Raw genomic sequence first — 120748 nt, 5'->3', positions numbered from 1 at the left:
TCATGATAGATAACTAAAAACAATTCAGGCCCCAATGCCTGATGCATATTTAATACAGACTTTTTACCTATGCATCTCTTCCAGGATACATACCAGGCTAATACAAGCCTGTTCCACCATGACAGAGCAGCTCAGCAGAGTATCTGACAATAAATTATGGATGGAAAAAGGCAGCTTTTAAGAAAGTTGGAGGTGGTATTATGATGGAGGTTTTGTTTCCATGGGGTACAGGCTTATTTCTTTTGCATCTCTGTTGCCTATGATCAAGCATTTTGAAAAGATTTTTAAAACACTAGAATGCTGTTTAGAATCAGTAGTGGAATCAGTGTGCAGTGCAAACCATGGGCAGAAGTGTCTCTGTCATATCAAAAGCATTCTGAAAAAATGCTGTTCCCAGCCCACGGGAACAATGTGAATCGTTGTCTGTAGGCTTTTATTTACATCAAGTATTTGTTTAATAATAATAGAATGTGTTTGCAGTTCAATAAATTTTATAATGTATCCCTTGATAAACCTAAATACACTGTAGGATTTTCACTACAAGTAAAGGCCATCCACTGAAGATAGCCACTAGTGTAACAATTCTAACTGGGAGCAAAAGTTTTTATTTAATGAGAACAGCTCAACTGTTGGCTCTGTCCTTCAGTCCTAATGACTTGTTTTACTAATGGGTGATACCAGTTTCAGATTGTTCCTCTGCGCAAAGAATCATCCCTAATCCATATCATCTTCATGGAAGCCCTAAATTGGTTGAGAGGCTATGTATAGATTTGGCTATATCCTCACTAAGTTAACATAGAGACCTCTGATATGCACCTCTAGGAGTGAGCAGAACAGACAAAGATATCACTGAGTGTGCCAAGATAACCAGCAACTTGAACACAACAGGATGCCTACCACTGGCTTGTAAAGCTTATTCTAGATGGGTTAAAAAGGGCAAGGCTATTTAGGAAGCGGGGAAGACTGGTGCAAAAAGTCCCTTTTCGGTAGTGCTGTATGAAAGAAACAAGCACTCAAAGGTACCCGATAACATATCCTAGTGTAGTGTAGGAACAAAAGGAAAGGCAACCTCTACGTCAGGCCTCACCAACATGATGCCCACAGGCACAAATGTGCCTGCAGAGGCCTTCCCTGGCACTGGGAAGGAGGTCCTCTCCTTCCACTGAAATTAACCTTGAAACGATTTCTTACAATTACTTCTGAAAAAACACAGATAGATTGTGCAGTTTATCTAGACTGAGCCTCTGTGTTCTCAATGTAATCCAAACACAGTCTTTGGAGATAACTGTTCTTTTTCCAGTCTGAAGAACTCAGGTTAATAATTTCCACTAAAGAAACCTCTTTAAAAATTAATTTTAACTTCTCTTGCCAGCTTGAGCTCATTATGAATTTTGGCCAACCTGACATTCACTCAGTAACTGTTGGCTCCTTGTATATATGCTTCCTCTCAATTCCTATATCCCAGTCGCGAACCTCATCCCACCATGTTTCAGTAATGCCTACCAGGTAATATTTGCCATCCTGTATTAAAAGCTCCAATTCGTCTTGCTTGTTTCCCATACTCTGTGCATTTGTGTCGAGAAAACTGAAACCAGGAATCGTTCCCTCCAGCTGCTTCCTTATTGTAGTTTCTTAGCAGGATTCTGAAGCACCACCTCAGTGTTAAGACACTTAATGTGGAGTTCTTTTATATTATAATCCCGTTGGAAGGGTTCATTAATTATTCCCATTCTCATCTCTGACACCATGATAGGTTTAAGATGCAGCTCAGTAAAGGTTATATAGGGGTGGGTTTTTTTTTATTTTTAATGGCAGACATGGTAAGCATTTGGCACGTATACACTACAAGAGATGAACAAGAGCAACTGTGACATTATCTTCGTTTGCTAAAAATAGCACCCTTCAAAGTTTAAAGAAAAGTGTATTATGCTTGTTAACCTCTCCCGTGTCTGTCAGGCGTTATAGCATTAGGTGCAGCATTCCCTTTCAAGGCCTTTCCAGTGCTCAAACAATTGAAACTCAATACATTGTCAGCAATGAAAGGGGAGGGATAAATAGTTGTGGCACAGTCTGCATTAATCACCATAGAACAATGCAATACTATGAACTCTGTCCCATGCACATGCAACACTTAGGGAACATATAGGAATGGGCATTCTTTAGTGGCAGAACATCTTCAGGTTGGGCTGGGACCATAACCGGTCTGAAACCCTGGAGAGTCACTGCCAGTCAGTGTAGGAGGTACTGAGCTAGATGGACCCAATGATATGACTCAGCATGAGGGATTTCTCTCCTTTAATGTCACCTGCCCAATATCTCTAGCTAGATTTCTATTTTCAGGGAGCTCTTTATGGAAGGGACTCCATAAAGTGATACGCTTTGTTCCACCAGTACAACATTCTACTACCTCATTCCTATTGCTTTAGGCTACATGTATAGACCCAGTCTTGAGAGAAAGAACTGGAATAAAAACAAGAGAAAAGAATATTCTAGACCATGCTGTTTTCTGTACCTGACAGGCATTTTATGCTGGGCTTTACTTCTGAACTGCTGCTTCCTGCTTTGAGAGAATAACAGTGCAGTGGGGAGTGAACCAGCCTGTATGGTGCCGGTTCCCAGGTTTTTCCCTACTATTGAACCATTGAGCCAGTGTGGTGTAGTGGTCACGTAATCTGGGGAACCGGGTTCGCGTCCCCGCTCCTCCACATGCAGCTGCTGGGTGACCTTGGGCCAGTCACACTTCTTTGAAGTCTCTCAGCCCCACTCACCTCACAGAGTGTTTGTTGTGGGGGAAGGGAAAGGAGAATGTTAGCCACTTTGAGACTCCTTAAAGGGAGTGAAAGGTGGGATATCAAATCCAAACTCCTTCTTCTTCTTCATACCATCTCTTAGATAATGCCAAAGTAGAGGTAAATCCCATGTTTCAATAGGGACAGAAGAGAATTCTGTTCTGCATTTTTAAGCAAGCCAAGCTAATTTATACCTCTCAGATGTGTTGAAATATAATTATCATGCAGATTTCACACTCCTCTGAATTTTGCTATACAGTCCTTAGGTCAAAAGCTCTACCAAAGTGCATTAAAAGTAGTATTTTTAGGATGCAGTACATCTGGAAATGTGCATATTGAGATAAAATACATATTTACATTAGACTAATCCATACTTATTTTTAAACAGCTTTGAGGCTACAATGTTTTATTTTCTTCCCATACCTCATTCCTAATTGGCTGTCTTTCATAGATCGTCTCCCCACATGATTTACCCCATATTCTCACTGCCTTGGGCCCAAATTCCATATTCAAGTATACATGCATAGGATTTTAATCTCAGAATTATGCAAAATGCGCAGAAATGGTACAAACACACAGCTACATAAGCAACAAAAATTCAAATAAATGAACCTAGCCGCACATGCAAACTTGCCTGTAGTTGAAAAAGTTGCTTGCCTGGCATGCAATCACCTTTTGTGGTAGAGAGGCCTGGATTAGGGTTATAGTCAACTAAATTTTACTCAGAGCAGACCCACTGAAATTGAGGGGCTTAACTTAGTCATGTTCATTGATTTTAGTGTGTCTGCTCTGAGTAAAGCTTAGTTGAACACCGATTAAAGTCAACATGAAGAAAGTATCAAGGACAAACCAGCTCAGTTAACAATGATGCTCAGGATACAGCTAAGCAAGATGGGAGATCCATGATTAGAGTTTTTCTAAAGGGGTAGGTATAGCTCTGTGTGGGTGTGTGAGTGAATGAGAAAGTGATTTGTATTGGTGCTATGGCACAGGGAGAGGGTAGCAGATACAGTGGTACCTCAGGTGAAGTACTTAATTTGTTCCGGAGGTCCGTTCTTAACCTGAAACTGTTCTTAACCTGAAGCACCACTTTAGCTAATGGGGCCTTCCGCTGTTGCCGTGCCGCCAGAGCACGATTTCTGTTCTCATCCTGAAGCAAACTTCTTAACCTGAAGCACTATTTCTGGGTTAGCGGAGTCTGTAACCTGAAGCGTATGTAACCTGAAGAGTATGTAACCCGAGGTACCACTGTAACCCTCTTTTCTCATACCATTTTCCCAGTCTGAATAGTCCCTGCCTGAGCTGCTCTTTGAAGCACAGGGCAAAACATTTAGGTACCTGTTTGAGACAACAACAACATGCTCATTGCCTAATGGCTGCAGCACCAAAGTGAATGTGCATGTGTGAATGAGCCACCTCAGACTAAGGTCAAACATACTGAACTGTCGTATCATTTCCAACCATCAGTGTTTGCATTGGAGTTGGTGCACGTGTTCCGCTGCGAGTCATAATAATGTCTGTTTTTCAGTCTCTGGGGTTTTAGAGAAAACACCAGCCACTTTTCTATGAGGTATAACTGGGGCCATGCAAAGTTCAAACACAACTTACATGCTGCAGATTAGCTACTGGTTGAAATGACTTCATCCTACAACTGTGCTGTGCTTAACTCCTAAGGTAGACAGCCCATTAATGTTGACTGTAACTAATAGGGCTTTGTTCTGAAATGCATTAAAAATGGTCATATCATCTGAGACGATGATATCATGCTTAGCAGCAGCTAAATAAAGAAAAAACAATTGTGCTATTTTTGAGGAAGAGGTTTCATATCAATCCTACACCATAGTGTTACGGATCTTTATTTGGTTTGAAATGCAAAAGAAAAACAACTACAATCTCCTTCATATAACTGCCAGCTTGAGGAAGGGCATTTAAAAACAAACAAACAAACTCTATTGTTTCTAGGCTTTGTTTCAATCTGAAATGCCTAAGGTAGAGCCAGCAAAGCTAAAGCCCGTAATGGATGCATCTATTGTTTGAAGTATGGAACAACAATTGAAGGGTGTTCTGGCTTGCTAAAAATAGAAAGGCAGCTGCTGCTGTCCATTTCTTAGTAACTGAGAATAAAACAATGCTCAAGTATTGTCTGCATTACTGGAGTAGTGACATTGGAACCATTTCAAAAGGACCAATGGGATGGATCAGCAAGTTATTTATAAATGCCTAATGTCATCCTTTCCCACCCCCCACAATCTAACTGCACTTTCTTAGCCTTTTGCATTACGTTCTCTCAGTTAAGGACGCAAAAAGAGCCCTGCTGGATCAGACCAAGGCCCATCTAGTCCAGCATCCTGTTCTCACAGTGGCCACCCAGATGCCTATCTCTACATATACAGCTGGACTGAGGATTGTAGACCCTGGAAGTACTGAAACAGGCTTTCTGATCCTCTGGATTAGAGCTGCCAGGATATTTTCCAATGGGCACATTGCATGGTACAAAATTTTTGCATAGAAAGCATAGACTAGAAAATAGCCATCAGTTGATGGCTATCTTGGTCCAAGAATGTGGAACATCGATGTGAATTATATGGAATGTATCTTTGTCCTGCACCTTGAATGATTCATTTGAAACATTTAACGCTCATACTGCTTGAAGCAGGAGATGGCTTAATAGCCCAGAATATACATCAGCTTCCCATCATGTGTACTCGTGGCTGTAGTGATTCTGCACCCACAGGCAGGCTCAAGGAATGGCAAATGGCTTGAAACAACTCTATCAGCTTTTTAAACTCAAATAGCTTTTTGATTGAATTATCAACTTGAGACTCTTCTATACCTCAGTTTTGTCATTTAAATAATGGAGTGAGCCATGAGACTATGATTGAAAAAAGCAATTGCTGGCATCTACAGTTTGAGCCAACAGATTCACCTTTTGGATTAATGGTTTGTGTATGTACAGTATACCTTAGATGTTTAATGAAATGAGAAGCACCTTAGAAGAACACAAATGATAAGCAATTTTTAAAAATGGTTTTAAAAAACTGGGTTCATTAATTTTGAGGGCAGTCATTGGTTTTATTTTGTGCTGCACACATTTGGCAGTCCTGACAACAGTAAGTGGGCATTGCCAAATTCCAGAGTGGTCTTAGCATGGTGGGGCATGAAGATGTCAGTTTAGACAGTACATTTTGGAACGGCATTGTTTCCCTGTCTCCAAGCTTCATCTATATGCATCATTTTTGAGAAAGGAAAGAGCTTCAGTTCCCACAACATGGACTTTCCCAGTTTCAGAACTGAAGTACAGAAGAAAAAACATGTCTTATAATTTCCAGAGGTGAAGCCATGTTAGTATCTTGCAGCAAAAACATAAGCTTTTCTGGACTACAGTCTACTTCAACAGACACATGAAGTGTTATGCTAAGCTGCAGATGTGCAGATACATGTTGGGTGGCGGTGAATTGTAAACTGCATACATGTGAAAAACAACAACTGCATACCGTACATGTGAAGAGTTTCTGAGTTCACTTTTTACCATTATTGTTTACAGTGTTAATAATTTGAATACCCCCCTTCTTCTCTCAAAGATATACAAACAAGCTGCCTTTTGGAAAACTTTAAATATATACAGGGGTAGATTTGTAGTATTGTTACATGTTTTAGTTACATTACTGCCCTGGGCTCCTTTGGAAGGTAGGGCAGGATATAAATTCAACAAGAATAACAACAATAATATGAAGGTTACGTTAATGCAAGCCATTCACAAATCTAATATTTATACATTTATTTGGCGGCTACTGATTTACCGACAATGGCACTAAAAATATGGCTTATTTTAATTATTGATCTTTCCCTGTTTGCTGTACGGAATGCTGATCAATTTGTTCAGAAGTGTTTCAGGGAAAATGTAGCATAATCACCAAAGTCTGTGCAGTATGTAGACCAAAGAAGATCTGCACCTTTAACTCCTACAGAATAATGCACCGGAACAAAGGCATACCTTGTAAACAGTTGAACCTGCCTGCACTTTGAGAACAGCTTTGCTTTCTTTTCTCATGTTTTAAATTTTATATATTGTATGCTTTTTGGAAGCTGCTTTGAGATCTAGATGTAGTTAAAAGATGAGCCGTATTTTAAAAAAAAAATTCTAAATAGAACAAAAAGTGTTCCTTTGAGGACCTGTGAGAGCGTTTCTCTTACCAAATGCCTAGCACAACCAGCTGCTTCACATCTGCAATTAGGCAAGAGAACTCCTGTTCAACATTACAGAATATTTATAGAAAGATGCCCCATCACCTGGCTGAACATCACACTGTGAGTGATTTTTTATTATTATTCAGCTTCAATTCTATAGGCCTGAGTTGGCTTTAAGATGTGGAGGTATCGGGATCCTTTCTTGAGTTTGTTCATCTGTCCCATTGAAGACTGTAGATCCTCTGTATCTCTTGGAAAACAAGTGTAGTCAAAGTTGGGCAGTGGCTATCCAGTGAAGTTGCTTATTTGTGCTTGAGTTCAGAAAGAGAAGTAGAAGGAATCACGGTTCACCCTGCCTGGAGCCTGAAGCTGCTCAAGTCCCATTAAGTCATGGTGTGGCATTGCATGCATGATAATCTACAACAACTGTATGTTTTGCATGAACGACACCCGACTGCCCTCCTGGAATCTGACACGTGCTGCTATTCAAAATAGCTCTTGAGAAAGAAGACCTTAGAATAACTGCGGTTCCTCAGAACAATCAGTAGCCCTTGCCGCAAGTGTCTGCAACAGAGGCCTTAATTACACTGTCCAGACAGGACTTTAAGGTGCTTAGCTGCCATCTCCCTATCAGTGAGTGAAAAGCTTTGGCGGCTAACTTTCATTCTGTATCACATTCTTAAAATAAAGTCCGTCGTGCCCTTGTCCCTCCTGAACAGGAACCCAGTGATCCCCGAGGGTATAGCTCGGGTTCAAAGTTTTTCTCCTGCTGTGTGCCTGTCTGAATTACACTCACTGTGAAGATGATAACTCATCTAGTAAACATAGCATTGCCTTTCTCAAAAATCTGGAGAAAAGCCAGGGATGGCTGATGCTCATTTGCTTCCAAGAAATTTCTTGAGATCAAGAAATGAATGCTGGCTTCATATGGATTTTTATTCTGTTATCTTAATCTGCTTTGAAGCTGCAATCCATTCATGGTTTACTCCAGGGTAGGATCATCCATTTATGTGGGGCTATTCCACCCCCCCCCCCCGATTTTCTTTTATTTTTGAACCTGTCCAACATTTAAGAATTCCATCATATGCAGAAATGCACCCACCCTGGTGCCTCTCCGTTTGCAGGCTATGTAAGTGGGAACTGAAGAGAGGGAAGCCCCAGGCAGGTTTGGGAGGAATCAACACTTTTATTAATTCCATCATCAGTCAGCAGAATATAAATTGGGATCTACTGGCAGATCTCTGGGTGATTTGCAATAATCGGCACAGGTTTATGACTTTAACAAGTAAAATTTGGAAGTAAAATCTTGTTTTAAAATCTCTCATCCTAACCCTTTTTATTCTCTGAGGCTTCTGATGGGTAATCTGTGTTTGCTGCTGCTGCTGCTACTACTACTACTACTACTACTAATAATAATAATAATAACAATTATACCCCACCCACCTGGCTGGGTTTCCCCAGCAATTCTGGGTGGCTTACAGTACATATAAAAACAGCAAAACACCAAACATTAAAAACTTCCTGATACAGTGCTGCCTTCAGATGTCTTCTAAAAGTTATGTAGTTCTTTAGCTCTTTGACATCTGATGGTTTGCTTTTATTTTGGACTATATCTCTTGTCATTGATGCTGTTCTGTGGTTTATGCATTGGTTTTCTTTTTATTGTAAACACCACATATTTTAATAGAAGACACTATATACACACATTAAATAATGGTTCCAATTTTAAAAATAAACATGAACATTCATGTACCAGAATCTTTATTTCCAAGGGAAATTGTCATAAAGACCGCCCCAGATTGTTTTAGGGATGTGCTTGGGGGAATTATCCATCACATTGATTCTACATACCGTATTTTTTGCTCTATAAGACTCACTTTTTCCCTCCTAAAAAGTAAGGGGAAATGTGTGTGCGTCTTATGGAGCGAATGCAGGCTGCACAGCTATCCCAGAAGCCAGAACAGCAAGAGGGATTGCTGCTTTCACTGCGCAGCGATCCCTCTTGCTGTTCTGGCTTCTGAGATTCAGAATATTTTTTTTCTTGTTTTCCTCCTCCAAAAACTAGGTGCGTCTTGCGGTCTGGTGAGTCTTATAGAGCGAAAAATATGGTAATTTTGAGTTCAGTTCAGTAACACAGTGAAGCTATCCACCATATACAAAATGGTATCAATGCTGGGTTTTACTCACTTAAGTACTAGAGGCTATAAATCTGGGGTGGGGAACCAGTAGCTCTCCAGATGTTGTTAGATTCCAAATCCCATCAGCTCTAGCCAGCATGACCATTGATCAGGGAAGAGGGGAGTTGCAGTTCAGCAACACCTGGAGGACCACAAGTCCCCCATCACTGCTGCATGTAAATGCAGGCATCTGACAGATGGTCCTGGCTGCAACTAGAAGTAACCCCTCCTCTCAATCCTAAGAGGAAACAACCACCACAGCCCAACATTCAATCCCATGCCCTTGCCTAGCCTTGTTCTCTGTGCCAGGATACCAGTCATTATTAGAAATTACATTCTATGTCGTATCTTTTTTATCATTATATTTACAAAAATGCAGTTTCAGGCTTTCCCTGTTGTGCATGTGTTGATCTATGTGTGTGTGCTGATGGATTGGATAGTTGGACCAACTGTGTTGTCATGATGTTAAAAATGAAAACATTACATGAGTTATTCTGCTTTTTGGCTTTATATATGAAATCTGGCCAGCCTACCAGAATGGGTAGCAATGGTCAACATCCAAACCATCTGCAGCCCTTTATATTGGCTATACAAACTAACACAAAAAGCACCATGCTTCTTTGAAGTGAACATGATATGGCCAAGCTAAGGGTCAAACTAGATGAGACAATAGCGTTCCAGGATTGGCTCTCCTTTCTCTTTAATTTTTTGCCAAGTAGCGATGATCTGGACTAGGACCATGGCATTGGAGTGGGGGCAGGATTCACCCTTCTCCCTGCATTATTTTCCAAACCAATACCCCAATATTCCAAAACTTATATTTGCCGGATTACGAAAGAGTTGATGTGTACACAAACCTCTACGTGCCAAACTTTGAAGCAATCTCTGTTGTCTTGTCTAGTTTGGCTTTTAAATGCATTTAAATCCCATTGATTTCCACTGGAGAGGTTTAAGCATATTCCTATCCTATTTAAATCAATGGCACTCAAATGAGCTTACCTTGAATGGATTGTGGCCAATATATTTTCTAGGATAATTTCTAGGAAACATTCCAGAAGCAGGGGAATCTTTCAGTTAGCGCTCATCCAGACTTCTTTTTGTGCTGCATTTCTAAGCACACTTTAAAGCTACATGTCCGAACAGGGTTTTTTTTTGCCCACTCTTTACTGCTGAATCAGAGCACACCGCAACCTGCAGAAAACCTGAATTGCCATTTGTTTCTATTCCACATTAAAGAGTAGGTTTTCCTGGGGAAAGTGGTGGGACAAAAAAAGCACGCTCAGACATGGACCTTTGCCTAGAATTACGGGTCAAAAGGTAAGCGTGAATGAGCCCTTAAACTTACTTTTTATTTGCATCTTTTATTTGTGCTTTCAAATTTACATACGAAATAAACCTTTTTTTAAAAAACAACAACAACCCCATAGCCATCTTATTTCATCGTTACTACAAAGCGCAGTCATGGCTTTTCAGTCTTGGGAGCCATGCTGGAAGCACGTTATGGACAGAAGTAGTTCACAATCTAATTTATGAAGCAGTATTTCACCACAATGCTTTCTAAAGCTGCCACGCTGATATGTGCACAATGTAGGGGATTACTTTGCTCGTACATGAAATACAGACACCTCTTCAGTTCAAAGCTGCAGCTGTTCGGGAGCACAATGCAAGCAAATGCCATGCACCCGTTTGGGATAAATGAAAAATAAAATAAAAGATCCCACAGCCCATTGAATCCTCAGGGGGGATGTAGGAAGCAGGTCCCAGTCCTCTGATATGAAATGGGTAAGGGAAACCCAAATGGTAGAATCCCTCTAGAAAGCAGTTCCATGCGATTTTTTCAAGCATTCCCTTTCATCTGTTGAGGTTTATGCTTGCACTGTGTTCTTCAGGCAAGACAATGGAGGATGTTACTGAGAATCCAAGGGGAAGGGTCCTCTGTCACAAGAATTAACTAGAAACAGCCGTGAGGAACTTAAGGCCCATGGGCCAAATCATCATCTCCTTGTGAGCTAGTGTGGTGTAACAGTTAGAGTGACTGGCTAGCATTGAGGAGACCCAGGTTCAACCCCCCCTCCCCCAATATTCTACCAGTATTCACCATTATATATACTTAGCTAAAGGTAAAGGGACCCCTGACCATTAGGTCAAGTCGTGACCGACTCTGGGGTTGCGGCACTCATCTCGCTTTATTGGCCGAGGGAGCCGGCGTACATGACTAAGCCGCTTCTGGCGAACCAGAGCAGCACACGGGAACGCCGTTTTCCTTCCCACCGGAGTGGTACCTATTTATCTACTTGCACTTTGACGTACTTTCAAACTGCTAGGTTGGCAGGAGCTGGGACTGAGCAACGGGAGCTCACCCCGTCATGGGGATTCAAACCACCGACCTTCTGATCGGCAAGTCCTAGGCTCTGTGGTTTAACCCACAGCGCATATATATATATATATATATATATATATATGCAATAAATATACTTATTTATTACATATATGCCCCACCTTTCTTTTAAGGCACTAAAGGTGGGGTTCATGGTTTTACCCTTCCCAACATTTATTCACAGCAACCCTGTGAGGTGGGTTAGGTTGAGAGGTTGCAACTAGCCCAAGGTCACCCAGTGCAGGTTCCTCATGGCTTAGTGGGCATTTGAACCCTGATCTCCCAGGTTCTCATCTGACACTCTAACTGACTACACCACACTGGCTGTTTGGCAGAAAGGTGGGTGGGATTTTATTCGTAAAACATTAAAGAAATCATTACCCCTTGACAGCATTGTAAATGACCCTACAAAAGCTAATAGCTTGTCAAACAAAAAAAACTAAAAAGTTCTAGCCTGGTGGGGGTTGGCAGAAATGGGAACAGAGAGCTCCTACTCCAACTTCAGCAGCCTGCTGTATTTCTCTGCTGGGTGCAGATGAATGGGATTTCTTGCGTCCATTTGGTTTCTAAGTTGGGCCAGAGAAGGAATAGAGTACTCTATCCCCCTTTTACCAGTCTGTTTCCTTGCCTGCATTAAATTCCTTATTGCCTTGATTAGCCAAGCCCACTCAGCTTTTGGTTGAGTCTCTATCTATGTCTCTGGAGAATGTGAGATCCAAAGTGCTGTGTCCATTATTTCGTATGCATTTGAAGGCTTTTCATCTCCATTCTTCAGGGAGCAGCCTCCTATCCTTCCTGAAAACCCTCCTCAATGATAAGAGGCCCTGTGGAGCAGGAGACATTGTTTATGTCAATTAGGTGTACAGTTCCTAAGACACATAAGCAGGATCTTGCTGTGAAACAGATACTGCCATTTATTTTCCCATATTACAGATGGATTTTGAAGACACTTGTGCCTTCAAAAATCATCTTAGGAAACGTCAGCATGTTAAAAGTTTCATAGACCTGATAGGTTGATAAAATACATGCTTTAGTATTATTTGAACCTAATGAATTCTCTGATACCACTATGGAGATAATTTTAATTTCAAATAATTTATTTCCCCTTTTATGGTTAGGGCTCTTCCACACTTTCACTTGCCCTGTAATTTGGTCGTATATTGTGTACCGATTAATTCGTCTGAGTCCAAGAGCTTTTCTCATTGTTCCACAGCTTTGCCTTTTGAAAATGCAATGTTACCCGCTGAACTGAAGCTTGGTTAAGCAAAATCTCTCTCCGAATTTTCTGCTCATCAGCTAAGATCTGATTCAGCGGGTAAGATTGGATTTTTGCAAAGCACAGCTGCAGAACAAAGAGAAAAGCTCTTGGACCTGGAGGAATAAATTGGTACACAATACTATCAAAATGCAGGTTCGGAAAAAGTGTGGATGAGTCCCCAGTTTAATCATTGCAACAGCAGATGTTCGTAACTGTATGTCAGGAGCGAACCAGCAGTAATTCATTCTATGCAACTCTATTAGCAAAAACACGACCGACACAGCAGCTTATCTCCAGTAGGTCTTGCACCCATGCCATACCTTTCAGTCTTGCTTACAAGAATATACGGATATACATTCGTCAAACGTTCAACCTCCTGCTTCAACATGCAATATCAGCTATCAGCTTCCGTAAGCAATGGAATGATCTCATCAGGTTCTCCTCATCTTCCTTTTCTTTGGAGTTAATAGGTGCCTCATACTTTCTTATCTAATATTAAAAGTAGAAGCTAGTGACTCTTGTCCAGGAAAATCAAACACCTTCTGATGTGCCACAACTGATACAATGTCTGTGCAATACTTCAAGGGCATAGGAAGCTCAACAAAGTTGTTGTTGATAATGATGATGTTGCCACCAGTGTGGCCCTGGGTGCGAGAACCAGCACAAGACTGTGATATCCCCGAACACTTCCCTATAAGTGGCTAGTCTTACAAAATGGAAATATGCCCAAAATAGCTCCTCTGCAGATTGTCCCTATCTAATCTGTGATTTAGCTCCTTTGCTTTGGTTGCTTCTCACAGCAACTGGTGGGAGTGATGTGTTGAGGGTAGGACCTATCAGCAAAAGACCCCAACAGTTTGCAGTCGTCTCACTTCCTGCCTTTTATCAGAGCTTCTTAACAGAGAAATATTTCTCTGGAGGGGACTCTGGTGATTAGCAATAGCACAGCAGCCTCCCTTGGGATTTCAGAGAGGCCAGTGTAACATGAGACGGAATTCTACATTCCCCAAAGCCTCGCAAGCCTTTGTACATGGTTGGGTATCTCACCTGGTTTGTTGCATGCTTTGAAAGAGCTTGCCACTGATGTTCTTTAGAAAGATACTTTTTTAAAATGATCACGGCATTAACTGCACTTAATTCCCATTGAAACCAATATGACTTTAATCATGAGGCCTCCTGGAGTGATTTACAATATATTACCTTGCTCTTGTGGGACGTGGGTGGCGCTGTGGGTTAAACCACAGAGCCTAGGGCTTGCCGATGAGAAGGTCAGCAGTTCGAATCCCCGTGACGGGGTGAGCTCCCATTGCTTGGTCCCTGCTCCTGCAGTTTGAAAGCACATCAAAGTGCAAGTAGATAAATAGGTACCACTCTGGCGGGAATGTAAATGGCGTTTCCATGTGCTGCTCTGGTTCGCCAGAAGCGGCTTAGTCATGCTGGCCACATGACCCAGAAGCTGTACGCCGGCTCCCTCGGCCAATAAAGCGAGATGAGTGCTGCAACCCCAGAGTCATCCGCGACTGGACCTAATGGTCAGAGGTCCCTTTACCTTTACCTTGCTCTTGCATGTGGCTCCCACTCATTTTTCACCCTCCCTTAGCTTTAATAAGGTTGTTACACCTGGGTGCCCATAGCATTTCATGGGCCCAGCTTCTACAAATGTATAAGTCATTGCCTGTAAGGAGCTTGCTCTTGGAAACACACATTCAAACACTACCAAGCACAGTGTTAGCTCCAGGCAAGACATTCTCTGTGGACACCTCTCCCTGAATGAGTCTTCCACTTCACTGCCATTATCACCAGCTCCTGCTCCTCCTCTTCCTCATTATTGCTGGTCCATTTGGGAGAATAGGGCACTACCCCACCAACCTCTGAGCCAATACCCACTTTGTTGCTTTCTTACTTGCATCCATCCCAGCCAGTCAACAGCCTCCTCCTTTGTCTCAGCAGGTTTATCTACTGCTGCCTCCTTGCTTTTCTGCCAGTCCTAATGGGCACTGGGCACCACTGAAGCATCTATTCCTCCTCCTTGCTATCTGTTTTGTCTGGGTGAACAAACAAGTAGATTACAACGCTGAATTAATAAAAAATATTATAAAAAAAGAGATTACAACGCTGAAGAGGAGGAGCAGGTTGAGGAGTCTGGCCCTGACTAGGCAATAAATAGATAGTCATAAATATATAGATGATCCCAGGGAAAGGGTATACAACTTGCACTCTCTGAGAGGAGATACCATATTTATTAGCTCCTTAAGTGATGGAGTACTCCTGGCAAAGATAACTCAAGATCCCAAATATGAGCTACATGTATTGGTTTATATGCTTTTCTATCCTGCCCTTCTTAAAGCGACCAACCAAAACACATTTTTTAAAAACATAACATTAATTTAGACTCTTCGGCCAAATTCAAGCAAGCAAGTTAAGCATCTCAGCCAAGACCCCTACTACCAGTTCCACCCCAGTGGCAAAGCTAGCTGTGATGCCCAAGACATCAGAGTCCTTCTGTTCCCCACCCCACCCCTACCCACTGGCTCAGGAAATGTCACTTGTGAAGATGTGTGTTAGAAGTTTATAAGAAGCAAGCAGCTCTTAGGCTTCCATAAGACATATCAATTGTCCTGTGTCAAGCAGCTAACCACCACACACCTGAAACCTACTGGGATCCATTCAGATTATTTAGCATGAATTAGGCTCAGTGTCAGCACCTTGCAAATGCCAGGGACCCACCACTGTTGTCAGACTGTCAGCACTGTCACTCCAGTTGATGAGGCTCAGCTGGCAAACTGGCATTAAGTAGAGTTCGGACCTGCATGGTGCACATGTACCAGCTAGTGTCATTCACATGGCTGCACCATAAATAGGCAGGGGCTGGGAGTTTGGTTCACTGCTGCTATGAAGCCGCCTCCCAGGAGTGCGTGAATCTGTCCGTTTCAGTTTCTCTTCACTTCTCATCTTTCCATTCTCAAATTCAAAATAATAATAATAATAATAATAATAATAATAATAATTCTTATTTCCACTGCATTTTGCATTTCTGTGAAAATTCAGTGGCATTTTAGTGAGATATGCACATCTTCGGCTGCAGTTTTCAGTTTGCATATTAATTTGGAATTAAGTAAGTTCACCTATAAATGCAAACTAAACTGAATCCCGCCCCCATTCCTACTGCTCCGGAAGACCTCCAGTGGCTGATCCCTATGATATAGCAAGCACAGAATCACATGAATCCAACAAAGTGCTTCTACAAAATGCTCAGATGTTGGGCTTTGACAAGTTTTAAAAGGGAGAGAGTTTAGCAGCAGTGTAGAAGTCACCAAGAATGTTTCTTTACACTCACCATGTGTGGCACCGACCACCATGGGAGACGTAAGAAATGTGGTGGCGGCAGCAAGATCTCACAAGATTTCTAAGAGTTCTTGCTAGAAGCCACCACTCCCACTTCTCGGGCAGGGGCAGGTGGCGTGTCAGTGAGGGCGCTGTTCCTCGGGATTCGACTGCCTCAGCCTGCTGCTAGGGAGTCTGGCTGGAATTTTTAAAATCTTTCCTCTTTATGCCCTTCCTCTCCCCACCTCATTTTATGTTCCCTTTGCATGAGCTTTTAAATAAGTGTCATATTAAATGGTCTTATTGATTAATATAAAGCAATAAAATATAAATAATATAAAATAAATAATATAATATAATATAATATAATATAATATAATATAATAAACAATAAAAAGCAGGAGAAAGTACAAGGGGAACTGAACCCTGTTCCTTTCCATTTCTTTATCCCCCTGAAAATCAGGTTTGATATATTTTGAATCAAACACTCTGCAATTAAATGAAGTTGAAGTCACCCGTGCCACTGTTTTTGAATCTGGAGTTTGAGATCACTGGTGGCATCCCTGAAGAAGGGATGGTTAAATGTCCTGCTCAGCAATTACCTTCCTGGTCGTGAAAGTTCTGAGTATAGGCCAAAGGCTGCGGTTGAAAGCTGAAGCGGTCGCAACAGAAGGGGCTGAAAGAACAAATTATGCGATTGCATTTTGTGGTGTTCCTCTTCTGGAACAGGATGGCTGTGAGAGAGGGTTGTGCTGCCTGTCAAAGCTGGAGCCCCCACTCTCTGCCTTTGTAATCGCCTGACAATACAGGAGTAAAAATAACCAGCCCGCATTTGCAGAGAGATAAAAGTTTGCCTTTTGTGTCTCTATGGGCAGTAGGGCAGCAGCACCAATGGAGCTGATATGACACATGGGAATTTCTGACATATCTCTCCCTACTCTGACCTTGAGGGACACAATAAAAAGGGGCTTCACAGCACACACACACACAGTCACTCAGCCCCGTAGCCAAGGTTGGTAATCAAAAGCATGTCTGTGTTGCATGTTTGTTCTGTGCTGTTACCTTACCTTCCTTAGCATGGCTTTTCAAAAAGAAAAGAGAATAAGGAACAGGATGTCTGTGGTTATCATGCTAACTCATGAGGCTGGTGCAGGGTTGGTGAGTTCAAAGGGAAAGATAAAAGAATAATGTGCATTTATTAAGATTTGAGTTCAGTAAAGCCAGTAGCAATAGTGTGTGTTATTGATGTTGTGTTTCAGCATGCATGTATCCTGAATATGAGAACTATTTGTTCCTGTAGCAACTTTTTATTGGAATGTTGTCAACAATAGCCACTTATAAAACAATGAGTGGTCCTGCAGGAGTTAATGGTCTAGCTGCACTCACCACTCTTTTGTAATTCTAAATGGAACCTTGTCTTCTTAGGCATTTATTTGTCAAATTAATGGATGCATCAACCAAACTTCTTCACTAGTTTGATAGAGAGTTCATGCAAAGCCGGGCTTCCAACCATCCACATTACCACTCATGCATGGACAGGTCTGCAGATACTAGCTTAATCAGAGTAGAAGCATAGGGACCATCTGCAGAGAACTATCTCTGAGATAGAAATTTGCAAAAGTGTATGGCAGGAGTGGACAGTAGATAGCTCACAATCCACTAGTGAACCACCGGCCAGTTGCAAGCTGACTGACCAGTGCTTACAGATTGTTGGGATTTTTGTAGAGAATGTTGAATAAGTTGGAGCTGGGTCTGATCCAACAAGTTGCTTCTTATGTTCTTAAGCAAGGATGCATATTCATGATCACCTACTACTCTATATATATTAGGAGATCTTTTGCACTCTTGCTTTCTCATTTAAAACACATACACTTAAAGGGACCAAAGGGAATCTTGTAAAAACAAGCCATCGTCTCAGCAAGAAGCAAGTCATCCCATCACTGTGTTACCAGATTAATTAAGCAAATTGCTATGTCAGTGATTTGGAATAAAGGTGTGATGGAGTGTACCAGGAACATATTGAAACAACTGTTGTTTGCCATGTATGAGGCATGCATTGGCCAAGAGACAGCTGGCTTTGGTTCACCCAGCAGAAAAGCAGTAGGCTGATACATTGGAGTGAGGTATTTATTCTGTTTAGATGTAGTACAAGTTGATGGACTTAAGCCTATAGGGACATACCGGGAAAGAAAGATAGAAAGAAGAAAGTTCTAATTCTTCTTTTGACACTGGAAGAATCTTTTCTATGTTTAGGTAGGACAGAAAATGAATGGATAGCATTTTTCTGCATGGGGGGATACTGTGTTTTTTTGTAGCTAACTGGGCTAATGCTTTGTTTCTGTTCTCTCTTCTCAATGTTCTAGAGTGTTCAGATTATCTGTTTTCTGCTGTTGAGCACCACTCCTTGAGGCAAGATGTCTATGTTGGACATGGCTGAGTTTGGGGAGGCGGCTGAGTACCTCCGGAAAAGTTATGAGGAGATGTTAAAATATCACAATATACCATTTGATGGTAAGGCAACTTTTACTGTTCTCAAGGGGCCTTGTATCCATGACCCCCTCCCTCCCTTTCTTATCAAGTGTTGCTATCATTTGCTTATATGTATTGGGGCTATTATAACCACTCCTAGGAGAACATTTGTTCACCTAGTGTTGCTGCAGATTAAAACCCATTAATTTCAGAGTATTTGAATCAAATGTTTATGAAATCTGATTACAACTACTGTATATAAGTTCTACTAATCATACAGCTCCATTTTGCAATTTGTAGGTAAACCTTTAGTAAGATTGTGTTTTTCTTGACGATTACACCACTACTGTAATATGTAAATTGGACACGTGAACAAAGTACTTCTGGAAGGACTGTGTGAGACAAAAGTATCTGCTTTCTAGAAACCTGTGGAGAATTTAGTTTGGGAAGCTGTTTCTTAGCCATCTGTCACACTAGGGATAAACAATTGACTGCAGGAGTATCCAGAAATGGATACTCATTCTTTCCACCTCTGCCATTATCATGTTACATGTGGGCTATTCACTGCCATTGTTACAATTTACAGGAGTGATCTGTTTGGTTTCAGAATAAGTACCCCAATGCTAATGCACAAGGAATGCAGGAACATAATATTGCTTTCTTTGTCCTAAAATACATTTTCCATCTGACTCAACTCTTAGGGTCACAGGCAAATCCAGAAACAGGGACAAATGTCACCGGACAAAAATCTAGAAAGACCTGCTATATTTCAGCATCTCTTGAAACAATGTATTTCTGGATTGCCCCAGAGCAAACTTCCATGTGTCTGATTCTAGAAATTCCTAGTCCATTTCTGAAATCATTCAAGATAATGGTTGCGTACACCCTATGTCTTTAAAGTACTTTTTGAAGCACATTTCCCCCTTCAAAGAATTATGGGCACAGTAGTTTGTTAAGAGTTGTTGAGAATAGTAACTCTGTGAGGGGTAAACTCCAGTAGGAAAGAATACTTTAAAGGTATTGTGTGTATGCAGCCAATTATTGTCTGCAATCCTGCACAGAATTAATCCACCTAAATCCCACTGAAGTCAATGGGATATAGGCAGCCTAACTATGCTCATAATTGCAGCCATTCTCTCTTCTACACACACCCTTGGATTTTTTTTAATCATAAACATTTACCTGGCAAATGCAAGTTGGCCTTTGATAGAGCTGAAATAATTATGCATTTGGCCAGGATTTCAAAATCTGTGTCCAATCTTTGGAGTTTTTTTTTTTTTTTAAACTGATTATGAGGGATACTTGGTATTTTTTATCTGTATTTTAAAAGATTTATAAGCCATTATAACATAACAGTGGTGTACTTCTATAATCTTAAGACTTCTGGATACCTTCCAGGGTATTTAAAACAAACAAACAAACAAAGCCAAGCCAAGCCAAGCAAAAAAGCCATAAAACTTAATCCAACATCTTATTTGTTGTCTTTGCAAGTCACTCTAGAAGCCTTTTTCACCTGGAGGGCAGGCTAAAAATGCTTTCGACAAATATATATATGAATACTATTAGAGGTATTACAAATTTGAATTTGAAACATGGTTATGCAGTATTGTGCAACAAATTGGAGTTAGGAAGGCTTGCTTAAATATCCCTGCCCCAATTATCCCTGCTCTAGCCCTTGATTCTGATTCATGATTTACCACATATTGTATAAGGTAGCAGCAAAATACCCAAATCAATCGTAAAACAAGATGGGTGTGAGAATTACACAACATCGTCTTGCAATACCCATGATTTCCAGGTCCATTAGCTTGGCTGAAGAATGAAAGGAGGAGAATACTATTGTGTTTAGTTGTACTGCTAAATTTTATAAGTGCATGTATGGAAACTACTAAGAATTCTAACCCTTATTGCTCCCTTTTCCGGAGTGCTCTCATTTCTCTTGTCTCTTTCGGGGGTTATAAAGGAAAGAAGAGGGCCTGGATCCCGGATGAAAAGGAAGCATATATTGAAGTGGAAGTCAAAGAATCCTCTGGTGGCAAAGTCACTGTGGAAACGAAAGACAAAAAGGTAAAAGAATTCCATACTGATGGGGGGCAGTGAAATGTGGCAGGGAGGAATTGAAAAGGAAAGAGAGCCTGCATGAGGGCATATGGCAGAGGAAAGGAGGGAGATGAAATATGCTTAAACATGTCATATTGACCGCAGTTCTTACTGACGCTTCTGTAATCATCAAGAATTAAGTGGTTCTTATGTTACAGGAGCTTCCTAGGGCTCCATCACACACTACTCTTCTGGGACAGATCACACGGGAGATGTGCAATGAACTTGTTTGTTTGGTTGATGATGATGGTAATTTTTATTATTTATATGCCATCCATCTGACTGGGTTGCCCAGCCACTCTGGGCAGCTTCCAACAAAACATAAAACAATAAAATAACACTAAAAACTCCCCTTATGTAGGGCTGCCTTCAGATGTCTTATAAAAAAACCCTCAAGCATGGGAAATAACTTCATTATCATTCCCTCCCATGTAGTCTCCCCTGTTAAGACCAGGCTTGAAATTTGTGTGGCTTCATCATTATTATGTTGTTTTTTGAAAGCTGGGTTAAGAGTTTAACATTTCAATCTGCTGTCTCTAGGGTTCACTTATACTCCTCATTTTAAAGGGTGAATCTCTTTTAGGATTGATTATAGATTTTCAACTACCCACTGGCACATGGGCAGGCAAACTAAAGTCTGGGGGCCAGATCCGGCCCAATCACCTTCTAAATACTAAACATTAGGAAGAACTTCCTGACAGCAAGAGCTGTTCGACAGTGGAATTTGCTGCCAAGGAGTGTGGTGGAGTCTCCTTCTTTGGAGGTCTTTAAGCAGAGGCTTGACAACCATATGTCAGGAGTGCTCTGATGGTGTTTCCTGCTTGGCAGGGGGGTTGGACTCGATGGCCCTTGTGGTCTCTTCCAACTCTATGATTCTATGATTTTATAAATCTGGCCCATGGACGGTCCGGGAATCAGCGTGTTTTTACATGAGTAGAATGTGTGCTTTTATTTAAAATGCATCTCTGGGTTATTTGTGGGGCATAGGAATTTGTTCATATTTTCCCCCAAAATATAGTCTGGCCCCCCACAAGGTCTGAGGGACAGTGGACCGGCCCCCTCCTGAAAAAGTTTGCTGACCCCTGCACTAGCATAACAAAGTCCCTCCCCTTCTCTCCTATCTCCTCGCTGCCCCCCCCCATCTGCTCTGAAGGGCTAGAAGTTTCCCCAGAACAGTACAGGGAGAGGAGATTTTGTTCTATCAGACAAGTGGAAACGCTTACACTGATGGAACAATTTCCTTAGTGCCATGTTGTATCCCACCCATTATACTTTCCTGAGAACTGTCCACTGCCCTGTGATGGCTTTTATGTCCTGAACGGCTGTTTACAAATCTTTTAATAAAAACAAACATAAACTAAAATCCTGGAATAATGTGAGGCAAAGACACAAAGGAGCAGGAATTATACCACTGCTATAATGCAAGAACCACCTGCTACACAGTCAAATGAAACAATTATTATTTATTCCAATTATTTATACTGGAATTATTTTGCTGGAATAGGAGCAGATGCTATCCTTGCCTGCCTGCCTCCCTCTCACAATAGTAGTACTGCTACTACTACTCATATAGTAGTAACAGTACTCCTACTCCTAATATACTTTTAATTTTTATAGTGCTTTTTTCCTAAATATGAGAGCAACTTCACATACATTAATTCAACAGCAGAACAACATAATTTCAATTTAGCAATGAAAAATAGTTTGACATGAATTTTCCTTACAACTCAATCCTTCCAAATAGCACAAGCATATAGTTTCAAGAAGATTCCTTTTAAGGAAAAGTGTTGAAAGAATTAGTGAAATACCTTTCCTTGTCCCCTAATTTACCCTCAGGCAATCAACTGTCTCAACCTGACAGCTGTGACAACATTCCATAGCCGTAATGACTTATTTTGTTTATCTGGTTGCTACAATGGATTTGATTATCCAGCTTGGTTCAGGAAATAATAGAAAAATAATAGGCTAGGTTTTCTTCTCAGATAAGCTATGGTCTGTCAATCTACACACAGGAAATAGAAATCACCTAAATTTTTTTTTTTGTTTTTGTTTTTTGTAAATGATGCATTTATTGTAGAATTGTCAGCCATTATTTTTTCAGGGAATTAACTTAACAAGCAAGATATCTGTACAAAATGATTTTTTAACATTTATTCTGAACTGATGCTACTGCTACTGCTGCTAGTACTATAAATACCCATTAGGCTTTTAAAAAGCAATTTTATGGCAGTTTACATTAACCCTTACCAGGCATTCAATCTGGGATAACCAGGCATCGCAGTGACAGGCTTTGCCCATAACACACATATCTTCATTAAATTATCTGCAGAGATCTTATACACAGACATATGGACATGCAATGCCCTCTGTTATACCTTCACTATCTCTAGACTGAATGCTTGAAAAGGGCTCCTGCAGTGGATAAGCAAGCAACACAATGTTGATATCTGTGCTTGATTTCTATGGTGCTATATCTATTCACAGTACTCAGTTGCTACATTGATTTAAATGGGAATAAAGTTTGTACTCTGATTTCTATTGCCTTTATTGAGTTGCTCTTCAAGGTGGCAGAACGCTTGATAGTTTTTAATAATCCAGCAGCTGCTAAAAAATCCACTAGGTCAGTCTCTCAGTTAATCTTAGTTAATTAATATGATTAGTCCATTTAGTTAGTCCATTAACCAGTCCCCAATTAAATTGACATGTGAGGAAAAAGCATTAAAAATCATCCCTTTTTTGGGATGATGGTTGTGTGTGTGGTGCAGCAGACATTTTTAGAATAGGTGTTCCCTGTTAGCCTTATCTGGGCTAATGTCCTCTATGGGGAGGATAAAGTGTGCAGCAGGTGCAGGGGAGCAAGGACTGGCCCTGTCTTCAACTTCCCCACACATGTTGGCCCTGCGGAAACCACCCTCACCTTCCCACATTATTCAGGAAAGGAAAGTCCAAAAAGAAATTCTAAGTGCATTGGCTGAGAGCACTCAGATGCCTTGCTGCAACTGGAAACCCTGTGTGATTGATGTTCCTGCTTATAGGGAGACTTCTAAGCACATTCAGCTGAATGTGTGAACAATCTTCCTTCCAAACAGCACATTAAGGTCTGAGGCTACAGCTGGCAGGGATTACTACATTGGACCCCACTTTACCCTCAACAGGCAAACATCCAAATAGACCTGCTCAGTGAGAGACAAAAAGAAATACCTAATTTAAGATGCAGATGGGTAGCCGTGTTGGTCTGCCATAGTCGAAATAAAAAAATTCCTTCCTGTAGCACCTTAAAGACCAACTAAGTTAGTTCTTGGTATAAGCTTTCGTGTGCATGCACACTTCTTCAGATACACTGAAACAGAAGTTACCAGATCCTTCTATATATTGAGAAGGTGGGGAGGGGTATTACTTAGAAGGGTGGTGGGAATCGGAGATTGGCAGATAGCTGAGATGAGCCTGTTGACGACTCTTAACGACTGTAATAGGTCTTACAGGAAAAGGCAAGGGGTGAGAAGGTGAGAAATGGCTTAGTCATGTATAATGAGATAAGAATCCGATGTCTCTGTTCAGACCAGGTTTCTCCATTGTTTTAAGTTTGGTAATGAGTTGTAATTCAGCAGCTTCTCTTTCCAGTCTATTTCTGAAATTCCTTTGTAGTAAAACAGCTACTTTGAGATCTTGTATAGAATGTCCTGGGAGATTGAAGTGTTCTCCTACTGGTTTCTCTGTTTTGTGATTCTTGATGTCAGATTTATGTCCGTTTATTCTTTGGCGTAAGGTTTGGCCTGTTTGTCCAATATAGAGAGCTGAAGGACACTGTTGGCATTTGATGGCATACACAATGTTAGACGATGAGCAATTAAATAGTCCCGAGATGGTATGTGTGATGTTGTTGGGGCCAGTAATGGTGTTGTCCGGGTGTATGTGGCAGCAATATGCCAACTTTGCTGCCAACTTTGCTGCCACATACACCCGGACAACACCATTTGATGCCATTTGATGCATTTGATGCCATTTGATGGCACCATTTGATGCCAACTTTGCTGCCACATACACCCGGACAACACCATTACTGGCCCCAACAACATCACACATACCATCTCGGGACTATTTAATTGCTCATCGTCTAACATTGTGTATGCCATCAAATGCCAACAGTGTCCTTCAGCTCTCTATATTGGACAAACAGGCCAAACCTTACGCCAAAGAATAAACGGACATAAATCTGACATCAAGAATCACAAAACAGAGAAACCAGTAGGAGAACACTTCAATCTCCCAGGACATTCTATACAAGATCTCAAAGTAGCTGTTTTACTACAAAGGAATTTCAGAAATAGACTGGAAAGAGAAGCTGCTGAATTACAACTCATTACCAAACTTAAAACAATGGAGAAACCTGGTCTGAACAGAGACATCGGATTCTTATCTCATTATACATGACTAAGCCATTTCTCACCTTCTCACCCCTTGCCTTTTCCTGTAAGACCTATTACAGTCGTTAAGAGTCGTCAACAGGCTCATCTCAGCTATCTGCCAATCTCCGATTCCCACCACCCTTCTAAGTAATACCCCTCCCCACCTTCTCAATATATAGAAGGATCTGGTAACTTCTGTTTCAGTGTATCTGAAGAAGTGTGCATGCACACGAAAGCTTATACCAAGAACTAACTTAGTTGGTCTTTAAGGTGCTACAGGAAGGAATTTTTTTATTTCGACTAATTTAAGATGGTGTGTTTGCCATCTGCATTTTTGTTTATTATGCATCGGAATTAAAAATTATAATCAGCTGTCCATTAAATTAGATGAGGTACATCGTCACTAAAAATATTTGAACCCATTAATCAAACTGCTGAATCAGTTATATGTTGCAGTCCTAATTAAAGTAATAATAATAATAATAATAATAGTAATTTATTTATATCCCGCCCTCCCCAGCCAAAGCCAGGCTCAGAGTGGCTAACAACAGTAAAAATAGCACAGTTTACATAAAACCTTCTCTTGATGTTGATTCCACATCTAATAACTCTTATCTTCAAACTTCTACTTCTGAGTGACAGCAAGATGGCTAATGGCTTCCTGCTTCAGGTAGCTTTTGCTTTCAACCTAGCTGTAGTACTGAGATTTTCCTTGCAGCTCTGGTTGATGAACTGTGCATAAAGGTGAATAAAACAACAGCAACAACAACATCATCATCATACCTATATCTTGTTGATCCAAGCACCTGTAGATTCAGCTCTACACTTACTTCCCATTACCTTTTAGGACAATACACTAATTTGGGTTACGCTTCTCCAGATCTAGAATTTTCTTCCCCATGGAAATGCACCAGATGTCAACCACGAGCTCAGAGGTAGAACACACATTTTGCATGGATAATATCCCATGTTCCTTCCTTGGCACCTCCTAGTATGGCAAGGGAGTACCTGTCTCAGAGACCCCGGAGAGCCACTGTTCTGTGGGGCTAATTCAATAAGCCAATGATGTTTATTTAATATATTTCTATTTTACCATTTGTTAGTAGCAAGAATTAAAGCAATTGACTTAAAACCAAAAATGCTAGTAAAACAGCAATAAGAGACACCCAACAATAAAAACATCAGCAACAAACCAGCAATGAACTGATAAAAACAGTATTATTAAAACCGTGAGGGATCTTCAACTGGTGCCTACAAGTTATTAAAACAGGGGCTAGGCATATCACCCTGAGGAGAGCATGCTGTGGTTGGCCACCATCACTATGAGCACACTATTTGACATTGGGCTGGGTCACATGACACAGTAAGTTAAAGTAGGGCATACTGAGACTGTGACTGTGTGGGGTCCTGGAGGGGAGCTCGCAGCCCCTTAGCTCTTCCCTTGTATTTTTTTAGACCTGGACAGTGCTGAGCTAAGCCAAGGTTTGACTTAGCATGTTTTCTTAGTCTGGGCTCATGGTTTAGCTCTCTCCTCACTAACCATGAGCTATAACCAAGGTTTGTTCCAGGTCATTTTATGTTGATATAGATATACATTTTATAGGAATTTTAAGAATATATTTTAGCATATGTTATACTTCGGCTCCAATATCATTGTTAACCATCATGATCTCCAATCATGAATCCAATTATTAATAACCAACCAAATCAATATAAGATATATAACTAATATTGTTTTCAATCCTTGGGACCAGCTATCTACTTCTCAGCAGACTTCCTCTAATGCCTAGCTATGTTTCTTCAAGCTTCCAGGTTATTTTGTTATGTTTTTAACCACTAGTCATGTCTGGCAAGGCTTTCTTTTCATATGAGCTTTAACATTTGTTAAATGCAATTCATTCTCATCAGGCACAGATGTGTAATATGATAGTTATTGCAGTTCTTAGATTTATAGGATCAAACTAATTCCAGTTATTATAAGTAATGAATTGTATACTTCAGCTGTTTGTCTAAATAACCTCAAACCTTCCTGATTAAAACCCTGTGGCATATTATTTTGTTTAGGTTATATTTATCCATAGAAACCCTTGACAGCAGCCGCTGCATTGCACCACAGGAGCAATTGAAGTGCAATTACAGGAGTCACGACAAGATGTGACTAAGCCCTATTAAATCCCTAAGGCTCCACTCTTGAAAGTCAATGGGATTTACTTCCATGTCCCATATGTGGAGCTGGGTTGCTGGTCCTTGCCCAATAAAGTGCTGCGACCAAGAGTCTGTCTTCATATATTTCTAGTCTAGGAGAAAGAGCTGGAGAATTAATCTAAAGTGCTCCTTGTGTATGGCCAATACCACAAAGGAAGTTTCATAGGAGGATATTGCTATGGGGTCAAATGGCTCATCTGTTGCATGAAACACAATGTCCAAATGTTATATGTGATGATTAGTGGCAGTGCAGCCTTTAGACCAAACTTTTTAAATACCTCTTAACCAAAAGTGTTCAATGAAGGGGAAAGCCATCACTTTTATTTCCTGCTTATGGGTTTCAACAGCACCTCCTTTGCTTTGCTTTTTGTAGTAAGTATTACAGGCTTTCATTACACTCACAAGATAAGACCAGAGCAGAGAAAACAAAACCAAGGATGGCAATATGAAAATCTGACACAAACTGCGCCTCGTTTTCAAAATACATTTTTATTGGATTTAATAAGCAAGAATAAATTCCACCATTCCACCACTGCAGTTCAACAGAAGAGTGACTAGTGGGGTGCCACAGGGTTCTGTCTTGGGCCCGGTCTTATTCAACATCTTTAACAACGACTTGGATGATGGACTCAAGGGCATCCTGATCAAATTTGCAGATGACACCAAATTGGGAGGGGTGGCTAACACCCCAGAGGACAGGATCACACTTCAAAACGACCTTGACAGATTAGAGAACTGGGCCAAAACAAACAAGATGAATTTTAACAGGGAGAAATGTAAAGTATTGCACTTGGGCAAAAAAAATGAGAGGCACAAATACAAGATGGGGGACACCTGGCTTGAGAGCAGTACATGTGAAAAGGATCTAGGAGTCTTGGTTGACCACAAACTTGACATGAGCCAACAGTGTGACGCGGCAGCTAAAAAAGCCAATGCAATTCTGGGCTGCATCAATAGGAGTATAGCATCTAGATCAAGGGAAGTAATAGTGCCACTGTATTCTGCTCTGGTCAGACCTCACCTGGAGTACTGTGTCCAGTTCTGGGCACCACAGTTCAAGAAGGACACTGACAAACTGGAACGTGTCCAGAGGAGGGCAATCAAAATGGTCAAAGGCCTGGAAACGATGCCTTATGAGGAACGGCTAAGGGAGCTGGGCATGTTTAGCCTGGAGAAGAGGAGGTTAAGGGGTGATATGATAGCCATGTTCAAATGTATAAAAGGATGTCACATAGAGGAGAGAGAAAGGTTGTTTTCTGCTGCTCCAGAGAAGCGGACACGGAGCAATGGATCCAAACTACAAGAAAGAAGATTCCACCTAAACATTAGGAAGAACTTGCTGACAGTAAGAGCTGTTCGACAGTGGAATTTGCTGCCAAGGAGTGTGGTGGAGTCTCCTTCTTTGGAGGTCTTTAAGCAGAGGCTTGACAACCATATGTCAGGTGTGCTCTGATTTTTTTTCTTTCTTTTTTTTTGTAAGCATTTTTCCTTATTTATTAATTTTTTTAAATAATATTTATTAATAATTTCAGAATTACAGAAAAAAAGAAAGAATAAAAAACAACACTACAATACATAAAAAGAAGAAAAAACGCAAAACATAAAAACCAATACATCAATACAGTGAATAAAAAATATATATATAAAAATATGTAAAAAAAGGAAAAAAAGAAAGACACAAATCCCATATAACTTCCATTTGCTTGTTTCATTGACCTCCTCGCACCTCCCTTTTTGTATTCTAGTTTAGTTAGTTATTTCAGCAAAGTCTTTCCATCTTTCTCAATTTTTATTAAATAATTTATCTTAACAATTTAACCTATTAATTAACTCGACAGATCCTTTCCATCTTTCCCCATATTCTTTTATTTAAATTACCTTAATTTATTTAACCTTATCTTACCATAAAATACCTTAAAGCTTGAAACTTAATACTCATTTATACATAACCCCTAATATCATTTCTGCTAGATTCATATAGTTTCATTCCAACATTTTCCCTAATATTCATTAATTTTAGGCTAATTCCCTAAATAAAAAGTTTTCTTTATAAATTTTCTTCCAATCTTCATCCAACGTCTCTTCTTCCTGGTCTCGGGTCGTGTCAGTCCTTACTGTCCATTCCATCTAGTCCATCAACCTGGAAGCCTTATGTCCGAGGCCCTTAAGTCTCTTCCATGTCCCTTCTGCAGATCTTCTTCTTCTTGTTTATACTTGCACTTTTCCTTGTCTTTTGTTGGTCTCTTTCTTAATTTCTTTCCTTTCTCGTTGAGGAGTAGGTCTCTGGGGGGTTCCAACCCGAAGTTATCTCCGTCTCCCTTCATCAAATCAGCCCATTCCCCACAGTCCCACTCCCCACAGTCATCAATATAATCCAAAAAATATTTGCGAGCAAATTTCAAAGTCTCTCCAAAGTCAAAAGCCTCCTCAGCTCCAGACTCCCCCTGGCCCACTCCAACTTCAATCTTCAAAAACAACGGCTTATGCTCCTGTGGGGCCTCGGGCCTCTCCATTTGTATTATTTGAGGTGCAACCGCAGCCTCCTCCATTGTCTTCTGCACTTGCCCAATCAATACAGGTTCCTGAGTTGGACCCTGGATGATTTCTGTATCACTATTCACTAATTGTCCACAGTTATTGGCCACAACAGTCATCAAATCCATTTTCTCATTCATCAGATCCATCTTCTCATGCATCTGTTCCAACAAAGTACTTGTCTTGCATAGAGCAAGCACCAAAACTTCCTTCCAGCTCATATTTAGTCAAGGTCAAAAGGACTAATCCCACGATCTTAATCTCACAGCTGTGGCTGCAGCAACAATTTAGCAAGCTCCCTCTAGAGGAAACAGTTTCTATTTGTATCCATCTTTTTAAGGCAAGTCCAACAAAGAAAAATTACTTTCATTTTTTCAGATATTTTGTTTCTTTAGAATGCAAAAGGCAACACTGGAATCAGTTTATTTCTCTTCTTTAACTATCTGTCAAAATATTCCATTCACAGTCAATGAACCTCTCCAACAATTTCTGTCTCTGACACCCCGTTCCCAGGTTAGAGACGGTGGAAACTTATCTCTTTTCACTCCCTTTCCTGCAGGCGTTACACAAAGTACCCCCCCTTTTCTCCTGCTTCCAGGGGGGTTTCAGTAGTTGTAAATGAAGGAAATTTAGGCTTTTTTAACGACTTTCCAGGCTTTAGTTTACAAGGTTTTTGCTTCAGTCTATATACAAAAAGCGGAAGGCGGACTTTCTGTTTTGAACCTTCCCGCTTCGATGTCAAATTAAGATATTTCTTGATCCAATTTTCCGTTTCTACTCACGGGTACTTGTTTTAGATCCAATTGTCCACAGGAAAAAGTCAGCGCTCTCCGGCGATGGCTGTGCCGCTTCACTGTCAGGAGTGGTCTGATGGTGTTTCCTGCTTGGCAGGGGGTTGGACTCAATGGCCCTTGTGGTCTCTTCCAACTCTATGATTCTATGATTCTATGAACACCCTTGTTAAGAAAAGAAAGCATTTCTTAAGAAATCCCTTTACCAAAATGTTTCTGTTTAATCCCTGCAGACTGTCGTTGTAAAGGAGGATGACATTCAACAAGTGAATCCTCCCAAATTCGACATGATTGAAGACATGGCTATGTTAACTCATCTCAATGAGGCCTCTGTGTTGCATAACCTGAAACGGCGTTATGCCAAGTGGATGATCTACGTAAGTAAGACAAGGGCACCATGTCATATGTCTGAGTCAAAAGACCCAAAACAGATTTCTCCCAATTCACATCCTTTTGCTATCCCAAATAGCAAGGTTTGTGTCACAAAATCCCACCCCACCCCCCGCTTTAACTTCCATTATATTAGAAATGTTCCCCAAATTTTGGTTCTAGACACATAGAGAGTAGCTGTTTGGTACCTTTGATTAGATGTTCATTTAGAAAATGTCCAGAGATGTGTGTGAGAGAATATCTACATACAAGTGTTGATACTGCGTGACTCAGAAGAGTGAGTAAATAATATTTGTTCCCAAGCATAGGTTCCAATTCAGGTTTCAGTAGCAGGGTTGCAAGCAAAGAGATTTAACAGGGTGCATTTTTAATCTGCATTTGTTATACAGTGGTACCTCGCAAGACGAATGCCTCGCAAGACGAAAAACTCGCTAGACGAAAGGGTTTTTTGTTTTTTGAGCTGCTTCACAAGACGATTTTCCCTATGGGCTTGCTTCGCAAGACGGAAACGTCTTGCAAGTTTGTTTCCTTTTTCTTAACACCGTTAATACAGTTGCGACTTGACTTCGAGGAGCAACTCATAGAACGCGGCGTGATAGCCTTTTTTGAGGTTTTTAAAGACTTTGGTGATTTTTGAAGCTTTTCCAAAACTTTCCCGACACCGTGCTTCGCAAGACGAAAAAAATCGCAAGACGACAAAACTCGCGGAACGAATTAATTTCGTCTTGCGAGGCACCACTGTAGCTACTTCATATTAGGCTTCATGACAGCCAGAAATAAGATGTTCCTGAGGAATAATCACACACAAGTCCAAAATATGTTGGTGGGGTGGCTGCCATCTTCTGTCCCATCCGAAATGGGACTAAATGGTGATGTATTTTTACTTTTTTCTTTCCTCTCAGACCTATTCAGGCTTGTTCTGTGTCACCATAAACCCATATAAATGGCTTCCAGTTTATACTGCTCCTGTGGTAGCAGCCTATAAGGGCAAGCGGAGGTCTGAGGCACCGCCCCACATTTATTCCATTGCAGACAATGCCTACAATGACATGTTACGTAGTAAGTATCTTATCCATTGTCTCATTGTTGTGGGAAGGAAGTTCAAAGCTAGCGTAGTCTTAGCCATTGCATTAAAACATCCCTACCGTTGCCCCAACTCTTATTTGATCACCTTCATACTTCGCTTGCGTACCAAACTCACAGAGAGGAAAACAGTCTTTTGTCCCAGAGGCAATGAAGCTCTTAATTTTCTAAATGCTTTCTGTTTGTTTCTCTGTGTGAGAATTGATGTAAGAAACAGAGAGAGAGGGAGAGAGAGAAGATAAGAAGGCAGAAATTTTGGCGATTAGAAAAATGCATCTTGCGGTGTTTTTCCTAAGCAAGTGCATTCAGAAAGGGACTGTAGCACTTCAGAATGCAGATGTGGGAGCGATGGCATGTCTGAATGTTCCCCTGCATCAGAAATTCTGTGCATATGGAATTCAAATAAGTAAGAAGGTTAAGCTGGAATTCTAGGGCTGCGCCAGTATGGTTTCCTTCCCCTGTGCTCTCACAAAATCTGCCTTGGAGGGTCCGCAACTCCCTTGGGCTGATGCAGAAGGCTGGAGGGTAGAGGAAGAAGTTCTGTTGTATGCTTGGAAACCCATTGCATCGGCAGAGCTTCTGCCTTGCATATTGGTCGTTCTCTTTGATGTGTTGCGAATTTATTTGGCATTGCTATATGGCAGGGGTGGCTAACTGACCTGTGTTCAACCCACTGAGGGTAACACCTATGTGAAAGTGTGTGTGGCCAAAGTGTGTGTGACCTTTTTTTTAAAGGGACATTTTGGGGCAGGAGGGTGTGTGTGTCACATTTTTTGGCATCACAGAATCAAAGCTGAAGACCACAGGAGCACTGGAAAACAATAATAATTAAATTTTTAAAGAGTCAAATTTTAGGGGACCTTGGGAGTGCCACAAAAACTAGTTTGGCACCATAGTAGCATGGGGATGGGGCGGGGCGGTGTACTTACAAGTATAGGAGAATAAGTATGGAAATAGGGCTATAAACCTGAGTTGCAGCTGAGTGCTAGCCCTAATTTCCTTCTCAGCTGGAATCACTGAGATAAAACAGGGAGGGGCTACCAGTCTGAGTACAGTCACCTACAGCTGCAGGCATATTCAGTAAAAAAAGAACTAGACTGGAAGAAAAGAGTTGAAGCTCAGTAGCAGAACAGCTGCTTTGCGGGCACACGCGCTAAACCCTGTCTGTGGTGCCTACCCCTTTCCCCAAATGTTAACACAAGAGACCAGAGTATGGGTTCAAACTGGCCACACCTTTATTGAATTTTAGAAGTGGGGAACTTGGCACAGGCCTTGGCAGGTAACCCTCTCAGCCCGCCTGGCTGAGGATATGCAGGCAGTTGAGGCCCAGTGGGAGGGGACTGCAAAGCGCAAACTTACACAGCATGCCCTTCCACTGACCTCGTCCCGGGAGTTTGACCTACATGCCACCACTCTAGGGCCAGGGACTCCCGGTTTTGCCCTTTAACGGGCCCTGCAAGCGCCGCCGCATGGGCAGGGAGCATGAATGCATGAATGCATCCCCCCCAACTTGATGTTAGACTAAAGGCTACCTTGCCAAGGCCTAAAACCGCCACTCGAGGCCCTAAGGGGCCTCACCGCCAAGTCCCACAACCGAGGACCAATTAAACCCCGCAATCTATCTGGTCCCCAAGGGCTTGTCGCAAGTTGCGGAGCTAGAGGTCATTGCCCAGCGGGGTCAGGTGCACCCCGTCCCCCCGGAATAGGTCAACTCTATCTGATGTGATGGTGGGATGTGGGATAGAGAACCCACCAATTTGGCGCATGGTGTTGCGCATGGCCCTGTTAATTTTACTCGCCGCGTAATTGAGGCGAGAGGGATTGGAAGCCCCCCTCCAGTGAAGATGGGGTAGGAGATTGGACCAGCCGATGGTCATTGATGGGTACAAGGCATGCAGGCTTTTTAGATCTGCCCTTGCAGCAAGGGTAAGGGCAATGCCTTTTTGCTCCACTAGATCGTTCTCCCCCGCATGTATAATCAAGACCCTTGGAGGGCCATGGGTCACTGTGGCACTACGCAGCATGGGCATCAAGGAAGAGCAGCAAAAGAGGCTTGAGCCCAGGAGTCAGCCTCTTTTCTTTGGCCTTAGGCCCACCCCCGGCCTGGCTGTCCATTGTCCTCCCTGGCCGAGGGCAGGTCAAAGGCCAGCTCAGGCAGGTGGGTGGCACCCGCCCGGGTGAGACTTGCTTGGTGCCGCAAACCCCGCCCACCTGTGGGGAAGGGAGGGCGGATATTGCCTGCAGACAGTGATTGGTTCAATCCCTGTCATCTCCAGGTAGGGCTGGGAATTATTTCGTCTGAAATCCTGGACAGCTGCTGCTAGTCAGTGTTGACACTATTTAGCTAGATGGACTAATTGTGTGACTCAGAATAAAGCAGCTACCTATGTAGGGAGGGATAGTCAGGTTGAATCCTAGTTAAGTCCCATCATGATCTGCCTACTGGAGTGGAGGGAACTAAGGCCAGATTTATTACAGTGGACGGTGAAGTGTTCAGATTCACACCATACATTTAAAGCACAATGATACCACTTTGAAACAGTATTGGCTTCCTCCAAAGAATTATGGGAGCTGTAGTTTGTTATGGGTGCTAAGAAGTGTTGGTGCTGAGAAGAAGACCCCCTGTTCCCCTCACAGAGATATAATCTTCAAGAATGGTTTAACCATCAATTTCTCTTCTCAGCTAACTAGGAATTGTGGCTCTATAGTAGGGGATAACAGTAGGGGATATAGTAGGGATGCTAACGACTTTTAGCATACTGAACAAACTACAGCTCCCATAATTCTTTGGAGGGAATTCATGACTGTTTAAATGTGGTACCATAGTGCTTTAAATGTATGGTGTGCATGTGGCCTTAGTGGAATGTGCACACACAAAAACTATGATGTTATGGACAGTGTTGACAGTCAACAGCAATTTTTCATATAGCTTAACACTGAAAAAGCAAAGCAGTGATCAGATTGTGCTAGGAGCTGCCTGTCTGGAAGCAAATACAGTGGTACCTTGGGTTAAGTACTTAATTTGTTTCGGAGGTCCGTTCTTAACCTGAAACTGTTCTTAACTTGAAGCACCACTTTAGCTAATGGGGCCTCCTGCTGCTGCCACGCTGCCGGAGCACGATTTCTGTTCTCATCCTGAAGCAAAGTTCTTAACCTGAAGCACTATTTCTGGGTTAGCGGAGTCTGTAACCTGAAGCGTATGTAACCTGAAGCATATGTAACCTGAAGCGTATGTAACCCAAGGTACCACTGTATGAAGAACCAGTGGCAGAGCCTGAAAGTAACTGTTTGAGTCTAACAGTCCTGCTTCTTGTCTTCCAGATCGTGAGAACCAGTCTATGCTCATCACGTAAGTTCTGTCTTTATAAGTCCATTTTCTGTTTTGTATTGCCTGCAAGCTAGGGCACTTCCAAACTATTTTGCGGTGGGATTCAGTCACATACCGGCAAATACAAGTTGTCCAATTATAGTTGACTGTGAGCTCTTGTGCAACCACAAAGGCTGTGGCCTTTTGCTATAAAGAAAGTGACAGGATGCAGTGGAAAGGGTAGGATAACCCTTCCTTTGAGGCAACATCATCTATCCTACCTGCAAACAATTCAGAGTGAATTAAGTAGCCAGCATCATTTAATCTCCCTGCAAAGAAATGAGGACGAATGTAAATAAACAGGTCATCTGGGAGTGCCTTTAAGATGCAAGGTCTGATATCCTTTCCTGGTCTCACAATATTGGTTATGCATGAAAAGAAACTGCAGGCAGAGGAAACGCCCCTGTCTCCCTGTTTGAGAAAGCCAAATGGTTTGGCTGCGCTGTAGGATCTTTACACTCCCTTCAGTTTGTTGCCTAAGCACAAGCACACACACATGGCAGAATTTCTGGCTCTTGCATGTCAGGTAACAGCTGCTATAGCCCTTCCAGGAGTGCACTGCCAACAAAAAGTAGGGCAGAAAATTCCTCTCATTGTGTGGCTGCTCATATGTTGTTTATTTGTATTTCCTGTCTGCTTCTTTGAATGTGTCTAGTTATTACTAGGGCACAAAACTGGGGTGGGCGGTGGGGTAGGTCCTGTTCAACCAATCCATTTCCATAGCAAATATCCCAAGATGGCAGAGTGAAACTAAAGCAAGCCTGCACAACTCATGACCCATGAACATGACACTGTTCAGCAATCACGTGTTGCATCTTGCCAGGTGTTCCGTAACAGTTCCCCTAAGAACATCATATTGGAACATAAGATGAGCCCTTCTGGAAAGCCAGCCATCATGTTTCCCCATGTGGCCATTCGGATGCCTCTGGGAATCTCACAAGGACATTGGTGCAATAGTATTCTCCTCCTCATGTTCCCCAGCAATGGGTATTCAGATAATGTATAGTCACCCTGCCTAGTTTTCATTGCTATAACCTGGTATTGTGGCTGCTATCAGACAGTAAGAAAACATGGGTTTCTTCCATTGCCTGATGTGGCTGGTGGGCTGTATTCAGCTTGGATGGTCACAGGGTGTGCAGGCCACCTGATCACAAGCAAAATATTGCTTTCTTAGAGCGACACATATCATTTTCACCATTTCACTTTTAACACATAGAACTCATGGAGTCAACCTCCAAAGAAATTGGGGAGCAATGCATATGTGTGGATAAGGATGGGGGGGGGGGGAATTGTATTCAGGTTCTCATTTGAAGCTAAATCTCTCAAATCCACACTTTCCAAAACAATATGCAAACTGAAACTTGGCTATGCTTTGAAATTCTCTCCCGCACACATACATACATACATACATATGCAAAATGTGCAAAAATGGATGTGAAAAAGAACAAAAAATGCATTTTACTAGGGAAAATTGCTTCAAAAAATGTGCACATTAGTCAAAACTGCATCCAGAAATGTGTTTATTGGGGTACATTTGCACTAAAATGCTGGTGCATTTTCATGAGGATTTAAAAATAAATAAATCACAAATTGCTCAGGGGCCATGCTAATCTTCTCTGTATCGTTCCAATTTTAGTATATGTGCTGCCGAAGCGAGCACAAATTGCTGCAAAATGTGGAGAACAGATTTTAAGATTGGAAAAATGAGAAACTAGGACAAAAAAACTGACAGATCCTTCCATCCCTAGTGGGGTGGTGGGATTAAAAGAGAGACTAGAGACAAGGTGTGGTTGCCCTATGAAGGATAATGACTTGAAGGAAGGAGACAAGGTTTAGCTAAGTAGGGGTAGAGAAAGAGGCAGCTGATAGGATAAGGGGAGGATAGGAAATGGCTACCTCACAGCTGCGGAGGAATGTTGGGGTGGCTGAGGCCCAATTGTAGAGGAGCGAGAAGGAGGAAGACATGATAACCGAAACAGCCATGTTGAGGAGGCTATATAAAGCCTAGTCTACTGCCAGAAGTCCCTGACGCTTGAAGCTTTGGCCATGGCCTAATTAGGTAAAGCAGGGGTTGATAGCGTGCAATGTTTGGCTTTTGTCCTACAGAGGCCTCGCTCCCCCCACTGCCGAGCATGTCTCTTTGTGTGCTGGGATTACAATGGAAGAACAGCTAACTATAGGCATGAAATCAATGCCAGGCCAGTGCCAGAGGGCTTTGCAGAGAAAGGGGCAGGAGGGAGGGGGATACTAGCCTGCTGATGTGATAAAGAAGCCTGGACCCTGGAGCCAGCCTTCTGGACTTGGGCCAGGAATACTTGGAGGCCCTGCCTCTATTCCACGGATGAACTAAATTTTCTCTGGATTTGTATCGAAAAGAAAGGAAAATCTATTTCCTCCTCCTTTCCAGTAACTTCGTGATAAGTGCATTTTCTGCTTTAGATAAAAGTGGAAGTTTATTAACCACCTGTAACCAGTTCATTTTTGCCCATAGTAAAATGGCCCATTGGAAAAACAAGTTCAGCTGCCTTGTTTCCTTTTCCATTTAAAATGTGCCTTGTAAAAGCTCTTACAAGATATACACTAAGAATCTGCACTCTTTGCAGCCCTGTTTAGTGAAGTTTTTAATGGGTGACATTTTGATGTATTTTTAATCTTTGTTGGAAGCCGCCCAGAGTAGCTGGGGAAACCCAGCCAGATGGGTGGGGTACAAATAAATAATAATAATAATAATAATAATAATAATAATAATAATAATTTGCCGTTGCTCTAGGAGCAAAATGTAGGTGCATTTACATCAGGGCAAGGGGTTGAACCTGTGATTCTTCCACTGGCATCATAATCGGCCAGCATTACTGATGGTCAGGAATGAAGGGAGTTGTAGTCCAATGAGGCCACAGGTTTCCTTATGCTTGAACTACATGTTCGCTGCTCCCTCAAAGGCAGCCCTTGCAGCACAAGGAACCCATGTGTGCCAAATCTGATATAGGTCTTTCAGCCTGCAGGTGGGGACACATTTTCAACCCAGCAGGAACATCAGTTTCCCACACCATTTCGGAAGCAATGTCAGGACAGCTTTCCCCCATGTCACATCACCTTTGCTTTTTGGGGGGAACTTCTTCTACCCTGGACAACTCTCATTCAAATGCCCCCTGCATGCCAGATGCCACCATACCCAAATAAACAACCCTAAACAACCCTCCCCACATGCCCCCCAACTCTGCTGTATATTTCTGGGTGGGTGGGATTTTGGCTAGCTGTTTCTGTGTGCCTGTGAAATAACCTTTGACAGTAGTTGCTTCGTGTTCTTGATCTGTGTATTTCTATTACTCTAAGCGGAGAATCTGGTGCTGGTAAGACTGTAAACACCAAGCGGGTTATTCAGTACTTTGCCATTGTCGCAGCCCTGGGTGACTCTCCGGGCAAGAAAGGAGTAAGGCCCTCATTTGAAAACCTTTTTTCCCCCTTTTTCTTTTTGGCTGTTTTCTTTTGTTCATTTTTGGTTTGTTTTGTTTTGGTCTTCTTTTGTGTTTGGCAGCGTGCGTGGTGGACGTGACTTTTTCTTTTACTTTGAAACAAGCAAGGCTTGAAAAAATTGCTTTGAGGGAAAAGGTTTCATAAAGTGGGCGCTGCTAAAAACCCCAAGCAGTGGCTGCTTTACGGAATTTTTAAGTCACTGGCTTTTTCCTCCACTCCACAGTTTTTCTTTTCTGAAAATGGGGGAAATTCCCAAAGGCATTCTTGTAACTCTTTCTTTTAAGCCTTGCTTTTTGTGATCCCCTCCCTCCGTTATCTATACTGTTCCCTTTGATTCTTTTTCATCTTGTATGTTTTCTGACTCTCTTTCTTCTTCTTCTCACACTCCTTTTTTCCTTTTCCTTTTCTTTTTAAAAATACCCTTCTTACTTCTTGATTATTTTTGGACTTGGGTTACGCCAAAAGAAATTCACCAGCATTGTTTTCCTTCCCTGGATTTTGATTTTAACCCTCTTGCTTCTTGATGCTGTTCTTGATCTTGATCTAATCTATTTAACATATTTTAGTGGGTTTTTTGAATAATAAAAAGTTGGGTTTTTAAAATTTAAACAGTTAAGCTTTTTTAACATTCTTCTGGACAAATCTGAAATGTCCTCCTCTTTGGATAGAACTTTCTGTGAAACTGGTTTTATATTTCTGGAACTGTAATGCTATTTTCTTATCTTTTGTTATAGCAAGCTCCTGCCACTAAAACTGGGGTAAGTATTTAAAAGAAATAACTGACTTCATGTTCAAAGGCAGAGAGATGAAATAATACCTTATTAGTTCCAAGAAAATGGTACCTGAGGAGCAGGCAACATGATCATCAGATTCATGGCAGCTCTTTCCAGTCTGTGCCTGCTCCTTGCCTGTGGCTAGTTGGCCATATGAAGCAGAAGCTGTGCATATGATCAAACATTTTGTGCACTGACTTCCATTTTGGACCATTTGAGCATTCGAAAAGTTTGGTCTTGTGCATGGCACAGTATTTCTTTCTGTTGTTTAGTCATCTTAATCATATTCGACTCTCCGTGACCCCATGAACCAGAGCATGCCTTGGAAACTCTCACTTTCTCCTCAAAGCTTCTCCTTTTTTATGTCCATGGAGTTTTCTTGGCAAAATACTGGAGTGGTTTGCCAGTTCCTTCTCCAGGTGCATCACATTTAGTCTAAACTCTCAGCTATGACCTGTCCGTCTTGGGTGGCCCTGCACATCACAGCTCATAACTTCCTGGAGTTATTCAAGTCCCTTTGCCATGACAAGGCAGTGATCCATGAAGGGGACAGTATTTCTAGACTTTTATTATAGTTGATTGGGAGGTCCCGCACAACAAACCAGCTTCTCCAAAAGATCAGTTTTGTGTAAGGTAACATTTGCCTTGGCCCAACATAATCTAACCTCCCTGCAAACAAATCAGGATGCATATTCAATAAGCACATCATCCAAAAGTGCCTACGGTGGCTGCATGTGACCACTTGGCACCAGATGCAGAGCTGATACATGTGGCAATTTTAGCTGACCACTACAAGCAGAATGATTGCGTGAATCAGCATTTCTGGCTTCATTCTAGTGTCCAGAAATATATCCTATATAATATAGGACTTTGTTAACATACAAAGCATCTCACTAAAGGAATATTATAGGGTGTTTCCAAAAATCTGTAGAAAAGCAACAACTCTTCATTCTTTGCCTTTAATCTGCTAAACAGTAAAATGTGTGTGTATTTCAATAGTTGTTTAGATATTTAGAAGTTGTTCATTTTATTCTAGTTCTTTTTCTCCTCTCTGATAATTCAGTACTGTGGGGTGGTAGTCAACTAAGTTTTACTGAGAGTAGACCCACTGAAATTAATGGAGCTAACAGAGGCCTGATTGTTTCAATGGATCTAAGCTTAACCAACTTCTTTGGCAATCATTTGTAGCCAAGTTAGATTGTCTTCCATGAGCATGGTCTTAACAGTAGAGTTGCCGTATTTCAAAAAGTGAAAATCTGGACGTTTTTAAGTTATTTTTGAGGGAAAATGACACTGCCGACACGGGCTGTCATACGTCTGGATTCTCGCGGACCTTTCGCCAATTTCCACCCAGACACTGCTTGTGGCTGTAGTATTCCGGATATATCCAGGAAATTCTGGACGTATGGCAGCCTTACTTAACAGTGAGTAGTGGATCTTACTCCCAGGAAAATGGGTATAGGATTGCATACTTAGTGCTTTCTAAGTTTCCCTTCATCTTTTAAGCTTTAAAGGCATGAAAAAGAAGAGGCATCTTTCCTTTCCTTTTGAATGAGTGGTGGTAATATAAAATGTAAATCTCCATTTTTCAGAACACATCATTTCAATGGTGTTGCATTCCAAGCCAACACAAGAAGCATAATTAGAAGCAAACAAATCCTCTGTCACTTTTGTATTAATGGCCCAGATTAACTATCCAAGACTGAATTTACACCCCACGTTTGTGGTTCAGGCTCCTATGTCCATCTGTTCATTTCTGACATACTGACACCTTCATAAGTAGCCTGAGGGTGCTTCCAGATGGAGGCATAATACTGTAAACTGGGATGTTGCACATGGGTCTTTGGCATCGGTTGTTGCTGCTTTTTTGTTTTTGTTTAAATAATATTGGATTTTCTCTGGAAAGGGCAAATCCAGATTAAAGGGAAGGCAGGGAGATATGAGCTGGTATTTTGATGACAATGACGTCATGTGGACACTGTAAAAAAAATAAAAACAACCTTCATACTTGCGGAGTGCTGATCCCACAATAAACACCCATCTGGAAGAACCCTGATACTTCCTTTGTATGTTCTCTCTCCCTTCTCCAGTAAGAAGCATTGTTCTCTCTCATTTCATTGCTTATATGTAGTCTCAGAACATCTCTCAAACACAGTGTTCCAGATTCCAGAATGTATGTGGCTCAAGCTGCCTCCAAAATATGAGTGGACTCTTCTAGATATGGATAGCCAACATACTGCCCTAGAGATGTTTTTGGAGTGCAGCTCCCCTGAGCTCCAGCCTGTCTGGCCAGTGGTCAAGGATGATGGGGTTTGTACTTCGACAACATTTGGAGGCTACCCTTGATTGAGGGTTGGAGAACCTTTTTCAGCCTGAGGACTGCTTTCTTTTCTGGGCAGCCTTCCAAACGCCACATGCCAGTGATTCAGGAGGCAACTGCTGATATTGGTCAAAGTTTAAGAAAGTAATGGCATCCTCTACGCTGTGTTCCTCATCTTGCTCTCATCAGTATTCAGATAAATCTGGCTTGCAACACTGGGTATTTGAACTATTCTATGTTTATGTGACCTAGGGTACCCTTGAAGATCAAATCATTGAGGCTAACCCTGCTATGGAATCCTTTGGCAACGCCAAAACCCTGAGAAATGACAATTCCTCACGATTTGTAAGTATTTTTAAAAAAACAAAAGTACAGTACAGAGCATTTATACAGGCAGTATGGTATGCATATGTGGTTTTTTTGGGTAAGCCTATACAGTGGTACCTCGGGTTAAGTACTTAATTTGTCCTGGAGGTCCGTTCTTAATGTGAAACTGTTCTTAACCTGAAGCACCACTTTAGCTAATGGGGCCTCCCACTGCTGCCGCGCCACAGGAGCACGATTTCTGTTCTTATCCTGAAGCAAAGTTCTTAATCTGAAGCACTATTCTGGGTTAGCGGAGTCTGTAACCTGAAGTGTATGTAACCTGAAGCGTATGTAACTCGAGGTACCACTGTAGAAATATTTATGACATAATGAAGCGTATGAAACAAACTATTTCCATATCTATAAATTCTCTTATTTATTAGCTTAGCAAATTATAGTGATGTTTTGATATTTGGAACAGAGAAATCAGCCTCTGAGGAAGGGGAGTTATGACCAAACACAATATGATTAAAATGTGAATGCAATTAAAGCTGCACATTTATGTTATGGAAATAGCAAGTATGGGAAAGCATGAGGAGTCTTGGGGCTGTGTGAAGACAGGTGGGGATGGGAAGTTTAACTTCTTCTTTACCTGTCACAACCCCAACAAAAATCTGAAGCTGCTATTTGCATGCCAAGGGGCAGCTCCATTGGTGCCAGTAGGAGTTCCCCTTGAATAGCAACTTCAGAGGCTATAATCAGACGGCACTTTATTCCTCTACCTGGCTGTTGTCTGTCAGAGCAGACAATACTGGCCTAGATGCACAAATTATCTTACTTTGAATACAGCAGGTTTCCTCTTTAAGAGCCTGCAGGTCATAGTGAGTACTTCTATTCATTTTCCACTTTCCTTCATATCAAAACAGGGCAAGTTCATTCGCATCCATTTTGGTCCTTCAGGGAAGCTGGCTTCCGCTGACATTGACATCTGTGAGTAAATGGCTGATGTCACATCAGCCCATGTCTGTTTTTAACTTGAGCAGTTTGATAAACCCTTGAAGTAGTAGCCCCGCAATCTGATTTCTTACCTGTTGTTTCTAGATTTGTTGGAAAAATCGAGAGTGATTTTCCAGCAGCCAGGAGAGAGGAGCTACCACATCTACTATCAAATCCTTTCTGGAAAGAAGCCAGAACTCCAAGGTGAGAGGCACTAAAATAATATACAAAGAAATTTGACAATAAAGTTTGGAAAGCACAATGCAGATGATCACAAAAGAGCTGTGCTCAGTATGATATCCCTACTGAGTAGGATGAGGAATAAATTCCATTCCATTCACATTTAAAAACAAATGTGCACTTTTCAAAACAATGCATGGCCCAAAACATAGCTATCCGTTGAAATTCACACTTCTCTGAATTGTGCAAGCCAAGAAATGTATCACAAAATGCAAATAGTAGGGAAAAATAACATACAAAAGTGCATTATATTAGGGGAAACTGCTTTGCGAAAATGTGTATGTTATGCAAAAATCATACAAAAATGTGTATATTAGGAGAAATTTGCACGAAAATGCTGATGAATTTTCATGAGGATCTTCTTTTAAAAAAATCTCAGACTGGGGGAAAAACTGGAAACATAAGAAACTGACCCTGACAAATTTGTCCATCCTTCCTGCTGAACACTCCTAGATGCCACCAATGTCAACACACCTTATATCTGCTCAGTGCTTTTGAAATTTAGGCTAACCCAATATTTGTGACATTGGCACCGGTGCTTTGAAAGGGCTTGTGCTTATCAGTGCACTTAAAGTGAACCTTGTTTCCGAGACTTATTTATGTAAATATGTTTATAACTTGCCTTCCCTCCAAGGACCTCAAGGCAACCTGCCTATTGACTATCACAGTTGGATATAGAATATTGAATTTGGCAAGTTACAAACGGGAATTAAGTTTTAAGAATGTTTTAAGCAGCCCTCAAATTTCAATTTAAAAAGTGAAAATTGAGCATATTTGAAAGTACAATTCGAATTTTGAACATTTTATCATTTTTTTTTTGAATTTGCTCAAAATTCTGTTTAGTCCTAAGCATCTTTTGTTCTTGGGTCCATGATTCTGAGCACACCGGAAGTTAGTTTCATTGCATATCAGTCGGATGTTTAATGTAATTGATTCAAAAGCTGTACCTCTGAGCCAGATCAAGCGATAGATCATAGAAACATAGATATGTGTGTGGGCAGACTCACACACATCTATCACCCTCTGGATCAGAACCTACAGGGGATTATTCAGATGTGTATTTGAATACAGTTGTCATTTACGTAAATGCCATTCATCGGCATGTCATTACTGTCAACAGGATGCCCATTTTGATGGGCATCCCTGTCTACATATTGATTGAACTGTGCTTGACCAGAACTGGATCACAGAGGTTTGCACTTGCTCCCTTTCAATCTTTCTCTCCCTGTTTGCTCCTACAAACCTCACACAAATAAGAGCACTGTGAGCAGGGAGGTCCTTCAGACATATTCATGTAGGACCTCTCTCTGAGAGGATGGCAAGCTTGTCCAATAATGATCCCTCCCAGTCATGCTATGATCTGCACTCAAGGCATCTTTCCAGTATGGAACCCGATGCTGTGAAATAGGAAATGTAGGCGAAACCCTTTTCCGACCGGACAGGGATTTTTAGCATAGTGTCCTGTCATGGCAGTAAGGAATCTGGGCTACGGCCTGCTGCTCTTGCTGCTCGGTGACAAACAATACCTTATTAGGCAGGTCTGGAGAGCTCTACTGAGCAGTAATCTTATCTGGTGCTCACAAGGCCAAGGCTGACCACTTCTAAATCAGTCAGCGGCCCAAGGGTGTTCCTAAGATAGCTGGCGGGAGATGCAACTATACAATGCACATGCCTTTCTGGTAGCCGCGTAATGGAGACTATGTGGCCTCTGAGGCTGAAACTTCCAAGCTGATCCTTGATTCATAGCCACTTGATTCATAGTTCAAATTGGGCATGTACCCACAATATGCTGTGAAACAAAGAACGCATCTTCTGTCTGTTTCCCCCCCAGATATGCTGCTGCTGTCTTCCAACCCCTATGACTACCATTTCTGCTCACAAGGTGTAACAACTGTAGACAACCTGGACGATGGAGAGGAACTCTTGGCTACAGATGTATGTGTTAATCCACTGTGAAATCAACTGGGGGTGTCAAAGTCTCTTTGTGACGCATGGACACAGTCTAGCCTCATGAACTGCTTCCGAGACCCATTATTTTTTAAGGGGGGGGGGGAAATGAATATAATAAGCACAGTTGTTTTCCACAAAGAATCCTGGAAACTGTACTTTACCCCCCAACTGAACTAGAATTCCCAGCACCCTTAACAAACTACTGTTCCCATTTGTTGCTACATAGCTAGCCATTTCAAATGGCACTGGTTTTGATGTGAATCATGCATCCTTTTCTTATTTAAGGGGTGGGGAGCCTGCGTCTTCCCAAGATTCTCAGTCTGGCTCATAGCACTCTCTGTGGGATCTCTCTCTCTCTCTCTCTCTCTCTCTCTCTCTCTCTGCCACACCCTTCTCTCCTTACCCTCTTCTACCCTCTCCACAATGGTTCTGCCAACCAGCCTCCTAACAAAAAGTTAATGGGCTTCTAGATTTGTCTGTTTTAGATTATCTGCATGCTAGAAAATTTTATGGCAGGAGTCTGAAGGGTGCACCATGGAAAACACTATGAACTCAACTCAGATGCACAGAAAATGCAAAATAGCAAAAAAACTACATATATAGGCTGTTGAGAGTTATTACTTAAGTTTAATGAGGTATATTTTAGCAGCGTGAAAGAAATGCCAGCTAGACAAGCCAGTATAGTGCGTTTGTCATTTGCTTAGCATTTGCATCACCAGAAGGGTGCAGCAGTCCTTCTGGATTGAGGCCAGTACATCCTGAATTCGTCCTTTTCTGTTTGTTAATGGAATGATGGCGGCGGCGTGACCACACCTTGTCTGATTCCTTCCGCAGCATGCTATGGATATCCTGGGCTTCAGCAACGAGGAGAAATATGGCTGCTATAAGATAGTAGGAGCCATCATGCACTTTGGCAACATGAAATTCAAGCAGAAACAACGTGAAGAACAGGCAGAGGCTGAAGGCACTGAAAGTAAGGGAGTTTGCCTACATTGCTGCCTACAAATCGCATTGTGGCCGTCAGATCAGTCTGTTGCAGCAAAACTAGCAGTCTGGTGGTACTTGGAAGCAGAGCCAGCAAAAGCACCTGATTAGCTCAAGCAGCTGCCAAGCCCAGTGGCATTTGGGACCCACTGCTGATGTCTATCCTGCCCTCCCCCCTTTTAAACCCTCTTACTTTCTCTCAGCAGCCATTACTTAGCTTTTTGTCAACTCAGCTTTGGGAGAATTTGTGAATGTGGGAATGGCTGTTCTCTGGAGCTACCAAGATAAGCTTCTCCAGGGTCCTCATAAAGTGGCTGTGGGGAGGGCACAATTGCATAGGTGCTCATTGGACAACACCTCGCTGTTAGCTCCCTCAGCCCTTCTGAAAAGACTAAGGTCGCTTCCAGACAACCTGTTTCTTTGAGAATTCATCCTTATTTGTCTGTACAAAGTTTCTGGGGAGTTCTACAAAATCCACTGTTTATAAGCAATCTTTCTTATTTGCTTGCAGGAAGCTTAAACTATGTCATGGGCAAGTAATTGTTATCCCACACTTTCCAGTGCATTTTCCTGTCCCTTTCCTTACAGCAAACAATCCATTTTTTTGGGGGGGGGGGTGTACAAGAGTGGTATAATCCACTTCAGTGGCACAACCTGAACCTGCCAGTAGGCAATTGAACCCCACCGGTATAATGCCAGTCTGGAAGCAGTCATACAAATTTATTGTGGCATCATCAGCTTTTATGGACCAGAATGCATATGTGTTAGGATTTATAAATCTCTGATCTTATTATTACTACCTGCTGGAGCCCAAATTGGTCTGCCTTTAATTGGCTTGAACTATAAGCAGTTCCTGCTGGGTGATGGCTCTTAATCAAGGGGTTCTAAATTACAGGAACCCATATTTATTTCTCATCAAGACCACTTTCTTATTTATGATTTTTTATTGAACTGCAGGTGCCGATAAAGCATCTTACCTCATGGGAATCAGCTCAAGTGACCTGATCAAGGGACTGCTCCACCCTAGGGTGAAAGTTGGAAATGAGTATGTGACCAAAGGCCAGAATGTGGAGCAGGTGAGCTTCTTGGACTGTACGGCTTGGCCTTATGCCTCCCTGCCTCCAGTTTCCCATAGGACCTCTTAGCGATGCACCTGGGAGAAAGGTTGTGCATCTTAATCTCTGTGTTAAGACGTGTCACTTGTGGAAAATATATATTTCAAGCAAAAGAGTGGTGGTCACTTAAATTGCCTGTGCTTAAGTTATCAAATAGCAGCAGTGACACATGCAGCCTGATTCTTGGCATGTTTCCTCAGAATAAAGCCCAACTGAGTTCAGTGCGCATATGCACAGGATTGTGTCTTTAGTTATCCAGAAACTATTTCATCAGTGTCAGCTGAAACATACTGATTCTATTTTATAAATAGCCTCCCTCCCTTTTCTGTGCTTGACCGTGTCGCCAAGCACAGTCAGCTGGGTGGCATATAAATAATAAAATTATTATTACTATCATCATCGCCGTTGTTGTTGTTATCATCATTATTGCTATGTAACACCATCAGAAACGAACAAATATAAATTCTGACCAATTATCGTTACATAATTATTTGCAGGTTGTGTATGCAGTGGGAGCCTTAGCCAAAGCTACCTATGATCGCATGTTCAAGTGGCTGGTTTTTCGTATCAACAAAACTTTGGACACTAAGCTAGCCAGGCAGTTCTTCATCGGAGTTCTGGACATTGCTGGATTTGAGATCTTTGAGGTGGGTTTGAAAACTAGCCCACATTTTGCACTGTGTAATGGAGGGGAAGTGTTGCTAAGAATGAAATACACATGCCAAACTGCTGCTGACTTCCTTGCCCAAAGAAAGTTGCTGGCAGGCTGAAAGAGATATTGTGAAAATTCAGAACTCATCTGAGCTATAGAACTGGATCCAGTTTGGTGAGGTTGTTGAGAATTCTGCATTAGAGATCATACCTAGGGTTTCAATACACTTGGCTGCTTGGAGCTCCAGGTAACCTGGTTGTGGTGTGTAGCCATTTTCATTCAGTTAACTATGGCATTCCTGTTCAACCAGGAATTTATGTGTGGGGTACAAACATGCTGGCCAATTGTCACCAGATCTGATCAACAGCTGGGAAGTGATGGGTGGTTTTTACTCTTCCGAGGCTACTGGTAGTGGAGTATCTTGAGTTGGGCAGTGAAGTCTCCAAGCTCTTAGGCGTTCACTTTCTGCCTGCAGTTTAACAGCTTTGAACAGCTATGCATCAACTTCACCAATGAGAAGCTGCAACAGTTTTTCAACCATCACATGTTTGTCCTGGAACAAGAAGAATACAAGAAGGAAGGAATTGAGTGGGTCTTCATTGACTTTGGCCTGGACCTGCAGGCTTGTATTGACCTGATTGAAAAGGTAAGATTGAGGCATGATTGTACAACTAATATGGCTGGCTTTATATATGTCATTGAAAAGGTTGAGTGATAATGGAAATGTGGCTACATCGGTTCTAACATCCTCTTGTTTCTAGCCAATTTGCCAGATGAGTCTGGCAGGCCAATACTTTCACAACAGAGCAAAGTAAAAATTAATTTCCTTCTGTTGTAACAAGGTTTTTACATACTTTTGACTGAAACCTGGTTCCATTCATTCTGGCTAGTGGTTCCGGCTTGCTGAAATTGGCCTCACTGTAAGAGACACTTACTTGCAAGCTACAATGTGAATTTAAAAAGTGATTTCCAGTAGCAAAGGAACAATTTAAACATTTAACTCCCACTGGCAACTGACTTATTTCAGCTTCTGAAAACTTCTCATGGCTCCTTGTTCCCCAGTTCTCTTTGGGAAGAACAACATAAAGTAAAATTAGGTTGGAAATAATGTTTATACTGCTTTTTTCATGAGGCAAAAAGGAACCATCCTCATAAAATTATGTTCTACAGCTCCAGGGTGCTGCATTCTTCTACTGAAAACATGGTAAATAGAACACCTTTAGAACTAGGACAGGGCAAGCAACCATTTTGAGCTGAAAGAAAGTGTGATCAAATCACTATTCAATGTGCGCATACGGTAATACAGTGGCCTGAAAAATTAAAATCACTTTACCAACATGGTAGAACAAAAGCATTTCCCCCATGGCATAGTTGTTTGCCATCCTACTGCACAAGCTTGCTTTCACACGAACAGTATAGCAATTTTGAGGGGAAGTATTATTTTGTGGTGACTTTTCCACTTCCTGGAAGCACTTTTTCCCATCCCCACTCTATGAATGGATTGAATATGGTTTTTCTTATACTTTGCATGCTAACTTTAGAAGCCTTTTTATAACATTCATCACATGGAAGTGGTTATTGCTTAGACTATCCTCCTCTCACATAGGACTAAAATTAACACCAAGTGAACTTGCCTCCAGTTTGTTGATCATTATCCTTTCCTTGCAGCCAATGGGAATCCTCTCCATTTTGGAGGAAGAATGCATGTTCCCCAAAGCCTCTGATATGTCATTCAAGGCCAAACTGTATGACAACCACATTGGGAAATCACCCAACTTCCAAAAGCCACGGCCAGATAAGAAGCGCAAATATGAAGCCCACTTTGAACTGGTGCACTATGCTGGAGTGGTATGTCTTTGTTTCCCGGCTCCCATATACTGGGTTTTTAGTGTTGCTTTTCTGTTTTCTGCCTCTGTTACAACTGGTTTTGCTCTTTGGCAGGTGCCCTATAACATTGTTGGCTGGCTAGACAAGAACAAAGACCCATTGAATGAGACAGTGGTAACCATCTTCCAAAAATCACAAAATAAGCTGCTGGCTACTTTATATGAAAACTATGTGTCCTCTTCTTCAGGTGAGCGGCATTCCCATCTGTGCCAAACAAAGCACTAAATACAGAATTTGTAAGGTTATCTGAAAAGCCAGAAAGTGCCCAGGCTGACCCCTGCGTAGCTTCAGAGACGTGTAGAATTCAGACCATTCTCTGGGCCTGGGTATTCAATAGAGCTGGAGAATTAATTGTCCTATAACTTGAGCGATAGGGTTGGTCTCGCAGCTCTTGGGAACCAACCAAGGACCTGAACCAAATGAACACCATTAAGGCAATAAACTGACATTTTGTTGGGCAGATGATGCAACCAGGACAGGTGGCAAAGAGAAGCGCAAGAAGGCAGCTTCGTTCCAAACTGTGTCCCAGCTGCATAAGGTAAGTGTCTGCCCACTCCCCATGGTAAGCAGAACTGCTGGCTAGAATTTCACTTGCCTCTCTCTGTGTATACGCACGACACTTCTTCCAGGCAATAACCTGAACGTGAAGTCTTGGAACACCAGGCAGACACTAAGGACTTTTGGGGCTTGGCTATTCTTCCCTCAGTTGGCCCAGAGCGCTCTCCCCTTTTGAGAACATTATTGCTCAGGAAGAACAGCTGTAACTATCCCTGTATTGCCAGCTCTTGGTGATCATCGTATCAGCATTTGAATAGGAATAATGCTAGAATGCGGAGGAGTCAGGTTCCATTTGTAGTAAAGGTAAAGGTAAAGGTAAAGGGACCCCTGACCATTAGGTCCAGTCGTGGCCGACTCTGGGGTTGCGGCGCTCATCTCGCTTTATTGGCTGAGGGAGCTGGCGTACAGCTTACGGGTCATGTGGCCAGCATGACTAAGCCACTTCTGGCGAACCAGAGCAGCGCACGGAAACACTGTTTACCTTCCCACCGGAGCGGTACCTATTTATCTACTTGCACTTTGAGGTGCTTTCGAACTGCTAGGTTGGCAGGAGCCGGGACCAAACGGGAACTCACCCTGTAGCGGGGATTCGAACCGCTGACCTTCTGATTGGCAACTCCTAGGCTCTGTGGTTTAACCCACAGCGCCACCCGCGTCCCTTCCATTTGTAGTAGAGTAATGCTTATTTCCCCCCCTGTGATGTCTGCGCTACATGGTTCCTGTCTGCTTCTCCGTTGCTGAGGGAGAGGCAGTTAAGACTTGCAGTGATGTTTAGATAATTTATTACATGAACATCACTTTAAGTCTGTGCTACTTCTCTCCTCCTCACTCTTGACTGCGGGAAGGAGAACCCTTGGGAAGAAGAAAAGAAATGTGGATCTTACAAGGGTCGGAGCAACAGGCCCTTGGCCTTTCCCGTGTTGGGAGAGGGAGTTAGCTGGACACTCCACACACTGAGCCACTTAGCAGAGCAGCATCCATCTGACTGAGAGACAGTGCTTCACAAGTGAATGATCCAGAAACCACAAGGTTAAAAGCAAAGAGGGTTAGGAATGGTTTTAGATTGCAAGGTAAACTGGGCATGTGGAGAATACAGAAGCAGCAACATGTTATTTAGCAGCATTGGTGGTTGTTTTTTTTAATAGATTGGATGGCCAAACTAAATGTGCCAGTTCTGTTTGCTTAAAGCAGACCTGCCCCATTCACATAAAAAGTGGGAGTGCTGTGGCGGTGGTGGGGGGATAGAGGGCTGTGGTCAGGAGGGAGAGGGAGCGGCCCAATTTTCAGAGCCCCTTAGAGGGGAGTTGAACCTTCCCCAGGCCCACCACTTAACCTGTGCGTGGATTTTAATTGCTACTCAGTAGCAGGCTACATGCTTTGTACACATAGTGTCCCAGAATCACTTCCCAGAATCTCCAGATAAAGGGATATAAGGGAGCAGGTTTGGGCAGGAAATAATAATCTGTGCCTGAGGCCCCTAAAAGCAGCTGCCAGCTTTGGGTGACGGGGATACCCAAAGTCAGGCCTCAAACACAGATCATCATCATGGGACAGACTTCTGTGAGAGGATATCTGCATCCTAAGCTGCAGAGGGCTTTAAAGGTTAAAAGGAGCTCCTTGACTTTTGCTCAGACATGGACTTGGGGGAGCCTGTGAAGTGACTTAACCCTGTATGTCTCCCTTATAGGAAAACCTGAACAAACTGATGACCAATTTGCGTGCTACCCAGCCTCATTTTGTCCGCTGCATCATCCCCAATGAAACAAAGACCCCAGGTACACAACTGCAAAGAGTGCACTCTGTCTGTGAGGGATTAGAATGACCAGGGGGAAGTCTGCAGACAACACTCTTATTATTATTTGTTTGGCATCTCTCTGCAGCTTATCTGCTGTAGACAATGCTTCAAGCCTCATCCAGGTTATAAACAATAGTACTTTGGCTCGAATTCTAGGTTTGGATCCAGAGTAGAGTTGTGCTCTTGTGATGCCACGCTGGAGGAAATGGGGTTGTGTGCGGAGGGTTATTTTTGCTGATTCCTCCTTCCTCCTGTGGCCCTGAAGGAGTTGCTGTGGAGGATTGGGAGACCTTCTGAAACAGCATGGGAGGTGGTGCTGGGGGCTGCTGGGGGACGGGAGAATCAGTCTCCCCTCCCCCCTTTCCTTCACAGGGAGCCTTGGGTGGACTGGAGCCCTTCCTGCAAATGGGAAGAGCCCTTCCAATCATGGAAGTTCATGTCTGGATTCAGCATATAGAATGACTTTGCTCTGAATAAATATGCTTAGAATTGGGCTGTAAAGGTATCGCTTTCCCTTTGCTTTGTTCCTTGTTTTGCATTCTGCTACTACTACTGTTTAGCTTTGTAGCAGGTGTGTTGTTTTTCTCATTTCTCTTGCCTTGCGTGGATGCAAATACACCTACGTTGGTGGCCAAAATTGTGGAAACCTTTTTGAAAAAGTGTATCTCTGAGGTTTGATGGCTCATAACACCACTTTTTTGGGAGTAATACCATAAAATTATATACCAATGGAAAGATAATTTTATGAAGAATGTAATGCAACAAAGTTTGTTCAATTATCTGTATTCTATCAAAAGTTATAGCCAAATAACCAGAAAAAGGAAGCATAACTTGCTTCCCTTTTCTGGATATACAGTAGCTTTCCTTCATTTGGATGTAGCCAGTGAGCATGAGTGTTTAGAGAGCCAGTCACGTGTTATGAGCCATCAAATCTCGGAAATACACTTTCCCACAATTTTGGCCACTAGTGTAAATTATTATTATTATTCTCTCTTTTTTTTAAATGATATTTATTAGAAGTTTAAAGATTACAGAAAAAAGAGAAGAGGAAAATAATAAGAAATTTAACAGAACATACATTACAATAGATAAAAAGAGAGACATAAAAAAAAAATACAACAATGCGGCAAAAAAACCCAAAAACACTAAAACACAACCAATATTCCATATCTTTACCTTTCATTTACTTGTTTCATCGACCTCCTCACACCTCCCTTTTTTGTATTCTAGTTCAATTCACTATTTCAGCAAATTCTTTCCATCTTTCTCAATTTTTGTTCTATAATTTATCTTAACGGTCTAACCTTAATTTTTTTCATTTTAGCCCATTATCAATCAGCTTTTACTTAATTCTTTATTACATTTCTGCTAAAACCATCTAGCTTCATTCCAGCATCCTTCTAACATTCATTGATTTTGCAATGTTTTTGTAAATATACTTTAAATTTTTTCCAATCTTCTTCCACCAACTCTTAAATTATTATTATTATTCTCAAAGTATGAGCTCTCATCGCTGAGGAGCGGTGTTAGGATCTGTCCTTTCCTTCTTTCCCATGCAGGAGTCATGGACCCCTTCCTGGTGCTGCATCAGCTACGGTGTAACGGTGTGCTAGAAGGCATCCGCATCTGTCGGAAAGGCTTTCCAAACAGAATCCTCTATGCTGACTTTAAGCAGCGGTAATTAAGTTTTCTGTTCAACTTTGCTGATGCTCTCAGCTGTGCAAGACCTGGACAACATGCTATGAACACACAGTGAGGAATAAAAACATATGTCCCAGTCTAATCTGTAGAGCAGGACTTGGGGGGGGGGGGGCTTTGGCCCTCTAGATGTTGCTGAACTATAAGTCCCATCAGCCCCAGCAAGCATGGCCAGTGCCTGGGAGTTGCAGTTCAGTAACATCTGGAAGGCCAGAAGTTTCCCACACCTGCTTCAGAAAGAGTAATAAAATAAAATAGAACAATAAATACAAAACTTGGTTTCAGGAGCACACTCTGCATCTGTCCCATGCTGGGAAAGATGTGCAGAGAACCCCCTTCTGCCAAAATGACCTCATTGGGTAGGCCTTAGTTGAAGAAGTGTTCTTGATTCTCCTCATCTCTTCCTGAGTGTGCTGATGTCATCTCTTGTATCTTTGCAGCTACCGTATCTTGAATCCTGCTGCCATTCCTGATGACAAATTTGTGGATAGCAGGAAGGCCACAGAGAAGCTGCTTCTTTCCTTGGACCTTGATCACTCCCAATATAAGTTTGGACACACAAAGGTACATGGTGCGCAAATTGAATGGGCGGATTAAGGGATTTGCTGTGCCATAAAACTAAAGCCTTGAGAATGGTTAGAATGTGCATGTGTAATTTTACATACACTTCCCTTGCTGGTAGTAAATCCACTACATTTTATTCTCCCTGTTTCAAACTTCTTGTTCAGTGTCTACCATATTATTTTGTTAAGGACATCTGATTTACCGGTACTAGCATACTGGGCATGTTTAGCCTGGAGAAGAGGAGGTTAAGGGGTGATATGATAGCCATGTTCAAATATATAAAAGGATGTCACATAGAGGAGGGAGAAAGGTTGTTTTCTGCTGCTCCAGAGAAGCGGACACGGAGCAATGGATCCAAACTACAAGAAAGAAGATTCCACCTAAACATTAGGAAGAACTTCCTGACAGTAAGAGCTGTTCGACAGTGGAATTTGCTGCCAAGGAGTGTGGTGGAGTCTCCTTCTTTGGAGGTCTTTAAGCAGAGGCTTGACAACCATATGTCAGGAGTGCTCTGATGGATTTTCCTGCTTGGCAGGGGGTTGGACTCGATGGCCCTTGTGGTCTCTTCCAACTCTATGATTCTATGATTCCTGTTTGTTCAGTGCTTACTTTCTGTAGCATCAACCTATAGAAGCTTTTATGCCTTTTATGAATAAAGCTACTTAATAAAGCCACACTTCTTGAACCCAGTCTGAAATCAGTGGAGTAAATGTTTTCTATCATTTAGCAACACATATTCTTACAACTACTGGTAAACTAAGAGTTAATGTGCCAGTGCATATTCTTACAACTTCCAGTATACTATGAGTTAATGTGGTAGCTGTACTTCCTGCTTAGATAGCCTAATAGAATTATTTTAGGATCTGAATGTAAGTGGTATTGCAGGACAAGGAATCGGACTTCCCATGTCCCAACCCATATAAATAAGAGACCAATAAGACTGGGTTTTGGGGTAAAAACAGGCCACAACTTTATTGAATACAGATGAAAGAGGTTTGGCTTAGGCATGGGGCAATCTAAATACTTCTGGCCCACCAGTCAGAAGGGATGCGTGGTCAATCCAGGCGAGGGTTCCTAAGACTTATATCAAATAGGGTGACCCCCGCAGGGACCGCCATCTGGGGGGTGCCTTCGACCCTGGTCCCCCAGGTATGCAGACATGGCCACTCCCCCTACTCCAGTGTTTGGAGGGGCAGGCGGAGACTACAACCTCCCCTCCATCCAAAACAAAGGATTGCCCCAATGCCCAACCAGTTGTGACAAATTGCAACGAGGTAGGCAAAACCACCAGGTAAGAGCCAATTATCCCGGTGGGCAATGCCACTGCACCAAGAGAGGTGAGGGGACTTGTGAGATTTGTTATATTAAATATAAGACACCTTTTCCGTATTCTATAATTTGGGGGCAAGGAATTGGCACAAGGAGAATGTCCTTCAGAGGATGTGACACTGGTGTCTCCTCTGTTCCAACTTTCCCTGTTTCCCTGTTTGCAGGTGTTTTTCAAAGCAGGCTTGCTGGGTCTCCTGGAGGAGATGCGAGATCAACGTCTGGCCAAGATTATCACTCTCCTGCAGGCCAGGATGCGTGGACGGCTGATGCGCATTGAGTATGGGTGGATCATTGGCAGAAGGTATAGCAACACGCAAGCCTGGCCACAGCAACTCCTTGCATGTCGTCCGCTGGAATATTCTCAAACTTTTCACTTTCAGCGACCAGATGGGCAGACCACTTTGGGCCAGTGGGCATGTTTGGAATTATTTTGAGAAAGCACTGTGGATGGCAGCCACTAAATGGCTGCTATGGGGGTATGGCATAACACAAAATGGCTGCCATGCCCTCAAAGAGCAGAAAAAGAGACAGGATTTCAGAATGGTGCTGGCACGCCCCATCAATGCTCCATCAATGCAGCACCTATATCAGCCACTGCTACATTCACTCACAGAGACAACCACTTTGTGCCTATCTTCTGTTCAAAACAGATGGGAGGGTTACATTATAAAATATTACAGTCCAAAAATATTAACATTTAGGTATATGAAGTATTTCCTTGAACAAGTTCTTCTCTGTTTTCTTTAAAATATCAGCATTTGTTTGCTTGGCCATGGCCAATAGACCCTTCGTACATTTGTTTCTGATTTTCACCCCCACTCTGTCTCTTCCCCCCTACCCCTCACTATGTTAATACAGTGATTTTTTAAGTTTCAGAAAATATCTGATTTTCAGCAAAGACCTGCACACAAGCTGATATAGTGTATACCTAGTATACTGAGTTCCTCTGTGCGTCTCCTCCTCCAGGAATCTGTAGCTTATTGCTCATAGTTTGAGGAGGGAGCAAGAATCTGCCTCCTTTATAATGGGCAGTGATCAGGCAGTAAGAGTGTCCACCAAATCACATCACAACATGTGTTACTTATTCCCCACAGGGACGCACTCTACACCATTCAGTGGAACATCCGTGCTTTTAATGCAGTCAAGAATTGGTCCTGGATGAAGCTTTTCTTCAAGATCAAACCTCTCCTCAAGTCAGCTCAGACTGAGAAGGAAATGGCCACCCTCAAAGAGGAGTTCCAGAAGCTGAAGGAAGCTCTGGAGAAGTCAGAGGCTAAACGGAAGGAGCTGGAAGAGAAGCAAGTCAGCATCATCCAGGAGAAGAATGATCTGTCACTGCAGCTTCAAGCAGTGAGTAATCTGTCCAGCTGAGCTTTCCAAATGAAGGGTAGGCATTGTGCTGTATGTAGTTTAGGAAGCTGACGGTGAATCTGGCCTTGACATTTTCCTTTCAAACATTTCTATAAGGCACAAGTGAGCAACCTGCAGGTCACATGTGGCCCTCGGCCTTCCTCCATGTGGCCCCCTGACTGCTATATACTAAGAAGGTAAAATATGAATACTGAAGTCTACAGAGACAATATGCACAGAGACAAGGCACTGAAGTCTTGTTGATGGAAACATGGCAATGGCATCCTGTAATAATTTAGCTTGTTTGGATGGGGGAATAGTCCCCTTGAAGAATCAGGTATGCCATTTGGGGGTACGCCTTGCATTTTCCATTGGTGGCCACAAGGGCCCTTGCCTGGCTTAGATAGTTAACTTTGCCTAACCAGTCTTGGAATTCTTTTGCAGATGCCTTCTAGTTTCTGAACCTTCATCAAGTACCACACACTAGTTTTCCCTTTTAAGCATGCAACCATGAGAACTAGAAACTTGTGGTGTGTCGGGGGCTTTTAAAAGGAAAAATAAGATACTTGAGATGTTTGATTCCCCATTACATGGTTCTATACATGTGATAGAACTGTGGATCTGACAAACTTCAACAAATTGATGGGTTCAGTGTTTCTCTCAGCTGGAGAACTGAAGGCAGTCAAAGTGAGTCTCTTATTGTAGACATTTGACAAAAAAGCACCTTAACCACCATGCACATTTCATATATCTGTACACTTGAGAGTGGAGCAGCAGCATTTCCCAGTGTGGTCAAGTGCTCCCTCCTCTTGGATATTCTTCAACAGGAGCAGGACAACTTGGCTGATGCAGAAGAGCGCTGCGACCTCTTGATCAAGACCAAGATTCAGCTGGAAGCCAAGGTGAAGGAACTGATGGAGCGCCTGGAGGACGAGGAGGAGATGAACTCAGACCTGACCTCTAAGAAGCGAAAGCTGGAGGATGAATGTGCTGAACTGAAGAAAGACATTGATGACTTGGAGATCACCCTGGCCAAGGTGGAGAAGGAGAAGCATGCCACAGAAAACAAGGTGAGCACCATTAGGATACAGATAAAAAGACAGGTAATGGAAGCACGAAAAGAATAAAGAAAAACAGGTAGAGTACAAAATCAGCCCAAACTACTGCTGGTTTTGTGTTACCTGAAAGTGCCACTAGTTTAACAGAGGATTCGTGTTGTGTGATTTCAAAACAGCACAAAAAGAAAAAAAAGTTGTCTTCTCTTTTAGCAGAAATAACACATTTGGTTTATTGGGGCAGTGGCATAAAGGGTAGGGTGAAAGCATGAATTTACACCACTTTTCTTTTGTAGTTGATGGGTATTTAAAAATTACCATCTTCTGTGATGAATGTTGTTATGCTTCACCAAAGGCCTGCCGAGTTTTACATTTGTGCATCCTTTCACTCTTCCATATTATTCATATAACCCTCTAAGCTTTTGTCACACCATCGCAGGTAAAAAACCTGATTGAAGAAATGGCTGCTTTGGATGAGGTCATTGCTAAGCTGACCAAGGAGAAAAAGGCATTGCAGGAGGCCCACCAGCAAGCTCTGGATGACCTTCAGGCTGAGGAGGACAAAGTCAACACTCTGACCAAGGCTAAAGTCAAGCTGGAGCAGCAAGTGGATGACGTGAGTCAAGGCACATGAAAAATGTCTGTGGTGGTGTAAAAATTGAGGCTTCCAGGAGAGAGGAAACCATTTTGTCCAGAGATCTGGCTAAAAGCTCACTAGATTGTGCAAACATAAATGCTTTGCTGGAAAATTATCAGTCTCAGAAACCTTAACAATATCTACCTGTCCAGTTCTTTGAAATGTCTGTACAGCAGTATCTGCCTTTCATATGTTCCAGTCCAGAACTGGCCCTACCATTAGGCAGAGTGTGTCAACAGATGCTTGTGGTGAGGGACAGCTTCCCCCTCTATTAGAGGACAGACCTGTGTGTGTTAACCCCCTTAAACTAGCCTGCTGCCCTCAGGTGCCTTGGAGGACACATTGCCTGTGTTGAAGTGAGATTCAACTGCTGGTCTAGTCACCTTCTGTGTGTAGAAGGGGTGGGGATGGGGGTACCATCTTGCCTTTGGCATCAGACAGTAAAATGTCTAGCCCCATAACAATGTGCTTTTTGGGGTAGATGCTTCTGTAATGTTTCCAGCTGGCTGAGCTTCCTATCCAATGTTGGGGAACCTATGGCCCACCAGAGGGTGTTGGACTACAACTGCCACCATCCCTGTCCATTGGCAGTGCTGGCTAGGGTTGTTGGGACTTTTGGAGGGACATGGGTTCTCTATCTCTGACATCATTGCACGGAGGCACCATTTTGGGAGAAAGGGTAAATTGGGTGAGCAAAGCATGTTCTGTGACTTTCTCATTTTCCTTCACTATTCTTTGTGCCCTCTAGCTGGAAAGTGCTTTAGAACAAGAGAAGAAGATACGGATGGACCTGGAAAGAGCAAAACGCAAGCTGGAAGGCGATTTGAAGCTCACTCAGGAATCTGTGATGGATCTGGAGAATGATAAGCAGCAGCTGGAAGAGAAACTCAAGAAGTGAGCATGCAATTGATGGAAATACCACCCAACCAAACCAAACCAAACCGGGTTAAGCAGGCTGCTTGATAGCAGCCTAACAACAGATGTGAGATAATAGCTCACAACAGATGCTGAATTGTTTCTGCACTAGAATTTTGGAACAATAATTACAGGTTGAAAAGGGTTCTCTATTTTCACGCAGTATCGAAAGGCAAATTTGAGTAGGAGTCTCTGCTGTATGAAGGATTGTTGAAGATGCAAGTGAAAATAGAAATGGTGGGCTTTGTGTCTGATTTGCGTCCGTGGGACTTAAGCATACATACTTAGGATTTATCCCTCCTGCTTTTCCCCATGTCCTCAAGGAAACTTCAGTTACCGGAGTGAGAAACAGAGAAAGCGCATGAGCTGCACAGTGCAACCCACTAAAATGCTCATTATGGCTTCAGATCACTGCCCTCAATGAAGAAAAGCCGGGGCAGCTGGTGAATCTGCCTTCATCTGTGCCCCAGCTCTCATCTCAAGTGAATTGCTACATGGTTCAAAGAATTAAGCTGCTTTGTAGGCTTATTCATGTGTTGCACTGAACACAAGTACAAGCTGTCTCTGCACATGAACAAGTGTTTGTGTCAAAGAATATACACTTGTTGATTTGTGCGGCTGAACTAATTCTGTACACAGACTGAACACTTGTTGAACTTGTGAATAACTGTGCAAGTGTGCAGCTCAACTATTGTTACACAGGTACACAGATTGCATACTCCTTGTATGTAATATGTGAACACCCCTTTATATGATATTTTCAGCAAGACGGTCTTGTCCCACAACGCAAAAAACATGATTTTTAAAAAACCATTTACATTTTCAAACCACCAATGTAGAAACAACCCTCCCTCAGTCTCCTAGCAGTGACAATTGCTTCTATCTCAGTCCCGATATAAATGCAGCTTGTTCTTATTTTCTTTCATAGGAAAGACTTTGAAATGAACCAGTTAAATTCAAGAATTGAAGATGAGCAAGTCCTTGCAATTCAGCTGCAGAAGAAAATTAAAGAGCTCCAGGTAAACCTAAGAGGGAGTGTTGGATGTTAACAGGCACAAAAAAGGAAGGGAATTTTTTTTTTTTTACAGCAGCAGGGCTGGGTGTGAACATTTTGGGGGGTAAGTGGGGAGCAAGCCCACCATTTGTGCCAAAAGTCAAAAGGGGCAAACATTTGGTCCGGCCTTTGAAGAATTTCCTGTAATCCACTGCAATGTAGATGCTCTTGGCCACTTGGTACCACAATGATCCACGTGTTCTACCTGGAAGCCCAGATAGAAGCGTTATGAGCCCCTCAACCCTGATCAGAGTCATTGGGTTCTCCTCCCCCTTTCATTCTGGGCAGAGTTACCTGGTGGTTTCTGCCATCTTTTGTCTACTTGCAGGCCCGCATTGAGGAGCTAGAAGAGGAGCTTGAGGCCGAGCGAGCTGCCAGGGCCAAGGTGGAGAAGCAGCGGGCAGAGGTGGCGCATGAGCTGGAGGAGCTGAGCGAGCGGCTAGAGGAGGCGGGTGGCGCCACAGCTTGCCAGATAGAGCTGAACAAGAAGCGAGAAGCAGAATTCTTGAAGCTGCGCAGGGACCTGGAGGAGGCCACGTTGCAGCATGAGTCAACCGCTGCCGCCCTGCGCAAAAAGCATGCAGATTCTGTGGCGGAACTGGGGGAGCAGATCGACAACCTGCAGCGCGTGAAGCAGAAGCTGGAGAAGGAGAAGAGCGAGTTGAAGATGGAGGTGGATGATCTGTCATCCAACATTGACTACCTCACCAAGAACAAGGTGAATGCCATTTGCTGATGCTTCCTTGTGCACTAATGTGTTGAAAGGAGGAGGAGATGTTGTAAGCAGAGGTAGAGCTTTCCGTGCATGAATGTGAATGGGCTAGTTTAGTGCTGCAACTCTAAGCCAGAAGGTGGCTTGAGGGAGGAAGGTATCACATACAGCAGTAATTTGGTCCTGAGGCGGAAGTCAGCATCTCAAGAAGCTTGATTTTTCATTTTCCTCCTGACTTCAAAAAAATCACCATAAGCCCAATGAATCAGCTAAGGTGTATTTTAGCTTAGAAGTCCATTACAGTGATTGGTTGTTCAGATGGAGTGGATCAGGTGCACTTTTTCAGCATTTCAGTTCCCTTTCTCTGTTTCTGAAGTGTTCCTCAACTTGACAGGTCCCCTGCTGGTTTGCTCAGTTGACAAGGACCAGCACTGCTGTGCAAGTTTACACCACTGACTTTCTGACTGGTCAGGGTGGGAAGAAGGTAGCTGCCTTTTTTTAAGGAAGCACTGTGTATACTGTGCATGATGGGGACAGTGAACTACATGTAAGTGCTAAGGGAGCAGACCATGAAGGCACTGGAGCTCTTCACTGGCCATGATCCAGCCCTAGGCTCTGCCTCGAGCCAGTTGTTTAATGCATTGACAATTCAGACATCTAGACAAAGTTTTCTTCCCTGTTGCAGGCAAATGCTGAAAAGCTCTGCCGAACGTATGAGGATCAGCTGAGCGAAACCAAATCAAAGCTGGATGAACTCCAGCGTCAGCTAGCCGAAGTCAGCACCCAGCGTGGGAGACTGCAGACTGAAAATGGTATGTTTTGCTTTCAAAGTCGCTCCCTCTGTTAGATACCTGGCTTGATTGCTTGCATGTTGGATCTCCCCAGGAAGAGAGCAGTCTGGATAAGCAGCCTTGATGATGCAAGATATTCTTATGTCAGATAAATTGCCTATGAAGAGCTGCAGAATATCCATGCAGGACAATTGGCCTTGGGGATCTTGGCATGTTGAGTTTGAACTTGAGGCATGAGGGTTTTGATTCTTGCTTGGCCATGAGGAGGCTAATTGAATGTCCCTGGAAAAGTCGCTGTCTGTCTACATACTTCACAGTGTTGCTCCAGGCTTGAGGGGGGCCCTGGGCAAAATGCCTTCTCATGGGCCACTCTCCCCTGTCAGTGGCTTGGTGGATTTATCTAGTGACTGATGCTATGTCAGGGGCATTGTGGGACATTACAGCATTGGCTAGATGCAGTTGCCTGCCCCTGCTTGTAGCGCTGAGCCAGAAACTAATCGAAGGCATCATTAGAAGGCCCTGCCTGGTACTGAGACCCTGGCAATTGCCCAAAGATGCCACTCCTGTAATGATAAATAACTGAGATTAGAATTATCAACCATTTTGGAGCTTTATGAAGCTCATGCCAATTATGCTATGCATGCTTCAGAAAATACAGAGCTAATTACATTCATTGGGTTCGGCTTTCTAACAGGTTAGATTTTAGAGCCAACAAGAGAAAGCACTGAATCCATTTTGATTGACATGGCTACAGTCTTTTGAGGTGAACATTAGACTGAGAGCCCATAACATCTATCTTATGGGGATTAGGGTGGAATCACAAAATCTGTTGGGCTAATGAGTCCCACCAGTGGAAGCCTGCATAAGGATTTTCACTTGTGCACTGGGGCTTTCCTTCCCCTTCACCTCCACCCCCAAAAAACAGCTCAAGAGAGTCAGGAAAACTGCTAGAACAGCATGCGAAGGAGGGGAAGGGATTGTTCCATCTGACAAACTGAATACCACCCAATGTCTGCATCCTGCCCACGCTGATAACCTTCAAATGAGTTGTTTTCAGTGATGGATCAGTCCTGAAAACTGCCGTGTGGCTATTTTGGATTTCAAAGGAATGGAAAACGATGAGTTCTCTAATGAAAATGTCAATGGGATATCTGGCTTTTTACAAAATTAGGAGAACTTAGCCGGCTTCTTGAAGAGAAGGAGTCCTTTATAAACCAGCTGAGTCGTGGCAAGACTTCCTTTACGCAAACCATTGATGAACTCAAGAGACAGCTAGAAGAAGAGACTAAGGTGACCATTTATACATCTGGGGTTACACCTGAAGTCAAGAGCTGGTAACAGGGAACCAGGACTTAATTTGTACTGCGGGGAGGCTCACTTGGGCCCTGAAACTATTTTTCAATACCCAGAACATATCCTGGAATATATCAAATAATAGTAAGGAGAAGTGCCTCTGAGTATGTGCAGAGTGCTTTTCTATACCACTGAATAACCACAGTCTGCATATTTTTAGGATTCAGGAACAGGACTTTCATGGGCATGTTTGAGATCCATCCCCATCTTTTTGGCTATAATGCTATAAAGGGAACCCTTTAATGTAGATAATATTGCGTTTCCATGGGGAGAGTGAATAAGACAGTAAATTATACTTCCATAGCTGCAGCAATATTTTCAGTATGTTAACAAATGTCTCTGATGGGAAAGATGTTTTTCGAAAGGGAGACAACAGTAGCCTTGATTCTTCTACATTCCATAAAGACTGTAAATAAGAAAAGCCATGGCTTCTGGTTCAGCCAGGACAGGGCAGGTGTGGTGATTATGTTGGGTGATTGGCATGGCCTGTCAGTGGACTGTTTTCCTTGTTGACTCATCCACCTTGAGCTCGCAAGAGTATCTGCTCCAATGATTGTCACAGGCCCTTTGTTTAATGTCCATAAAGAGCCCAGCTCCTCCTACCCTCCATATTGTGTATATTTTTTGCATAGAAGGCAACCATCTTCACAAACAGTTGCTCCTAACTTATTGATGAATAATCTGTCAGAATGTATTGAACCCCAGCCTTCATTTGACACACTGGGGAGTTAGAACTATCTACTCCTTGATAAATGGACACATGCAAGGGAGAGAGGCCTTGTTTCCATTTTACTACATGCGATTCCAACCTTCCAGTCCAAGAACGCTCTGGCTCATGCTTTGCAAGCTTCCCGCCACGACTGTGACCTTCTGCGGGAGCAGTATGAGGAGGAAGTGGAAGCCAAGGGAGATCTCCAGCGGTCCCTGTCAAAGGCCAATGCAGAAGTGGCCCAGTGGAGGACCAAATACGAGACAGACGCCATCCAGAGGACAGAAGAGTTAGAGGAAGCCAAGTAAGTCCTAGAGGTGGCCATTCATGCAAAATAAATTTTGTGCTGTCCCAATTCTGTGCAGAAATGAAGCAGCTTTGGCATTACAGTGTTGCCCAAAGGACCTTTTTGATTAAGTGCAATAGGTAGGATGGCCATGTGTCCAACTTCACAGAGCACAGTTCTCTGTTTGGAGGTGTTCTCTATCTGAAAGGCTGGCTGGTCCAGATTTTTTAAAAGTGTAAGAAGGGAGAAGTACCACCTTGAAGTTGCCCATCGCCAGTAGGCACCTAGAAAGAAGACAGCAGGTCATCTGATCAGTCTTTCCCTTTATGGTGAGATGTATTCTATATAAACTCCAGTAATTCTTTGTAAATTTGCATCTATGCATATAAATTATGCAAATTTGATGGTGTGTAAATGGCCACCCAATAGCAGGAGGCAGGAAAAGTCCATGTTAGGGATATATTTCAGGAAGAGGGAGGAAGCATGCCATAATGAGCTCCAGCTTCCTCCTCAAGTTTCACTTCCCAGTTTGTTGCTTCCGTCTCCCTTGAAGATCCTTCTCAACAGAAAGGTGGAAAGCATTGCACCAGGTGGATGAGATCTGTGCTGCTTCTAGAGCTCCATCTCCGGCTCGTGTAGGAGCAGCTATTTCCCTGGCTAACCATGATAATTTGCAGGAAGAAGCTGGCCATCCGGCTGCAGGAGGCAGAGGAAGCTGTGGAAGCAGCCCATGCCAAGTGCTCCTCTCTGGAGAAGACCAAGCACCGTCTGCAGACAGAGATCGAGGACCTCTCGATCGACCTGGAGAGAGCAAACTCGGCCGCTGCTGCTTTGGACAAGAAGCAGCGCAATTTCGACAGGATCATTGCGGAGTGGAAGCAGAAGTACGAGGAGACGCAGTCAGAGCTGGAGTCCTCCCAGAAGGAGTCCCGCAGCCTCAGCACAGAGCTCTTCAAGCTCAAGAATGCCTATGAGGAGTCCTTGGAAAATCTAGAGACTCTCAAACGCGAAAACAAGAACCTGCAAGGTATCATCAGGGTTGTGGGTAATCCAAGTGGGTACTTTGCAATCCAAGGAGCTGTTACTGGGCAGGCACAGGTGTCGTTTGTTCTTTTTCTTCTGTAAAGGCAGCTTCTATCTAGCCCTTACGATGGGAAGAGAATGCTTGAAGAGGTGAAAGCAGGGTAGAGAATCTGAGCAGGATCACCAGTGTTCAGGGAATGATTTTGCCCTTCTCCTCAGTAACAGGAAGAAAATAATGATTGATGTGACCCACATAAGGTCAAAGCATGCCCTACTTGTGGGTCTCTATCCTTCCACTTAAGACCAGTAGCCTAATGAATGTGTGGGCTCATCTGTGGACCAATTTGCAAGGCTGGTTTTGAGCACCTTGGATGAAGGGTGGTGCTGATGGGTTGATAGCCTCTTGTATTTGTGTGTGGCCCAAGTACGTAAGCCAGCCTTCACCAGTTTTGTGTTCTCCAGATGTTAGCTGGGGCTGATGGGCATTTTAGACCAAAACATTTGGAGAGCACCAGATTGGCGAAGGATGGCATAAGCCATACCCATGGGGCAAGCTCAGCAAAGGTCCAGAGCTTTAGGTTAGGCATTCTGTCCTGTCTTGTCTTCCATTCTGGGTTTGATTTTGGTCACCCTTTCCCCCAGTCACTTGGAGATAGACGGTGGAATTCAACCAAGTCCTACTTAGAGTGGACCTATTGAAATGAATGAACCTTAGTCATGTCAATTCACTCCAGTGGGTCTACTCTGAGTAGAAAAGGCATTGAATTCCGCCCAGGAATCTTGAATGAGTGGAGTATCTGAATACCAGCTACGTGTTATTATTATTATTATTATTAAAAACAACTACAGCTACATGCAGGCCTATAATTCCTATCTTCCTTACCAGAGGAGATCACTGACTTGACTGATCAGATTGGCATGAGTGGCAAAACCATCCATGAGCTGGAGAAGCTGAAGAAAGGTCTGGAGAGTGAGAAAAATGAAATCCAGGCTGCCCTGGAGGAGGCTGAGGTGAGCCCCCAGCTTGTGAGCAGAGGGAGAGCTTCATGTTGTGGCTGTGCACAATGTCAGGCTACATTATGTGAAATCCAAGCCATATCCCAACTGAATTGGGGGCTACAGCAATGCCCTTCAACCTTGAGTCCCAGAAGTTGTTGGGCTCCTGCTGCCATCATTCCTGAGTGTGGGCTGTGCTAGCAGTGGCTGATGGGGACTGGAATCTACCAACATCTAGAGGGCCACAGATTCCCCATCCCTGCTGTAGCTCATTGTGCTGCTCCTCATTTTGGATTTTGACCAGAAAGCTTTGCCACGTGGGAGTTGTAATCCATCACCTAGGGACCCAAGGGACACTGGGCCACAAAGATTTGGGGCAGTGAAAGGAGTGCCTTGCTTAATTTGAGGAATATGTCAGTGTGTCTGTGCATGTTCCTATGGGAAAATACAAATGTAGGAAGTATTGCCCAAGTCCTACAGTGTTCATGAAGGATCCTGTTAGGTAGAGCCACATAGATGTTAGAACTGTGGCATTTAGAAACAGTATCCTTTTAACATGCAGGCCTTTGACAAGTCGTCTTCCTCTTTCCCACATTTGCCTCTCATCCATCACTTGCTGCTGTTGATTTTTTTTCTGGCCTTGTCTTGGTGTTGAATCCTAGCAGGTGGAACAACTAGAGGCATAGAAGCTGACCATTTACCTGGCTCCACGGTGGCATCTAGTGGTCAGAAAAGTACACTTCTGGCCTTTGCCAACATGGTGCCAGGTTTATTTTATTTTATTTTATTTTATTTTATTTTATTTTATTTTATTTTATTTTATTTTATTTTATTTATTATTAAATCTCTACCTCAGCCTTCCTCCTAGAGAAGCCCAAGGTGGCAAACACCAAAATATTAAAATGCTAACACAATTAAATTAAAAACACAACATTTAAGAACAATCTCATAGCTCCACAGCTAATAAGGTTCAAGGTTCCTAGAAACAATTAATGTTATCTTACAGCAACCAAACACCTGGGTAAACAGGAGTGTTTTAAGTTCATTATAACAGTTGTTAATGAGGGAGAGAGGGTTGGCAAAGTCTCTCACAAATATTAGATATCTTAATGAGTTTCAGGCTATTCAGCACCCCTGATGCCTTTTTCAAAAATAAGCTGAAGCAGACTGAGGGGACTGGGACTCTGGTGAGCCTTTTCATGAAGTACTTATCTTTCCTTCTGCTCCTAGGGAGCCCTAGAGCACGAGGAGAGCAAGACTCTGCGCATCCAGCTGGAGTTGTCTCAGATCAAGGCTGATGTCGATAGGAAACTGGCAGAGAAGGATGAAGAATTTGAGAACCTCAGGTAGGAACAGAACATAGTGTGGCAGGCTGTTCTATGAAACTAGTTAGGTTTTTATAGGTTTGGGCCTTCTGAAGCCTTCATAACCAACACAGAGCAAATCTACACCGAGAGGCATCGTTGAGAAAACAAAAGTTGTGACGAAGGTTCACCGGTACTGCATTTGTAGGTATAAAGTGCCTCTTTTCTTAAGCATCTTTCTTCACTCTCCCAGGCGCAACCACCAAAGAGCCATGGACTCCATGCAGGCTTCACTTGATGCAGAAGCCAAAGCCAGAAATGAGGCCATCAGGCTGCGCAAGAAGATGGAAGGAGACCTGAATGAGATGGAGATACAGCTGAGCCACGCAAACCGCCAGGCTGCCGAGTCTCAGAAACTGGTGCGGCAGCTCCAAGCCCAAATGAAGGTCAGCCATGTCAGAAACATGTCTTCACTGAGCCTCTTGGAGCTCTCCTGTATTTCTGCCTCTCTCCATGGCTGCTCCACAGATACCCCTGGTATCACATTCCCCCAAGCCCAGCTCTACCGTTAGGCCCCTCAGGTGGCGGTTGTCGATGGACAGCATTTCCTTGAAGGACAGAGCCGTGTCTGCCATGCTGTCTGTCCTGTGTCCTCTTAACTAGCCTGTTATCCTCAAGTGCCATGGAAGATGCTACTCCATTACCAATATTAGAGTAATATTAGACTGTGAGTCTAGTTGACTTCTGTATGTGGAACTGGGGGGTGCCATCTTGCCCTTTGCCTTAGGCAGGAAGTGTACTGGATTGGCCCTGCGGGGGCAAGCTGCTGATGGCAGGTGGGCCAAATCCAGAGGTAAATAGGGCCACAGTGCGCAATCTCTCTCTCTTTCTCTCTGCTACATGCTTACCCCCACATCTTGCCACCTGCATGAAATTAGGCCAAAGGCCTCATGTGGTTGTTGGGCTACAGGTTCCCCACTCCTCTTTCCTTATAGCTCTTGCTTCTCTCTCATATTAATCAGACCCCTTTTTTTCTTGTGGTGCCTGACAGGACTTGCAGATAGAACTGGATGACACCTTGCGCCATAACGATGACCTGAAGGAGCAGGCTGCTGCCCTGGAGAGGCGCAACAACCTGATGCTGGCCGAGGTGGAGGAGCTGCGTGCAGCCCTGGAGCAAGCTGAGCGTGGAAGGAAGCTGGCTGAGCAGGAGCTGCTGGAGGCCACAGAAAGAGTCAATCTGCTGCACTCGCAGGTGAGGCAGAGGCTGAGTTCCCATGTGAGATACCAACTGCTGGACTCAGTGCTGAATAGATGGTTGAAGTGAACTGTTTCAAATCAGCCCTGAAAAAATGCAGGGTTCTTGATCTGCCTCCTTTCTGGGGATAATTTCTCGCTTGGGCTCATGGGAAACTGTGTCCTATGAATAGCTGCATGTAGAGAGAAGGGGATATGGCTAGAAAGACTCTCTGCTTGCAAGTCTGGAGAGCTGCTTCTCAGTCAGACCAGACAACCCATGGTTAGAGGGAGTATTTGTTAGCACCCTTTGTTCCTAATGTCATGGCGAGTTCATTTCCACGGTCCCTTTCTTTCCCAGAACACAGGTCTGATTAACCAAAAGAAGAAGATGGAGGCAGACATCTCCCAGTTGAGCACTGAGGTGGAGGAGGCAGTGCAGGAATGCCGGAATGCGGAAGAGAAGGCCAAGAAAGCCATCACGGATGTAAGAGATTGGAAGCCCTTGAGAGGGACTCTTGCACTGTTCCTGTTACAATAATGCTTGTTTAGTATATATTAAGCTAGAAACACCCTTTGAACAGACAAAAAACAAAAAGCAGCCCAATTTCAAATGCTGATTCTCTGAAAGTCAGATGTTGGCTTTTGGATATCAATCTAAAATGTGAAATGTACATTTTAAAATGTCCAAATTTTGACAGCTGTCCACTCAATAAAACATTTGTTTCAGCTCTTGTAGTTAACAGAGGTTTTGACTCATTACACAAAATTACCTACAGAGCTGGCAGCTTCACTATCACATATTCACCAGAACATCTCCATGCTCTCTGTGTAATGACTGGCTAGAGCTGGCAATGCCTCTGTGTTAATAGGTGGTTGCCTACAGCATCCCTTTTTGTAGGTGGCATTCTTGATGCTGCCACAGCACTTAGGAATCAGCAGCTGAAGTAGATGATGTGAGGAAGGCATGGCCTGGTCAGTGGTAAGGTGTTGCTGAAGTAGCAGGACAAGAGAGGCAGGACACCTGAGGGTTAGAGAAGGTGAGTGATCTGCAGCACCTTTGGACAAGGATAGCCAAAGTGGTGTCCTCTAGGTCTTGTAGACTACAACTCCCATCATCCGTGACCAGGCTGGCTGGGGCTGATGGGAGTTTTAGCTCACAACATCTGGAGGACACTCTATTACCTATCTTTGCTTTAGGAACTAAGGGGCTGACCCTTGGGAATTTTGGTACAGAGGAGAGGAGATAATAAACCAGGGTGAACTCCCAGTTGGGGATAGACAATGGCTGTTAACATAAGTGAAGAACTTGATGAGCATGGAGACAGATTGCGGAGGAGGGATTTGCTATAAGGATTGCAACATTCCACTTAATGGGTGAAACTTCTAAATTAGACCCAGTACCTGATTGGTTGAATGGGTAGTGGAGTCTGAAACACAGCTATGGATAATACAGAGGTGTTCACTTTTACTTGTGTCTGGGTAGGCCTAAGCTGTGCTAGTATGTACGCTGGGCTATCTCACCCTGCAGGTGTGCAAGAGAGGGTAGTTATATGCATCTGTTCCAGACCTCCAGATGCTACATGGACTCTTTGCCCTTTGTCCCACCAGGCAGCCATGATGGCAGAGGAACTGAAGAAGGAGCAAGACACAAGTGCCCATTTGGAGCGGATGAAGAAGAATATGGAACAGACCATCAAGGACCTGCAAATGCGGCTGGATGAGGCTGAGCAGATTGCCCTGAAAGGAGGCAAGAAGCAGATCCAAAAACTGGAAGCCAGGGTGAGAACAAGGGGAATGTAACATTTTTTCTTGCAGCAGCCATCTATGATCCACAAGGCAAGGAGGAGGAGGGATTAATAGAAATCTGAACTCTGCCAAATCTGAAGCCACTGGATAGATCCTTCCAGCAACATCCTTTCCCAATGCCACTCTTGGTGTTCTGACTGAATGCTGCAAAGTGTTCCTCTGAGCCCAACCCAGAACTGCTTATCCTAAATCCCTAACACTCATACAAGCTTGAGCCCCACCACCTGCTATGCTAAGCATTCCAAGAATGCTTCATCATAACTTGGGCTGTACTCATGATGTACATCTGCAGGGAGAATTTGTCATTCCAATAATATGAGGATTCTAGCCCTCATGGCTCTAGGAAACAGCTTGGAAATGTGTTGACTTAGGAGGCTCCAACTCAACCATTTCCTGTTGCGTTCATTTCCCCTCTATTGCTCATGGGTAGGTTAAAAAAAATCATGCAGAAAATTAAATTGCCAAATGCCCTTGCATGATTTGTTCTGGTACCATTTTTTGAATTCCCTTGACACTGAATGAAATACTGTGTTCACCAATATCCCTAAAAGATACTAGGTTTTTATTTGAGAGAAGGTCCTAGTTGAGAGGGATTGACCAAGGATAGGCCTGGAGAATAGTGCAAGTTGGCCTCTTCTCTTCCAGTTATATCCTGTCATAGGAAGACAAGATGCTCAGGGTACTCAGCCCTGAGTTGACAAAATCTCAGCTACAAGGTTCCTGCAGGGATCTAGAATGTGGGAGTATAGGCAAGTCCCCCTCTAACGTCTTCCTAGTGTGACATACGAACATCCACATGAATTCCTACTTCCTTGCCGAGTGTGACAATTATATCCTTCATTCTAGGTTTCTTCTCTGAGTCAAGTAAAGAGAGGTGTAAAGGAACCTAAGCCACCCTATTTGTTCTTTTCAGGTGCGTGAACTGGAGGGTGAATTGGATGTAGAACAAAAGAAGTATGCAGAGACTCAGAAGGGTATTCGCAAGTATGAGCGCAGGATCAAAGAACTGACCTATCAGGTACAAGCCTCAGCATCTTCACACCAATTTCCCAGCCCCTTGTTTTATTAGCAGTAGAGCTGCGCCATAAGTGGGGGGGGGGGCTTTAAAGGTCTGCCCCCATGTATTCCCCTTCCTCATCCCAACAATGCAAGGGTGACTGAAAAATGTGGCAAGTTCCAACATATGGAGGACCACATGCTACTGTATATGGAGATCAAGGAGGGGCTGGATTAATCTAGGGAAGGTGAAGCTCCAAGGGAGCAGAAGGGGAAAATCTCTGTGCATAGTGTGGGAGAGAATCACTGACAGGAAGAGCTGAGGTATCCCATGCTTTGCTATTTGCTTTTCAGACTGAAGAGGACAGGAAGAACCTGGCACGGATGCAGGAACTGATTGACAAACTGCAGAGTAAAGTCAAGAGTTACAAGCGCCAGTTTGAGGAGGCAGTAAGTGTGGCTCTGCATGGGCAGAGACTTACAGGCAGCAGAAAACGTGCTGTCTTTACTCACAGCTCCCTCTGGTCTTGTGGGAACCCTAGTGTCTACATTCCCCATGTGTTGCTGCAGTTAATTCAAAGCAAGAATCATATTCAAAAAGTGACACAACAGGAGCTCTGACACCTTAAAATGTCACTCTCATGCGCTTAGGGCAAATCAGCCTTCATTGCCCCTGCACCTTATTGCTCTTATTGGGCTTATATATGAGGAACCTCTGGCCCCCAGGGGGGGAAATGTGGCTCCCAGGCCTTAGTATCTGGCCCTTGGAACTCTCTGCAGGCCACACTCTTCACCAATCCTGCTCCAAGCCTTCCTTAAGTGTTTTGTATGGCTGGAAAGTAGCCTTTACCACCACTAGCATATGGCCTGTGGAAGGATGTCCATAAGGCAGTGCTACCCCTTGGGCTACAGCCATGCTATAGGCTCTGAAGGCACAAGGGCAAATTCACACTCACACCTGCCTGCAAACCTTTTTCCATGTGTCTAAGCAGACCATACTTGCCACAGGGGTATCTAATCACAGGGCCACTACCAGTTCTGCTGTCTACATCCATCCCTGTCTTTCCTTCTTAGGAGCAGCAAGCCAACTCCAACCTTGTGAAATACCGCAAGGTGCAGCATGAGCTGGATGATGCTGAAGAGCGGGCAGATATCGCAGAGACACAAGTGAACAAACTGCGGATTCGCACTAGGGAAGTTGTACCTCTGAAGGTAAAGGCTAAGCTACCACAAAGCTTGTGAGGATGGCTTACTGGAGGGGGATGCAAATCTTTTTGTTTTGAATGCTAGTGATAGAGAATAACCGAGCCAGCTAAATCTAGTGGTTTCTAGATAGCTTGGACCACACCCACCCACCACTAAGCCAGATGATAAGCCATGCCTTGTTTATCTGGTTTATTTTATTTTCCAGCTGCTCTTTCCTTATGCCTCCGTAGTTTGGAGAGCTTCTGGAAAGGGGTAGACAAACCAGCCAGCATTAAGCTACTGGGTTCACATATTACCAAGCCAGTTAAAACAAACCAGGATTCATAAGCCAACAAACAACCATGGCTTTGGATCATGGTTTATTAGCAGTAAACAATTCATAGTTAAGGTGCAGGACAGGGTTCACACATAGTGCTAAGCTATGGTTTAATATTATTTGGAAGATGACCAAGCTCTACCACTCCAGGAAAGTAGGACAAGTTAGCACTCAAGAGCAGTGGCTGCATCCTTGGGTTGCAACTTGGAAGGAAAAGACTGAGGGAGCGGTTGGGACTCCGCGAAGTTCCTGCAAGCTACTCTGAAACATACTTTCTGTTTTTTTATTAACAGTATGAAGAATAAGAAGCTGCAGTGCAACATCCCTTCTCTCACCATGTATGTCATTGTGTAGATGTAAATGGCTGCAACAGCCATCACTGTCTCTGTAGTGAATAAAACCTAGCATTCATGAGAAGGCTGTGACCTATTTATAATTGGGTGGACTATTGTTCTCACTATGACAATTCCTCTATTTAAAATGGAAATATGGCAGGAAGAACTTTCAAAGTCCTTTTCTAAGAATCATGGAATCATCAGTAGGCAACTTTCCCCATCTACTTAGTGGAGGATGGCCCGGTAGAGAATTGACTTCCAGTGGTGATAGAGGTGTTTTCTCAAGTACAGAAGGGAAGGAAACATGGTCAGATGTGAAAACTTCAATCATGGAGTATGTATAGATCAAAGTTTTTTGGACACTCCAAGGTCTTTTGGAAAAATAACTCAAGAACCCGCACAAAGGGGAAATGTATTGTTCTACCTGACAAAGAGCAGCCTAACTAATGATAGTTATGCAACAGTAATAATACAGTTGACCCATGGCTGCAAAGATACCATGCTACGTTCTACAGCAGACATATCCCTACTGAAGGTGGTTAGGAGGCAGCCAAGTTCCCCTTAACTATCCCTTCTCAAAGCATATTCAGATTGCAAGCTTCCACATTAATGGTACTTGTTCCCAAAGCATGCAGAATTATGCACAATCACACAAGTATGCCAACAGATCCTACACTAAAGTAGAATTGGAATAAGGGTCCTTAAGACTTGCTGAAAAAGGGTGGTAATCACTTCCAGCCATACAAAGAATAGACCTGTTGATAATTTCAGTGTGTCTATTGTTAACCCATCAACTCACAAACCTCCACCTGAGCATTACAACTGTGAAGTCCACTTGCTTATACCCAATCCATGCTATTTATAGGAAGAGCTCCGTGACTATGAGAATTGTTGCAGAAAAAGTAAAGACCTTCACTAGCATATTTTTTTAAAATAAAATTATTTTAATAGTTTCCATTTAATACATTTATGTGCTGTTAGTAAATCAGCATTAATCTGGGCAGCATGAACATTAATCCACTTGAGATACTTTAAATTTCCAGGAACATTTGTTGGCCTGGTGAGGCCCACCCTCTTGCCACACAGCAGTTCCATTCCTTTAGTGATTAAAAATCCAAACCAAAGCCAACACAGCCAACAGTGACCTTTTTTGTTTTTCAGCCACATTTAAGTGTCACTCATCGGTATCACTCCTTGAAGCAGTTTGCATTTAAATCCAAGCCTACCATTGCAGTCTCTAAACATTTGCAAAGACGATTCTATGAGAAAAGCTGTGGCGGGAGATCTCTCAGGCATACAAGCTCCCTGTAAGAACTGAAAGGCAAATGGTGCAGCCTGAGTCAAAAACCCCAGCTCAACTCCTTGCAATCACCTTGTAACAGGGATAGGGAACACAGGTGGCCTTCTAATTGTTGGTGGACTCCAACTCCCATCAGGTCTAACCACTATGGCCAAGGCTGATTGAAGCTGTAGTGCAGCAACATCTGAGGGGCTGCAAGTTCCTTACCCCTGGGCCTAGACCAATAAACTGGAAACAAATAGAGGAACATGGTGGGCGATACCAAGCCACTCCCAGGAGTAGCTAAGGATCAGTCTCACCTGAGTCAAATGCATAAAAGAAACAAAGCAGCCTGACCATTCAATTACAAGGAAATATGTCATATATACTGGATGAAAATTAGTAAGTTCTTTGCAGACTGGATGCAATAATTAAAACGACTCAGAAGGCATCCAGTCTCATTTGAGCCTTTTAATACATAGCGTTTAATTTGAAGTGTAGGGTTACTACATTTATAGGATCAGCGCATAAATATAACCTAGAATTTGGGTAAGGGGAAAAAGGATGAGCCCAAGAAGGAATAGGTTAAAACCAAGAAGCAAATGTCTGCTATAAAAAGTTACCTCAACACTTGGACTCATTTGATAACTGTCAAAGGCATGTGGAGTCAGGTAAAGCCAGTTTAATAGTGCCTTGGGATGAAAATTTTAACATATCCTTAAATAAAAAAAAAATCAAAAAGGATGTGGGCTGGCTGCTCCTGCACAGCAGATACATAATTTGCTCCCATATTTCCATTTTAATTTCTAACATACCACAAAGGAGAACACAGATTGGGTCAGTCTTAAAGTGCTGCACTGTTCCTTCAATAGATGCCCAACCAATTAGATTATTTAAACTAGGCTTCCTCAACCTTGGCCCTCCAGATGTTTTGATACTACAATTCCCATCATCCCTGACCACTGAGTCCTGCTAGCCAGGGATCATGGGAGTTGTAGGCCAAAAAATTCTGGAGGGCCGAGTTTGAGGACGCCTGATTTAAACCAAAGAGCAACTAGTACTGTGAGATAGAACAGTACTATACTTTTTATTCTGGAAGCAAGTGCCTTTGTTTTTTTATGAGGCAAATATATATTAAAATAGTATCTGTAAACAAACCTGCTGCAGTCCAGCTGTTCTTTCCATGGCGTTATCTGAAAATAAGGTGCAGCAAAAAGTGCAGGGTAAAGATGATGAGACTAGTCAAGCACTCCGCTTTCCCAGCTACTGTTAAGTAATGTCTGGAAATTACCTTTCTGAACCAAGACTGGTTCTGATATTTAAGGTTTTCCTTCATAGAGGAAAATACCACATAGCCATAGCATTCTAACACAAGACTTTTCAGGGGTATATTGTGCTATATGAGTATGTCCCAGAAGTAAACATTTACACATTAAGGGACAATCAAAGTAATTTTAAACTGAGGGAGATAAAGGGCTGCTAAAGCTTCTTAAAGTGCTTTAGCACAGTAATGAAAAGAATGTTCAGAAAGTTTCTGACTTCAAATATTAGCTTATATTCCAAGTGACTTGTTTAAATGCCAGCAGTTACAAGAGCAAACTCAGATATTGTTGAGCAATTTGTCCCCAAACCAAAATCACTGGGCAGCATTTAATACATGTATCATTAGGAGAAGATCAGCCAATTCCAGTACCTATTACACTTCAGGAACAATAAATAAATATATATACACAATTGGAATAAAAGGTGTTAATTTTGCTATTTTAGCCTAGAGTGTTAGGTTTCCAAATAGCAAAAGTTCAAGAGCGGATTTTATGGTCAGCCAAAGCAGGACTGCAGAATAAATTTTCAACTTGAGTTGGTTATTTATTGACAAAATGGTCAGGCTGCAATATTTAGAGTGGGGGAAATCAGTTAATTTCAATTCATTAGTGCCTAGTCAAAGCTAGGCTCCCAAGACCAACCCCATCACCACAATGTATGCCTGTTCTAGACCACACTGTAAAATCAGCTGAAGACAAGAGATTTCCACAGAACGGAGAGAGATACTTCTGGATGCAATACCACAACAAGATAAAATAAGGGGTTTGGACACAAGTTTTGTAGGAGACAATCCCAAAGTAGTTTGCAAAGAAGTGAAGAGAGCTATTATCTCCAAGAATTTAAAAACAAAATACACACACAATCAGTTCTATATCCCAATGCAAAGGAAAAAGCAATAAAAATAGAAACTTTTAAAAGTGGCTTAAATGTGGCTGGTGTGCATCTGGCGTGCTCATAAAAATCGGCTTGTTTGGATGGCCCAAAAAATTGCCTGCACTTTTAACATCTAATTCTGGTAGCCAGGATAAAAAGCCACAGCTAATAACTGCACATCTGAAAGATCCCATCTATCAAACTCAAAGGATTCTAGCCACAGTGAGCAGAAAAGACTGGGCTTTTTGCAGACAATTTCGGACAGAACACAAGCATTCCCTGAATATGTTGACTAGGAAGTTGGTGATGTCTTGCTCTTCAAAACAGTGCTGAGAGCAGGGGATGGAGAGAGAAAACTTTAACATGGTAACATTCCATAGTTCCAAGTTTGTGCACACAGCATATCCCTGAAAATCCATTGTCTGCAAGATTCCCTCTGAAGCACAGTCCATTGGAAGCCAGAGCCTGAAGAATTACTCCTCGGCAAAATCTCTGTCCATGTCCATGTATGCCTCGTCAATGTAGCTAACTATGGCACAAGGTGATGTCCGGTCTGGGCTAAGCAGTATAGATACAGTCTCTTTCCAGTAGGAAAAACTAATACATGAACTCTGTAAAGAAGGTAGAAAAAAAAGTTTATGCTATAGCACAACAGCAAGTACCACTAAAATGCAGCTGTATCTAGCAACTAACTTGCTACCAAGAACAGAAACTTCAAACACAGGGAAACTAGGAATTCAAATTGAATTCAGAGCAACTTAGCCCAGTCTTCTTTCAGGAGCATGTTCTTTTGAAAGGAAAGCAAATTTTCTTAGAATGCAGAAATTCTTCAATCAGTATGACCATTTTATAATTTTTTATAAATTTCATAAATTTTCCAAATAAGCTGCTGAATATGAACAAATATCACAGCAATGTATAATAAATATAATGCCCCCCACAAAAAAAATCTGATACTGCCCGTGAATCAAATCTGGGAAAACCCACTGAAGTAGTTTTTTTAGCATATAACCAATTGTTGGAGCCTGCCTAATTTTGACAGATGTTGTATTCCACAAGACAGATGCCCCTGTGCTGAAGGACTTCTGAGTTACCATGAAACAAACCTCCAGCACACATGGCACCACAGATAACTGCAGTGGACAGGCAGCAAAGGCGATCTTTCAGACAGCCTGGTTCCTAGCTGTTTAGGGCTTTATATGCCAACAAGTGAAACTTTAAATTTAGCCCAGTAGCACAACAATCTTTCTGGCCTGAACCAGGACATCCCCCATCCAGTAATCGGCCAGATGTCTCCAGGGAGACCAAAATTATAATGTTTTCCATATGTATTTTACTATAAAAAGTTATAAAAACTGCCTTCCGATGGAAAAATGTTATGCCACAACTGGCCAAGAACACAGCATAAGCATTTCCATGCTAATCATAGTGTGTGTGTGTGTGTGTGTGTGTGTGTGTGTGTGTGTGTGTGTGTTAGTTACTATATAAAGTACCAGACAATGCTGGGCTATTGCTTCAAATTAACATGGACCAAATGCATAGGTACATAGAAAGCACTGTTTTACTATAGCTAAGAAATTCAGTCCAGTTTAGATCCACCTACACAAAACATGAGTTCTCACTTTTTCAATGCAGATGTAGCCTGCATCTGAGGAAGCAGAATGTTTCTGTGGCAGCACACAGTCTGTTCTGGCTTACCAAGAAACTGCGACACTTACAATAACCAAAAAATGCTTTAGTTTTGTTGAGAGCCCAACACAGCCACCTAAGAGTGTTCAATTCTCGCATATTCTTAAAATACACCCTGACACTCATGTTGCTGTTGTATTACACTGCCTTAGCACTGTCATTACATCATCTATCTCTTTTACTCTTTCCCCACTGGGCCACAATTACAAAATATAAAAAGCATATTCCAAAGCAACTGGAACAGACATACATTTTCTAAGCAGGTGCTGTCCTTGTCCTTATTGAGGTAATGCTGTTGCCAGAAACGCAGAAGACTGTGAAAATTATTCAGGATAAATCCAGGGTATTTCTTGGTGTACTCCATCTCTTGCAGTGTCTGAAGATAGAAGGGAAGTTTGTCCTTCCTTCGGGCCAGCATTAAGATAACTAGACTTGTGTTCAGACAACTTACATTTTCCTATAGTAAAGAAAATAAGGATAAAAAATATAAAAGGCTCAAACTAACAGATATTCCCAGAGTCCATTTATGGAGCACAAGAGTCCAACAGGTTAGGAACTTAAAGGAAAACATCACATTGGATACAAAATCTATTTACACATGCTCCATGGGAGATCAGTGCCAGTGCCAGCTTTTTACCTGTGTGAGCGTCTGTACATGAATAATATTAATAAGCCGGAAAAGGAAGGACATCCTCATGGACATCTGTGACATGTAGGATAACAGGCGGCACTCAGACAGGACTTCTGCCACTGTAGGAGACAAGCCATTTGTTAGGTTGAAAGAGCTGAGCCAAGAATCATTTTTGAAAGGACTAACAGCTTTGCCAATATTTGTTTCTAACTACTGTTCGTTAATTGAGAAAAGCAACCACATGAAGTGCCCATTAAAATTACCACTTTTTTAACTTCAAAGAAACTCAGACAAAAACAGAAGCAGTAGCAACAATGGGTGCTTATCTATTGTGAACAGATACTAGGAGTTTTACCTGTTTGTTATCATCAACTCATCTAAGCCTTAGTGGCTGCTGAAAATCTTTCTGAAGTTGCTGGCTCTGCAGCAAATATGCCACTGCTAATCAGCATGGGGAAAAAGCCAGACCCTGTATGTACCTGCTCGCCATGGACCAGGAACCAATCATTGCACCCAATAATTCCAAAAGGATTTTCAGAAGCCACCACATCCCTGATGGTTATAGACACAGTAGCCCATATTTTAAAAACAATTTCTTGGTCTCAGAACAGACCACAAAGTTACCTTTAATATCTGACTGGCTCTCAAATCGATCTAGAGACAAAGTAATACAACGAACCAGCATGTTGGAATCAACCAGTGAGCTGTTGATCTGATTCAAAAATATCTGAAACTAAAAAAGTAGAGTGATTAGGCTTTGCCAGCATCCAATATATTATAAGGCGGAGGATTCATTTGGGACTCTGGGGGTTTAGGTTTACCTTTTCATCCGTATTGATGTATTTATTAAACCTCTTGAAAGCATCTATGTTGAATTTCATCAGTTCTCCCAGAAGATCAAAGTAACTCTGAAGCACATCTCGTGACTTGCATTCGCTGTCTACAATGCAGTAGAGAATATGCTGGCAAGGAGAAAAATATTACCATAAAGACAATAAGCTTCACATTTTGCTTTCTGCAGGCAGAAATAAAATGGCTTTGACTTCCTATACTTGTTACGGGAAGGTGTTTTGACTTGCTAGGGGATTAAGCCTGATAATTGATAACTGTGGTGTTTCAGAGACACAGAGCACAGTAAAGTGACAAACTTCAGAAGATTAGACTGAACCCTAGATTATGACAATGTCTAACAAGTTGATTAACTCTTAGTAAAGACTCCATGTTCTCTAAGAAATCAAGGGTTTAAGGGTTTAGAAGCATGCTTCACAAACATATGTATTTAGTAAACATTTAGAATACCTCTAGGAGCCCTCTCTTTAGCAGGAACATCTGATCTGCATAAGAAGTAGCGCCTCGTAAGAAACTTTCAACTGCCCTGGCTTGCCAAAACCTGGTGCATAAAATAAAATTAACACCTTATATTAAGAAAGAAACATCTGGTTAATTGTAAATAAAAAGTGGAAACAGTTTTATGTGACATGCTCTTTTGATAGTGAGAACAGTTGAAGGAAAGCAAAGCAAAACTGGCTATATATGTGGATCTTCCTTATGTGTATCACTAGTTAGGATTCAAAGCTTAAACAACTAAGACATCTTTGGAGACTAGGCAACTTTAAGGTCATGGGCAGGGTAGAAACCATGTTGAGAGAAGGTCTCCTATCCCTGAGCACTGCTGGCCTCAATTTTTTTCAATTCAAGGACAAAACTAATCAAAACTGAAGTTTTTTAATAGTTGGCAAGGATCCACTTTCTCTCTGGACTCTGAAGATCAAGTTTTCCTACAACAGAACACTATGCTTAATGTAGTAATAACAGAGCCCACCTGAATGATGATTCCGCTGGCTCTTTCTTCATTACCTGAAGAAGTCTGGTCAGCAAGCCTCTTTTCCCATCACAGACTAAATTCCTAAAACATGGGGAGAAATTACAATGAGTAAACCAATGGGTTGAAGGGGAATTTATTAAGAAAATATCTAGCAGTTCTATACAGCAATACCTGAGTAAACCTATGCCAAGCTTTTGCAATGCTACAACCATTTCAAAATGGATGGTGTATTTTGAACATACTGTGACTCCATGGAACATTACAGTCTAACACCCCCTGCTGGTGAATGAATTTTCTATTGTAATTCTAAAAACCTTTTCAATGGGATTGAATCTTAAGTGCCCAAGAAGAAAACCTGCATTTGTAAAAACCTTGTGCTCGCTCACACAAACAGATACTACAAATTTTATTGTTTTAGCTTTTTGTAAACAGCTTTGAGGTTTTGTTTTGTTTTTGTAATCAAGTGGTGTATATATTTTATGAATAAAATGAAACATGACTACAGTCTAAATCTAAGCCTCACTGAATGTAGGATATTTCTGAGCTACATGCACAAGAACGGGTTGTTACTTTTCCATTACACAGCATTCAGAACTGTACAAACTCAGAACTTGCATATTCTAACCCAACAGATGTTAGTTCAATTTTTTTAAAAAAAGTTTTACACCCAGGAGTTTTTGGTAGCCAATATGGAAATACTTATATGTTCCAGATGTCTCTAGATGTACAAGATTACACAATGTGTAATTATAGGGAAGTTATGAAAACAAGCAAAAGCAGAATGGTGTTGGCTTGTGGCTAAAACACAGAGGCCACCTTAACCGGTTTATCATTCCATATCAACTGAACTCTCTGCTAGGCAAATGAACGATAATCAGTCCCATGAATCCTCAAATGTTAGGAAGCTGAGGGTTGAAGTCCATTTGCTTGCACCTTTGTCCTTCAAACTGACATCTACAGCAATGTTATTTTCCAGGCCAAATAGCTTGGAAAGGGGGCAGTAAGGACCACATCTTGCTACTACTTGTTTTGTTTTTTTAAAAAATAATGTATGCTGCTATTGCCCACAAACTCAATCTGTTGTTTCTATGAAAAGGGTGAAGCTGTGAAACTTGTTCCCTCTTAGATGGAAAGAATGTCCCATACCTCAAACGGGGTAACATAAAGCATTGCACAAGCTACATTCATAAACAGAATGTGCAGCAATTCACTAGGAAGTCAGCGTGACCCAATTTGGAATTTGTATGTAATAAATATTTAAGCAGAAATATAGGTATAAAGGGCATTATATAAATAAATATGTTCATTTGTATAAGTGTATGCATACTTTAAATATGCTAATTAAATTCCTTATGAAGTCCTATTTGATCCTTTTCCTGCTTCCCATGAATGTTCCCATCAGTTATCAAAATTACCTATGATTTGCAACCTCCACTCTCAAAATCCATCGCTTATGCATTCACTCTCCAGCCAACATTGGCTGCTAAGTGTTCACAGGTCTGAATAAACAGACCTAAGTTCTGCCTCAAAAGGGACAGAGTTGGCTTTAGGGGTAGAAGCAGATTGTAAAGGACTGCAAGCAATCCCTAAAGGGCATATGTGGCCCTACCCAGATGTCCAATATACACTTCAGAAAGATGCCATTGCATTGTGTGAGTGATTCACGTTTTTGCTAGTTCAACATACAGTGGTGCCTCGCAAGACGAAAAGAATCCGTTCTGTGAGTGTCTTCGTCTAGCGGTTTTTTCGTCTTGCGAAGCAAGCCCATTGACGGATTAGCGGATTAGCGCTATTAGCGGCTTATCAGCTTATCGGATAAGCAGATAAGCGGCTTAACGGCTTAGAAAAAGGGGGGAGGGAAGGGAAAAAAAACCGCAGGAACTCGCAAGACATTTTCGTCTTGCGAAGCAAGCCCATAGGAGCTTCGTTTTGCGAAGCACCTCCAAAACGGAAAACTCTTTCGTCTAGCGAGTTTTCCGTCTTGCGAGGCATTCGTCTTGCGGGGCACCACTGTACTAACAAAGTTAGAGATAACCCAACTTATTGCAAGGGTTCAAGAGACAGGCCTGGTAAAATAGGATACTTGCCATACTTTCAGAAAGAATAAATGATACAAACATACATGCACTTCTCTCTACCTGTCTGTGTTGACAACTGCCTCTACTTCAGGGATGTTGGCTTTGAGGGATATTGCACTCAGTTCATTAAGCTCTTGGCTGTTTAGAAGCAGATACTTGTTCCTATTATAAAAATCAGGACAGAAGGAGTGATTACAAACATTGATTCTTTAATGCATCATCTATATTCCCTTTGCAAAAATGCACACAACTATGCTGGTTCTTCTGTGGTATCAAGGTTCTATTCAGTTTTACAGAAACTTAACTCTATATTGGACAAATAATCTCACAATTTGGGTTTGAGCCCTGAGAATCCATAGAATGAACCCACAGAATAAATTACATGTTGCATTCAAAGTAGCATTAGGTAGTTCCTTGCACAAGCAGAATGACTTCCGCTTGTGCAACATAATGTCTCCCCTTCCCCCATCTCCCCCTGTTCTGGGGTTTCCCCCCAACACTTTAGAACAGATTTGGGGATGGTGTGTGTGTGTGGGGGCAAACTTCTGTTGCGCAAGCAGGAATCATTCTGCTTGCGTAATTATTTAGCTGAATACTGTCATATTAAAGGAAATTGTGAAAAAGGAACTCCTAAAATAGCAGAAGGCCAGGTTTCACAATTCCAGTTCCTTCCCCCCTGAATTTTTTGATAAAGAATGCCCTAAATATAAGTTTAGATTTGGGACAATCTGTTTAAGATCTCAAAATTCATGTGCATAGTGCCTTTGAAAGTGTCCTCTGACAAAACTAGTCTAAACAGCTGTATTCCATTTTTTGGTCCCTTGCATGCTGGCAGCCACTGAATAGTCTCTCCCAAAATGTGCTTTACAAATACCTCCCAATATCTTTTCACTCACTTCTTGGAAGTGTAACAGCAAAACATGATCAAAACTATTACATATTCTTTGTATGTTACTTTTGAGGAGGTTCTAAATTATCCGAGTTACTTCAAATATGATGTTCCATCAATTCAGCAATACATGAAGTGCCACCACAAAGTTTATGGCAAACATATTCTATACTCACTCATGGTGATCACTAAAACTCTGAAGTAGCCTCAAAAACTGAATCTTCAATGTAATATCCTACAGAAGAAAGAAGTTGAGAATTTATTTTATAAGAAACATTACAGAATATCCTTCCTAGCAGACTGGTAGAAACATCAACTCACGACTTCCAGGCTTTAAAAAATATTTAAGCCATTTTAGAGAGTGATGCTGTTACCATTGCAATCAGAAAAAAATACTAGTATGAAAAACAACTGAAGAGGCTAGCTATCAACATTATTAACAGCTATTACATATGAGCTCTTAAGGGCCATTTCAAAAGAACATACTCTATGCAGCAGCTTAAACCTAATACTCACCGGGCTACAGTCACAGTTTTGATTATGCCCATGCAGAACAAGGGCTGATGCTGAATGCTTCCGCCAGATCAATTTATCAAACAAATTATTAAGGCCAGGGATCAATCTGAATTCTGCAATCATCTTGTGAACCTAGGCAAGAAGAATGATCAGGTATATTCACTACAGGTATATTGTTTTAAGATCTTCCATAAACTGTGCCAGTTTATTCTTTAAAGCTTCCCCCATCTCCCCACAAAATATAGCCCATTATATATATAAATATAAAAATCATAATCTACACACACACACACACACACACACACACAAATTAACTCTGAAAAATATATATTTCAATATCCAGCAATATCCATTAGAGATTTCTATTCTGCACACCCCACAGGAATGAATAGGAATGAAGAAAATGTTGTTTCAAGAATGCTTCTGCAGTGGCTGCACCCTTCATTTTAATCTACTTGTTTTCAATAATGCACCAAATTTCAAAATTTAAAGTGAAACTTTTTAGTGTGAGTTTGTTGATCCCAAAATAGACTGGCATAAAACATGGCATGGACTTCCTTAGCTAAAAGCCTCATTTCAAAGTATTTGCATAAAGCAGGGTGCCTTAACTGCTGCCTATCTTAATGCAAAGTACTTGCCAAATGGAAAAGTACATAAAGGCACATACAAATTAAATTCTTACTAGATCACCAACCAAAAACCTTATAGCTGATCACTGTGCAAGATACATGAATCAACAAGCATCCATTTCCTACAAGATAAGATTATTAGTGGTCTAGAGTTTGAAAAGATTGTAGGATTTTAAATAGCTGGACCCCCATTTGAATTTTCAGAGCCACTGCTTGCAATTCACTATGCACTTCTGATGCAGAATCTTACCTGATTCCTTTGCCTGCCCATTAAAAGCACACAGAGGACATACAAAACTTCCAGTTTATACATAATCTCATGCATAATCTTCATGGTCTGTGGAAGTTGATTCCTTGGTGAAGTAGAGGCAAATCCACTCTCATCTGAAGATTCTAAAAGACAAAAAAAAGGGCAAGGAGGTAGTTATATAATAGCTATCAATGCAACAAAAATGTAGGAAATGAGAAGATGTTAAGTTTCTCCAATGTAGCAGAAAGTGAATACACCATCCTGAGGTATTTGCACAAGTCTTTTCAGTCTTTAGGTACTGCTGCACACATGCTTCCATTCCAGTACGAAAATGTCAAAGCAAGAGTACAGTGCAAGACAAGGCCACACGCAGATCTACAGGTGATAAAGCTACCAGATTATTAAATGGCTGTTCTAGTAAATTTAAAAGCAGGTACCTGTGCTGCTTTGCTCTGTCTCTTCACCTGCCACACGCATTAGTGCATCAAGTACAAGTGCATTATCTAGCCAGGTGTACCACTCCTCCAATTCTTGAAGGAAACTTGAAGTTCCTGTTGTTTCTGAAACTTTTCTGGTTGCTAGTTTACACAGTCGTTCAATGAAGCCTGGTATATTGAGGAGTGCAGCTATGACAAGAAGCAAATAGGATTAACAAATGTTAAATTGATGGAACAACTATTATTAGAAATCCAAATGAAATCAAGTTTACTTCCATCTTAAAATACTTTAACTGAGTACATATCAATTTGAGTACATATTACTTTCAGAAACAGGATGCTTTACCTTGATTAATTTCCGCCCGAGAAGGACCCATGTTCTTTTTCTGCTGGGCATTTTTTGCAAGAAGTGTATGTTTGTCATCACTGCCTGTGTCCAGTTCTGAAATTGTAACTGCAAGGATCCTGCAGAAGTTTGCAAGCTGCTGTTGGTCAAAGCTAGAGACTAGACTGGAGAGGTTTGGAATATCCTCCAACTGAATCATTTCCTAAAACATGACAAGCGATATGCTGACTGCCAGTGACCCATAGATGATTTTTAAATTTTTTTTAGCAAAGATATTATTTCCAAGATTCTTGCAGATTAAAAGCCTATTCTGATCTCCATCTGAAACCACTAGCTAGAAGTGGAGAAAGGCAGCACTGATCTCAATGTCCCTAAACATGCTAACCTGCACTTCATTTTGTCCCTAAGACAAAGGGGAATCCTGAACATATTCAGCTGAATGTGCTTAGAATACTGATAGGGAAACCAGGGTTCCCATTTACAAGGAGTCTAACTGCATTAATATTCAATTCAAAGTGCATTTGCAGTCAGGAACCTAAGATGCACTCAGCTGAAGGTCTGAAAAGGAGCTGGTGTGCACCTCTGTCCTCACCTCACTTAACACTTTTTGGCAAACTCCTAGATAGGGCATTACATAGAGATAGGAATCTCTTAATTTACCACTCTGAAGAACATTAACATAACTACAGTAAGTCTGCAATTTATGTGGGGCTATGTTACAGGGATCATGCCTACAGCCAAAAATCACATCTAGTCAAAACACATTGAGCTCAATGGCAGCTGGGATTTCCCAGACACCCACCCCCTTTCTATTGACAAAAAATATTTTTCTGCCAAGCATGTAAAACTGAATGGGCACAAGTAAATTGCATGCAAGTTGTGGGCTTACTGTAACCGTTTTATTTTTTATATTACTTGCTATGTGGCTCATTAGATTCTGTATAGCAAGTACTTAAAATGGATCTAATGTTTTGTATACGTCTGTACAAAGGAGTCACCCCAGCAAAGTACAGAAGTTCTGATCATGTGGGGCTGTTGCTATCAACCTTGACAAGTTGGGGCGGGAACAGAATACTTTACCTAGGCAACATGGAAGCCTATCATAGGAGAACAGTTTTCCAGGGGCTCCTATTCTATCTAAGTAATGTATTAGTTGGGCCATACAACAACCTTGAGAGATCATGCTGCACAGCAGCAAAGGCAGACCCTCTTAGCAGTTATCAACACATACTTCTGATATATTATTAACATTAATAAACAGTCCACAAATTATACTGTACTTCACCACAAAACTGCATATTGTTCCATGCCGATTGGCTGGATATTATTAATTGCAGGAATAATTTATTATTTTTCTTTAATTAGATGGGGGTATGAAGCTACCTCCCCACTTTCTGGACTTCTAGAAAATTAAAAGAATTTAATTCTTTTAGCACTAGCAGCTAAAATAATAATACTGAATATTGAAAAGAACAGTTTTGTAATATGCTTCTAGCTTAAACATTTTGCAGAGTTATCTTATAATGAAACTGAGAGTCTCAAGGACATCTGTGCATTTATGAGAGTGCAGGGTATAAAATGAGACTGGCTGCAGTCCCCTGCTTCTTGGTTTTCCTTCTATTTCTTGTATCTCATTTTAATTTGAATGAATTATACCTTTGGGAACATATTTTAAAATTGTAACTGGTAAATTACTCTTTGCTAAGCAATTTTTTAAAATGGCACAATGCTGAAAAGTATTGATAGCTGACAACTAATCTCACAAGTTAGAGAACATAAGTAAACTCCTCAGATTCCTGAAAGTGTACAAATTTCATGAAACGTTACATCCAAAGTTTTTAGCTTGTGTACTACAAATAAATAATAGCATTTACCTTTATGCTATATTTGTCTCTGTGCAAACCCAAATACGGTTTAAATAGCAAACATACTGGGGGTCAGGAAATAATGTCTCATCTTTAAAAACTCCCCCCTTTCTCTCTTGAAAGCCTCGGCTATTATTTTAACTGGGAAAAGGGAGATCTAATTAAATCTGCTGATAAAACTTAAGTGCTAAATAAATGCATTTCCAAGCTCATGATAAAAAAATTGAATCACAGAATTTCAGAATCAGAAGAGACCTTGGAGATCACCTAATCCAACTTCCTAATCAAAGAAGGATCTGCAATGCAGAACTTAAATACAGCATCCCCAACAACTGCTTGCCCAGCTTCTGCTTAACTATTTCCAATGAAGGCAAGCCCACCACCACCCAAGGCAGTCCATTCCACTGTCCAACAGCTCTTAGCTCTCAAACAACAAAAAACAATGCATGCAATAGCCCTTCAGGTATTTGAAGGCAGCAGACATGTCTCCCCTTAACCTTTTCTTATCCACACCAAACCTACCCATTTTCCAACTGTCCCTCCAGACCCTGTACACCACCCTAGTCACTATTCTCTGGACACACTTGCTTCACCATTTTCTTTGTAAATTCCAGTATCCAGAAGTGGGCATAGTGCTACCCACAACATTACTTTATTTGAGACCAGAAAGCTAAGGCGTGAATGGGGTAATCAAAGCAGTGCATGCAGAGATGTATAATGGGGACTCACTTCAGCAGGCTCAATAAAAAGTACCCAGCCTTGCTATTACATGATGCCTTCCCAAAATTTCATTTTACAGTTAGGAGAGGTGCTGCCAAGATACTCTTAAACATTACAAAGGAAAGACAGGTTAGGAGCAAGTAATATGGCTTTTTCCATTTAGGATACAATATTTTTTCCCCAGTTACTGAACTGAGAAGGGACTTCTACTTACAAGCTGTTAAAGAGTTTTCAAGATTAAATGAGAACATGATGGTATAGGCTACATTATCAACAAACCTTTTTTACTCCCAGGATGTCTTCTATTAGGGTGGCTGTTTGCAGGAATGTCTTTTTATTTGTCATCAATGTAAACAAGAACAATACAAAATCATTTCTTTCTGCCAATCGTTTAGTGACTCCTTCAGTCTACAATAATGAGAAACCACATATACACATGAGGAAAAGCTAACACTGCTGAGACAAACATCACATATAATTTTAAAATAATATAGAAAAACAGAGCTCTCCCAGGAGGCAGCAAAGTGGAAATTAAAAAAGGAACGGAGAAAAGTGCCTTCCTTCCACATAGGATTCTGAACCTTTCCAGCTTTCTTTGCCTTTAAGTAAAAGAGCAATAAATTCTCAACAGGGAAAGCTAGGCCGCTCAAATGACGTGAGTATAAAAGTGCATACCAGCTAAGTAAAGTATCCAATAGTCTTGTCAATGCATACAAATGTAATGTGAATGACAGGAATTATTGGTTTGTTTTCATGCAACATTTAATGTCATGCACTCAACTCTAGTTTTCAACACTAATTTTACATTGATAAAAAGTTTCTATTTTTTTTAAAAAACCAGTCCAAATACTACCACTAACATAAAATGACTCATACAGTTCCAGAATAAAATTTAAAAAGCATACATAACTGAAAAGAGTTTTAAACAGGGAATGCTGACCAAGATTCCCACAGCAAGCCACTGCATTAAGGCTTAAAACACTTCAGCAATAAATAGCAATGAGTCCTTATTTAAAAGATGTTTAGACAAAATGCAAGCAGCAACAGGTTTGCTACACTGCAATTTGTGAAATGCAATAGAAATTTTAGCATCAAGAATATTGCAGCATGCAACATTAATTTAATGCTTTGAATGTTTTTCTCTGTCAGACCAAGAATCCCCTAAACCTAGCTGTATCACAAAACAAAAATTATTGACAGAACAGAAAATATAACTTACACATATGCAAGTGTTGTACAATATGCTTAAACAATCCTTGATGAGGTCATCGCTTACTGCAATAGAAAAAACTGATTAACGCTTCCTGAACAATCAACCACAAACAAAGACATACGTCAACACACTATTTAACAGCCCAAATGAAAAAATCCAGCAAGTATCTCAGCTGCTAAAATCCAATAAAAATGAGATCTGATCGAAGTTGAACACACAGAGGAACGACAACTATTATTAGGGCAGGTAGGCAATCCGTTCACATCAAGTTTATATGGCTGACAGAAATACTGCAGATATCATGTGATATTCCTGTTCTGAACACCACATGAAACAAGAAACTGTGAGACTTTGACTTCCTTTTATTACCTTATGAGCCTATATATATGCCACGTGATTCTAGCCTTGCTTCTAAATGAAAGGGCATTTAGCTTGTCTGGATTGTGAAACTCTGTACCTATTATTATAAGTAAGCAGCGCTGGTCCATTTGCTGATATTGTTTGTATTAGCCTAAGAAAGCTAGCTTTTGTTGCTTTGTATCCTGTCTTGTAATTCACAACTGTAGTCTTAACAATGGTTTTTTCTTATACTTTCACTGGGATACTGGAGTCTATTTTTTAAAAAAAGCTATTTTTAATTTAATTTTTAAGAAATCTACTTCACCTATTTCCTGTGCGTTCTTCTGAGTAAGATTTCTAGAACTAAATCCATGGACTTGGCTGCTCAGACAAACTGCTACTGAATAACTTCCTGGAGGCTTATGTATTGTTGGAACAGAAAATCTGGTTCTTAGTATTTTGTTTCTCAAATCTTAGGTGACGTTCTGTAAAGCTCTGTGATTTTCCTAGCCAAAACTGGTGGACTCACAGGAGTGATGACAGTGGTTGGTGTTTAATTCTGGTCATTTGGCTACTGCTACCCAACAAGACTTGGGCTTGCCTCCAGGGTTTGGGGAGCGGGTCCGCTAAAACACTGGTTATTGTGCATCACTATCTAGATGTTATTAAGTAGTCTAATGATGTTTTATGGATGTGCTATGTTCACTGCCTATATACTTTGTTTATTGTGCAGTATTTAATCCTATAAACAAACATGGTTTACCAGCATTTATCACCTCTGCAACCATAAAAGTTAAGAAACTGTGTGGTAAAACTTCATTTTCATACATCATTAAAACACACACACAATGTTAGCAAACAAGTATTGCCACCAGTACTTGGTTTAGTGACCAATTATTCTATCAGGACACGAGAAGAGAAGGAAACAAAACAAGGTTTGGTGAAGGAAGTATATTATTGACTTACTTTTCTGCTTCTTCTTTTGTGTAATAAGAGTTGGTCTCATAAGTATTTCTACTAGAAGCTGTGAAAATTAGATACATAATAACTTTATATAGATGCATTTTAATAAAAAATGCACCTAATTTTTGGGCTATATTGAAATTTAAAGCAAACTACTTTAAAAAACGACAATTCCGCTCTATTGTACTGCACAAAACATCCAGTGTCCTACTTTACTATGCTTCTCTTCAAAACAATAGTCATATTTCAAGAGCAATGCAATGACATTTTAAAAGAAACTATAGTTTTAATGTGAATGAGAAGTACGTTCGTGCATGCTGCAAAGTTGGTGCAAAGTTCCCACAACATTTCTCCCCTTCTGAGGCAATGCCATTTGCAGAGGACATGGATAGTCTACTGATCTTTACATTTGCAGGGCAAGCTTTCCCCCTGCCATGTATTAATATTTTAAAGATACACATATACTTACTAATATTTACTGAATATACACACTGGGAAAACTCAATACAGTAACACACTTACATAAATATAAGTCAAGTGAATTAAAAAGAATGGATACTTTTATTCACCCCACACACCCTTTTATATTACCCTTCTTTTCCATTTCAAAGAAAGACTTGGGATAAGACTGATAAGGGGTTAAAAAAGACAAAAGCAACTATTGTAAAAGGAAACAATGTCACCCAGAAAACATTCCAGACAATTGTAGCAAAGCTATCTCTAGGACTATGGGGCACCTCCTGCCCTTGAAAATGGCCGTTGCACATTTCTGCATCTTATGGAAGCCACCCTGTCCTCCCTATCAGTTGACACAGTAGCACCAATAGCTGGTGCTTTCCCAGAGCAAGAATCAGGGCTGGCATCCAGTCTATTCTTTCAGTAGTGGCCCAGGATGCAATTGTATAGCACAACATACAGGACTGGACCACGAACCACCCCTCTATCACTAAGGAGGACAGGACTCTATAATATATGCCTGTGGCCTCTCCTTGTGAAGGCTGCATAGAAGTTGAATACATTGCCACTTTTAAAAGCTATAGGCTACTTAAAAGCAAAATCTGCGCTGCCTGTAGCTTATCTGATCAAGACGTTATATCAACCAGCATCACTACTCAGTCTTTGCGCATATTAGTTGTAAAATTGTAGCTTATACAGACAAAAGGTTTTTGTAACTTCCGATTGAACTTGGAAGAGGATTTAAAAGATTTTGATGTAGTAGGCAGCTCCATATTTTAGTGTGAAATAGCTTAGTTTCAATATTAGTTCAAGCTAGCTATTAAGATTCTGTAGTAATAAAAGAACGTGCTTTTCTAAATTTATCTATAAGATACAGACATGTTGCTCTCCAAGCTTTTAACTATGACCTTGTGTTTAATTTATAGACAACTTTTAGTCAGCTCTATCACAGACCCATTCATTACGGCCACTCATATATTGACAAGGGGTTCCATTGCCAGAGCCAGCCTCCCACTAAATGGAAGCTTTATTAAGATTAAAGATTTGGTTATGAAATATGCAAAAGGAAACTAGACACTTTGTACTTAATATACTGGATTCAAGAGGCTAAGTATTAATTATATACGTCAGGATCCTATGACTCTCAAGAAGATTGAATATCACTTCTGAGCCATGACAACCCTCAACTTTCTTAGCACTGAAATTATGGGTGCCCCATAAACATTTTGAAATGCTGAAGGACAGTTGGCCAGTCAGGTTATGAGACGCGTAATATAGAATGCATTTACCTTGCAACAAAAAAAACATGCAGTGCCTCTGATGAAGAGTCTTACTTCAAAATATACTGGGTGAAATAAGTCACACACTTCTAGGGCCACTTACAGCAGGGGTGCAGAACCTGTGGCCCTCCAGATTATAAGCATGATCAAGGATTGTTGGAGTTGCAGTGTTCAAAACTCCCACTGTTCTAGGCACATTTTGTGATAGGCAAATTAACGGTTGCCATTAATTTGATTTTAATTAATTTTTATAATGAAATGTTTTAGAATGTTGGATTATTTGATTGTTTGATTATTTGATTGTTGTTAGCCGCCCTGAGCCTGGCTTTGGCTGGGGAGGGCGGGATATAAATAAAATTTATTATTATTATTATTATTATTATTATTATTATTATTGGGAATTTCACTAGAGTGAGCAATTTCTGAGCTCTGGGTGCAGTACTGCATCTAAGATTTCAGATTAAAACTGCAGAGTAGAAGGAAAGGGGGACATATTTCTGCCTCCCCACTTCCAGCTACTCTCTGAAGACTGGAGAAGAGACCCTCTTAAGAATATATGGGGGGAGCGGGTGAAGGACTAGACCATGTAAAAAATGAACATAATATTTTAGCTGCAGTTCATTCATTTTCAGCTTCGGAATTCTTGTTATAAAAAGAACACACCTTGATATTCCATTGTTGCACCCATAACCTAGGTTTAAGTTGCCATTTAGCTTTCATATCTCAGTTTCTAACACTGTGGGGTTGTAGTCTGAAAAAACCCAGAGGGCCAAGGTTCTCAACTCTAGAAGTTTCTTCTGATTTTCTGTATTGGTGCGCTCCATCCTTACCTCTCTTGATGCTACAAGTACCCCATGGACTGCTAGTTAGTCATTCCTGCTAGAGAGAAAACATTCCCGTTCCTTGTGATACTCAGTCTGATTGAGGGAGATTCCTTCCTAGCATCCAATAAAGTGATGCAAATCCATGCTGCTTTACACCCCCCTAATCCAAAAGAATGGAAGAAACACACCAAGATCACATAACTTTAACCTTGGTTAAAGTTGCACCCTGTGACTGTTTATTCAACTTGTAGAGTGAAATTGTGTTTTCTCTTAAGCCTTCATTTTCTAAGCCAAAAGGCCAAGTTACTTTAGTCTCCAAAAACACAATATTCCTATTGTAATGAAGAATCCCTTCCTTACATTTTAAATTTGGCTTTCTTGGGTAACCAAACCTTCCTATGGCTGTACTATTGTCTTGAACAAGAGTATTAGTATTTAATTATTCCTACTACCAATGCCTCACTCAATGTGTTAGTTACTGTATTTGACAACATGCTACAGCATTTTTTTTAAAAAAGTAGAAACCACTTACATCAACTCCTCCAAATAAGTCAAATGTGTATGTATTTGGAAAAGTGGATTCTTGAGCAGTCTTTCTCTCTTCTGTGACAAATGCCATAGCTTCCATTGAAAGGAGGGGAGAAATCTCCTGGCAGGGAACAAAAGTTAAAGTTGCAAGTACTGAGAGATACTTCATATCAAAGCATATTATTCAAAGTAGTTGCAGAAGGTTACTGAGGGTACTTATGAGATTTTCAAAACATCAATTTGCAGCACCAGATAGCCGATTTCATAAAAAAATATACAAATACAGATTAATTCACTGCATCAGCAGCTAAATGTGATATCAGAAAACAGAACAAACTTAATTATTCTATCAATGTAGTCTGAAATGCCAAACATGCAAGATTGGGAAAAGAAATGATTTCTAAGTAAATATGTGAAACACATTTGTTGAAATTCACTTTATATGAGCAGAACTTGATACTCAATTCCTTTTTACTCTTCTGGAAAAAAAAGGGTTGGAGAATCTTCTGTACGAAGAAAGCTTAAAGCTTTGAGGAGGTTTAGCTGGGAGTGGGGGAGACAACAAATGAGGGCTCTGATAGCAGTCCATATAATTATGCACAGGATGGAAATAGCTAAACACATGCATTTGAGGGGCCACTGAAAGAATCTGTGACTAACACGTAACTTATGAATTGACTTAAAATATCAGAGGAAACTGAGAATGGATTCTGCTCCATGCATCAGTCTGCCAGTAAGAAACTTTACCTTTAAGATGCCTTGGCACTGGGATAAATCACTGTTGGGATGACTGTTCTCATACAGCTTCTGTAAGAGCAAGGGAATTCCATTCCACTTTGCTTGTTTATCTCTTTCCTTTAACAAAGCTTCTGTGAGCTACAAGACAAGATAAAGATGAGACTGACACATTTCTCAGATATATTTTATACTGCCCCAGAGCATGCGTCATGCTACCTTATGTCTTGGAAACTGGCCACTATACCCAAACTGTGTATCTGATATTCACTATTACACTAGGTCTGTTCAGGCATCCCCAATCATGCAGAAACTTCTTTTTCTTGATATAGAAGGAACAACAAATTGCCTTCAAACTTGGAAGCCAACAGTTAATTCTACTGACCCACTAGAATACATTAAAAGTGTCCCTGAGCTCACACTAAGCAAGTTTCCTCATCCTTCCCACTCTGTTGAGGAGGGCTCATAAAACTCATGGTATAAGTCTGAGTCCCTGGATGTCTTTCTTTAGAAATTAAACACTGTCCCCATCTCTCCAGCAAGCATTCTAAATATCAGGTAATGGTGTCAACAATGCTTCCACAAGAATATAAGTTCTTTCATTGTAAGTGAGATTTGGACATTCAGTTGTCATTCACGTGAAAATCTGGATACAAAGAGGGTTCTGTATTCTGATACAGGCAACACTGTGTGACCTTAATTACAACAGATCTTTAGTGCCAAGCAGACTGTAACATTTTGAAGAATGGGGCCAGTGATGTTTAGTCAAATACTCTGATACTCATAACAGGACTAGTATGGTTTACTCACTGAAAATTGTACTCTTGTGAATGTATTAAATCCACATATGTTCATTGCAACTTACTTATTGTCCTAACACTTGCCAAAGCAGATTTCTGCAAATTCCCCAACGATTGATATTGGTACCTATGCTTTTTAACTTGTTCATAAATTATTTAGAGTTGATGGTACTAAAATGATCTGGATAGTTAAAACAAAAATGAGGAAGAGCTTTGAAAGGACCTATCTAAACTGGGTGAATGAGCAGTAAAATGGCAAATGTAACACTATGTAGTCACGTAAACTGATGCAAACTGGGGCACTTTTCTCTCTAAATTTCACATAAGGAGTCTGAATTGGTGGAGGTGGTAACTGAATAGGAATGAGGACTTGAGTTTGTGGTAGATAGCTTGATGAACATGTCAAGCCAATGTACAGCTGCTAAAACATGATTTTTGAAATCAGCATTAAAAATGTTTGACCTTGGTTAACTGAAGCAAACATTGCCACTACAGCTGGGGGTGGGGTGGAGGACATATAATCTCCCAGGCTCCCTTTGAAGGTTACCCTAAGGAAAATGGGAAATATTGGTTTCAGATATCATTGTGAGTTAAGCTTTTCCTCATTCGTCAGCTGGTTAACATAGTTTAGCTATTGTAAACAGTAGTAAAAACCAAGCCACCCCATCATTTCTTTTGCTTAAAGCTTTTCCCATTCAAGAACAGACCTTAAAATTCTTACCATTCTCTAGTAGGCCAATGTCTAGTGCTAAATTTACAAAACATTTTTTTTAAAAAATAATAATCCACCAGCAATATTTTCAATAGTATTGAAAACTGACAGCTAGGCTCTGAATGTGATCTTTTTTAAGGCCACCTAGATCAAATCTGTAGATCAAGAGATTCCCTGCTTTCTGTTATAACTATACTATATTAATAATACCCACAGCTCTCACATACGAGTATTGCAAAGGAAATAAGCAAAGTTATCAGCCAGAGTAGTGATAATGGTGAGGTATGTTAACAATGTGCAACTGCTGACTAGTTTGTTGCTAATAAAAAATACTAATACAAAAAGAAAATTAGATTGCTTTCCCTGCTATATCTTCCACCTATATTTTTATTTCGTAGATTATCTTCTTTATAAAAATGAAAAGAATGGGTTGTTTTTTTAAATTGGCATTGGCACAGAGAAATTATAAATTCACAGATGTTGATAGTACTGTAAATAAAGGGTTGTATCCAACGTAGTGCTATATGAACATTCTATCTGTGCAATAATTTCTGCTTGTCCCCCCTAAACCAATTCTAGAGGGTTACCTCAACCTTACAGAGCAGATTTGGAGAGTCTGTAGAGTGTGTGTCGGGAAAGTCCAGTCGTGCAAGGATCAATCCTTGCACTGATGGGATACTGTTGTTTCATTCTGTATTATCTTTAGACTCATAAACTAATAGTTTGTAAATTATCCTGCACTTTCAATATCCAAAATATAACTTACTCTAGTTCCCCACAAGTGTGTTATCCTCATCTTCCTTCCGTTATTTTATCAAAATTAGGAAGCCTTATCTCACTTAAAATACTCTAGATTTTCAATACCCACTGAAGGGTTAAAATAAATTTTCTAAGTAGGGTTGCTTGTCAAAATGTGAGATCTAATTTAGCGGAAGTAGGTGCCTGCATACACAATGGGGCTTTCCCTTCATTTCCTCCCCATGGACCCCCAAAACACAACCCCCAAATCTGCTCTGGGGGAATTCAGGGACCATTCAGCAGATTTTACAGGGAGAGAAGAGAAACTAGAAATCCCATTGTGCAAACAGACAGACATCATTTAGATGTTGGCCAAGTGGGCAGCTTATGTGTGCCATCAGTTTTGTCAGGTTCTAGACAGGATTAACACCACAGCTCTTTTAAGATAGAAGGACTCCTCACATTATGATTTTTCTTCACAGATATAACTTTCACTATAAGAAGAACAAACAAACTAGATTTACAAGTATCTTTTGTTATGCATACCTGAGCTAGAAAACCAGTTTCTGTACTGTGAACACTTGCACCAGAAAAGATGTGTGTGATTGTAATGTGCAGTAGTGATGATGCCGATGCAGAAAATGCAATGTGCATGACACAGTGATGAATTCTCCCCTCCCCATGAAAATGCTATTGAAATGCAGATTCCATTACCGTGGAAAAGAATCAATGCTTCAAATTCTCTTTTCATTCCCAGTCTTGCAACAAAGCAGTGACAAGAACCTTCTACACTAAAAGTTTTGAGTAGCAACTCCATGCTAAAGTGTTGCAGCAGAGACAGGTAACTTTGGGCCATTGCAGCTTCCCCGCCCCCCAACTCACAGGGACTTCTATTTTAAGAAGTCCCTGTGAGCAGAACAAAACAGTATTTTAAATTCAGCATTCACACTTAACAAAGCTTCTGGCTCCACCATTTTCAGAGAGTTTTTAAAAATTCTGGATGTAAATTTCCATATAATTTAGTTTATTGTGCCAAAAGAGAAAGGAATGCTGATCAAGCATGAAATATATACAAGCAAAACAGCACAGATTCAAAGGTTCAAAACTCGTCAAAGAAACCCAACTAGGAGTTTACAAGATCAATGTCACCTTTTCCACTAGTCATCAAACCAGAACTCTTCTAGTATTTAGGGGAAATGACTAAAGGAAATGACTTAAGTAGGATAGGCACAACGTATTTCACTGAAGGACAAAAAAAGAACTGAGCAAGTTAGGTTATCCTGGTAAGTAAATTCTATTTTCAAGCTAGAAAAGAATCATTTTTAAAGTGATGAATGAATATAATTTTTAACATTTACATTGTGCATTTTGATCATAATAACTGAAAACAGCAGGCTTCGGTGTACCCAGCTCAGTGCTGGATTGCAACATTATATTGTGTATTGTGAGGTATCACATACAAAGGAATATTTCTTCAAAAAACTTCACATATATTTGTGGCAAATATTTTCATTTTGGCTGGTTCCAGGACACTGCAATAGTCCATATGGCTGATTTTCCTTATACCAATGCAATCCAACTAAACTTACAGAAATGGGAATATAAGGCATCTTTCTATTTTTATAACACCCTTCAGAGACAGGACACACTTGCATACCAGAATGGTAGATCACTATTTCCCATTCCCTATCTTGAACCGATACCATTATGTCTCCCATTATATAAAAAAAACCTTGATTGGCCTGACTTACTTAATCCACCTTTATGTATTGGTTAAGCAAGCTGTGTTCACAGCAAATGCTATTTTTAACATTGATAATTTTAGTACGCCCCAATATGAGTCAAACACATCCCTGTAAAATTTAGGTTTTAATAATGTGCATGTAATTCTTATCCAGATACTTTTTTAAAATAGCAATTGTTTGTATTTGATGTAGTTGTTTTAGATGCTACTAAAATTATTATGCTTTGATGACAGTAAATTATGTTTGATCAAAACCATTGCCAAAGCTGAAATGAATGTATTTTGAGGACATGATTTATTGAATCCTTTCATTTTTTAAATTTAATACTTATGTTTTATTTAGGTGATTTCAGTTAAAAGAAACAAAGGGATACAGGAAAAAAGAAGAGAGCGAGAACAACATAATCAACAACAAACATACTTATAAAAGCAAAAATATAGATATTTATTGAAGTTGGGTATTTTGTGGACTGTAGTCCTCAATTAAATGAAAAAGGTTAGAAAAAATTATCTCCCTCAAAGGCAAAAATGGGTATAAATATCTATTCCTTTGAGCATCTCCCATTCTTCCATTTCAGAGGCCAATATCACCTTTTGCCTGATGCCCAATTTTAGCCTTGCTTATTCAGGTAATTATGATTTAATTAGGGTTTCACAGCTCAGTATTGATAATCAACATTGTAGATTTGCAATGTTGGTACTTCAGGTTTTTATGGCATTAACTTCATATGTCTTTTCCCCCCTGCAATGCTTAAGTTCTACTAAATAAAGAAAGCGTATTTGATATGTGTCCTTGGACACTATTATTTCCTAATGCTCCTAAACGTGGCAGCTGTTATGGAGGAAAGGAGGTGAAAAATTCAACTGCCAGACTTTGTGTCTGCTACATAAAGATCACACTTTTAAGATTGCCTCTCGGAACACAACAAAATTGCCACACGTTGACTCAGCGATGGAGAACACGGTGCTCTTTATATTCTGCCAACTGACTCCTGCTTGGGAGTTATACCTTGCCATGGGGCTGTGCAAGACGCCCGTGCGCGCGCAAAAAACTCCGGCGAGCAAGGCAAGACGACACCTTTCCAACGAAGTAAACTGGATTGCATGCTCCTGGGGGAAAGGTACCGGACTTCAGCAAATGCCAGAGGCAATGGCCTTATTAACAGAAAAGCCGTTGAGAGTTGCAGACCAGGAAGCCAAGCAGGCCTCGCAGCAGAAACTCCAGGATTCCCTGGGAGCCCAGAAAGACGAGCGGCAGAAAGCCTCTGACTCCCATATTTCCGAGGGTGGGGGAGATGGGATAAAATTGCCCGAGCTCGCCTTAACGGGTGCCAAGAAGGGCCGCCTCCTGGATGCGAGTCTGGGGGTGGGGAGAGACAAAGGGGCGGCATCACACGCAAGGGAGGGACGGGGCGAAAACCGCCCCCCACTTCCCACCCCAGAGCGAGCTGCAAAAGGATAGGCTAGAATGGGACGTGGCTCGGCCGCGGCCTCGCTCCCCGCCTCGTCCCTCCCGCCGCCGCCGCCCCGTCTCCCGAGCGGAGCCTCTTCTGAGGGAGGTGGCGTGTCGGCGTCGCCTCAGCCTCGGCCTTCCCACAAAGCCCGCCTCAGCCCCGCGGTACCTGCGGCCCCCGCGACAGGCCCCGGCCACTGAGCTGCGCCTGCCGGAGCTGGGCCAGGATGTTGGCCGGCCTTCGGCAGGCTCCCGTCCGCCCCGGCGCTCCGGGATCCGAGCCCGCTGCCGCGAGCGGGGGCGCCGCTCCTGCTCCTTTCGCCGCCGCCGCCATAGCCGCTCCTGCCTCTGGCTAAACAGGAAGCGCCCCTCCTCTCAGGCGCTTTGAACGGAACGTCTCCCGGGCTGCTCCGCAGCGACCCCAGCTGGCCCGGCCGCGCGCACAGCCAGCCGCCTCCTGATTGGTGGGGAGAGGAGTACGCGCCTGCCTCTTCCCGTTTCCCCCACTCCCCAGGAGCTGATGGGAAACGTAGTCTTTGGCCGTAAACTGCGAGCAGCTTTACTCGCAGAAAGGGATGCGTGTGAGGGAAGCACGTAAGAAGCGGAGAGGCGAAGCTGTCATCTCCTTCTCCCTTCAGTCAAAGCCAGGATTTCCGGTATTTTGTGCGACGCTTTCCGCAGACACAAAGGCACGTGAGGTTCTTTTTAAATGCCCCCCCCCCCATTTTGCTTTGTTAGATAGCTACATGTAAAGCCTTTCTTCAATTAAGCTATAGTTGTGTACGAAATATTACTAACAACTACTTTTTTATAATCGGCATCAGCATATTATGTGCATATATAATATAATAAGGTAATAATTACAGTATCACTACTAATAATAATAATTATATTACTACTGCATATTAGAATATTTGAAGCACTTCACGTGCATTTTCTAAGCAACCCTGTGAACACAAAAGTTTAGGGACGCTATATCAGCCCACAAGAAAGATTCTATAATCCATAGTAGCACAATACCTTAATCAGGCCAACCAACATGGAACAAAGTAGCGTACAAGCTTTCAAGTTCCTCTCCATAAGTTCAACAGGGTAAATAGTAAAGCGAAGCTGGGAGGTTGGCCAAGGTGAAATCACAGGGTTTTGTCCTTAAATGGGACATGAGAATATATAAGTGGAAAGAAAAAGTAAATGCAAGTCGCTTCTATGCAATTATGCTGACCCATAATCACAAAATGGGAGCTTTTCTGCTCCTTTCAGACAAACTGTCTGTTTAAAATCTGGCAGAAATCCTAGAAATTGCCAACATGGAACTTATACCAGTCCCATCTCTACGTGTTCCAGGATTTACAGCCTTCCTACTAGCTCACTTATTGTCATTTATTATTTATAAAAAGTACCCCATATGTATAGCATATAAAAATAGAAACACAAGTCTCTGCCTGCAAGAGGTTTCTTCCCCTTTTCTTTTTGCTTGCTTCATTTATATTTCAGTTTTGCTGTTGCCACACTGGGGAACAAAGGTTGACTTCTTGTTACTTGCAAGCCAACACTCATGGTTTGCTTCTCTCTAAACAAAGAAAAGCAATGCATCTTAAAATGGAAGCTGCATTATATACCGTTAAATCCCCTTTAAAAAAAACCTGCTTTATACAAAAAGTACTCCCAGCTATAGAGTAAGATAGATGTCTTTGCCAGAACAACCACATACAAATCAGAAGCCACCATCGTGTCCCAATTGGAAAGCCCCAAGACTACAAATAATCACCCTTCTCTTTAATGTCCATGATAGAAATGTGTGAATCCATCTATTCTCACAGCTATCAACTTAACATGTATACAGGATGTCAGAATTCAAAGCACTCAGCATAATTATCTCAGCAATCTTTATGGCAACTCTGTAGGTTAGTACTGTATGTTATCTCCACCTTGCAGACAGCAGGCAAAGTGTGATTGCACAGCTGTTTGACTAAGGGCCATGTAGCAAACTCTTGGCAAGAGTGAAATCTGAATTGGGTACTTTGCAGGACAGAGCTACCAAGTACACCGTATCTGCAAGATCCACCCTGTCACCATGCTGTAAACAAACATCTTGTTGACTACAGACCAAGACAACATTTTATTGGCACAGTGTGTGGCAAGTTTTCAAACTATACCTTATTTAGATGCAGCTGTTTAAGTTGTACATTACTTGAACGAGTCTCACCCAGGTAATGGTGTTGCATCCAGGCACCCACAACCTGAGAATGTAACCTATTTTTGTATTCTAAACACATTTGCCTAAAGATTATGCAGTTCAAAAACTTGCTTGCCATATTTCTTTTTGCATGAGGCCAACATGACTATTTAATATCAGATCAAACTTGCCGTGCTGCCTGTGGTTAAAGAGTATGAACACTCTCTGAAAGAGAGATAGAGAGAGAAAAATTAACAAACAAGGCATGCAGGGGGCTGGCGCAATCTGGGAACTAAAGCTATACTAAGTGTCATACAATTGCTTTTTGTTGGTCTCAAAATACTTCTGCTTTCCAAAGTGGATGTATGCCAAAACACAATTTACGCCCGTTTGAAGATATGCCCCTAAGGATAGATATCCCTCTAAGGAAACAGCAACAGAAAAGTGCAAATAAAATACATATTTATTGAAATCAACAACTCTGAATCAGAGCAAAGGAATCAAGTATTGTCTAAGAAGACCTGCCCTAGAACAGCCAGTTTGGAGTTAAAGGGTTGACTAGGGCAGCTCAGGAGTGGGATTTTCCTTTTCTCTTTCTGTTTAGTGTTCATTTGCTCTTTGCGGCCTTCTGAAGAAGTATCTGCAGAGTCTTTGTGCGTCTCTGCTTCTCTTCCACCGGAAGTTCTTGTCAAAGTGAACTTCTTGCTTCTTTTCAGAGAATAGAACTCTCTCACTAGATCTTCTACCTCCCACTGCTCTTCCTTTTGTTTCCTGCAACAGTGCAGTGCAGCAGGGTCTATAGGATGAGCTTCAGTATTGAAGATGTATCCACCAGCACCAAGAACACATTCTCCATAGGGTGTCAGTACGACGTCAAAGGATGACCCATTGTTATGGATAAAGTTGTCAGGATCAAACAGTAGATACAAATATTTCACTGTTTCAGCCAGGAAGAAGGACTCCATGCGGTTATCTAGTTTGTGATCTCGCAGGTCTTTGATCTTTAAAATAAATGGAGGGAAAAGTGGTTACACTGCATATGCCAGAATCTGTCGTACAATTGTTTCAGCAACATTCTGGAGAAATATACAGCGGCACGAATCAGGAGTTCAAGTCTACTGTTGAAATAAGCAGAACTTAGAATCAGTACCATATTTGTGCCACAGAATAAAACACACACACACCAACCAAGACGACACATTCTGGTAGGTTAACTTTTGCTAGTGAGAAAAGGATGCTTGAGAGGGACACACTAGTCCATTACTAAAAAGAAAGGGGCAGGGGAAGAGAGTTCAGGAGAAATACTTAACTGTTGCAAAGCCACACTCAACCTTGCTGATTTTTTCTATTGACTCTACAACATCTCTGCCCAGTTCCAAAAGGGTGGGATCTTGGGTAGCACGATATAGGTACATTGCGCTCTCTATCAGTTCTGCAAAAATACAAAAAAGAAAAAGCTTGGGTGGAAATCAATGTTGCGCTATTAAAAATATTCTGTACGCACAAGATTATCAGCTTTCCAGACGGAATTATCTCCCCTCCCCTGTGCTGTACTCGGGGGGGTTCTCTTCAACCCCCGAACCAATTTCAGGAGGCACATGAAGGAGAGAGGGGAAGCCCCATTGCACAGGGTTTCAACTGATGAGGTGAATCCCACCCCTTAAGTTACATCATTGCATACACATGCATTTATTCAATATACAGGAAGCACCTGCACAGTTTCCCAAAGATTCAGAACACACAATAGTTCAAAACAGGGGTCATCTATTATTGAATAAGGGACAAAATAATCAGTTTTCCTTAAAACCTTCCCCCCATCATGCCACGTAGTTTGGAACTCATTTTATTCTGCGTTAAGAGGTAGCTTGCTGTTCAAAGCTGCTGCCTTCGGCAACACTAGAGAACAATATGCATTTGGAACCCTCTTTTTAACAGAAAGAGGTTCAGGAGCCACTTAGACTGAAATGTTAATGATCTATAGATTTATCTATAACCAAGGCAAACCACAAAGCAACTTGGAGATCATCCAAAAGGAAGCCACAAGGTACAAGCTAAAGTCTTAAACAATCTAGTTTAATATCTATATGACATCACTGTGTGTGGTCTTTAGATGATTTGGGGCTAAGGGTCATCAATAGGCTATCAACACACAGCTCTACTTCTCCATAACATTGAGTCAGGGGATGCTATGCATGATCTAAACACTTGCCTAGGTGGAGGGGTGATCTGGACGAGGACCAGTAAACTAAGCATGAACTGTAGGAGGACGGAAGCCCTTTGGGATGGTGGTTCATGTGTCTGGGAGACTGGACACTTGCCTGTTCTGGGTGGAGTTGTGCTCCCTCTGAATGAAGAAGCTTGGACTTTTTTGGGGGGGGGTGTCTCCTGTATCTATCTTTGTTGCTGGAGGCTAGGGAGGCCTTGGTGATGAGGAGTGCCTTTTACTAGCTTCAGCTGGTATGCTGACTATGGCCATTACAGTAACCTCAAGACTCTATTAATGCAGTGTGCTCTATGTGGGGCTGCATTTGGGCCTGGTCCAGAGGTTCCAGCTGATGCAAAATGCTGTGGGCTAGACTGTCAATAGGAGCAGATTACCGCCAGCACATAACTGCAGTGTTCAAAAGTTTACACTGACTGCCCATACGCTACTAAGCCATGCTCAAGGTTTTTATATAACTTTACAAGGCCCTTAACAATTTGGGTCCAGGATACCTGCCTAATCCCTTGTATCTCTTCTTAATTACTGAGGTCTTTGGGGGAGTTACTGTTAGTGGTCCCCCGTGGCTTGCATGCATGGCTCGTATTCACCAGGAGCCATTGGGTTTAGTATTGTGGACCCAATTTTATGGCACTTGCTTCCAGATGACATAATGGAATCATAGAATTGGAAGGGGTCTTGAGGGTCATCTCCAACCACCTGCAAGGCAGGAATCTTAACACACAGTCTCCTCATCTGCTTTGAAACCATGCTTAGTTTTGCAAATGTGCTAGCAGTTTTATTGCTGCACCCCTAGGAGGAATGTCATGAAGACTCCCTCCCTCCCTGCTGAACTTCCAGTGCCTACTGAAGACATTTTTTGTTGTTGTTCCAGCAGGCATTTTAATTGGATTTTGATTTTATAGTTCTAACCAATATTTACTTTCAGTATTTCATCCTTGTAAACTGCTTGGAGATTACTGTAGTTAAGCAGTATATAAATTATTTTATTTAAACATACATCTGCAGTATTTATATGACTTGTAAACAACAAATGAAAGATGTCACATACAAAATACTTATTTCTCATTTACCAGGTCTAAGTGGATACCCTTCACGCTTTTCCACTGTATAACCCTGGGGAATATTGTAGAACTCAGGCAACCCACCAAACTGCTTCCAAACAGTGTAATAATTGAGGAATGTTCGCATTGCACTATCTATGTCTCCAATGAGGCTCTGGGAGGAAGAATAAAACCATAAAAAACCCAGTGAGGTAACAGAAAGAATAGAGCATAGCAGACATAATCAAACCAAGCACAGTGTACAACTAGAACCCTCAAATAGTACTTAATCTGCTTTAAAAAAAGGAAAAGGGGGGGGGGGCAGGAGAAGAACCGTAATAGCACAATCAACTATGTACTGAGATGATGTCTGTAAGAAGACTTGGAATATAAAATAACCATAGGACAGACACCTCAGTGGCAACCAGGTTTTTTTTAAGTCTGGAAAGAAATCTACTAGAAACAACATGTTTAAGTTTAATAGGGCTACTCTGTTTTAGGAAATCGTTCATTTTCATTCCTAGATACTAAAACAGCCTTTGTCAGATTCTCAGCGGAATTACAGTTCACACGGAATCAGAGAGACAACGAAAAGTGGATTATTGCTAACTGTTTTCTTGGCAAGAAAAAGCCACAGCTGGTTTTCTCAGTGCAGATATTTGTCCTCATCTGCTTTAACACTTCTGATTTAAGTACAGGATTATCCAACACAGGCAAAAAGACTGGATTCATGTTATACTGCATTGGACGCCTACTCTGGTGCGGGTTCTCAGTTTTACTGTAGAAATGGAATTATGAAGAACACAAGCAATTAAAAGAGGGATGGAACCTGTGGCCACCAAGTATTGCTTGACCACAGCGTCCAACAACATATGAAGAGCCACAAGTTCTTTAGCGATCCCTGAGTTAAAACATACCTGTTCTTCATCAGCCCTTACCTGCAAGCCAGGCCAGTAGGCTTCAAGGGACTGAAAAACAGGCATTGAGACTGTTCCTTTATACATCTGAACCCAGAGGTACCAATCATCAAATTTTGTGTAGTTGCTTATAGCTTTGTTGTAGTCTACAGAAAGACAAGTCAAAATGAACGATAAACATTGGAAGAAGAATTTCAGAGCACCTGAAAATGAACTGGCTTTCATATAATCTATCTGCATATATTTCAAAGAACACATTTATCATTGGAATTTCCTTTTATGCTTAACAATGTTAAAGGGATGAAAATACAAAAATATTTTAAAAGGGAACTCTGCTCACAACAGATGAGCTTCTACAGAGCAGTTGCTGTTCAAGGAGGGAAAGAGAAAAAATGGCACATGAGTTATCATTAAAGCAGGGGCAAGGAGCCTCCGGGGCCATGGCCTGGACATGCATCCTGATTTGGCCTGGCACCTGTTCCAATTTGGCTGCAAGACTGCCCCAAACCTGACAGGGGCAGACAGAGACAGGGCTGCCGATGCATAATCAGAAGCTTTAAAGTGTGATTCTCTCAATTGTGCTCATCACCACTGAACAAGACCATCACATGTCACTGCCTTAGACTGAGTCAGATCCTTTGCCCATCTAGCTCAGTTTTGTCCACACTGACGATAAGCAGCTCTCTAAGGCTGCAGAGAAGAGAGATTCCCAAACCCTGGGACCTCTTGCATGCAAAGCAGATGTTATATCCCTGAGCTACAGCCCTTCTCTAATGTGGTGAAGGAAGGAAGCCAATGAGCATTGTCCACCATGGCTGGCAATGACTCTCCGAGATGTCAGGTGGAGGTATTTCCTGACCCTACCTGGAGATGCCAGGGATGGAACCAGGGACCTTTGGCATGCAAAGATGATGCCCTGCCACTGAGCTATGGCCCTTTCTGAACTCACCTAGAAACATTGACATCAGCTCCTCGTCCTGCAATAGGATGGCTCCTTTAACAAGATACTCAAAATAGGAATCTACTCCGGCGCCAATGCCAGCATCCTGGGCTACCCATTTGGCAGTTACCACATCAACATGATTACCCACCTGAAGAAAGAAAAAAAGCCTCATTTATTAAAAGCTGTAGATTGGGATTAGCATAGGTTTACATTTCTATACATTTCAGCAAACAATAGATCCTTGGTTTGTTATCTGTACAAGCTTCCAAAAAGCACAAAGACATAACAAAAAAATCTTAATTTCTGCAGTCCTTCTAACATGCATTTAGTGCCAACAATGTGTGTTACTGTACCAATTCTTAAAAAAAACACAATGGGTAGTAGTCAACTAATTTTTACTCAGAATAGGCCCACTGAAATTAATGGACATAAGTTAGCCATGTTCGTTAACTTCAATGAGTCTGATTAGGAGAACTAGCACAGGACCAGGCATCTCTAACATGCAACATTAATGATTCATTAACACAGCCTTTTAAACTAGAATGCTTAGCATGGCATCAACTGTTTTGATCTTTATTTAAATTCCCAGCTGCTTTCCGGTTCCAAGTTCTTGGATTTGCCCAAGAACATACTATAAGCCTAGAACGTAACTGAATACATTGAATTTCCCCCGGAGTGAATTTCATTTCAACATTAAATCCTGTGACAGACACTTTGTGGATCATACCAGTTTTCAGTGAAAACAAGGACCAATGGCTAATGGGTGGTGGATGGGAGTGGGAGGGTCTGAAGGCACATGAGACCACCACCTTGCTGAACTTAAGCAGGTCTGAGTCTGGTCAGTGTTTGGATGGGTCATGTATGCTCTCTTGAGTTCCATGACAGAAGAGATTCATTTAAGATAGTGATGATGATGAGAAATGACCAATGAGGAAATTCCTGAACTGATTTGTATACCTGCGAAAATGTAAGAGCAAATCTTTTTTTTAAAAGATTTGTAAGAATGTGGAGGTAGGAAGTGACTGGTAGCAAGCAATGTAGGTTTCTACAAGTATTGGAACTTCACAAGCCGTCTTCTAATATGATCATCCATTGTATTCTTGCAAAAAAGCTCAAGGTATCTGGACCACAAGCTACTGAAAAATGGTGATGATCATCATGCTCAGCCTTGATGTAGACAAACAACAGAGGTTTGGGAGTAGGATTAAGCTCATACCAGCCTGTGTACATTTATGGTACATGGTGGACCTGGTACTGTTATATTCTTGCAATCAATGTGTTTCAGTGGCAGTGTTTTAAAAGAATTCGACCATACTTTCAACAAAAATCAAACTAGATGGAAAGTGTGACATGAGGCTTTTCCACTCACCAAGCCAATATCAGAACGATTTTTCCAGAGGGTCTTAAGAGCCTTTCTGGCAACATCCTCAAATATTGGGTCACCTGTAAGATGACTTAACGTAGCAAATTCCACTATAAATGTACCAATTCCAGCAGTACAAGTAATTGGTGTCTCTCCAGGGTTTACTCCATGTAGTAAGTTCACTGTCCCATATGGCATTCCAGTTGGAGTCTGAAAGGCTTCAAAACAAAACTAGCATAACTGGGGGCCCAGTGTAGGTAATACAGTTCAAACTGTGGATTCTCCTCCCAAGGTTGGTTCCATAAATACTCCTGCAAGTCTCCTATCAGGTGTGTTTCAAGTTTTAACAGTAAGTCATGTGACAGCCCAGCACAATCTAAACAGTGGGCAAACAAGTCAGGACAACTACTGGGAAGACTGCCTAATTCAATGCATTGAATTCAATGCATGGAGGTTTGTCTGCCTCGTCACCTATAGCGCACAGCTCAATTTGAACAGCAGGTCCAGCAAGCAAGGTATTTACCCGTAAGGAATTGTTACCAGCTCCTGGTGAGCAACCCTGATACACTGTCCAATCAAGCTCAACGGGCTTGGCAGCTAATAGATTTCCTACGTTTATGGCAATAATTTAAAGATTTTCCAAAACACACAAACACAAGAACACAGCTGTATACTGAAGAACTACTTTGCTCAAAGAGGTTTCTGTTGTATAGATTGGGATTTATATTCCACTTTAACGGTAACCCATTCACAGGTGAACAAATGCGAATCCTAGTAACCACAAGTTAAAATGATCATCGCTATTCAAATAGACAGCAAAGACTGTATGTTCTGTTTTAGCTCAAGTGTGCAATGAATGCTTAGTGACAAATACATGTCATATACAGCACTGTAAGTGCCTTTCTACTTCCTCAAAGTAAACATTGCATTAGCTGCATTATTTCTCATCTTAGATATTTATCAGAGCCATCACATTATCCACTAGGTAAAGGTAAAGGGACCCCGACCGTTAGGTCCAGTAGTGGATGACTCTGGGGTTGTGGCACTCATCTCTCTTTACTGGCTGAGGGAGCCAGCGTACAGCTTCTGGGTCATGTGGCCAGCATGACTAAGCCGCTTCTGGTGAACCAGAGCAGTGCATGGAAACGCTGTTTGCCTTGCTGCCGGAGCGGTGCCTATTTATCTACTTGCACTTTGACGTGCTTTCGAACTGCTAGGTTGGCAGGAGCAGGGACCGATCAACAGGAGCTCACCCCGTCATGGGGATTTGAACCGCCAACCTTCTGATCAGCAAGCCTTAATCTCTGTGGTTTAGACACAGCGCCACCCGCGTCCCACATTATCCACTTAGCCATAATACTATTTTTGCTGCTGTGGTATACTCATTGATAAAAAAAAGCAGACACTTGAGTCCATTTTCATTACTTCAGATTTTAGCAACATTTGGCCCAGTATACATTAGGGCAGCCTTTCCCAACTGTGGGTCCCCAGATGTTGTTGGACTACAACTCCCATCATTCTTAGCTAGCAGGTCCAGTGGTCAAGGATGATGGGAACTGGGGTCCAGCAACATCTGGGGACTCAAGGTTGGAAAAGGCTACATTAGGAGCATAAATATTTATTTTCAACGCACTTGAGATATCCAACTACATCTCTTCTGCTCCTAGCAATTTGCAAGAATTTGTCCCTCTGCAGTTCCTGGTACCCATTACTTATAATCTAGTTTAGCCTATAAGGCAGCAACACAGAAAGGGAGGAAATGAATTCTCAGAGTCTGCAACAGTGCTCACCTGGCAAAAGTTTTCGAGCTGCATCCTCTGCCATCCTCAAGAGGGGCCCAGAGCAGGGCCATCCTGCTTCCACTTCAACACCGGCCTTCTTTGACAACAAGTGAGCAGACAGGAGGCCGCCGACCACTGAAAATGGGAATGCACAGCTTATTTAAAAAGCAAAGTAGTGCTGTCTCAATGGCAAAGGGTGAATATGTTATTTTTCATTTGATTTGTATCTTGCTCTTCCTCCCAAAGGAGCCCGCAGCAGCAGCAGACATAGCAATGATAAAACAAAGCAAAAATCTAAAAACAGTTAAGAACATTATCTCAGCTAGTGATCTCACAGTCTCTTTCAGCCATCAAATCCCTCAGTAAACAGGAATGTTTTTGAAGGCCACCAAGAACGGACAACTGAGGCCAGGCTACTCTGACCATGGAACAGCTGCAGCTGGTGAATCAGCCTATGCTAGGTATGAGCACTCCTAGCCACAGAAGCAATATGAGACTCCAGCGACAATCCAGCTGGGATCCGGGAATACTCCCAGACTACAAGCCTTTTCCTTAAGAGGGGAGTGCAACTCCTTCCAGAACTTGTTGTACACCAAATTCCTGGGCATGGGAACTACCCATACACAGTACTTCTGTCTTATCTGGAAACAGTCTCAATTTATTGGCCCCCATCTAGTCTACTGCTGCCTCCAAACACCTGTACAACACCTTCACGGACTCCGATTTCTATGGAATGGAAGAAGAGAGCTGAGTACCGTGCTCCAAATCCCCAGATAACAGCTCCCAACAGTTTCCACATATATTTTAAATAGCTTAGGAGACAGAATGAACCCTTGTGGGACCCAACAGCCCAAAAGCTAAGCAGTAATCTCCTAGTAATATTTTATGCTAGTGATCCTGGAGGCAGCAGTGGAACCACTATAATACAGTACTTCTAACTCCAACCTCCCTGAGTCGCTCCAGAAGAACACCATGGTCAATGGTGTCAAAAGCCATTGAGAGATCAAGGAGAACCAGCAGAGTTGCATTCCTCCATCACTTTCCCAGTGGAGACTGTCAATCAGGGCGACAAGAGTGTTTCAGAGCCAAAACCAGACTGGAACGGATCTAGAAAATCCACTTCCTCCAGGCATATCTACAGCCGACTAGCCACCATCCTTTTGATAACCATGCCCAGCCCCTTTATCTGCAATCATAGTATATTTAAAAGGAGGAGCAAACAGACTAATTGGACAATCAATTCCTGGCTTAAGAAGTCAGTATATGCAGCAGCTACTTGTGGGTGGCACTGAGTTCCTTTGAACAAGCCACGATTCAGCTTTTAACCAGAGATTTGTTTTATGTGCAAAGTCATAAGCTATGCTATGTGGGTTCCAAACCAGCCAGGAACTGGAAATCAAATTTAAACCATGGCCTTGTTGGCTATTTGCAGTATGGTAGCACCGCAGAGAGCTTGCTGGGGAGACCATGCATTAAAAAGGGACTCAAAAATAACTTAAATAAGGTTTTAATTACAAAAACAAAAACTCCATTTACACTAAATACATCAACAACAAACCAGACTCAACCACCAACCCATCTCCCAGGGTAAGGGGAGAGCTAGGTGCTGCTCCTTATATACTACACCCAATTACCAACACAGCTTAATCAATACAACTCAGCAGCACCTGCTATGTTTCACAGCTGTAAAGCTGGGTCTCATTATCTTGCTCTGGCCCTTGCTCTGGCCCCTTAAAGACATACACATCGGGTAGAACAATGATGAACCTTTACATTTAAAGAAACAATTCAACAGGCCTCACATCCAGTCTTGTCTGAAAAACCATTAACCACAGTTTCCAGGTTCACACATAATGAGAAACTAGGGCCAAAAGCTGAATCTTGGCCTGTTATGCAGCTCACATGAAGGAGTTGCATGCGAGCACGCATGACACTTTCACATCCTGGCTTCTTAACCCAGGATTTGATTGTGCAAATTGGCCAATGTGAAGTGTGCAGAACTGATTTCCTTTTCAGTGGCTACAGAGGAGCCAGCCATTTGGTTAAACTTCTCAGGAGACACACATGAATTGTTCTTATCCCAGCAACATCTTTTCCCTTGATCACTGCAAGGATATACTGTGTAAGTCATGAAATGTTCAACTTAGCGCCTTATTAATGAATACAGAAAAGCATCAGAGCAAAAACTTGCACTAGAATCATCACAAGAATGTTAACAGCAGCCCGGCTGAATAAGACAAAAAGCCCATGTAGCTCAGGTCTCTTTTTCTAACAGTTGCCAGCTGACTGCTTCCAGGACCGCTACAGGCAGGGGATAGAAGGCCATAGTTCTCTGTCTGATTTCTCTCTTTAATACAGGGGTGGGGAAGTGGGGACCCTCTAGAAGCTGCAACTCTCATCAGCCCCAGAGAGCAAGGCCAAAGGTCAGGAATAATGAGAACTGGCTTTCAACAATATCTGGTTAATCCATCCTTGTTCTAATCTGGTATGGTATTACCTCTGAACAGGGTATTTCTATAACTTTTATTTCCCTCTCCATTTTCCATTCTTCCAACCCCCAGTGCTTTTAATATAATGCCTGCCAATTTAGGATTACACTTTATACCTCTTATGGACTCTGCTCCGTGAAAAATTAAGCTATAATAAATTGTCAATCCTTAAAAGGCTGCTACAACTGACTCTTTGTTGTTTTTGCTACAACTGGCTACACATGGCTACCCTTCTGAATCCTGTTACTATATTACACACTCATCTTTCCTCTGTGCTGCAACTCTAGACTAATTTGTTATGCAAAATACTTCCAAGACAGGGACCTTTTTGAGTTCCACTCACCTCTGATGTTGGTTTCAAAGACAGAAGCATTTACATCGATATCAAAATTCACACCCTCCTGCAACACGCTGACAACTCTCTGGAATTCAGAGACGTTCCCCAAAATCTGGGAATAAATAAATGTAATTGAAAGCATACAATTCATGAGACTGCAAACATCTAAATTTGGGGGCAGGCAGGATAGAAATCAGTAGGAAAGATATATTACAGAATATTACACTGGGGCAATCTAGCTTTGCCCTTGAAGCTTCTTCAGGCTGTTATAATGAAGAAAATGTGCTAGAACTTGGAATGTTGGCATTGCATCAACAACAGAAGTTGGCCTTGTGAACAGGCCAGGTCCCATCCTCAGCATCTCCGGATAGGTCTGGGAGACACTCCCTGCCTGAAACCCTGGAGAGCTGCTGCCAATCAGTGTAGACAATACTGAGGTAGATGGACCAGTGAGTCTGACTCGGTATAAAGCAGCTTTCTATGTTCCTATGGATCAAGTCTGGAATTAGCTGGCATCTATCTGTCTTGGGAGACAATGGACAATTTTACTTCTACATTTGGGCTGTATCCTGCACTGCACACATGGAGTTCCAGTCTCATACTGTCTTCTTCTCTCCCTGTGCACCCCCAAATCTGTTCTGAAAGGTCCCTCAACCCTCTGGAGAAGATTTGGGGAAGCTGCAGGCAAGAAAGGGGAGCATGGTCCATTCCTTATGGAAACATGTGTTGTGTAAGTGAAACAATAGTGTTGGATATAACCCTTTGTTTTCAAATTTGTGAATCCATTTTGTGCTTGGAATCCATTTTGTGCTTGGTTTTAGTAATGCTGTCATTTTACTTGTTTGTAAAGAAGTTGAAAGTAGGGAGAAACTGAAAGTATGAGGAACAGAATTATTTTTCTACCAATATGCAATATGCCTGAGAATAAGCAGGACCTGAGAAAACTAAGAAAGATTATGATACTGACAAACGGTACTTACTAGCAGAGTGTCCAGCGCATCAATCAGTGTGAGAGAAAAACTGAAAAAGAAAGGAAGGCAATGCTGGTGAGGCAAATGTGGCATCAACCACAAAATACATAGAAAGATGCACATGCTGGCATTTAACCAATGGGCTTCTTCTCTGAAAAACCAAGAGATGGCTGTCCAGTCTCTGTCGGAAAAGATCTAGTGAGGGAGAGCCCACCTCCACTGTAATAGTTAGTTCCATGGCTAAACTGCTCCTACCATTAAGAGGTTTCTCCCACTGTTCTACTGAAACCCATCCTCCTGTAACTTGAGCCCATTACATCAAGTTCTGCAGAGAACGTGGCCTCTTCTATGTGACAGCACTTCAGGTATTGGAACAGTTTCATCATGTGCACCTCAGTCTTTCCTCACTAGGCTAAACAAACCCATTCCAAAGGCAGTGAAAAGGTTAAGTAAATCTACGCTGCTCCAGGACAACTAGCATATGCTGTAACATGGGGCCCTCCAGAAGTTAGACTGCAATTCCCATCAGCTTCACTCAGCATGACAGGTGGGGGGACGATGACACCTGCTCTAGTAAACAGGGACATACCCTAAGAAGGTGTTATTTCAAAATTCCACAAGCAACCACAGAAAGAACATTCAGTCTTCCCATTACCTTCCCCAAGTGTCCTGCCCATCACATGTCAGAGGGCGCAGTTCATCATACGGGAAGGCGTTTTCCAGGTAATTATCATACGCATGATAAAACATGGACTTGACTCGCTCTCTAAAGGGAGAAAAAAAAAGACGTTTCATACTTACAGTGTTACAGAAAAGTGGACAACACCACAGAACAACAACAGCAAAAAAGGTGACCTCTACAAAGGTGAGCATAGCACTGCCAAAATTTTGAAAGGAGTGGATCATACTTGCCATCACAGAAGAAGCATTCTCCTTTCTCTCACAGAGCAGAGAATGCTTCTTCTAAAATGGGGTATGACGCAATACATGTGCAATATCATCTAAAAACAAAGTATGTTCTCTTCAAAACTGGAAGTTTTGAGGGCGGCCAGGAGGCTGAAACCCCACCCGCATGAAGAAGATCAAAGCAAGGATGAGAGCAGCCTTCTTCCAGAAATGGAGCAGCCACAATAAGTTTGCTTCCCACCTTCCAGCCAGAAAGAGCTCTGCTCCAGTTGCCCTGGAACTGCAGAAGTGAGGGGGAAAGCACTAATTGGATTAATGGGTAGTTGTATCCCTTCTAGGCCAGCAAGACCAACAGCAGGGGAAGGTCAGTATGACCACAACTGGATAAATGCCAACTCAGAATTAATCATGTAATTCTGACACTGTCAAACTGATTTCCGTTCACGAGGTTCTCTCTCTGCTCCCATTCTTTTGGTCATTTTAGTCTGTAAACCTGAGGACAAGGTCAGTTTCATTTATGTACAATTCCTGCCACCAGGACTGAATTGACTTTTTGATCACCATGAGCCACTCTGGGAAACAATTTTGGTCTGAAAAGCAAAATAAAATTTCTTCATCTAGGATTTACACAATGAGATGCTTTCAAATATTACAGCCTCCACATGGAATGCCGCCATGCAGAATAAATATGGATCTCTGGTAGCTCCCATGCCAGGGCTGTGACCGGCCCTCAGTAGGTCACCTCAGCAATTCTCTTCCTTCCAACTTTCTTGCTGCCTGCTTGATATACACAAAATGCAGTGGAAGGCAGGAGAAGAAGGGAAGAGAAAAAGGCCTCTGTTCATGGCTTCACACCAAACCAATGTCTTCAAGATTCCCTTATAATTTCCAAGAATCCACTGCACTTTTCCTACTTTCTCAAAGGAAGCACTTTAGGTTTGCAGGATCTACTTCTGGGGTTTTTTTTGCCTCAAGGTTCTTCACAGCTGCTTTCAACCATGACCACAAAGACCTGCATATGTCAAGAGCAGCATGCCCTCAGTTATTTTTAAGATTTCCTCACATATATGGCTATGATATCTTGTTTACTTTTCCATGAAGCCACATCCCTAAGATATTTAAACAAACACATGAATAAAATGACTGTCGTTTCTTACCATTTTCTACAAGGGTAGAACTTGCCATCTAAAGTCTATCCTCATCCCCTGACCTTTTATTTCTGTTCCATCCTCACTATTAGAAAACAAGCACTTTTTTTTTATTAAAAGCAAACTGATAAATACAGCTGCGTATTAGTATTAGAGGATTTCCACCCTCTCCCACCCTCGGTTTTCCACCCGAGAGCAGGGCTGCCACCATCCTTTTTTCTCCCGTTGTCCTTGCGGGAGACTTGATGGCAGGTGAAATTCAACGTGGCCAGCCAGAGAGGCGAGCCACGGAAAAAGGGGAGGCTTCACCTGTTGAAAATCCGCCTGGCATGACAGAGCCTTTAGAAAAGGGAAGGCAAAGGAGCCCAGGTAGTGATGAGGGAGCAGCGAGCTGCTCTCCCTCCATCAGTCATCCTGGTCCGGGCTCACCTGTAGCGGGCGACGTCGACCTCCTTCCCGGCGGCCGGAGGGGGCTGCCCCAGCGAGTGCAGCACCCACAGCCAGAGCCAGCCCAGCCGGTGCAGGGGCGGCGCCGACAGCAGCATCTAGCAGCCGCGCGCAGCGAGGGCAACCCGGGCGCCCTTGCCTCCCCCTCCCCGCTTCCGCGGCCATCAAGCAGCCTCCCTTCCGGGACACGCCCACTCCTGTAGCCCCGCCCACCCCGTCTTCTCCGAGCGCCTATCAGAACCGCCTGCCCCTCCCGCCCCTGCGGTAGGGATGACGCGAGATGAAAGGGTTGGTGAGCTCGGAGGGCGCCTGCGCAGAGGGGAGTAGGGACGTGTTCTAAACGGCGTGGCCGGTAGAGGCCGCTGCGGTGCGCCGGTTCTGGCTATTGGTTGGTGCTCTTCCTATCGCAGAAGGAAGGAAGGGAGGGAGAAAGGGGAGAGGAGAAAATAAGGCTGGCTTTCCGAATAGCCCTGTGTTGAATCATTGGAGCATAGAATTATAGGTAGAAGAGACCCCCGCTCCAAAAGAGTCATCTAGTCCAGTGCAGGAATCTCAGCTAAAGCATCCATTGACAGCTGGCCATCCAACCTCTGCTTCAAAACCTCCTCTCGTGGGAGTCCCCATCCACTGTCGAACAGCTCTGACTGTCCCAAAGTTCTTCCTGATGTTTAGTGTGAATCTCCTTTCTTGCAACTTGAAGCCATTGGTTTGGTGCTACCCTCCTGAGCAGAAGCGTGCTCCATCTTCCATGTGACAGCCGTCTAGATAATTGAAGATGGCTATCAGATATCCTATCAGATATGATCACTGCAGAAGGTGACAGCAGCCGCGAAATTAAAAGACCCCTGCTTCTTGGGAGAAACACAATGACAAACCTAGACAGCATCTTAAAAAGCAGAGACATCACTTTGCCGACAAAGGTCCTTATAGCTAAAGCTATAGTTTTCCCAGTAGTGATGTATGGAAGTGAGAGCTGGACCATAAAGATTGATGCTTTTGAATTATGGTGCTGGAGGAGACTATTGAGAGTCCCATGGACTGCAAAAAGATCAAACGTATCCATTCTTAAGGAAATCAGCCCTGAGTGCTCGCTGGAAGGACAGATCCTGAAGCTGAGACTCCAATACTTTGGCCACCTCATGAGAAGAGAAGACTCCCTGGAAAAGACCCTGATGTTGGGAAAGATTGAGGGCACAAGGAGAAGGGGACGACAGAGGACGAGATGGTTGGATAGTGTTCTCGAAGCTACCAGCATGAGTTTGCGGGAGGCTGTGGAAGACAGGAGTGCCTGGCATGCTCTGGTCCATGGGGTCATGAAGAGTCGGACACGACTAAATGACTAAACAACAACAACATCAGATATCCTCTGCCACTTCTTTTCCAGGCTAAACTTGCCCTCTCTAAATATTATGAATAACAGTAATTATTTTCACTATGTATTTCAATTGTGTTTTATTAGCTATTTTCTTTATGTGCGTTTGTTCGTTCATGGTGTTTTACAAAGAATAACAGGACAGGTCTTTTCCCCGAAAGCCTTACAATTTTTTGAATCAAGTCGGAGCAGCAGAGAGAGTAGGTCATGCTGCCCTCTTGTGCCTCAAAATAAGAAGCACAAGTCTCTGCCCATTATTTTCTCCCCTCCACCTCTTGACTAGTGGGCTTCCTGTCTCGGCCCCAAGCAGACTACACATATGTGTATATGTGTGTGTGTGTGTGTGCACACTCCCCAACTGCCTGCTTCTCAGGCTTGTGATTTGTGTTTTGAATAGATTTTGTCTGTGTGTATGAATGTCGGCATTTGCTTTTTAAAGCATTTTTAATTGGTTTCAAAGAAAGAAAAGGAAAGCTCAGTAAAATTTCCTTCAAAGTGCAGGATTAAAAAGTACAGTTTCATAAAAAATAAAACAATTAAGGAAAAGTGTAAATGGGAACTATAAACATGTGAGCATTACATAAAATCCAATAATTTATAAAGAAAAACATAAACAGTACCATAAATTCCATAAATTATCCAAACAGGCACCACTGCTCTGCACTCATCATAGGTTTCAGCTTTCCTGTTTGCCTTTCCATCAATGCCACTACTATCATAGATCGTGAAGAAGACATGGGAAAAACATGCTGTAGTGGTGCTGTCACCTTATTTTGGCCAAGCTGGCCATGATTTTTGGACAAAAACAGCTTGGCAATGATTCCACTGAGGCATCTTCCATGCATCTAGACAGGCTGGCTCAGTGTACTCTTTTGCATCCCAGTTTGGTCTGGCTGAACATCTTTGCCTGAAAGCTGAACAGGAAGGCTTCCTAAAGGCCTCCCACCTGAGGTGGTCAGTCTTCCTGGACAGTGAAAAAAACAACAGACCTTGCCTCTGTGAGGTAGATCCCTTTATCAGGTGGTCTGGGGGTGCAGCACTGCTTTCCATTCTACCTTAAGGAGCAGACATGGGATTGTTACGTGTCACATGTCTGTTTACATTCCAGCACAGCTTGCTGGGAACTTCCGTTCATAGAATCATAGAATCATAGAGTTGGAAGAGACCACAAGGGCCATCGAGTCGAACCCCCTGCCAAGCAGGAAACACCATCAGAGCACTCCTGACATATGGTTGTCAAGCCTCTGCTTAAAGACCTCCAAAGAAGGAGACTCCACCACACTCCTTGGCAGCAAATTCCACTGTCGAACAGCTCT

At 42.0% G+C, this 120748-nt stretch overlaps 3 protein-coding genes and 1 long non-coding RNA gene across 6 annotated transcripts; 1 reads left to right on the top strand and 3 right to left on the bottom strand.

Annotated features, from left to right (window-relative positions):
* Window positions 1-11697: 11697 nt before the first annotated feature.
* On the bottom strand, window positions 11698-16988 carry LOC308479587. Its single transcript, XR_013987743.1, has 3 exons — window positions 16716-16988; window positions 13990-14112; window positions 11698-12355 (listed from the first exon to the last, which is right to left on the bottom strand). It is a non-coding gene; the product is annotated as an uncharacterized lncRNA (long non-coding RNA).
* A 3-nt stretch (window positions 16989-16991) lies between these two features.
* Window positions 16992-74265, top strand: MYH7B (myosin heavy chain 7B). 2 transcript variants are annotated; one of them, XM_081010278.1, is made up of 43 exons: window positions 16992-17125; window positions 18477-18624; window positions 20546-20649; window positions 30853-30996; window positions 31912-32068; window positions 35414-35441; window positions 38793-38889; window positions 39668-39691; window positions 42279-42371; window positions 43259-43322; window positions 43434-43532; window positions 45400-45503; window positions 46353-46491; window positions 47460-47578; window positions 48115-48264; window positions 48745-48915; window positions 49938-50117; window positions 50211-50343; window positions 50618-50694; window positions 52402-52489; window positions 54069-54186; window positions 54648-54771; window positions 56265-56401; window positions 57195-57450; window positions 58278-58520; window positions 58945-59121; window positions 59891-60036; window positions 60986-61076; window positions 61440-61829; window positions 62509-62635; window positions 63786-63904; window positions 64784-64980; window positions 65640-65989; window positions 66872-66996; window positions 68212-68327; window positions 68539-68731; window positions 69337-69540; window positions 69883-70008; window positions 71133-71303; window positions 72244-72348; window positions 72681-72776; window positions 73401-73538; window positions 74142-74265. In XM_081010278.1, the coding sequence occupies exons 2-43, from the start codon at window positions 18528-18530 to the stop codon at window positions 74151-74153; spliced, it is 5829 nt and encodes a 1942-aa protein (XP_080866404.1). In that variant the 5' UTR covers window positions 16992-17125; window positions 18477-18527; the 3' UTR covers window positions 74154-74265. The 2 variants fall into 2 exon arrangements, with proteins under 2 accessions (XP_080866404.1, XP_080866405.1); XM_081010279.1 differs by lacking the exons at window positions 16992-17125; window positions 18477-18624; window positions 20546-20649; ... (1 more) ...; window positions 31912-32068; window positions 38793-38889.
* An 841-nt stretch (window positions 74266-75106) lies between these two features.
* On the bottom strand, window positions 75107-101667 carry TRPC4AP (transient receptor potential cation channel subfamily C member 4 associated protein). Its single transcript, XM_081010291.1, has 19 exons — window positions 101488-101667; window positions 95884-96012; window positions 95141-95257; window positions 92052-92109; window positions 90753-90808; window positions 89813-89941; window positions 86949-87150; window positions 86603-86791; window positions 86166-86308; window positions 85287-85418; window positions 84947-85005; window positions 83942-84043; window positions 81801-81884; window positions 81278-81368; window positions 80800-80940; window positions 80603-80711; window positions 79985-80097; window positions 79598-79804; window positions 75107-78269 (listed from the first exon to the last, which is right to left on the bottom strand). Exons 1-19 carry the CDS (start codon window positions 101650-101652, stop codon window positions 78132-78134), a joined length of 2364 nt encoding a protein of 787 aa, XP_080866417.1. The 5' UTR covers window positions 101653-101667; the 3' UTR covers window positions 75107-78131.
* Window positions 101668-103939: 2272 nt separating this feature from the next.
* On the bottom strand, window positions 103940-118250 carry LOC308479580 (ER degradation-enhancing alpha-mannosidase-like protein 2). 2 transcript variants are annotated; one of them, XM_081010297.1, is made up of 12 exons: window positions 118043-118250; window positions 116707-116745; window positions 116215-116325; window positions 115569-115608; window positions 114595-114700; window positions 111772-111897; window positions 109988-110199; window positions 108625-108766; window positions 107697-107821; window positions 106789-106933; window positions 104805-104926; window positions 103940-104495 (listed from the first exon to the last, which is right to left on the bottom strand). In XM_081010297.1, exons 1-12 carry the CDS (start codon window positions 118156-118158, stop codon window positions 103995-103997), a joined length of 1785 nt encoding a protein of 594 aa, XP_080866423.1. In that variant the 5' UTR covers window positions 118159-118250; the 3' UTR covers window positions 103940-103994. The 2 variants fall into 2 exon arrangements, with proteins under 2 accessions (XP_080866423.1, XP_080866424.1); XM_081010298.1 differs by lacking the exon at window positions 116707-116745 and having other exon boundaries at window positions 118043-118249.
* Window positions 118251-120748: the final 2498 nt, after the last annotated feature.

Source organism: Podarcis pityusensis (assembly GCF_964106645.2).
Source record: "Podarcis pityusensis genome assembly, chromosome: 6".
Taxonomy (NCBI): Eukaryota; Metazoa; Chordata; class Lepidosauria; order Squamata; family Lacertidae; genus Podarcis; species Podarcis pityusensis.
This window is presented reverse-complemented; position numbering and strand designations above follow the sequence as displayed.

What these genes read in the sequence shown, in the direction of transcription:
- MYH7B (XM_081010278.1), top strand. Translation starts at nt 18,528, where the DNA reads ATGTCTATGTTGGACATGGCTGAGTTTGGGGAGGCGGCTGAGTACCTC. An exon ending in ATGCCAAGTGGATGATCTAC is followed by an intron (nt 30,997 to 31,911) that starts GTAAGTAAGACA and finishes CTTTCCTCTCAG; the next exon opens with ACCTATTCAGGCTTGTTCTG. An exon ending in GAGACTGCAGACTGAAAATG is followed by an intron (nt 62,636 to 63,785) that starts GTATGTTTTGCT and finishes TTACAAAATTAG; the next exon opens with GAGAACTTAGCCGGCTTCTT.
- TRPC4AP (XM_081010291.1), bottom strand. Translation starts at nt 101,652, where the DNA reads ATGGCGGCGGCGGCGAAAGGAGCAGGAGCGGCGCCCCCGCTCGCGGCA. An exon ending in GCCTGTCGCGGGGGCCGCAG is followed by an intron (nt 96,013 to 101,487) that starts GTACCGCGGGGC and finishes CTTGTCTTGTAG; the next exon opens with CTCACAGAAGCTTTGTTAAA. An exon ending in ACTTATTTGGAGGAGTTGAT is followed by an intron (nt 92,110 to 95,140) that starts GTAAGTGGTTTC and finishes TAATTTTCACAG; the next exon opens with CTTCTAGTAGAAATACTTAT.
- LOC308479580 (XM_081010297.1), bottom strand. Translation starts at nt 118,158, where the DNA reads ATGCTGCTGTCGGCGCCGCCCCTGCACCGGCTGGGCTGGCTCTGGCTG. An exon ending in GGGCAGGACACTTGGGGAAG is followed by an intron (nt 115,609 to 116,214) that starts GTAATGGGAAGA and finishes TTTCTTTTTCAG; the next exon opens with TTTTTCTCTCACACTGATTG. An exon ending in AGGGTATCCACTTAGACCTG is followed by an intron (nt 104,927 to 106,788) that starts GTAAATGAGAAA and finishes GTATTTTTGCAG; the next exon opens with AACTGATAGAGAGCGCAATG.